The 141,171-nt window shown below is 41.7% G+C and overlaps 13 protein-coding genes, 1 long non-coding RNA gene, 5 other non-coding genes and 1 pseudogene across 19 annotated transcripts; 6 read left to right on the forward strand and 14 right to left on the reverse strand.

The window, feature by feature from the left end:
- Positions 1 to 2,431: 2,431 nt before the first annotated feature.
- On the reverse strand, positions 2,432 to 5,862 carry LOC129060180 (uncharacterized). The gene is made up of 2 exons (XR_008526665.2): positions 5,690 to 5,862; positions 2,432 to 4,455 (listed from the first exon to the last, which is right to left on the reverse strand). It is a non-coding gene; the product is annotated as an uncharacterized LOC129060180 (long non-coding RNA).
- On the reverse strand, positions 5,611 to 5,682 carry TRNAQ-CUG (transfer RNA glutamine (anticodon CUG)). Its single transcript has one exon. It is a non-coding gene; the product is annotated as a tRNA-Gln (tRNA).
- Positions 5,863 to 10,110: 4,248 nt separating the features above from the next.
- TRNAQ-UUG (transfer RNA glutamine (anticodon UUG)) lies at positions 10,111 to 10,182 on the reverse strand. The gene has a single exon. It is a non-coding gene; the product is annotated as a tRNA-Gln (tRNA).
- A 9,457-nt stretch (positions 10,183 to 19,639) lies between these two features.
- LOC100432121 (histone H2B type 1-F/J/L) lies at positions 19,640 to 22,039 on the reverse strand. The gene has a single exon (XM_063725142.1). It carries the CDS (start codon positions 21,945 to 21,947, stop codon positions 21,567 to 21,569), a length of 381 nt encoding a protein of 126 aa, XP_063581212.1. The 5' UTR covers positions 21,948 to 22,039; the 3' UTR covers positions 19,640 to 21,566.
- Positions 22,040 to 22,249: 210 nt separating this feature from the next.
- Positions 22,250 to 25,148, forward strand: LOC112133749 (histone H2A type 1). The gene has a single exon (XM_024248095.3). The coding sequence runs from the start codon at positions 22,250 to 22,252 to the stop codon at positions 22,640 to 22,642; it is 393 nt and encodes a 130-aa protein (XP_024103863.2). The 3' UTR covers positions 22,643 to 25,148.
- Positions 25,149 to 28,032: 2,884 nt separating this feature from the next.
- LOC100434269 (histone H2A type 1-J) lies at positions 28,033 to 28,621 on the reverse strand. The gene has a single exon (XM_002816576.5). The coding sequence runs from the start codon at positions 28,605 to 28,607 to the stop codon at positions 28,164 to 28,166; it is 444 nt and encodes a 147-aa protein (XP_002816622.3). The 5' UTR covers positions 28,608 to 28,621; the 3' UTR covers positions 28,033 to 28,163.
- A 205-nt stretch (positions 28,622 to 28,826) lies between these two features.
- On the forward strand, positions 28,827 to 29,353 carry LOC100434652 (histone H2B type 1-M). The gene has a single exon (XM_002816577.6). It carries the CDS (start codon positions 28,851 to 28,853, stop codon positions 29,229 to 29,231), a length of 381 nt encoding a protein of 126 aa, XP_002816623.1. The 5' UTR covers positions 28,827 to 28,850; the 3' UTR covers positions 29,232 to 29,353.
- Positions 29,354 to 37,510: 8,157 nt separating this feature from the next.
- On the forward strand, positions 37,511 to 38,314 carry LOC100935714 (histone H4). Its single transcript, XM_024248092.3, has one exon. The coding sequence runs from the start codon at positions 37,951 to 37,953 to the stop codon at positions 38,260 to 38,262; it is 312 nt and encodes a 103-aa protein (XP_024103860.1). The 5' UTR covers positions 37,511 to 37,950; the 3' UTR covers positions 38,263 to 38,314.
- Positions 38,315 to 42,331: 4,017 nt separating this feature from the next.
- LOC100462574 (histone H3.1) lies at positions 42,332 to 83,789 on the reverse strand. Its single transcript, XM_002816568.6, has 2 exons — positions 83,429 to 83,789; positions 42,332 to 42,711 (listed from the first exon to the last, which is right to left on the reverse strand). Exons 1-2 carry the CDS (start codon positions 83,755 to 83,757, stop codon positions 42,384 to 42,386), a joined length of 657 nt encoding a protein of 218 aa, XP_002816614.5. The 5' UTR covers positions 83,758 to 83,789; the 3' UTR covers positions 42,332 to 42,383.
- On the reverse strand, positions 46,958 to 49,507 carry LOC103890842 (histone H2A type 1). Its single transcript, XM_009241539.4, has one exon. The coding sequence runs from the start codon at positions 49,505 to 49,507 to the stop codon at positions 49,115 to 49,117; it is 393 nt and encodes a 130-aa protein (XP_009239814.1). The 3' UTR covers positions 46,958 to 49,114.
- Positions 49,833 to 50,323, forward strand: LOC100460500 (histone H2B type 1-N). The gene has a single exon (XM_024248184.3). It carries the CDS (start codon positions 49,833 to 49,835, stop codon positions 50,211 to 50,213), a length of 381 nt encoding a protein of 126 aa, XP_024103952.1. The 3' UTR covers positions 50,214 to 50,323.
- LOC129047438 (histone H2B type 1-M-like) lies at positions 75,287 to 76,575 on the reverse strand (annotated as a pseudogene).
- Positions 76,680 to 77,424, forward strand: LOC100431754 (histone H2A type 1). Its single transcript, XM_002816570.5, has one exon. It carries the CDS (start codon positions 76,729 to 76,731, stop codon positions 77,119 to 77,121), a length of 393 nt encoding a protein of 130 aa, XP_002816616.1. The 5' UTR covers positions 76,680 to 76,728; the 3' UTR covers positions 77,122 to 77,424.
- H1-5 (H1.5 linker histone, cluster member) lies at positions 77,310 to 78,937 on the reverse strand. Its single transcript, XM_054558560.2, has one exon. It carries the CDS (start codon positions 78,871 to 78,873, stop codon positions 78,193 to 78,195), a length of 681 nt encoding a protein of 226 aa, XP_054414535.2. The 5' UTR covers positions 78,874 to 78,937; the 3' UTR covers positions 77,310 to 78,192.
- An 824-nt stretch (positions 83,790 to 84,613) lies between the features above and the next one.
- Positions 84,614 to 101,452, reverse strand: LOC100435392 (histone H3.1). The gene is made up of 2 exons (XM_002816579.5): positions 101,087 to 101,452; positions 84,614 to 84,963 (listed from the first exon to the last, which is right to left on the reverse strand). Exons 1-2 carry the CDS (start codon positions 101,411 to 101,413, stop codon positions 84,634 to 84,636), a joined length of 657 nt encoding a protein of 218 aa, XP_002816625.2. The 5' UTR covers positions 101,414 to 101,452; the 3' UTR covers positions 84,614 to 84,633.
- A 1,008-nt stretch (positions 101,453 to 102,460) lies between these two features.
- On the reverse strand, positions 102,461 to 103,756 carry LOC100435022 (histone H2A type 1). Its single transcript, XM_002816578.5, has one exon. It carries the CDS (start codon positions 103,754 to 103,756, stop codon positions 103,364 to 103,366), a length of 393 nt encoding a protein of 130 aa, XP_002816624.1. The 3' UTR covers positions 102,461 to 103,363.
- Positions 103,757 to 104,069: 313 nt separating this feature from the next.
- Positions 104,070 to 108,062, forward strand: LOC100432873 (histone H2B type 1-O). The gene has a single exon (XM_054558562.2). The coding sequence runs from the start codon at positions 104,070 to 104,072 to the stop codon at positions 104,448 to 104,450; it is 381 nt and encodes a 126-aa protein (XP_054414537.1). The 3' UTR covers positions 104,451 to 108,062.
- A 47-nt stretch (positions 108,063 to 108,109) lies between these two features.
- On the reverse strand, positions 108,110 to 108,171 carry LOC112134028 (U7 small nuclear RNA). Its single transcript, XR_002915613.1, has one exon. It is a non-coding gene; the product is annotated as a U7 small nuclear RNA (small nuclear RNA).
- A 4,917-nt stretch (positions 108,172 to 113,088) lies between these two features.
- Positions 113,089 to 113,160, reverse strand: TRNAM-CAU (transfer RNA methionine (anticodon CAU)). Its single transcript has one exon. It is a non-coding gene; the product is annotated as a tRNA-Met (tRNA).
- A 348-nt stretch (positions 113,161 to 113,508) lies between these two features.
- TRNAG-GCC (transfer RNA glycine (anticodon GCC)) lies at positions 113,509 to 113,579 on the reverse strand. The gene has a single exon. It is a non-coding gene; the product is annotated as a tRNA-Gly (tRNA).
- Between the last annotated feature and the right edge of the window lie 27,592 nt (positions 113,580 to 141,171).

Raw genomic sequence — 141,171 nt, forward strand, 5'->3', positions numbered from 1 at the left:
CATTTAAGTAAAATGGAGAAAAGGGAGGACTCTTGCTTAAAATAAAATGTTGTGTGCAGACTAGTAAATAAGTGGGGAAGGCTCCAGGGAGCACTTTATACTTTGATGATGCTCCCCTAAGCTGCCTCTCCACCCTCAGTCCTCACACTTGACTTCCAAGCATGAGCTATGGTGAATTTTTTTTTTCTGCCCAAACTCCATCTCCCACAACACTCTTTAGCCCTCTCCTCTGCCCTCACTTTACTTGCTTTAGTTCAGTACTCATTCCTCTGATCTCAACTTGACTTTACTGAGGCTTCTCTGGCTTCCATTATCTCAGCTTAGCTGGCTCCCTCTATGATTTCTCAGCACCCAAACTGCCCTCATCATAACACCACATGTTTTAGTTTCTGTTTAATATCTCCCTCTTACCCTCTAGCAAGCTCCCCCAGTGCAGGGACCAGTCTTGAGATCTTGTTCCCTTTAGAGTCCCCATTGCTTAACACAGTGCCTAGATCAGGATAAGAGTTCATCAACACTTTGCTGAGGGTAAGACTTTCACCCAGTTATGATCTTCACCAGAACCCAGGAAGGCTCAGTTTTACATTTTGTCCCAAGGCTGTCTGCACTGGTTGTTCCCAAATTTCTTCTCTCCATTCTTCCTTCTTCACTAATCCCAACCCTGCTTGCTTTTAAAGGGCGCATGTTTAACCATGATTAAAATAGAAGAGCTTGTGGAGTCACTGAAAGATGGGAACCTGTTTGCATGGTAAGGATTGAATTCATGATGGAAAAAGGTTCTCGTTCACATCATTTTTGGCCAGGGGCCTCTGGAGAAAGAGATCCACACGTGTGATTCTATATTTAGTTGTATACATTTAGTCGTTAATTGCAGAGGCCTCATCTTCTGCTTCAGTGACCAGCGCCTGGAGGAGTTATCAAAAGTTTGTGGAAATGAATGGAACATTTTGAGGCCTCACTCACAGTAAGCAAAGACTTACAAGGAACCTGTTTTCCATTCTCCAGCCATTTCATTCCCAAGGCTTCACAAAGGAGAGCTTGTCCTGTCAGTAATCCTGACTCCTTTCCACTTCTCAGAAAGACTACATTCTGCTGCCCTCATCGCTGCTTTGCTCAAGGGAAAGTCTGGCCAGGGGCTGGGAGGTGCAAGGCCCTGGTAGCGCAAGTAGACATCTCTCTGAAAAGCTGTCATTGTCACATTGCAGGTCATACGTTCTCGCATGAGCTGCATTTGGAAAACTGACCTTTACTTCCCCAGGTCACACCAGCTGGGATGATTTTCACCTTTGGTGTTGGAAAAGATTTTTCGTGTCTTGTTAGTTTTAGATGAGAAATATAATGAGGTCTCCCCATAAAAGTCTGAAATCTTCCCATTTGTTAGGATCATTCCCTTGCCACCTCCAGGGTTTTACAGTTTGGAATTCCAGGAGGAGAAATTCACTCTCTCTCCTGCCTCTGTGCTTGCAAGTCATGAACAATTCTTAGCCACCCTCGTTCTGGGTTTGTTTTGCAGAGAAACTCAATGACAGAAGCAATTCTCACCTGTGCTGTTCAGATGAGGGTAAAATCAAAGACTTTCTCAAGTGTGTGTTTCTATTTGGGGCAAACTTCACGCAGAAAGTCTGAATTCTGCAGGGAGCATTTTTGTTTTGTTTCGTTTTGCTTTGTTTTTGCCTGCTAACCATCTGAGTTCACGAGGCGGTGAGCCTTCTTACAAATGAATTACATTCCCCAGCATCCAGGTTTTACTTTTAGTTTTTAATGAGAAAGCAGAGGTAATATAAAATCAGAAAAAACTCTCTCTTTAGGAAATAAATTAGCTTATAATTAAATGTAAACCATGATGCAACCTCAAAAGACCTAAATGCTTTTGAAAACCAGTTACGGTGGTGTCAATTTCATTTGACTGCTTATAAGCAAAAGGAATTTAGGAACTAGAAAACTGATCAGCAAATTACTAATCCTGTTGAAACAGCAGTCCCAAGTAAAGTTACTTTGATTGAGCTCGGTGATAATTTTTTTTTTTTTTTTTTTTTTTGAGACGGAGTCTCACTCTGTCACCCAGGCTGGAGTGCAGTGGCGGGAGCTCGGCTCACTGCAAGTTCCGCCTCCCGGGTTCACCCCATTCTCCTGCCTCAGCCTCCCGAGTAGCTGGGACTACAGGCTTCCGCCACCACGCCCGGCTAATTTTTTGTATTTTTAGTAGAGACGGGGGTTTCACCGTGTTAGCCAGGATGGTCTCCATCTCCTGATCTCGTGATCCGCCCCCCATAGCCTCCTAAAGTGCTGGGATTACAGGCGTGAGCCACCGCGTCCGGCCGTCGGTGATAATTTTTTCTGCTGCATTTTCTTGCCATTCATTGTAAAGTTAGAGGAATTATCTTGTCAAATTGTTTCTGTGAGATTGTTTTATCAATCAGAATCATATAGGTTTCCTTTTTTTTTTTTTTTTTTTTTTTTTGACAGATTCGCACTCTGTTGCCCAGGCTGGAGTGCAGTGGTGCGATCTTGGCTCACTGCAACTTTGGCCTCCCGAACTCAAGCTATCCTCCTGTCTCAGCCTCCAGAGTAGATGGGATTACAGGTGCCTGCCACCACGCCTGGCTAATTTTTGTATTTTGGCAGAGACAGGGTTTTGCCCTGTAGCCCAGGCTGGTCTCGAATTCCTGAGCTGAGGTGATTCACCTGCCTCAACCTCCCAAAGTGTTAAGGCATGAGCCACTGCTCCTGGCCTCACAATCATATAGGTTTTCAAATGGCATCAAGATTTATAAAACTTGGGCCGGGCACAGTGGCTCAACGCCTGTAGTCCCAGCACTTTGGGAGGCCGAGGCGGGCCAATCACGAGGTCAAGAGATCCAGACTATCCTGGCCAATATGGTGAAACTCCATTTCTACTAAAAATACAAAAATTAGCTGGGCGCGGTGGCATGCCTCTGTAGTCCCAGCTACTGGGGAGTCTGTGGCAGGAGAATCGCTTGAACCCGGGAGGCGGAGGTTGCAGTGAGCCGAGATCAAGCCACTGCACTCCAGCCTGGTGACAGAGAGAGACTCTGTCGAACAAACAAACTTGTCTGATAACTGTGCATAATTATAAAATTGGTAGCTTTCAGCTTTGGCTCTGGCTGAAAATTTAAAAAAAAAGAAACACGGTAGTGAAAGCAATGGGTGTCATTAATTGATTAATTGTACTTATTGTCATCCTTTCAGATGTATCACTGCTTAGAATGAAATTTACCCACACAAATTCTTAGATTCAGCCATAGTATAAACACATCCATGTAACTGTAGGATTTGAAACTGCCATTTAATCTTTAGGTCTTTAGCTACAAGTTATAAACAAGCTTGCTGTGATTCTAGTGCTTCTGACAGTTTCAAACCTTAAATGTAGTCCTCAATATATCTTAAAAAGAGCACAGAGACAATATTTTATCATTGGTTTACTTTGTGCATAGGCAAGGAAAGGAAATAAAGAAAACAAAACACGGCTAATGGAAGAAATAGAGAAGGAAAAGGGAATAGTGGGATAAGGAAAAAGAAAAATAGGAAGGCCAGACTGCCCTTGAGGTGTGGATCATGAAAATCAAAAGATGCCATTGAGAGATTAACCCTTGTTTTCAAATTAACCATTGTTTTCAAAATTAACCTTTGTTATACAAACTTGAGCTTTATCAAATTTCCAAATATCTGTTTTTCTTTTAAGAAAATTGTTATCTTTTAGCTTGGCCCAACTTTGGGACATATTCCAAATATCTCAAATGAATGCCAAAGTCACCAAGGTCTGTTTGTGACCTATTGTAGTTTTCTGGATCTCTTCAAAGCCTGCAGGATTCCAAAGGAAACTCTGCTGTGCTTAATGGCACCAACATCTTCATTATGAGTAAGGTAACTAACCACTGGGCCAAAGCATTGGAATCCGACTCCTAGGGTTTCTGCGCTCCAGACTACTGGTTCATATGTAAGCTCATCAACAGCCTAATGGGTTCTTAGTTCTTTACCAGAAGCTGGAAACTACAAAATGGAATATTTGAGTCTTCAACCTCTACCTCTTTATCTCTTTATTCCCAAGTGCCTGAAAATGTTGAATACTGTAGAGGAAGAATGCTTTGGGGATATAAAATGAATTTAAAAAACTAATCAAAAGATCCTAGGCTGCAGTGCATTGGCAAGATCTTGGCTCACTGCAGCCTTCGCCTCCCGGGTTCAAGCAATTCTCCTGCCTCAGCCTCCCGAGTAGCTGGGATTACAGGTGCATGCCAACACACTCGGCTAATTTTTTTTTTTTTATTTTTAGTAGAGACGGTGTTTCACCGTGTTAGCCAGCATGGTCTCGATGTACTGACCTCGTGATCCGCCTGCCTAGGCCTCCCAAAGAGCTGAGATTACAGGCGTGAGCCACCGCGCCCGGCCCAAAGGTGATTTTAAAATAAATTTTGACAGCACAGCTAACTTTACCTATGAAGGAAAACAAAAGTAGACCTCTCAAGTGTGTAAGAAATTAAGTTTCAGATAGATTACTGATTTAAATACAAAACGTAAAACAACAACACATGCAGAGGAAATTAATAAGAGCACCCAGAAGAAAAATATATTGACTTGGAAACTGTTACACAAGACATATTTGAGCAAGAATGGCTTAATAAAAATATGCTTCTATGAATGCCTTCAAAATCATAATAAAAATACAAATCATCTTAAATCAAATGTACACAAATAGGAAATTTACAGAAAAAAATGCACTTGAAAAATAGAAACGGAAGAGTCTGAGCATGAGATGACAAGGGAGTTGCTTTGTCCTGTTAGGGAATTATTTTCATCAAAACATTGTCTTTAAGCTATTTTAATCCCTTGGAATCTTTAAGAATTGTAAAAATATTTTTGTGCTTTCACACATTGTTTTCCAGTGGTGTTCTAAAATGTTTCTTTACAAATTTAAATCATTCTAAAGAATGTAATTGCCAGCATCTGATGAAATACAAATTAGAAGTATCTAATGACTCAGTGAATTTTGTGTATTGGAACCTAAAAGCTAACAACTTGGCATGTACTAGAATTCTTTAAAAATATACTTAGCATAATTATATTTAACAGTTGAAAACGTGCATAAATTCTTTTTCTATCTTTAAAAGATATTTCTATTCCATATCTGCCATAGAATTTTAAGCCCACTATATTACACGTTTATGCTTAAAGGCTATGACTGACTGATCACTCCATCATAGCATTCTGAAACAGATTTAAAATTGATATATAATTTTTAGTCACCACCAGTAATTATCTGTATTTTAAGTGTTTTTCCTCTGGCTTTAGTTGTTTTTAAATTTAATGGTGGTAGTATGCTATCAATAAAAATTAAGTATATAATATTTGATAAATACTTATAAATATATAAAAAATAAAATTTTGTTGAAAATATATCATTTATGATGGCTTACAAAAAAAGAAAGAAAATACATCATTTAACAAAAGGGATAAAACTTCCCACACTCCATTTAACTCGTGTGTTTGTGAATAAAAGCTCCAGGATGGAATGAGAAACGTGTGTAGAAATTGCATGATTGCCTGTATATCACAGAGAAGATGTAGGACTGAAAGTCAAAAGTTCGCCTTAGGTCCCACCGAGATTTGAACTCGGATCGCTGGATTCAGAGTCCAGAGTGCTGACCATTACACCATGGGACCGACCTACCTACAGCTTTCCGTGAAGTCTTTCATGACCTAGTTCTTCCTTTCTAAAGTCTGCTGTGGTTTTCCAATGTCAGTACACCCCACCCTTCGCACCTCAGACCTTTTCTTCCAAGGGGTTCAGAAACTTGGTGCCCCCTCGGGCCTCTGTTTCTTCACTGGAAAAAAAGTGAAGTCGTCGAACAAAACCGACCCCTTATCGTGTGCCAGGTTTTGTGACTAGTGTTTTGTATTGTTACCTCATCGAACGCTCACAGTAACCTGGTGAGATGCGAACTATTGTCTTTATTTTACAGGTGAGGAGCCTGTGAGAGACCTGAGATCTTTCATTCTGCTTTGTTATCAGATCATAGTGCTTTCACAAAAAACGTCGTTCATTAGGGTGGTGTATGGCGCGTTTGAGGACGTGCGTGGAAAGATTTTCCCAAGTTGCAGAGGAGACTTTGGTGTTTACGGAAAACTGAAATAAGTGAACTTGCAAGACAAGACTGGAGGAAAATCCCAGCATTCCTGAGAGCTCAACTGAGGGGGCGAAGGGAAGGGGGAAAGGAAAGCCCCTCCGGAGTTTCCCGGGACAGCGCGCGGTCCCACGGGCTTCCTACTGCCGGCTCACCAACGGGAAATATGCGCAGGGGAGACTCCCAAACGGACACAAAAAAGATTCCCCATCCCTGCTTCGCATACCCCCTTTTTCGCACATCCACAGGAGCCCATACTATGAAAATCCACCCCCTACACCACAGCTGATTGCTGTGATGGGTCTCTGGGGATGTTCTCAGTCGGCCCTACCCTAGCATCTTTATAAACGCCTCCTGGTGGCTTTTAGCTGACTAGGAGAGCCACAATATTCAGTACACATTTAGAAGCCAGCGCTTCAGCAATTTCCTTAGTGGTAGAGAGGAATGCAGCTCTACTCCAAGTGTTTAACCTGGATTCGACGCCTGTTCATGGACAGCGTGCTTAGTGCAAATTGAATGTAATAGTTTGCAGGTTGGGGTTGGTTTCCGGGATTTCAGATTTTTAAACGGACACACGGACACTCTGGAAGTGGTCTTCGAGGACCACACGCGCCCTCTTGTGGATGACAACAGTCCCCAACACCAAACAAACAAGAAGACCACAACCCAGTAACTCTCCCTGCAAATACAGGCTTCTTTTTATCAGGATTCCTGCTGGATTTCTTTGCAACGGAAATTTTGCAACTGGCTGTCATTAGGCAAAATCTTTAAATTCAGTGTTTTCTGGAAAGCTGGGTTGGGAGTGTTCCTCAATCCTAGACTAGGTCTATGAGAAACAAATTCACCGTCCAAACCCAAAGAATGGACTCAGAGACCCGCAGAACAGCAAAAGTGAGAGTTTAACGACGATCTTGCAAGATCGGTTGTCTGATGAGCAGGCACACCCAGCACACTTTGAACAACCGATTTATCCCCAGGTGCGCAGGTCCCTCCCCGGGTTCCTCATAGGGTGAGTACTATGGGGTCACAACCTTCCCGGATGTCGCCTATTGATTGTTGGTTGGAGGCTTTAGGTGTTTCTTTAGGGTTGTCTTGCTGCATTTTGTTGCAGCCCACAATGCATTGCAATCCTAGTTAGCTCGGGGGCTCTTCAAGTATTTGACTTATGACCTAAGTAGCTGGGCAGGCTGATAAGAACAGACTAAACGAGCTATTTTGCAGGCTAGTAAACTTTCATCTTAGACTGAACTTTGGTTCGGGTGAGGGCAACTAAGGGGCGGGGAAAGAGAGGGGAGCCGACAAGCAGGCATCTCTATCTAAGCAGGAGCCTAGTATATCCTGTTTCTTCTGTGATTTGCTTACCTAAGACCATTTAAGGCACTTTGTCTTGGAAATGGACCACTGTATACATGATTTCCTTTAGGTCGAGGATGGTCAAGGACAGTCCTGTTTGCACAGAGGTGGCAGGAAACTCAGGAGAGAGGGTAAAAATCCTCCAAGAGAGATTCCAAACTTTCAAACCGTGGTGGAGACAAGAAAAGTTCCTTTAAAAAAAAAAAAAAAAAAGGCCTTACAAAGAGGATGATTTCAAACCTGAGTGGAGAAAGCCCCATAGATTTCTTGTCCCTGGACATAACCAGCCAGACATGAATATACTAGTTCAATCACATTTTCCAATGCCAAAGAGGAAAATAGTTCCTTTTTTTTTTTTTGAGACAATCTCCCTCTGTCACCCAGGCTGGAGTGCAGTGGTGCGATCTCGGCTCACTGCACTGCAACCTCCGTCTCCTGGGTTCAAGCGATTCTTGTGCCTCAGACTCCCAAGTAGCTGGAATTACAGCTACCACACCCAGCTAATTTTTGTATTTTTAGTAGAGACAGGGTTTCATCATGTTGGCCAGGCTGGTCTCAAACTCCTGACCTCAAGTGATCCACTGGCCTTGGCCTCCCAAAATGTTGGGATTACAGGTGTGAGCCACTGCACCCCGCCCCAATGTTCTTGACCCTGTGGGGTACCTGATAGGTTAAAAAAAAAAAAAAGTGCACCACGTGTAGAACGGTGCCTGTATCTTGAGCAGCGACTTCTGGGTTAGCATAAAGAATACATCTGTGCTTTTCCTGGGCTATCTCCTATAGCCTTCTCAGACTCTCACTCTCAGGCCAACTGTGATGAGAGCAGCAAGTTGAAACTCTATTGACCATGGTGAGAATAAGTGCTGGGTTCAGAGGTTACCGTGTCCTCCCTGTATTCTCAGAAAGGACATAGGATTTATTAGCTTAAATCTTTGCTTATAGGTAGCAGTTGAAAATCTTCAATTTAATCCAGAATGTTTAGTTACTACCTTCCAGAGGCTAGGCTGGTGTCAGGCCCTGGGGTCCCTACAACCAATAAGTACCCAAACTAGGCATGTATGGACTTCTGGACCACTGGCCAAGAATGTAGTGAAAGGAACCATTCTTCCAAGGTGAATTCTCTTCCAAAAACGTGGAAAATATAGTGATCTAATCACATACCTCCCATCCCTACTTTAGCTATTAACTGAAAGCCCTCATTAAGATACTGTCATAATTGAAATTCATCCCCAGGGAGACTTCTGCTCCAGTCTTGGGCGAAGACTTGTTCTTAGAGTGAATGTAGACTTGGGATCATTGAAGGAAAAAGAGTGAAAAGAAACTTGTGAAGAAGCAGAGCAGAAAGATGTGCAACCAAATGCAGACAGGCTACCCTGGGTTCCAGGATAATCAAATCACATTAGATAAAAGCTTAGGCACTCAGCAAGTATTTTTGAACGAACATGAGCCAGGCAAAATGAAACTGAAAAATGAAAGGTGAAAAAGACCACAGTACTGGTCTCTTTCCTAGGAGAACTTGCTGTCTAGAGTAAGAGGGAGAGCTTATTAAATGAGAATTTAAATTATGAGGTGGTGTGAGAAGGAGATTTAGGGTGTTGAGGAGACATAGATGGGGCATCTAAGCTCCTATAAAGGGAGCCCAGTGAAGGCCTCAGTAAGAAGGTCTGGAAGGTCTAAGTTAATATTTGAAGAATGAGTAAAAGAACTAGCTCTCATAACGTGAGTGTAGAGGGGAGGACAAAAATGTTTTGCAAGTAGAAAATGAGAAGAGAGGGAAAAATTAAAGAATAGAAATAATTTTACCATGGCCGGTGACTAGAAGCTAATTTTGGGCTCTGTGTGTGGCAGGAATGGTGATGGATGAGGCTGGAGATGTGTGCAAGCTAGGGTAGCAATCACTAAAATGTAAAAAATCTGTCTCAAGCAAAAGGGAAAGGACTTCTGTGAGAGTCTCTAAGACGACAGCAAGGCCTGTGCACTGATGAGCTGCTACCAGCAGTCTGACAGTACCATGCCTACCAACTTAATCAAAGTGCAAAGGCTTTACCAAAAATAAGTCTAAGAAAGGACTCGAGAAATTTGCAACCAGGATAGGATGAGGTGGCCTGACCATTTGCTAATCCAGTACACTTTTCATGTGTGGGCTTGAATCCCATCCTCACTGAAAGTGTTCCACGGAAAGAGTGAAGCCTGGAGGGAGAACAGTACCACTACAACTTTGTTGACCTCAAATCAGATATTTATCACTTCTCATGTTAGACACTTTTTTTCCCAGTGATAGAGTAATGTGCTCATTCTTTTAAAAACAGGCATTTCTCTATTATGCACGCATACATTCCTTTCTAGGAATCAAGACGTGGGGAGACATTTCAGACAGGCGCCTCTCTCCCATCTGTGTCTGGGCACAGATTACAGAATTAGGGAGTTGTTCCTGGTAGTGTTGATTGTGCACATGGGCTTGCTTCCACAGGTGGTCTCACACTTCTGAGGACTGACATAGATACTACTGCTAAGCAGCTACTATGATGTATAGTGGACTGGGTTACGAGGAATCACTCTAGTTTTAAGAGACAATATAACTGGGAGAAGTTAAAAAAGAAAAAGACAGCCACGAAGGTCCCACCGAGATTTGAACTCGGATCGCTGGATTCAAAGTCCAGAGTGCTGACCATTACACCATGGGGCCGCTTACGAGCTTACTTGCTACCCTTTTCTTCTGACAAATATTTATCCCTGAGTCACTAGCTCTTAACTGCTAAATACGAAACAATGGGTTTTTAAACAAAACTGTACTGCCGTCTACAGGAGTATTTTGGAAATGCCTGGGTGTTTTGCTTGTTTCGATGACTGGGGCACAACTGGCTTTCACAGGTCAGAACCAGAGATACTGGAAATCTTGCAATGCTCAGGACAATACTGCATAAAGAATTAACCGAAGGAGTGCACAATTTTTGCAAAACGACCTTGGATCTTTCATCTAGGTTTTCTGGGGCCTTTTCTAACAGTAAAATCCGTGCTCCCATGCTTGTTTGTACTCTCCCACTGAATCATCCTCTCACATACAATTGCAATGCTGTGTAGGACCTTGTTAGGATTTTGATTTTTATTCTGAAATGGGAAGTCACAGCTTCTGGTTGGATGTCCTGAGAGACTCACCTTCAGAATCTTGAGCTACTCTATGACAAGTCTGACCACTCTGAAGCCACCATACTGTTAGGTAGCTCAGGCCACACATGTAGATGCTCTGGCTGGTAGTCCCATGCCACAGCCAGCATCATTTACCAGCTATGTGAGTGAAGAGGCTTCCAAATGATCCCAGCCCTCAGCGGTTATCCCAAGAATCACCCTAAGCTGGTGAGTTTACACCTGATGCTCCAGACATCTTGGAGCAGAGGTAGCAATCCCGGCTGTGCTCTGTCCTATTTCCTGACCACAGAATCCATGAATATAATAATATGCTTGTTTTATGCCATCAAGTTTGGGGCTAGCTTGTTATGCAGTAATAATAACCAGAATAACTCCAGAAACAGGAATTGTATCTATCTACTGTGAAAAGAAAATAAATATCAGGACCCCAAATCACTAAGATGAAGGGAAAAGTCAAGCTGGGAACTGTGACAAGCAAAGCTGCCTCCCATTTTACTCCTAAATAAGATAGCTACAGAGTTTTATTTTATTTTATTTTATTTTATTTTATTTTATTTTATTTTATTTAAAGCTACATACCTCCCTCACAGTTTGCCCACAAGGAAATTCTTTGTGGACTTCAAGATCTTTACCTTAAAACAGTTGAATTTCACCCTGGCAATGTAAATTGATAGCTTATCTTCACAGAGGTGGGACAGAAAGTCATCCCTCTGTTCACCTGAGACAAATGCATATCTGATTGTTTCTTCTGCCCTATTGTTTATGTAAAAATGCAGATTCATTAAGTGGACTAAGGAATAAGAGATTATTTCTCTATCTGTCCTCACATGTAAATTGTGTATTAAGGGAAAGGCTAATCAGAGACTCGAAAGAATGCAACCTTTTGTCTCTTATCTACCTATGACCTGGAACCTTCCCCTACCCCACATTTTGAGTTGTCCCTTTCCAGACTGAACCAATGTACATCTTACACATATTGATTGAAGTCTCATGTCTCCCTGTATAAAACCAAGCTGTGCCCCTACCACCTTGGGCACATGTCGTCAGGAGCCCCTCAGGCTGTGTCATGGACACGTCCTTAACCTTGGCAAAATAAACTTTCTAAATTGATTGAGACCTGTTTCAGATACTTTGGGTTCACACTACTCTCTCAGTGTTGCCCAACAAGCCTGTCTCGAATTTTTTGCCACCATAAATAATGCCTTAGTGAATATCAGTGTTCATGTTTCCTCTGTTATGTATCTTCAAAAATGGTGTCTACAAAATTGTTGGCCTGGGAGTCTGAAAGAGTGGGATAAAATGTGGAAAAGTAAAAAACTTTAAGTAGATGATCAAAGAAAATCCCCCCAAGATACCCTCTATGTGCTATGTACTGTTATTATATGAAGCAATAATAAGACATTTGTTGGGTATCATTCACTCAGTATGCATTTCAGGCACTGGTCTTGGTGATGGGGTACAGCTGAGACCAAGACTCATTTATTAGAATTTATCTCTTTATGCATCATTGTACAAGAATATCATTTGCTTTCCTAGATCTAGATCTTAAGGGGCAGAGCCATTTTCTCTTTCTTATTTTGTGGTGCATTTTTTCAGCAGCTATTTAGAAAATGTGCAGGTTTTTGAGGCTCTATGCAGGAATCATTTTGGGCTAAGAGCCAAAAAGGTGGACGATGAAGCTTAAAACCTCTTACCCACCCCATGGCTGTCTTTGCTCCAACCACTATGGCCTAACCTGCTGTTCCCAGAACATGCTAAGCAGAGGCCTGCCTCTGGTACTTTGCGCTCATAGTTCCTTCTGCCCCAAACAGCTTCCCCCAGGTAGCAATATACTCTCTCACCAGTTTATGCCAATGACAGTTCAATGAGACCTCATTTGTATGCCCTCCTTAAAAATGCAATCTCCAGTTCCGTATCCCCTTTCCTGCTGTATTTTTATCTAAACCACTTATCAAGGTGATGACATGTTATGGAATTTAATCCCACCTCAAAGTGCCATAAGAACAGGAATTTTAGCAGGCTATTTTCAGCGTGTATTCTCAATGCTAATATATTGTCTCTCACATATTAAGTGCTCAATACATGTTTTTTGGTTAAGTAAGTTAATTTCCTTTAAGCTGGCTGATGGGGTCATATAGAGGTAAAATTACTGGCTCTACAGTGATTTTCCTCACCTATAAATATAATTTGCAGTAATTTCTATATTATTCTTTTCCTCTTAATGCATGGTGATAATTATTTCCCTGTTACATATGTCTTTTTTGTTTGTTTGTTTGAGATGGAGCCTCGCTCTGTTGCCAAGGCTGGAGTTCAGTGGCGCAGTCTTGGCTCACTGCAACTTTTGCCTCCTGGGTTCAAGTGATTCTCCTGCCTTAGCTTTCCGAGTAGCTGGGATTACAGGCATGTGCCACCATGCCCAGCTAATTTTTGTAATTTTAGTAGAGACGGGGTTTCACCATGTTGGCCAGGCTGGTCCTGAACTCCTGACCTCAAGTGATCTGCCCACCTCGGCCTCCCAAAGTACTGGGATTACGGGCATGAGCCACCATGCCTGGCCTACATATATCTTATTCATTGTCTTATTCAATCATACAACTTCCTGATAAAATGAGGCTGATTTTCACCCCTATTTTGCTGATAAGGAAACTGGTATAATGAGTGTCACTGACTTGTTTGTGATCACACAGTGGCCAAAATGGCATTTGTTTCTTTGTGGTGATCTCACAAAGGTCAAGATGACCTTAGATCCTCAGTTTTGGCTGTTTTTTTTTTTTTTTTTTTTTTTTTTAAACCAAGGAACCAGATTCTAGCTCCTATGTTTGTTCATTGCATGGAGAAGAACAGGAAGATCTGGGGGCCACTGAATGGAAGGTTAGATCCATTTTCTTGGTTAAGCTTGTAGGTTTTCTCATCTCTTTTCCTTCCTGCAGCACAATTCTTATAAATGGCAAAATCTTCTTTTAAAATTCTCAGTCTGTAGTCTTCTTGTCCATACAGAAAATAGATTCCAGGTCAACACATTTGATAGTTTGGACTGTGCTAACTGCTCCAAAATTTGAGTACATCTTTTGGGGATGTGGGAATTTAGTGTTGTAGGCCTCAAGTGGGGTTCGTTCCCAGAATTTGGAGAGACTATAGAAATATAACCTGGTTGGCCAGGCACGGTGACTCATGCCTGTAACCCCATCAATGTGGGAGGCCGAGGCAGGTGGATCACCTGAGCTCGGGAGTTCGAGACCAGCCTGGCCAACATGGAGAAACCCTGTCTCTACTAAAAACTTTTAAAAAAATTAGGCAGGCATGTTGGTACGTGCCTGTAATCCCAGCTACTTGGGAGGCTGAAGTAGGAGAATCACTTGAACCCGGGAGGTGGAGGTTGCAATGAGCTGAGATCACACCATTGCTCCCCAGGGCGACAGAGTGAGACTCCATCTCAAAAAAAAAAAGAAAAAAAAAAAAGAAATATAACCTGGCCATAATATAAGCATAAATAAAATAGAGGACATTCTTTCAAAGCTTTTCTTAGCCTCTTATGTTTCTCAGATATTAAATAATCGGGCCAGGCGCAGTTGCTCACACCTGTAATCCTGGCACTTTGGGAGGCCGAGGTGGGCGGATTAACTGAGGTCAGGAGTTCAAGACCAGCCTGGCTAACATGGTGAAACTCCATCTCTTCTAAAAATACAAAAAATTAGCTGGGTACAGTGGCACGTGCCTGTAATCCCCTCTACTCGGGAGGCTGAGGCAGGAGAATCGCTTGAACTTGGGAGGAGGAGGTTGTGGTGAGCAGAGATCATGCCACTGCACTCCAGCCTGGGCGACAGAACGAGACTTCATCTCAAATAAAAAAAAAAAAAATAGTCAAATGCGAAATAATACAAAATAAAGTAAAATTCCAGCAACTTAATGACAGATATTGAAGCCACCTTTGCAAAATTATGACTGAGACAGTGAAAGAGATGGAATTTAACCAACTCCATCTTGCTTCTAACCTCCAAGCTGTCTTTGTTCATTCCTGGGTGTAGGCTGAACTAACTTAGGGAGAAACTTAGTTTGTAGTTTATAGTTTAAACAAAGATGGTAACAGCCCTTTCCCAAAGCAGACCTTCTTGCCTTGGGACTGGATTGCCTTTGTAGGACTAACATTAGCCACAAGATTAAAAATTATGGCAGCTGGAGGCTACAAGATTCTAACCCTCCCTAACTGCTCCTAAGATCAGTGCTTGAGATATTTTGCAGACGCTGCACTCAAGATGGGTCAGATAGCACCACCCAGATCTATTAACTGGCTCATCTGATCCTGTGGCCCCCACCCAGGAACTGACTCAGCACAAGAAGAGAGCTTCAACTCCCTATGATTTAATCTCTGACCATTCAGCACTCCTGGCTCACTGGCTTCCCCCCATCCACCAAGTTATCCTTAAAAACTCTGCTCCCCAAATGCCCAGGGAAACTGATTTGAGTAATAAAACTCTAGTCTCCTGCACAGCCAGCTCTGTGTGAATTACTCTTTCTCTATTGCAATTCCCCTGTCTTGATGAATCAGCTCTGTCTAGGCAGCGGGCAAGGTTAACCCCTTGGGCGGTTACAATATGTACATGGGAAAGTGGTTGGCCTGCTTGGAATTGGAACAAAGGCAAACTAAGCATGATGACTATCAATGAGTTGTAGCCCAAAACCAACCAAGGAAGGACTATTAGTTCATGCTAGATTGCCTGTGTGGCTGTTTAAGACAGGATTCCACCAACAGTAAGAGAGACAAGTTTTAATCCCATTCAAAATTATGAAACTATTCCTTAGTAACCAGGCTGTTTCATTTACTTTGATTTGTTACTTACTAAAGCAATTTCTGATTAACAATTTGTGGTCAGTTCTGAGTCCAGGCACATCTTCCACTATAATTAACACAATGAGTTCTAGTTTTACTATTTTCTTATAAGTTTTGTTATTGTGACTATATCCCTCAGATGCAAGCATCCCAATGAAATCTCTGCTTGAAAAGGCCGGGTGCAATGGCTCATGCCTGCAATCCCATCACTTTGGGAAGCCGAGGCAGGAGGATCACCTGAGCTCAGGAGTTTGATATCAGCTTGGCCAACATGGTGAAATCCCGTCTCTACTAAAAATACAAAAATTAGCTGGGTGCAGTGGTGTGCACCTGTAGTCCCAGCTACTTGGGAGGCTGAGGCATGATAATCGCTTGAACCCGGGAGGCAGAGGTTGCAGTGAGTGGAGATTGCACCACTGCACTCCAGCCTGGGTGACAGAGCGAGACTCCGTCTCAAATAAATGAATGAATGAATGAATGAATAAATAAATAAATAAATAAATAAATAAATAAAATCCCTGCTTGAAGCATTCCATCAGTACATCCAGGTTATAACAACCGAGGCTCATGGAAACATTGCAGAGGAAGACAGGCTAGGGGAGAATGTCAGGTTTGCAGGACCTTCTTTGGTATGGTATGAATGTGTCCCCCAAAATTAATGTGTTGGAAACTTAAGCCCCAGTGCAACAAGGTTGGGAGGTGGAGTCTTTTGGAAAATGTTTAAGTCATGAGGGCTCTGCTTTCAGGAATGGATTAATGCTGTCTTAAAAGGGCTTGACCGAGGAAGGGAGTTCATCCCTTTTTGTCCTTCTGCCATGGGAAGACATAGCATTACTCCCCACAACCTTCCCCCAAAGACACAGGACTCAAGGTGCCAATTTGGAAGCAGAGACCCGGCCTTCACCAGCCATGGAATCTTCTGGGACCTGAATCTTGTACTCCCAGCCTCCAGAACTGTGAGAAAAATAAATTTCTTTATAAATTACTCAGTCTCAGATGTTCTGTTATAGCAGCACAAATGAACTGACGTTGCTTAAGGTTTTCTAGCCTTAAATGCTATGATTATTCAATTATAGCTCATATCTTGTAAATATGTTCTGAGACAGGCTGAAGAGTAAGTTCTTATGGGGGAACATGAGGTTGTAATGAAAAAAATCAATTTAGAAAAAAGCTTTATGAAAGAAGTTGAGGACTGTACCTACGTTAAGCATGAAAATAACAAAAACAAAAAAATACCCTTATTCCTGACAATAAGCCAAAATGTTCATTTGAGAGAAGGATCACCTAGAGGGTAAACAATAAAGCCCTGTTGAAGGATACATATGCTCTCTTGTTCTCCTGTTATAAAATAAAATCCTCTTCCAGTCTTTTTATATTTCTTCATGTCAAATATCCATTCAGGCCTACTACTTCTTATAATTTAATACCTAGTAATAAAATTTCAGAACATGGCCTTGCAAATAATTTTTTTTTTTTTTTTTAGACAGGATCTCACTCTGTCGCCCAGGCTAGAGTACAGTGGCTTGATCTTGGCTCACTGCAACCTCCACCTCCCGGGTTCAGGTGATTCTCCTGCCTCAGCCTCCCGAGTAGCTGGGATTACAGGCGCGCGCCACCATGCCTGCCTAATTTAAAAAAACTTTTAGTAGAGACGCGGCTTTACCATGTTGTGTTGAGCAGGCTGGTCTCGAACTCCTAGCCTCAAGTGATCCACCTGCCTCGGCCTCCCAAAGTGCTGGGAATACAGGCATGAGCCACCGTGCCTGGCTATAAATTTTTTTTTTTTTTTTGAGACGGACTTTCGCTCTTGTTGCCCAGGCTGGAGTGCAATGGCGCCATCTCGGCTCACCGCAACCTCCACCTCCCTGATTCAAGCGATTCTCCTGACTTAGCCTCCCGAGTAGCTGGGATTACAGGCATACACCACCACACCCAGCTAATTTTGTATTTTAAGTAGAGACGGGGTTTCCTCATGTTGGTCAGGCTGGTCTCAGACTCCCAACCTCGGGTGATCTGCCTGCCTCGGCCTCCCAAAGTTCTGGGATTACAGGCAGGAGCCACCACGCTTGGCCCTATAAAATCCTAATTAACAAAATCATTCACACACACACACACACACACACACACACACACACACACAAATGTAAGGGCATGGTCTGTCTCCCTTGAAGCTACGGAATTACGATTCTCCTTCACAAAGATAGTCAAAGGATGTGATCTGATGTGTTAGATTTTTCTCTCTCCTGTTCAATATGGAGTTTTGCATCTTAGTTTGTTTGGGCCACTATAACAAAATACACTAAACTAGGTGACTAACAAATAACAGGATTTTACTTCTTACAGTTCTAAAGGCTAGGAAGTCTAAGATCAAGGAGACACCATATTGTATGTCTAATGAGGCTCACTCTCTGCTTCATAGATAGCGTCTTCTTGCTGCAATTTCATATGGTATAGGGGATGAAGAAGCTCCCTCTTTTATAGGGGTACTAATCCCATTCATGAGGATGCCATCCTTATGACCTATTCACCTCCCAAAGGCCCCACCTCTTAATACCACCACATTGGGGATTATCCTTCAACACAAGTATTTGTTTTTTGTTTTTGTTTTCAACATAAATATTTAGAGGGTAACCATTCAGATCATAGTAGTACCAGTATCCAAAACTGCCACCAAATAGTTTGTTCTAAGTTAAGATAATTGCAGAGCATCACTTAACTTGAAAAGCGTTTTCTAAAATGTCCAAATATTAGACACTGTTGAATATCCCATAGATATATATATCTATTCAGTGTGCAATTTTGATTCATTGGCTTATTTAGTTATATATTGTTATGGTAACAACGCTCTATTTGGGCCGGGCATCGTGGCTCACGCCTGTAATCCCAGCACTTTGGGAGGCTGAGGCGGGCAGATCACCTAAGTTCCGGAGTTCAAGACCAGCCTGGCCAACATGACAAAACCCTGTCTCTACTAAAAGTACAAAAATTAGCTGGGCGTGGTGGGGCGTGCCTGTAATCCCAGCTAATCAGGAGGCTGAGGCAAGAGAATTGCTTGAACCCAGCGGAGCTTGCAATGAGCCCAGATCACACCATTGTACTCTAGCCTGGGCAACAAGAGTGAGACTCCATCTCAAAAAAACAAAACAAAAAACAATGCTCTATTTGACATGTCTCTTTTTAACTGGTGATAAATACTTGTAAGAGTCTAAAAGAGACTAATAGTACTTTCTTTTGCTTTTTCTCCCACATGGTCTGACCAACAAAGAAAACTCTATGACTGCTAGATTAACAAATAACTTTAGAGTCTGCTCATTTAAATAAATGTTATTTAAGTAACATTTAAATAAATAGTGTTAAATTGGCATCTGGAATTGTGTGTATAGTATTTCAGAATCTCACTTAGTAAGTCCTTCTCAGATTATATCTAGTTGTTTTATCCTGAAGTCCTCATTTTGAGAAGCCTGCCATGATACAGAAGGAGACCACTGGTGTAGCATAGTCACAGACTACTTGCTCAGCCCCATGGATGCTCCCTTCTGCCTACCCCTGACTTTAGCCACACCACAATATTTCTGCTTTTTTGAAGGTGACACCCATTTTCTTATTGCCTAGAATGCTATTTGGCACTCTTCCCACTCCCACCCGTAATATTATTTATTCTGTGCTCCTTAGGCTTTTTATTCATATCTCTACTGCAGCATTTATCATCTTACAAAGTGTGTTTTACTGATAATCAGGTGAAGTGATTCCTTACACTACCTTTTTTTATGGATGAACAATACACACATAGGATTCAAAATTCAAAAACCATAAGAAGGTTACAATGAAAAGATCCTCCATCCATCCCTGTCTGTAGGACATCCAACTTTCTCTTTCCTCAGAGGCCACCACTGTTAGCAATTTATCCAGTATCCTTCCAAAAATATTTTACATTTATACACACACACAAACACACACAAAATTCTACTGCACATTATCCTGTATCTTGCTTTTTTTGCATTTGACAGCAAATTTTGGAGATCATCCCATTATTAGTACCTGGAGAAGCCGTATAGTATACACTGGTTATAAATAGGAATTCTGAAACCAGACTCTGGTTTTGAATCATGTTTTCACTACTCATTACCTGTTACCAACCTAAGTAACAAACATAGAGGCTCTCTAAAGAAAAATACATTTATTTGGGAATAAAGCATTGTAATGGAATCTATATGCTATAAAGTACATGTGTATTCAAGGAGGTAGAGGAAGACAAAGTTTTTAAAGAAAAAAATGAGGAGGGTTACAATAACAAGGGCGATGCCAGTCCAAGATTGGGAAGGCAGTTGTTGGGCAAATGGTCTCGTAGAAGTATTTTTTTTGTGTGTAAGGTTTTGATGACCTGTGTTTATGGTTGTGGCTCTTACCATTTTTTGTGATAGTTTTTGTTGTTAGGCACACAAGCATGAGAACCTTCTCTTTATGGCCTTTCTTGGCTCTATGTGCCAGGATTTTCTTAACATTAGTGATTTCATTTTGATTGACAACTTTCCCACTGTACAATTTCACACTTTAGGCAATTTACTCAAGCTCTCTGAACCCCCATTTTATGAACTGTAAAACAGGTATAAAAATAGTAATTTATCACGAAGTTGTTATGAAAGCTAAATGATTTAACGTATGTAGAGAGCTTTTTAGGACATTATCTGGCACATAATAAGCAGTAAATAATTATGAAAAAGAGCCTTCTTATTTTTTACTAGATAGAATGATGTACTGTAATTTATTGCTAATCAGTCAGATTGCTTCAGTCTTATACTACAAACAGTGCCGCTGAAAACCCCTGCATATATTATTTTGCATATTTTCAAAAATAGTAAATTCCTACGGGTGAAATTTCTGATGTAAAGATAGGTGCATTTTAAAATTTTGACAGGTATTACCAAATTTTCCTTTATGAAAGCACTACCAATTTGTGGGGCCACCAGCAATGATTGAGAATTAAGGTCTGGGAGGCTTATTCAGGATTTTCCATTCCTATCGCAGAATACTATGACTGGCCTATGGTGAATAGTAGATGCTTAATAAATGTTAGTAAATTGGATGGTAAATAGTATACGAAAAACAGTTGGGTTTGGGTGAAAGCAAGAAAAACTTTTAAAAATCTACTTTGGCATCTTTTGCTAGCAGGCATTGACAATTAGAAGGTAAGGTGTTAACTTTTACTGATCCCTCACTTTTTTTTTTCTGAGACAAGGCCTGGCTTTATCGCCCAGGCTGGAGTGCAGTGGTGCGATCTCAGCTCACTGTAACCTCCGCCTACCAGGCTCAAGCCATCCTCCCACATCAGCCTCCTAAGTAGCTGGGACAACAGGGGAGCGCCACCAGTCCTGGCTAATTTTTGTACTTTTTGCAGAGACGGGGTTTTGCTCTGTTGCCCAGGCTTGTTGCGAACTCCTGGGCTCAAGGGATCCGCCCGCCTCCACCTCCCAAAGTGCTGGGATTACTGGCATGAGCCACCGCCCCCAGCCCTCTATTTTCCAATTTAGTCGGAAAGATTTAAAAGGCCAGCCTTGTTTCCGTAGTGCTGTTTTTTGGTTTTTACCTCGGGTCTTTTGTAGTGCCTTAAAATCATGTCTGGTTGCGCAAGTGAGGGAAAGGATTGGGTAAAGGGGGCGCCACCGCAAGCTGCTGTGCAACATCCAGGCATCACCAAACCCACCATCTGGAGCCTGGCCCGGCGGTGTCAAACGCATCTCTGGTCTCATCTTTTTAGAAACCCGGGGATGCTCAAGGAATTTCCAGATAACGTGATCCCGGATGCGCTTGACTTACACGGAACAAACAAAGCGAAAGGCAGTCCCTGCTAAGGACTTAGTTTATGCCCTCAAGCGCAAAGGTCGGACCCTCCATGGTGTTAGCAGCTATATGCACGTACCTCATGTACATTTCACCTTAAAAGGCTTTCAAAGAGCTAGATTAATTTAGTGGATAGATCAACAAAATGATGTGTCCCCTTGCCCCCCAGTGATAGGAAGAGCGAATCAGCTCTTCTTTAGATAATAGTTGAGTGGCTCTGAAAAGAGCCTTTGGGTTTGACAGAAGAGCTTGAGAATTTACTTGGAGCTGGTGTACTTGGTGACGGCCTTGGTGCCCTCCGACACCGCGTGCTTGGCCAGCTCCCCCGGAAGCAGCAGGCGCACGGCAGTCTGGATCTCCCTGGAGGTGATGGTCGAGCGCTTGTTGTAGTGCGCCAAGCGGGAAGCCTCGCTTGCGATGCGCTCGAAGATGTCGTTGACGAAGGAGTTCATGATTCCCATGGCCTTAGAAGAGATGCCGGTGTCGGGGTGGACCTGCTTCAGCACCTTGTACACATAAACAGAGTAGCTCTCCTTACGGCTGCGCTTACGCTTCTTGCCGTCCTTCTTCTGGGCCTTTGTCACTGCCTTCTTGGAGCCCTTCTTCGGGGCGGGAGCAGACTTGGCCGGCTCGGGCATAATGACACAATACTGGTAAAACCAAAACAAGAACTTGGTCTCCTCTTTTTATATAATAGTTTATGCGGCCGAGGTAGGGGGAAGGTCTCTGCTGATTGGTGATTATCCGTGGATGACGTCAGATGCCAGTTTTGCCCAGTCAAAATAGGTATCCTGCATAATCGAGTCCTATTGGTCTAAATAAAAATAAAACGTTAGCCAATCGCACAGCTTCCTTTTCGCGCCCAGTAGAGGCTATAAAATGTACATTTTTCTACTTTCATCTCAATCTTTCTTGACTGTGTAGATACAGGCCTTTTGCCATGTCTGGGCGTGGTAAGCAGGGAGGCAAAGCTCGCGCCAAGGCCAAGACCCGCTCATCTCGGGCCGGGCTTCAGTTTCCCGTAGGCCGAGTGCACCGCCTGCTCCGCAAAGGCAACTATGCCGAGCGGGTCGGGGCTGGAGCGCCGGTGTACTTGGCGGCGGTGCTGGAGTACCTGACCGCCGAGATCCTGGAGCTGGCTGGCAACGCGGCCCGCGACAACAAGAAGACTCGCATCATCCCGCGTCACCTCCAGCTGGCCATCCGCAACGACGAGGAGCTCAACAAGCTTCTGGGCAAAGTTACCATCGCACAGGGTGGCGTCTTGCCCAACATCCAGGCCGTGCTACTGCCCAAGAAGACCGAGAGCCACCACAAGGCGAAGGGCAAGTAGAAGCCTGGATTAGTTTGCAGCAACTCAATCTCAAAGGAACCAAAGGCTCTTTTCAGAGCCACCTACGATTTTGTGGAAGAACTGAGCACTATGTTTAATATGATTTCTCGTCTTTGCCTACTTCTAAACCACTCCAAAGGTTATGTAGATCAGTCTTCTGTGTCTTGGTTAGGTAGTGACAATCTCGTTGGCTTTTTAAAAAAGCCTGGATAACATTAAAAGTATTAAACCGCCTTCATCTTAAGCTTAGTGGAAGAAAGTTTAATTTTTCCAAAGTTGGCATTATCCAAGTATGTTGAATTCTATATGGTTCACTGTCGGGTTTTACTTTTAGTCTGTTGAGAAGCAAACATGTCTGCTTTGGGGCCAGATGTTTTCTGGGTCTTGGTAAATGACAAACCGAGCATTCGACGTCCAATCCAAATCTAGATCAACGACTTGGATTCTTCATTTCTGAGAAATATCTCGAATCAGTATAACTAGTTGCATTTGAACATTAATGATTGAGTTGAGAATAAAATTAGAACAGTTACTTATGGTGCCAGGTAGTTCTCTTTGAAGGATTTTCTGAAAATTCATTGAAATTAAAATTTCCCGAGCTTTCTCTCCCCCAGCCACAGAAATCGATTTCTTAGTATAGAGATGACTCTTAATTTGTTTCAGCATGGTAAATTCCACTTTTAAAATATCTGACTTGATGTTTTTAATCTGACTTAATCAGATCTGGATGTACGAATGGAATAGATTCTTAAGACAAAATGAATTATGTTTCTAGAGTATTAGAAAAATAAGCTGCAATGGAATTACTTTAATCTGAAAGTGAAAAGTTCACATAAGGTTGTTTCTTTGACATTTTTGGGCCTTGAATTTCTCACATGCGAACCAGGTTTTCTTGGTTATAAAAATAGAAGTTTTTAAAATTTAAGTGGTCAAAAGATAGAAAATTGAGGGGACAGGTGTGTATGGCTGTCCTGTCCAGTATTGCAGCCACTAGCCAATTGTGGATAGTGATCATTGGAAATTCCATAGCATGAATTTTATATAAAATACACATTGCCTTTGGTAAAGTCAGTTCCAAAAAGTGTAAAATACCTAACAATTTTAATTTCGATAACATTGAAATATGTTGGCTCTACTGGATTAAGCAAAATATTAAAAATTAATTTTTCCTTGTTTTGTTACAATGTTGCTCCTAGATAAGTGTAAGTTACTTATATTGCTCTCATTTATTTCCACTGGAAATCGCTAGTATAGTGAACAACTGTATAGCGAAAATAGAAAATAAAATATGGAGACCATGAACTGCTAAGACTGTCAGAGGAATTGGTGAACAACAAAAATTTGAGTCCTTGGCCAATCCGGTTACTGTTGGATAGGCCTTCAACATACTTTTTGTCCAATCAGCTTCAGACTCTCACTATAAATAAGCGGCTAGCTTTCTCTTTCTCCTTAAGTGAATCTAGCTCTGAAGGCATGGCGCGTACGAAGCAGACTGCTCGCAAGTCCACCGGCGGCAAGGCTCCGCGCAAGCAGCTGGCCACCAAGGCGGCTCGGAAGAGCGCTCCGGCCACCGGCGGTGTCAAGAAGCCCCATCGCTATCGGCCTGGTACAGTGGCTCTCCGCGAGATCCGCCGCTACCAGAAGTCCACCGAGCTGCTGATCAGAAAGCTGCCTTTTCAGCGTCTGGTGCGTGAGATCGCGCAGGACTTCAAGACCGACCTGCGCTTCCAGAGTTCCGCGGTGATGGCGCTGCAAGAGGCGTGCGAGGCCTACCTGGTGGGGCTCTTTGAGGACACCAACCTGTGCGCCATCCACGCCAAGCGGGTGACTATCATGCCCAAGGACATCCAGCTTGCACGTCGTATCCGCGGCGAGAGGGCTTGAGTCTCAAGGACTCACCGATTACATACCCAAAGGCTCTTTTCAGAGCCACCCACGTGCGCGCTGAAAAGATCTGTTTCTCTGAGGAATTATTGTTTTGCCTGTAGTAGATAAGGCCCATTTCCAGACGTTATACAATCTGTTTTGTAGTTTTCTGCTAACCTGTACTGTGGTGTGTATATTTCTTGCCAACACGCCAGGACTGAAGTTGGAAAAATTCAGGTTAATGTAGCTCATGCTGGCTAAAGTGAAAACATTCTCCCTCCGCCCCCCGTTCCTAAGCAGTGTTTCTTTGAACTTTTTCAAGCCGGATTTTGGGCCTGTTTAAACCACTTAAATGTAGTTAATGACAGATGGTTTGAGGATTAAAAGTCGTCTGGAGAAAGCCCGCCAGAGAAAATTCCCTTTGAAGCCCCATGTAAAAATACGTGTGTGTGACAGTGTTTTCTCTGACTTCTGACAGTGGCTAAAACTTTGAACTGTCAGGAGTATTCAAAATAAGACTGCCTTGTAGGTAAGCCTGTGGTAGTTTTTTTGAGCACAGGATAAAATACTTGAGTCTTTGCTTAAATGTTACCTTCTTATTGAGGCTTTGTATGACTAAATAAAATCTGTATAATCCCCACCTATTTTTTTCACCCTAGAATTTGTCACTATATGCTGTACCAGAGTTTGCCGATGTATTGCTTGTGTGTTCTAAAATACAGGCTCCTGAGAGGAGGAACTTTTGTTTACTCGCATATCTCCAGTAACGTAGGAGATTTTGATCAGTATTTGTTGGATAAATGAATGAATGCATGGGTATATAATAGTAAGGAAACATACCCACATGGAAAATCTCAAATGAGAGAAATACATCAGCTTGGTAGATGTGCTCAAATCAGCTTCTTGTGGGCCATAAAAGCCCTTACCTCATCCATTCTTGTATTCAGAATGCTAGATTTCTATAACTTTACTTCTGTGAGCTCTCTAGCATTCTTACAAGTATTCAAGATTTTCCCTGGCAAATTGGCTTGTGTATGTGTGTTATCATCTCTGTCTCTCCTTAGCTTAGCTTGTGAAGGATGTAAGTGGAAAAATCATAGTATTTTTACGCTGATTTTTAAAAAGCAGTTTTAATTCTCTATCTTGTTTCAGTTGGCTATTTATGTATCTTCAGTTATTAGAATTGGTTACATTCTTAATATACTTTTTTGGAAATTTGATATCAAGATCACTACTGCAACATTCACAATCTGCTCATCCTCATCTTGTGTGTGGGTTCATGATTTCATTATTTCCACTATATGGAATTTAGAAAGATAAATAATTTATGATTAATATTTTACAAATTAAAATAATGCTTTAATACTTTAAATTGGAATCAACACCCTAAGCAAAACAAAAGAGTTTTTCCCCTCTCAGAAATTAGCTTTCTTCTGGAAAGGAAGATACACCATTTTGGAGGGAAGCAATGCCTCTAGGACACTTAGGGGCCCAACTGCTAAACCGATGGGTATTGTTGAGTGTGTAAGTAGTGCATTCCTTCTTTCTGTGCTGGGAAACTAAGAGCTAGTAATAAATCAGGGAGGGCTCACACAGAGACTACCTGGTATGTACTAATCAATACTCTTGCTGGCTGGGTAGGGCATCCTCTCCTGGAGATATGCAGCCAATATACTCCCAGTTAAATTTCCAGTTATAATTACATGAGGAATTATTTATTTAAGGGACAGTGAGTAGTTCTAGTTATGTGGAAATGAATACTCTATGTCTTTTCAAAACACTCCATGTACTGAATTACAATAGTCTGGTAACCATCCAACTCAGCTAATTTGTCAGGAGTTCATGACCAGCCTGACCAACGTGGCAAAACCTTGTCTTTACTAAAAATAAAAAAAATTTAGTCAGGTGTGGTGGCATGTGCCTGTAGTCCCAGCTACTCGGGTGGCTAAGGCAAGAGAATCGCTTGAACTCGGGAGGTGGAGGTTGCTGTGAGCCGAGATCGCGCCACTGCAGTTCAGCCTGGGCGACTGAGGGAGACTCCATCTCAAAAACAGAAAACAAACAAAGAAAAAATAAATTTAAAAAAAGGACATAATTCTTGTGTCTGAATTTCCTGAGATGGCAAAACTCATAAGTGGCATAACAATCCTTTTCAAGGCCCAAAATAAAAGGACCTTGACATGCCCATACATAAATATGGACAACAGGCCGGGCGTGGTGGCTCCTGCCTGTAATCCAAGCACTTTGGGAGGCCGAGGCGGGTGGATCGCTTGAGTCCAGGAGTTGGAAACCAGCCTGGGCAATGTGGCAAAACCCCATCTCTCCAAAAAATAAAAAAATTAGCCAAACGTGGTGGTGTGCACCTGTGGTCCCAGATACTCAGGAGGCTGTGTTGGGAGAACCGCTTGTGTCCAGAAGTTGGAGGATGCAATGAGCCGAGATCGTACCACTGTCCTCCAGCCTGGGTGACAAAGCGAGACCCTGTCTCAAGAAAAAAAAAGGATAACATGAGGAACTGGCCTCACTATTCTCAAAATAGCCTTTGGCTTTTCTCATCAGTGCTCTTGGAATCAACTTAATAAGTATTCAGAACCATCCTTAACATCGAACATCACCAGCTTGGACTACTATGCTTGGCCATCTACTTATCCAGCAGTTACTAAGTATTTAACTCACTTACTAATTTTAAGTGTTTACAGGATACATTTGTAACATAACACCCAGGTACAAAAAGGTTAATTACATACAGAATTAAACAGAAAAATATCAGAACACATACAATGAAGTTAACTATTATTAACATGTGATTTCAGCAGTGCACTAACATATATACATGTAATTATTGGGTCACTGCAGAACATGTATATGTTTGAAAGACTCTTAATTGGAAGACTTCTAAGGCCAATTTTCTTTTTTATTCCAAACTCTTGTAAGTGCAAAAATTAAAAATAGAAAACAAAACATGACCAATGTATACATTGGTAAATATAAAACTGCCTGGTTTTCTTTAAACATACCCATTGAGCAGCTCCTTTCCTAGAGGCCAGGAAATAGGGCTGAGGACTCTACCCTCAGTTTTCAATCTAGAGACTGTGAAACTGTAGAGAAATATACCGCCTAGTAGCAACCCATATACTTTTTCTAGTAAGCATATTGAAAACCGAATACTATACTATATTCCTTACAGCCCAGTGAGTTTCCCAGAATCATAAATAAAACCCACCGGTATCTACTATGTAACTCCCAGTAAGATGCTTTGACTTTTGTCAAAGTTGTGTCCCAGTAAAATGCCTTCAAGATACCACAAACTGGCCTGGCGTATTGGCTTATGCCTGTAATCCCAGCACTTTGGGAGGCCTAGGCGGGTGGATTACCTGAGGTCGAGTCCGAGTGCAGCCTGGCCACCAAAGCAAAACCCCTGAAAACACGTGTTAGCAAACGTACCTTGTTATTATCTACATTAAGAACTAAAAAAAAAAAGAAAAAAAAACCTTGAAATTCTGGCAACGTACACAGGTTAAGGATTAAAACCGTAACATCATGAGTGTATTGTGGAGTGGTGAAGCAGCTGAAAACGGAATCGTGTCATCTTTTCATGATCGTTGAAGTGGCTCTGAAAAGAGCCTTTGTTTTTATGCGCTTTTCAACTCGGTCTTTACTTAGTCTTGTGGTGGCTCTCAGTTTTCTTTGGCAGCAGCACGGCCTGGATGTTGGGCAGGACGCCACCCTGTGCGATGGTGACTTTGCCCAGAAGCTTGTTGAGCTCCTCGTCGTTGCGGATGGCCAGCTGGAGGTGACGCGGGATGATGCGAGTCTTCTTGTTGTCGCGGGCCGCGTTGCCAGCCAGCTCCAGGATCTCGGCGGTCAGGTACTCCAGCACCGCCGCCAAGTACACCGGCGCTCCAGCCCCGACCCGCTCGGCATAGTTGCCTTTGCGGAGCAGGCGGTGCACTCGGCCTACGGGAAACTGAAGCCCGGCCCGAGATGAGCGGGTCTTGGCCTTGGCGCGAGCTTTGCCTCCCTGCTTACCACGCCCAGACATGGCAAAAGGCCTGTATCTATACAGTCCAGAAGAACTGAGATGAAAGTAGAAAAACATACATTTTATAGCCTCTACTGGGCGCGGAAAGGAAACTGTGCGATTGGCTAACGTTTTATTTTTATTTAGACCAATAGGACTCGATTATGCAGGATACCTATTTTGATTGGGCAAAACTGGCATCTGACGTCATCCAAGGATAACCACCAATAAGCACTGACCTATTCTACTCCTAATTTGCATAATAGCGTTTAAATAAAGAGGACGAAGCAGCCATAGCGTTGTTGTCTTTTGTTTTTCACCATGCCTGAACCAGTCAAATCTGCTCCAGTCCCTAAAAAGGGCTCCAAGAAGGCTATTAACAAGGCTCAGAAGAAGGATGGAAAGAAGCGCAAACGCAGCCGCAAAGAGAGCTACTCTGTTTATGTGTACAAGGTGCTGAAGCAGGTCCACCCCGACACTGGTATCTCCTCCAAGGCTATGGGGATCATGAACTCCTTCGTCAACGACATCTTTGAGCGTATCGCCGGAGAAGCGTCACGCCTGGCGCATTACAACAAGCGCTCGACCATCACTTCGAGGGAGATCCAGACGGCCGTGCGCCTACTGCTGCCCGGGGAATTGGCCAAGCACGCCGTTTCCGAGGGCACCAAGGCCGTCACCAAGTATACCAGCTCCAAGTGAGCCTCTCGCTGCAGTTACAGGTCCTCCCTGACCCACACCCCAAAGGCTCTTTTCAGAGCCGTCCACGTTTCAAGAAAGAGCCAGTTCACTGTTAAGTTTGTCTCCCGTTAGGTACCCTTTGGGGCTCGCTTGGTACTATAAATGTACGTGTGTGTGTGTGTGTGTGTGTGTGTGTGTGTGTGTGTATGTGTGTGTGGTGTAGTCTCACTTTGTGGCTCGCTTGGTACTATAAATGTACGTGTGTGTGTGTGTGTGTGTGGTGTAGTCTCACTTTGTTGCCCCCCCTGGAGTGCAGTGGCACGATCTCGGTTCACTGCAATCTCCACCTTCCGGGTTCAAGCGATTTTTCTGCCTCAGCCTCTCGAGTAGGTGTGACCACAGGCGTGTGGCACCAGGCCCTGCTAATTTTTGTATTTTTAGTAAATACGGGGTTTCACCACGTTGGCCAGACTGGTATCGAACTCCTGACCTTAGGTGGTCCACTTGCCTCGGCCTCCCAAAGTGTTGGGATCACAGGTGTGAGCCACTGCGCCCGGCCCAAAATATTTTGAAGAGGATTATTAGCAAGTATGAGTGACCGTGGCTTAGGGAAGACACAACCTCCTGAGACCATGAGAAAGTGGTTCTGAGGCAGTCAGAATGCAACTGTTTTGTACATTTTAGGGAAGCGGAAGTTATTGGTAAAGTCATAAATAAATGTGTGGAGGGTTAGTCCAGGCGCGGTGGCTCACGCCTGTAATCCCAGCACTTTGGGAGTCAGAGGCGGGCGGATCACTTGAGATCAGGAGTTTGAGACCACCCTGGCCAACGTGGTGAAACCCCGTCTGTACTAAAAATACAAAAAATTAAATGGGTGCAGTGGCACATGCCTGTAACGCCAGCTTCTTGGGAGGCCGAGGCAGGAGAATCGCTTGAACCCGGGAGGCAGAGGTTGCAGTGAGCCGAGTCGTGATCGCAACACTGCACTAACCTGGGCAACAGAGCAAGACTCTGTCTCAAAAAAAATCAGGTAAATCAAAGAAAATGAACTGGAAAAAATAATTGCTTTTAATATCATCGTGAATACCTAGTGAGTGTTTTGTAGATGTGTTATAGTTAAATTGCCAGAAATATTCTAGTTATGTTTAAATCAATTTTTAAAATCGTGAGAAAACTCAGATACCTGAAAGGATTCAAAAGGCATCTGCACTGAGATTGCTTTTCCAGAGCCTTTGAATCCTCACATTTCTTTAAAGAAACCCAACCCGGAAAATATTTTCTAACACGTGTGTGATTTATGCTAGGAATTTCCAATTTAGGATTCCATTCAATAAATTATCATAATGTTAGCAAAGACATATACATGTTAATAGATTAAGTAAGAATAATACATTCAAAGCGTGAAGCATATTTAAATAATTCCCAAATTTAACTTTAACTTTTGGTTGTCTATTGAAACTGTAGAATCCAAAGGAAAACTTCCCCTTTGTCCTCTGAAGGTTTGGTGAAAAATCAACTCACAAAAGGCAGAATAATAGGAGAAAAGGCATACAAATTTATTAATGTGCATGGGGGAGAATCAGTGATTACTGCCTCCTCCTCCCCCCCACGCCCCATTCAATAGAATACAGATGATTACATAGCCTTCTTCTTAGGGAAAAGGGAGTTGGGGAAATGTGGACGATTTTAGAGGGGTATTAAGTGATTTTTAGGGGAATTCAATAGGCTTGAATAACATACAACAGCCTAGGACAAAGTCTGTTTGGCCCACAGACCAGAAAATGGTTTGTGACAAAGGTTTGTCTCTGTGTTGACAGACTTCAGTCTTCTTGCGATATGAGTTTTCAGTTAATGAAGACTCAGAGAAGGGACCAGAGGTAATTGTTGTCTTCTTTGGCAGGTCTATACTTTAGAGAGATAAGGGAATTTCAGAGAACAACTTCATTCTGTGCTTTCAGATAGAGAAATGAAAGACAGGAATAGGGGGAAGGTCCGAAAGACCTTGAGTATTCTTCAGTTCAGTATGTCAAAGCTCCATATTTTGGGGAATCGGTTTCTGAGCCCGAACAATACAATCTCATTAGATGAAGCATCTATTCTTGATACATGAGTATCACGTTAGAAACAAAGCTCAAAAGATTTTTTTTAAAAAATTAGGCTGAGTGCAGTGGCTCATGCCTGTAATCCCAGAAATTTGGGAGGCCAAGGCAGGCAGATTACTTGAGGTCAGAAGTTTGAGACTAGCCTGGCTAACATGGTGAAACCTCATCTCTACAAAAATACAAAAATTACCAGGGTGTGGTGGCGTGCGCCTGTAATCCCAGCTTCTTGGGAGGCTGAGGCAGGAGAATTGCTTGAACCCAGGAGGCAGAGGTTGCAGTGAGCTGAGATCACACCACCACACTCCAGCCTGGTGACAGAGCAAGACTACATCTAAAAGAAAAAAAAATTAGGAAAATACTATCCAGAAATCTTGGCAGAATTGTTTATGATTATTATTTTTGAGACAAGGTCTCACTCTGTTGCCCAGGCTGGAGTGCAGTGGCACAATCACGGCTCACTGCACCTTGGCTTCCCCAAGCTCAAACAATCCTCCCACCTCAGCCTCCTGGCTTACTGGGACTACAGGCACAGGCCACCACGCCGGGCTAATTTTTGTATCTTTTTTGGTGGGGACAGTGTTTCACCATGTTGCCCAGGCTGTTCTCAAACTTCTGTGCTCAAGTGATTCTCCTGCCTTGGCCTTCCAAAATGTTGGGATTACAGGTGTGAGCCACTGTGCCCTGCCCCTATTTTTAATTTTTAATAGAACAAAACAGAATTTTGGAGTTGACACAATCTTTATATGTATGTACAGTCATTTTAGAAGAGATAAAATTCACATTTTGCTCACAGAATACTTAGCAAAACAATATTTAAAAGTTCTTTCTTGAATTGTTTTACCCATACACTGATTGATTTTACTTTCCCCATACACTTGGAGAACTCTAACCTACTGTTATAGCATGAAACTGTGTAAGCCACTATTGGAGGTGTTGATGACTATATCTTGTTTTTACAAGTCATGTGGAGTGCAGACTGGGTTTCATTCTTTTTTTTCCCCCGTAGTGCCTAGGTCAATGGTGACCCTAGAAAATAAGGTGGATATAATGTGTCAATGTAATATAACATACATCTTTATGAGGGAAATAAAAAAATGGATATAAAAATGAAAAAATAAGCTTTAATTAATTAATTAATTATTTTTTGAGACAAAGTCTTGCTCTGTTGCCCAGGCTGGAGTGCAGTGGTATGATCTTGGCTCACTGCAACCTCCGCCTCCTGGGTTCAAGCAATTCTCTTGCATCAGCTTCCCAAGTAGCTGAGATTACAGATGCCTGCCACCACACCTGGCTAATTTTTTCGTATTTTTAGTAGAGACAGGGTTTCACCATGTTGACCAGGCTGGTTTCGAACTCCTGACCTCAAGTGATCTGCCTGCCTTGACTTCCCAAACTGCTAGGATTACAGGCGTGAGCCACTGCACCTGGCCAAGAAGCTTAAATTTAAATGAGACAGAAATAGCACAGAGGCCTTTGGGCTTTTGGAAAAAAAGTAGAGGCCGTTCAGTGCAATGGGTACATTCAAGCTATGACTTGGAGGTTCATTATCATGGTTGAGTGGATTCTACCTAGGAGTGCTGTTTGTTAGCAACTTCACACTTAAATCCAAATGTCACAGCTGATTATTATTAAGCAAGGGTTAAATTCTTTGAAAAGAAAAAAAAAATCTAGTTTTCTGTCTTTAGGCTTGTGAGTACTGTGAAGTGTCTCAAAAAGACTAATTCCTACAAGAGATGTTTATGGGCTTGGATTTATTGTGAGACAACAAAAGAGTAACACTCGAATAAGTTTTGTCTCACATTTTGAATAAAGGCAGGCACACTAGGCAAGGGGTAAGGGCAGATACTTAGGGTCTCCTTTTAGGGGAAGGGTTCTCTCTCTTTTTTTTTTTTTTGAGACGGAATCTTGCTCTGTCAACCAGGCTGGAGTGCAGTGGCACGATCTCTCGGCTCATTGCAAGCTCCGCCTCCCGAGTTCACGCCATTCTCCTGCCTCAGCCTCCCGAGAGGTGTAGCTGGGACTACAGGGGCCCGCCACCATGCCCGGCTAATTTTTTGTATTTTTAGTAGAGACGGGGTTTCACCGTGTTAGTCAGGATGGTCTCAATCTCCTGACCTCGTGATCCGCCCGCCTCGGCCTCCCAAAGTACTGGGATTACAGTCGTGAGCCACCGCGCCCGGCCAGGATTCTCTTTTTGGGTAGAGATTAGCTTTTTCTGAGTGAAGGGTGGCATGATACACCACCCCAAAATATGCCACATTGACACAAGAAATATTTGAGTTGAGGGCAACTAAGAAGAAGTAGATAGAAGAAAACTCTCTGCCCTCTCCCTATTTGCCTAAAAGCAGGACATAAATGTACAGAGGTGTCTCTCCTCCCCTCTCTACCAGAAAGGACAAAAATTAATTACTAGAGACGACATCAGACTCTCATCAGCCTGGAGAGGGCACCAGAGCAATCTGCATAACAACTTTACTAAGCAGCCTTTATCTACCATTAGTTTCCTATATATTTGCCTTCCCACAATTTGTTACTCCTAGAAACTCAAAATACTTTTCCTTTGTCTTCTAATTTCTCTAAAAAATTATTGATCTTATTAAAGATGCTGTATATAAACTGGAGTTTTAAGTCACATTTTTTAGTTACTCATTTCTGGGTACTCCCACATGTGACATGTGCTGTACACATGTTAATAAACTTGTTTGTTTTTCTCTTCTTAATCTTTTGTCACAAGGGCTCTAGCTGAGAACTCAGAAGTGTAGAGGGAAAATATTTTTTTCCTCCCCTACATGAGGCTTCCAGGAAAACCAGGTTTTCCTGACAAAATTAATGACAAACTTTGGCAAACTTTCTACTCTCTTAGGTATCTTCTTGGTTTTCCAATGTTTTTCTTTATCTTAAATCTGTTTACTATGTATGTCTTGATTTTAACTGTATGTATAAACATATTCTCTTTATTGATATTGTGATGATGTTTGAAGTGGGAAATGAAGAACAGGCCTCAAAAAGAGTCCTCAGCTGGCCTCGGTGGCTCACGCCTGTAATCCCAGCACTTTGGGAAGCAGAGGCAGGTGGATCACGAGGTCAGGAGTTTGAGACCAGCCTGACCAACATGGTGAAACACCATCTCTACTAGAAATCCAAAAAATTAGCCAGGCCTGGTGGCACGGCTACTTAGGAGGCTGAGGCAGGAAAATTGCTTACACCAGGGAGGTGGAGGTTGCAGTGAGCTGAGATTGAGCCACTGCGCACCAGCCTGGATGACAGAGCAAGACTCTGTCTCAAAAAAAAAAAAAAAAAAAAGTCTTCATTTGATTATATTTGATTTTTATTTTAGCTATTAATATATTCTAATAGCTGTTTAGAAGTTATATCAAAACAAAACTCTAAGCATTTATTCAAATACATTAGAAATTTAAATGACATAAAAATTGTTAAGTACTTTATTTGGACTAGTGCAAATAGCATAAATGTGAATTAAAATCTATACAAAAAGTTAAGTAATTGAATATCAATAAAATATTAATAAATAAATAGTAAATATAAATTTTATATATATGACTAGTGAGATCAACTAAGCTAGTCCATTATTTCCTAAAGTATCCTGTGGAGTAACTCTTATTGCCTTTACTCTCATTAAAAATATGAGGAAATTAAGACAAAAACAGCAAAAGTGTCTGCAACGAAGCCACAATTTAAGTCCAGGTTTGTTTGATTGCAGAGGCTGAGCCCCTCACTATTCTCCAAAGTACATACATGGAAACACTGAAAAACAAAGAAATTACTTTTTAAATTGTGTCCATATTACACTTTCTTTAGAGTTAAAAGAATTTCACAGTGTATCCATGCATGTAAAAAATATTAAATATATGAAAAGATGACTATTGCAATAGATAGATATCATAAAGTTAATAGGATAATCTTTGGACTGTGATTTATAGATATTTTTTCAGTTTGCCTAATCTGAATTTCCTAAATTTTCAACTACGTACATGAATTGCTTTCTAGTTATTTGGACACCAACTGATGTACTTCAATTCAATTCAGGCACTGATTATTTGGAGTTAGCCGGACCTCACCAGTTAAAGGGCACATTTCCCAACAAGACTGTCCCAACTTCAGATGCCAGCTGCAAGTGGGGTTCCCAGGCCACTTGCTCTTCTGAGCAACTGACTTCAAATCCAGGGATTCCCACTACCCCTTCATGTTCAATAATTTGCTAGAATGACTCATAGAATATAGAAAGTGCTATCCTTATGATTATAGTTTTATCATAAAGAATACAAATCAGGACCAGCCAGATGAAGAGACACATAGGGCAAGGCTTGGAAGGGTCCTGAAAGCAAAGTTTCTGTGCCATCTCTATGTGGAACCAGGAGTCACCTCCCTAGGATATCTATGTGTTCACAAACCAATAAACTCCCTGATCTTGGTATCCAGAGCTTTTATGAGGGTTTTATTATGTAGGCAGGATTGATTGAATCTTTGACCATATGATTGAACTTGTTGGGGCCCAGGGAAATCTTCCCCTTTGTACTCTGAAGCTTCACTGAAAATCACTGTCAAGAGGCAGATTAATAGAAGAAAAGGCATACACATTTATTTAACACGTACACAAGAGGCTTCAGAATGAAGACCTAAAAATACAGGGGAAATTGTCCATTTTTATGCTTAGGTTCAACAAAGTATGGACAGCTATGTAGAAATACGACTGGACATAAGGAGTATGATCTAATGCTAAGAGACTGAGTGGGGAAACCCAGCCAGGCCTGTCTAGACTCTTCTTGGGTGCTCTGTGTAGTATTTCTTTTGTATATGGGGCAGGGCCCTCTCTGGAACGGGGGTCTTACGACTTACAGTCAAACAAGGTAAGTCAAATAATTTCTTTGTGGCCAGTTTTTACAGGAAAAAATAAAGTTTTTAGGTTTCTTATTTTTTTTTCTTTTTTTTTTTGAGATGGAGTCTCACTCAGTTGTCCAGCCTGGAGTGCCGTGGTGTGATTTCGGCTCACTGTAACAGCTGCTTCCCAGATTCAAGAGATTCTCCTGCCCCAGCCTCCTGAGTAGCTGATATTACAGGCATGTGACACCACACCTAGTTAATTTTTGTATTTTTAGTAAAGACGGGGTTTCACCATGTTGGCTAGGTTGGTCTCGAAGTCCTGACCTTAAGTGACCTGCCTGCCTCAGCCTCCCTAAGTGCTGGGATTACAGGCATGAGCCACCGCACCCGGCCTAAACAAGCTTATATTAAAGATGACTATTACTTATAAACAAATCAATAAATCTTGCTGGGTAACTAGTTCATTAACTCCAGACTCAATCAACAAAACTAAAAGTAAATTCTGAATGTAACATAGAATTTAAAAACCATAATACTCAATGCTGGTAAACATACACAGCAGTTACTGCTGGCAAAAGTGAATGGAATAAAACTTTTGAGGACAATGTAGTAACAGTCATCCAAATACCTTAAAATCTACATCCTTTGTGACAAAGCACTTCAATTCTACATTTTCCTCAGGAAGTAAATTTTGGACAGTTCTCCTTTAAATTAGGAAAAGAAAATTAGAAAGCACATTATTGCTAAATACTAGAAATACTGTGAAAGTGGACCTAGAAAATTCTTATGATGGAATATTAAGCAGACATAAATTACTGCTTTTAAAATTTTTCCTAATGTGAATTTTCTAAACTTTAACCGTGAACATAGATTCCCTTTGGCAAACCAGCTTGATTAAATTATAGGCAGAATAGAATTTTGGTAATAGTTCCGAGTATGTATAATGTTAAAGGTGGTACTTAATCAGCAGGGAAAAGATGGATTATTTAAAAAATCTGGTTGATTAATAAATTCCTAGGGAATTGTTTAACACTGTAGTAGGGAGAATTCAGGAGAAGAAATAATAAGTAGACTTTAAAATCACTTTTTGTAAACTCTTTAAATAAGGGAAATTGATTAAAACAGCGCGAAGTTGTAAAATGCCATATACTGCATACATTTTGTTCGAAAAAATGTGCATTTATCTGCTCACCAAATTATCTTTTTAGCTAGCAGTAGAGCTCTTTGTGTGATGGGAAAATGGGATAACAGGCTGTTGTTACTGTACTGGTTTTTGTTTGTTTGTTTTTAATATATTTTTAAAAAGAGTGTCTCCTAAAGCGTAAGCGCTATCATGCTGGACTAATGTTTTAACTTAATTTAATTGTTTTCTTGGTAGAGATGGGGTCTCGCTATTTTGCTCATGCAGATCTCAAAACTCCTGACGCCCAGGTACACTCCCACCTCGGCCTCCTAAAATGGTGGGATCACAGACGTGAGCCACCGAGCCTGGTCACTTTTTTGTATTCCCCACAGTATTGATGTATATCTTCTGCGTTCAAAAGCAATTTTTTAAAGCCTTATAACGTGGTAACAAAATACTTTGCACATTACAAAATTCAGAACACGAAAACAAGAAGCTCGCTTTTTTTTTTTCCCCTATTTCGGTTTGGCCCTTTAGATTTCCCCTCCCCCACCGGGGCGGGACTTCCCGCCGACTTCTTTCAGGTTCTCAGTTCGGTCCGCCAACTGTCGTATAAAGGCGCTGCCTCCGGCCAGAGTCCTCACAAAGAGTTGTGAGACTCGTCTTGTTCGTCATGTCTGGCCGCGGCAAAGGCGGGAAGGGTCTTGGGAAAGGCGGCGCTAAGCGCCACCGTAAGGTGCTGCGCGACAATATCCAGGGCATCACCAAGCCGGCCATCCGGCGCCTTGCTCGCCGCGGCGGCGTGAAGCGCATCTCCGGCCTCATCTACGAGGAGACCCGCGGGGTGCTGAAGGTGTTCCTGGAGAACGTGATCCGGGACGCCGTGACCTATACAGAGCACGCCAAGCGCAAGACGGTCACCGCCATGGATGTGGTCTACGCGCTCAAGCGCCAGGGCCGCACCCTCTACGGTTTCGGCGGTTGAGCGTCCTTTTCTATCAATAAAAGGCCCTTTTCAGGGCCACCCTATTTTCTCAGCTGAGGAGTGGTAACACTGGTTTTGGTAGGTCCGGAATTTTGTTTGCTTCTCAGTCAGTTCTAGGGCGACAGTTTTCTGAACACAGCGGCACACGTATGGCCATTCACCTGCAGTCACTGTTGGCAGGACTAATTACGAGGTGTAATGTGGTCTAAACTTAACCAAAATTCGTAAGCTTGTTTAAGTAATGGGGAAAATACTCGTACACCGAATGTGCAGTACCGGAAACATTCTTGTAATTCCCGTAGTGAACTTGACAGTGGTAATCGGAAATCGTTTTTGAAAAGCCCCCAAATCCACAAGTATTTGGGGGTTTTTTTTGTTTTGTCTTTGTCTGCGAGTTGGAGTACAGTGGTGGATCTCTGCTCACTGCAACCTCCGCCTCCTGGGTTCAAGCGATTCTCCTGCCTCAGCCTGCCGAGTAGCTGGGATTACAGGTTTGCGCCAGTACACCCAGCTAATTTTTGTATTGTTAGTAGAGATGGGGTTTCACCATGTTGGCCAGGATGGTCTCGATCTCCTGACCTCGCGATCCACCCGCCTTGGCCTCTCAAAGTGCGGCCTCTTAAAGGATTTTAAGAGAATTTACTTTCCTCCACCCTCATTAAGGTATGACAAATTACAACATGTACAATCTGATCTTACATATGTTCATTGTGGAATGATTTATTACATCGAGCTTAACATCCACCTCACTTTCTGTGGTGAGGACATTTAAGGCCTATCAGCAATTTTCCAGTATAAAGTACATTAACTATTGTCACCATGCTTTAAAATAGATCTCCAGTATTTATACCTCCCGAGTCCCATTATACCTCCCCATCCTTGTTCTCTGGCAATGACCATTTTACTCTGAGTTCAACATTTTTAGATTCCTCATGTAAGTGAGATCATGCAGTTTTTGTTTTTCTGTGCCTAGTTTGTTTTACTTTGCATAATGGTCTCCAGTTTCATCTATGTTATAAGAAATGACAAGATTCATTTTAAGGCTGAGTAGTATTCCATTGTATATATGCCCCATTTTCTTTATCCATTCATCTGGCATTGGACACTTAATTTGAGTTTAAATTCATAAATGGAATCTAGTGAGTAAAGCTATTTTTTGTTTTTTGTTTTCTTTTTGGTGAGGCTCAGTCACTCATTGTTATGATGACGAAAATGATGGATGTGTGTCATTGGTGATATCAAAAGATCTGGAAGGACAATAATAGTCGCACTGATTCAGTTGAAGCAAAAGTACAAAACTCTGTAGTCCAAGTAATTACCACAAAGGAATTGTAATCATACTTTTTTTATTTGAATTTTTGTTAAGGGAAAAAAATTGTATTTTACATGAAAAACAGTTTTAAATCCTCAAAAGTTGTCAGATCTGGAATTGCTAAGTGGGCCTAAATAAAATTTTTTGGATATAAATGATGTTTCTCTTTAAGATGTAAAAAATATATATATTTTAACTATGTATGTCTATATATGTGTGCACATATATAGTGCACAAAAATATATATTTTTTATATACATATATATATATATAGTTGTTTTTTTTTTTTTTTGAGACAGAGTCTCGCTCTGTCACCCAGGCTGGAGAGCAGTGGCAGGATCTCGGCTCACTGCAACCTCTGCCTCCTGGGTTTTCGTGCCTCAGCCTCCCAAGTAGCTGAGATTATATACGCAGGCCAGCAGGCCCAGCTAATTTTTGAGTATTTTTAGTAGAGAAAGGGTCTCACCATGTTGTCCAGGCTGGTCTCGAGGTCCTGGCCTTAAGCAATCTGACTGCCTCATCCTCCCAAAGTGCTAGGATTATGGGCGTGAGTCATCGCACCGGGCCAAAAACACATTTTTAAAGTTAAGACGTAAATGTTGTTTTATAATTTTACACCACCAAAGTGATGTCACATGGTGAAAAATTTAAGCACAATCATAAAAAGCAGGTTATTTGCAATCAAATCTATAACAATAATATTCTAGTTGTGGGATCTTGGGTTGAGATGCATATGCTCTCTAAGCCTCTACTTATTCTTGTAAAAACTTATGTGATGATGATAAAAATAGTTCCCAGCTCTAAGGGTTGTTGTAAGGATTAAATGAGTAGGGCCGGGTGGCTCACGCCTGTAATCTCAGTTTTTGGGGAGGCAGAAGTGGGAGGACAGCTTGAGCCCAGGAGTTGGAGACCTGAAAAAAAAGACAAAGAACACCTGTAAATGAATTGGTAAATAAAAAACACTTAGAACACTGACAACAGTAAATGCAGTGTGAAACACTTGGCATTATTCATTTATGCCAGGCTCATAACCTGTAATTGCATCTGACCATCATCCCTGGGTAAGAGCAATTTTTTTTTTTTTTTTTTTTTTTTTGGTGACACTCTGTCACCCAGGCTGGAAGGCAGAGGCGTGATCTCGGCTTACTGGAACCTCTGTGTCCCAGGTTTATGCGATTCTCAGCCTCAGCCTCTCGAGTAATGAGGATTACAGGTGTGTGCCACCACGCCCGGCTAATTTTTCGTATTCCTAGTAGAGACGGGGTTTCACCATATAGGTCAGAATGGTCTCCAACTCCTGGCCTAAAGCTGTCTGCCAGCCTTGGCCTCCCAAAGTGCTGGGATTACAGGCATGAGCTATTGCACCGGGCCCAGAGAGCAACCTTTTCTAACAGCCACATTTTAGTACTCTAGATTCAGCCAGGAGTTGTGTAATTAAATCTTTGTCTATTATGAAACCATAGGAAATACCTGTGTCAAGTGCATTTTTTTCACACAATTTTTGCAAATGGAGACATCTTCATTATTCCTATAGTATCATATCTTTTTAAAGTTTGTATTCACACTTTGGGTGGTAAATGAAGGGCAAGATCCTTCCCTATCCTTGTGAGGATGACTACAGCATCACTGGATAGGCTTGCTATGATTTTTATCTTTCCCTGTGTTCTCACTACCGTTTTAATAATCTCAGTTCTTTTTCACATGGTAGCACAGAATTTAACTAGCAGAAAGAGATCCGGCCATGTAGACCAGAGAATTGTGTAAGTGACAGCATGTAAGAATCAGGAAGGAAAATTTTTTGTTTAAATACCAACAGGTTCTTTCCTTAAAGCAATTATTTTTTAAATCTAACCCACAAGGTGATAGTATCCTTAAACCAATTAAATCAGAATCTCGGGTTGGATAACCTCAAATATGACTTATTAGCACTTTCCATTAATCACTGGTCCTTCAGGCCTTTAAGTTTACTTACTAGGAATCTCACTTTTAATACCATCTTATCAACTTCAATTGTAAATAAGAGAACACTCAAAGGCTGAGGAATTCTCAGCGGTAAAGCTCTGCCCACGTTAAGTAACAAAGGATAAATTAGCCTTTGTTGTGATCATTCTTTGTTGTACTGATAAGCTACATATTTCTACTCAAGGATTCAAATTCTCACCTTTCTCAAGAATTGGGCCAAAACCGATAAACTTATTTACGGTCCACGGATTAAAGGTTGTTGCATAAGAAGTTCTTGCTATGTTCAGCAGTTGGATTCACAGCGCCAGAAACCTATAACTGCTTGACTTTCCTCCCCAACTACACTGCGAAAATTGCCCCTTAAATGTAACTAACTCTAAAACCTCAACAAGAGTATCGTGGCCAGCCGTGGTGGCTCACTCCTGTAATGCCAACATTAGGTATAGGCGAGGGGATTGAGACCAGGATATCGAAACTAGCCTGGGAAACACACGGCGACCCGGTCTTTCCAAACAATTAGCCTTGCGTGGTGGTGCGCGCGAAGTTCCAGCTAATCGGGAGGCTACAGTGAGCCATGATGACACCGCACTACAGTCTGCGCGACAGCCCATGTCAGTAAGCCCTGGAACATCTGAAACAAGCTGTGTTAGATATTTTATTTACTAAAGAGCGATTAGTGACTGATACCTACTTACAGCGACTAGAAACGCATACTCCGATAGCAGCACAAACTCAAGCAGGCGCAAACAAATGATAAAAGAGAACCTGGGCAAACAAGCATCACGGCTCCTCAGCTGAGGAAGTAGGGTGGCCCTGAAAAGGGCCTTTTATTGATAGAAAAGGACGCTCAACCGCCGAAACCGTAGAGGGTGCGGCCCTGGCGCTTGAGCGCGTAGACCACATCCATGGCGGTGACCGTCTTGCGCTTGGCGTGCTCTGTATAGGTCACGGCGTCCCGGATCACGTTCTCCAGGAACACCTTCAGCACCCCGCGGGTCTCCTCGTAGATGAGGCCGGAGATGCGCTTCACGCCGCCGCGGCGAGCAAGGCGCCGGATGGCCGGCTTGGTGATGCCCTGGATATTGTCGCGCAGCACCTTACGGTGGCGCTTAGCGCCGCCTTTCCCAAGACCCTTCCCGCCTTTGCCGCGGCCAGACATGACGAGCAAGACGAGTCTCACAACTCTTTGTGAGGACTCTGGCCGGAGGCAGCGCCTTTATACGACAGTTGGCGGACCGAACTGAGAACCTGAAAGAAGTCGGCGGGAAGTCCCGCCCCGGTGGGGGAGGGGAAATCTAAAGGGCCAAACCGAAATAGGGAAAAAAAAAAAAGCGAGCTTCTTGTTTTCGTGTTCTGAATTTTGTAATGTGCAAAGTATTTTGTTACCACGTTATAAGGCTTTAAAAAATTGCTTTTGAACGCAGAAGATATACATCAATATTGTGGGAAATAAAGAAAGTACAAGAAATTAAGAAACTACAATCTGTTATCCCATCACACAGGCTAGTTAATAACGTATTTTGCAGAGCAGTTGCACATATTTTTCCAAGAAAATTATACAGTGTTGTATATGGAGTTTTGTAACCTCCTTATATTGATTATAGTTTAATCGATTTCTATTAAAGAGGTAAAAGTGATTTTTTAGTGTCTGTTTCTTAGGAATTATCAATAGTTTTAATCAGTTCCCCTCAATTTTTTAATCGACTGTATTTTAAAAATAATGTTTTCCACATTCAACGTAAATTTACTTTTTCTCTATACTTGGGACCAATATTGAAATTTATGATTTTTTTATTACACCAAAACTTAAATTTTTATTACATTAATATTTAAAATTGTATTAGAGGTCTCATGATTTAGTACTGCGGGTCTCCTCATTATTTCCTTTACAAATTTCCTAATCTGTTTCACCAAGGTTTCTGGACAACTTTAGAGACCTTTTGTGAAGTTTGAATAAAATCTCTTCGAGACTTTGATAATTGCGTTAGCCTCAGGACTTAATTGGAATGTAATTAAAATCCTTAAAACAAGTTCTTATAACTAGAAAATTGGTGTTTGTAGATTTTGTGTGTGGGTTTTTTTTTTTTTTTTTTTTTTTTGGATGGAGTCTCGCTCTGTCGTCAGGCTGGAGTGCAGTGGTGCAATCTTGGCTCACTGCAACCTCCGCCTCCCGGGTTCAAGGGATTCTCACGTCTCAACCTCCGGATTAGCGCGGACTACAGGCATGCGCCACCACGCCCAGCTAATTTTTTGTATTTTTAGTAGAGACCAGGTTTCACCATGTTGGACAGGATGCTCTTCATCTCTTGACATCGTGATCCGCTCGCCTCAGCCTCGCAACGTGCTGGGATTACAAGCGTGAGCTGCTTCGCTTGGACGCTTGTAGGATTTTAAAAAGACACTTTTATATGACCCAACTAAAGATTTGTTATCAACCATTATGGAGCAACTTTGATTCCGTATATTTGATTTTCTTTCTTATTAATAAATACAGGGTTATACTCTGAATTTTGTGTGTGTGTGTGGAGACGGAGTCTCGCCCTTTCACTCAGGCTGGAGTGCAATGGCCCGATCTTGGCTCACTGCAACCTCCACCTCCCGGGTTCAAGCTATTCTCTCTCCCACCTCAGCCTCCCCCGAGTAGCTGGGATTACAGGCACTTACCACCATGCCCAGCTAATTTTTTTGTATCTTTAGTAGAGACGGGGTTTCACCATGTTGGCCAGGCTAGTCTCCAACTCCTGACCTCGTGATCCACATGCCTCGGCCTCCCAAAGTGCTGGGATTACAGGCTTGAGCCACTGCGCCCGGCCACTCTGAAATTATTTTAACATCAATGCAAATTATAAAACTCCTATAACTATTCTAATATAATCTCTTAGTATTCAATTCTTTCTTTAGAAAGTAGTTAAGAGCTGAAACTCTGGAATTAGAAAACTTTGGTTTTAGATTAAATGTTTACCTCTCAGACTCGAGCTGACTTGTTACGATCAGACACGAGGTGACTTGTTTATTGTTTTTAAATCTTTGCTCATCTACAAAGTTAGAATAGGATAGTGACGGTACTGTTGGGGTGCAGAATGATTCCCCAAAATGTGGTTCTTGGGGATGCTGAGAGCTTTTGAACATTGAAAGGCCTCAGAAATAAGCTTCAGAATCAAAGCCCCTCTAACCTCGTCTTCTCTTTCCCATACATGCGAAGGGACTCTGACATTTCCTAATCGGACCAAGAAAATTTCTTACCAAAACTAACAGAATTGCCTTCTATCCCCTCCCTGTTATTTCATTATTGCAGAAAAGAAGACTGAATATGGATTTTTCAAGATAATGTCTGCCTCTCGGTCTTATTTAAATTACCAAGACATACTAGGTGCTGTGGCTCCTCCCTGCAATCCCAGCACTGTGGGAGGTCGAGGCAGGTGGATCCCTTGAGCTCAAGAGTTCGAGACCAGCCTGGCCAACATGGCGAATCCCCGTTTCTACAAAATATACAAAAAATTAGCCAGGTGGTGTCGCATGCCTGTAATCCCAGCTACTTGGGAGGCTGAGGCAGGAGAATCACTTGAACCTGGGAGGCGGACGTTGCAGTGAGCCGAGATTGCACCATTGCACTCCAACCTGGGCGCCAAGGTGAAACTCTGTCTCAAAAAAAAAAAAATTAGCCAGGTGTAGTGGTGCATGCCTGTGGTCGCAGCTACTAGGGAGCCTGAGGTAGGAGGATCACTTGAATCCCAGAGGTGGAGGTTGCAGTGAGTGGAGACTGTGCCACTGCACTCCAGCCTGGGTGACAGCCTGGGTGATGGAGTAAGACCCCATCTCAAAATAAATAAATAAATTATGAAGACAATTATTTACAAGCTAATTTCTTTCTGTGGTCCATTTATTCTCCATAACAATCCTTTATTGCCACTCAAAGGAATTGTCTACCTTTCCCATCTCCTCCTTCCCCTATGAAAAAAGTTACATAAGCTTCTGTACCCCTTACCCCTTTAGGGACTGGGGTAATCACTTTGTAATTCTCCCTCATGCACATTATTAAATTTCTATGCCATTTCTCCCATTATTCTGCCTTTTGTCAGTTGATTATCTGTGAAACTTCCCTTAGCCCCCACAGTATTTACCTCTTTGAGGTACTGTAAGAATTAATGGAGGCCAGTCTCAGTGGCCTGCCTGTAGTCCCAGCTACTCTGGAGGCTGAGGTGGGGGGATTGCAAGAGTTCAGGAGTGGGAGGATTGCGCAAGCTCAGGAGTCAGAGATCAGCCTGGGCAACATCACAAGACCTTCATCTAAAAAATAAAAAAAAATTAAAAAAAAAATGGAGATAATGTACACAAAATATCAAGGAGAAAGCCAACCTCTATTTAATATAAGTATTTTTTTCTTTACAACTAATTTACAAATATTTTATGTTTATATTATACTTTAAATATGTTAATAAATCGTAAATTAATCTAATTATGTATAACACATTAGTTAAATAACAAATATTTTAGTACATGTTGTCAATGTTGGGGCTCAGAAACCAATACCCCAAACTTTGACATGGTGACAAGCTGAACTGCAGAAGCCTCAAAGTCTCTTTGACCTTCTCCCGCTCCCCAACCTTTGTCTGCCTGTTATCTGGACTCACCAAAAATCAGTCCCTGTAAGACGAATGTAATCATACCTGAACAGCTCATTTCACAAGATAAGGTACAAGTTTAATTTCTTTTCCCTGATCCATTCATTCTTCCTAGTAATCCCCTCAAATGAATTCCTCTTCTCCCTCCCTCAAACTGTTTTTCAAGGATGGTATATAAACTTCTGAACCACGTTCTGGGGTGGGCAATCACTCTGAGTCTCCCCATGCACATTGTAAATTTGTCTGCCTTTTTTTCTATTAATCTACCTCATGTCTGATTCTTCAACAAACCTTCAGAGGGCATCAAATCAGTAAGGACAGTCATTTAGTTCAATATTTCACAGATGATATAACACCATGAAGTGATAAGGCACTATAAATCTTCCTAATTGCTCCTTGCCCGTTGGATCCCTCTGATCTTTAGGTTGCCTCCTCGTTTACTTACTTTGAAGCTACTCATTTAACAGCTCCTCCATTTTCCTTTACACGTGTATGTGGAATTATAAACAATGATATATCACACTTGTATATTTTATTTTGCTTAATACATAAGTTTGCATTTGTCAGTGTTTTGATTATGAGTACATTGATTTGAGTTTGCATAAATAACACCAAAAATTATAATAATTGTAAAGCAAAAGTTACTTTACAAGCTGTTTAGCTTAAAGAATTTTACTTCTGGAACTCACGAACTCTGAAAAATATTACTTAGCTAGCTTTCATGATTAGATGGTGGTTCTTGGGAGAAACAGAAACAATGGAATAATTTATCATCAACTTCAATGATCATAACAGCATATTTTATTTAAAAACTTATTTTAATTTCAAAAATCTTATAGGCTTTCTATGGAGCTGTATCATTTACTTTATATTGATGGTTGTAACAGAAACAATTATTGAGAATTTATACACATAAATAACGCAGATGACATTTTAAAAGGGAACAAATGAATTCATTGAAATCAGGATGGAGTCCTCAACATCAAATAATCATAAATTTTTTTAAACAATGTAATATTTATGATTTTTGTGATTGCTGTTTTATTCCAAGAAATACTAGTTGTATGTGATTGCAATTAAGACTTAAATCTAGGAAATAAAAATGTGTGAAAAGACTCAAAAATTAATGTATTTCAATGGACTAGAGATCTTGTAGAAATTCATTTTCATTAACATGTCTTTATGAGGAAAACAGTGGCTTATATAAGTTTAGGTGGAGAGGAATAGAAGGCCCTCTCTAGCTAGGAGGACTTGGTGATCTGAGAAGGAAAGGAGTGATCTTGGTGAAAGAAAGCAGGAAAAACTGACAGGAGAACAGGACTATATGACCATGATATAATAAAAAACCTGACTTACAATGTCCTTCATTCATACTGTTTTTAAATAACACGTTCTAAAGTAATCTCACACCCTAACCCCAACCCTTTCCCATCATTTATATAAACAGTCCATTATGACATATATTCTTTGCCCAAGCCAACTTGAAGCTCCTTTTGGATATAGACTTTATGTATCTGGATTAATATTGTATTCCCATTTAGGAGAGTGCATGGCACACCATAGATGCTCGGAAAGATTCAATTGAACTCGAATAGGTAGGCCAAACACACAGGAGGTCCTAAATTCTGCAGAAGGGTCAGATACCCAAAATTTGCTTCCATGGTCTTATGAAGCATAAACTGAAAGCCCAAGCAAGGAGCAAAGGTTAGTTTACCAGTTTTATCTCTGGAACCCAGGTACACTGAAAAGTATTATTTAGCTAGCTTTCAGTTCTCTGTAATACAGAAAGTATCTGACACTAGGTTCATTTGAAACACTCTTGCTCTGTCACACAAGCTGGACTGCAGTGGTGCAATCATAGCTCATTGCAGCCTCGAACTCCTGGGCTCAAGTGATCCTTCTGGTCTCAGCCTCCCGAGTAGCTAGGACTACAGGCTATGAGACGCCAGGCACGGTTAGTTATTTTACTTTTGTAAAGATCAGGCTGGCTTCGAACTCCAAGGCTCTAGCGGTCCTTCCGCCTCGGCTTCCCAAAGCGGTTGTGTTACCGGATGGTGCCAAGCAGTTCCAGGCTCTTGGTGCCCGGTACAAATTGGACGACACACACACAGATAGCAAAGCAAAGCAGCAAAAGTTTAGTAAGCAGAGTATTACACTCTCGGGGAGGGGGGAGAGCGGACTGACCTCTGCGAGATGAGATCAGCGTCAGCTTGCTGTAGTTTGAGTCATTTTATGTGTGTGCGTGTGTGTGTGTTTTTTCTGTTCCCAGTGCTGCCTAATCTATAGCCAGCATCTGCCCTTTTATTGATAGGTTTGTTGCTTACTTTGTCCTCTGTGGCTTGTGCCTCTATCTCATAATCTTAGATATATGCATGATATGTAGCCCATATGCATGAACCTTAAGTAGCTGATTATCATACCGGCTTTTATAAGGATACTTTTCCTAATACGCATGCCCATCTCTGAAAAGCTGCCTCTTAAACTGGTTTGTTCCAGATCTTGCCGGCCACGAGGTCCTTGCTCACATTATCTCTTTTGTTTCGGCTGCAAAAGGTTCACTGCTTGTTATCTCGCTTCTTGTTCACCCGCCCATCTACCTTAGTTCTGCCCTTTGCTTTTACTTATTCTGCCCTCTAACCAACTTTCAGCTCCCTTTGTTATTCTCTTGCCTCACTTTTCTTATTGTTTCAGCTGTATTGCAGGCGCGAGCTGCCGCACCTAAATTTCTATATATACCGTGAACATTTCAATGTCTACTTTCTATCTCGAAACAATGTGGTGTAAAAGCCATTTGGTTTTGCTTCATCTCTATACAGCATTCCAGTGCCACTGCAAAATGACTCGACTATCGGATAAAACTGTTGAACACAGCTCTACTTGGTGAAAAAGTAGGTGGCTCTGAAAAGAACCTTTTTGGTTTGGACCGAGGTATGAGTAATGAACTGCTCCAGACCCGCTACTTGCCCTTGGCCTTGTGGTGGCTCTCAGTTTTCTTAGGCAGCAGTACGGCCTGGATATTGGGTAGGACACCACCCTGGGCGATGGTCACTTTACCAAGCAGCTTGTTGAGCTCCTCGTCGTTGCGGATGGCCAGCTGCAAGTGGCGCGGGATGATGCGGGTCTTCTTGTTGTCGCGGGCAGCGTTGCCCGCCAGCTCCAGGATCTCGGCAGTCAGGTACTCCAGCACCGCCGCCAGGTACACCGGCGCTCCGGCACCGACCCGCTCAGCATAGTTGCCCTTGCGGAGCAGTCGGTGCACTCGGCCCACTGGGAACTGAAGACCCGCCCTAGAAGAGCGGGTCTTAGCCTTGGCGCGAGTTTTGCCGCCCTGCTTGCCACGTCCCGACATGACGAAAAAAATTCAGTCAGTAGCGTTTCTGAGACTGACGTAATGCTAAAGCTCCGGTACTTATAGTCAACACAGGCACGAAAACTAAGCTGTGCTATTGGCTAACATTACAGTTTCTCTTTAACCAATGGGATTGCGGTTTTGAAAAACACTTATTTTGATTGGACAAAGTTAATATACGTTTCCAGGACTCACCACTAGTTAAACGCACAACTTCATTCTCTGCCCCATTTGCGTTAAGAAGCAGTGAATAAGCGGTAGGTTGACAGAGCTATCGTCTTTCTTCCTGTTTTTTCCTCCAATTTTCCGGCAGTTACTTCCAGCCATGCCTGAGCCCTCAAAGTCGGCTCCTGCCCCGAAGAAAGGCTCCAAGAAGGCAGTGACAAAGGCCCAGAAGAAGGACGGCAAGAAGCGCAAACGCAGCCGCAAGGAGAGCTACTCCGTGTACGTGTACAAGGTGCTGAAGCAGGTCCACCCCGACACCGGTATCTCGTCCAAGGCAATGGGCATCATGAACTCCTTCGTCAATGACATCTTCGAGCGCATCGCGGGCGAGGCTTCCCGCCTGGCGCATTACAACAAGCGCTCGACCATCACCTCCAGGGAGATCCAGACGGCCGTGCGCCTGCTGCTCCCCGGGGAGCTGGCCAAGCACGCGGTGTCGGAGGGCACAAAGGCCGTCACCAAGTACACCAGTTCCAAGTGAGCCCGCCCACCGCGGAACGTTCGGTCAGTCTCGGCCCACACCCCAAAGGCTCTTTTCAGAGCCACTCAGTCTTCCTAAAGAGAACTGGCACTCACTGTTCTTACAGCAGGTATTTCTTACTTACTAGAAAGACGATTTCCAAGATTCCTTACTTTAGCCTTGTTAGAAACTAGTTTTGGTTCAAGCCTCTAATCCCAGCACTTTGGGAAGCCGAAGCGGGTGGCTCACCTGAGGTTAGAAGTTCGAGAGAACCTGGCCAACATGGTGAAACCCCGTCTCTACTAAAAATACAAAACAATTAGCTGGGCGTGGTGGCGGACGCCTGTAATCCCAGCTACTCGGGAAGCTGAGGCAGGAGAATCGCTTGAACCCGGGAAACGGAGGTTGCAGTGAGCCGAGATCGGGCCATTGCACTCCAGCCTGGGCAATAAGAGCGAAACTCTGTCTCAAAAAAGAAAGAAAAAGAAAAGAAATTAATTAGCACTGCAGTGTACTGCGTGTTGCAGCAACGCATGAGACAATTTTATATCTGAAGAAGGATCAGGTTTATCATCAGACAAACCTAGTAAAGGGAAAATTCAATACCTGTTGACCCCAAAGAAAATAAAATATTTAAGTGTCAACTGGTAAAATATCCACAGTGCTTCCGGCGCTCTGTCCCTAAACTTCATGTGTACTTTAGTAATGAAGCAGTTGGCACACACAGAAACGTACAAGTCGACTTAACTTGTTTGTTTTGAGAGTGGTGCTGTTTCTCCTCCCTTGTCCCCAGTTTGGATTTGCTAAATATTAAGATAGAAAGGCAGTAGAAAAAAGTTTGAACCCAGTGTACAGCACCGTACACGTCAATCGGGCCGAGTTGATGTCAATGGCCAATCCCGACACTGCGCGGGCAGTTTGAAACTTGGCCACCGTTTTCTCTGGTGAGTGTTCTAATTGGGAAAATTCTTGGCAGTGCGGGTTTTTTGGAGGAATCTTGCTGTTTTACTCATTCCCATAATTCTCTTGTGTGGAATTCCTATTTATGAACATAGTTTCTAATCCCTACTTTTTCTGTTAGGGTCTGCTCCATGTTTTCTTATCTATGTCACTTGCATTTACTGTATCTCTAGTAATTGGAAGAAATTTTAAAAGAAAAAAAAATAGAGGAGGAGAAGGCCTGTTCTCCATTGTTTTCCCCCACCCCCAACTCAGGAAATCAAAATGAGTGTCTTCATTTTAAACACTTAGGAGTGGCATATTTAAAAGTATTTTGGTCTTTGCCTAGAATCAGTGTGGGAACTCTTCCACATCAAATTGTATTTGCTGAAGGTTTTTGATAATATTTTTTATCCAGTAAGTGTACTCCAGTGACCCAACTATTTGATTCCTAGCTGTTTACATGAGAGAATATTTTGCGCACATGCAACAGGAGACATATGAGAATGGAAAAAATGCTATTTTTAATAGATAAAGATACTAGAGGCAACTACATGTTCATGGTCAAAATAATGCATTTATTGAGGTACACACAGTACCTGGTTGAATTTTAGAAACATAAGTCTCAGAAGGTTCATATATAATAACATTTTTTTCAAACTCAGAAGTAAAACCATGGCTGGGCATGGTGGCTCATGCCTGTAATCCTAGCACTTTGGGAGGCTGAGATGGGAGGATTGCTTAAGCTCAGGAGTTCAAGACCAGCCTGGGCAACATGGTGAGACACTACCTCTTAAAATAAATAAATAAAATGAAATAAAACCAAATTATACATTGTTGAAGTGTATATAGAAGTGCTTATACAGAATAAGTATACAAAAGTGTGTGATAATGAAAACTTTGAAGAGAGTTTGTAAAATACCTGGCAGTGGCTATCTTAGTGATAAAGGCAAGACATGGGATGGGGAAAAACACAGAGGTAAATACAAGTTGTCATCAATATTCCAGTTTTGGGTTAGAGGTTTTATCATGGGTTTTGATATAATTTGATTTAAACTTTATTTTTATTTTTATTTTTTTGAGATGGAGTCACCGTGTCGCCCACGCTGGAGTGCAATGGCGCGATCTCAGCTCACTACAACCCTCGCCTCCCAGGTTTAAGCGATTCTCCTGCCTCAGCCTCCTAAGTAGCTGGGTTTACAGGAGCCCACCACCACGCCCAGCTAATTTTTTGTATCTTTAGTAGAGATGGGGTTTCACCATGTTGGCCAGGCTGGTCTCAAACTCCTGACCTCATGATCCGCCCACCTCGGCCTCCCAAAGTGCTAGTGTTACAGGCATGAGCCACCATGCCCAGCCTGATTTACACTTTAAATATATGTTACATATATTAAATGTATGTATCAAATACTATACTGGAAAATATAATAGGAAAAAACCCCCTGTGTAAAAACAAGTTAGAAGCATCACATAGTTTGTCATAAAGGAAAACTTATAGGTGAGAAACTCAAACTTAATAGTGTTTCTGTAAATATTATTCATTTTCTAAATATTATTCATTCCTTCTCTCTTAAGGAAGAGAAAAAGAAGATTCACAGAGAGCATTAAGAAGGCCCATGGATTCAGAAAGCTCAAAATTTTGGCTAAAATTAAGAGTCAGCAACCAATCTCCAGGTACCCTTGCTTCTCAATCTGTAGACTAAAGACCCTAGACCAAAAATCCTGATTCCTAGGAAGTGCTTGGAGGATCTTGATAGTGCTTCATTACAGTTGGTTTCTTTACATTATTTGATGTATTGAATCTGCATTTGGCACAGAATTGATACAATTCAGACTTCATGAAATCCATTTAATTAAATGTTCTTTCTCCCTGCTTCTCCATCTATCTAAATCCTAACTTATTCTCCAAAGTTCACACAAGTCTCACTCTCTGAAGCCCTCTCTATTAGAGCCTAGCTGAGCTCTGTCTTCCTTTAGCTCCTCTAGCTCTTATAAATCTCTACTTAACTTCCCACAAAATCTTTGTAACATCTCTCTGGAGGCTGTGTGTGTGTATGTATATGTGTATTTTGTATATATGTTATGTATGTGTGTATGTGTACACTCCTCTCTCTGTTAGAATGGAGATTATACTTTTTGCATTTATGTATCTCCTCTCCTCCCACCATTTCACACCAAAATACTTGAGGACAGTAAATTCATCATATATTTGAGTTTTTTCATCACAACTTTTCATAGCACAGGTGCCTTTGAGCCTCTCCATTAATACAGATAATCAGCAGGAAATTCTGATATTGGTTTGTTTTATGGAATGGAGGAATCTGTAGTTAAAATCCAGAAGAGAAAGTGAGAAGGGGATTTAGAAGGATTAAGATACCTAAACACATTCTCCAGGCCAGAATAAAGAATAGTGAAGTGACTCCTTATTAAACATACAGAGAATATAGATAGATGTCTATATTTCTGCATCTATATGTCTATATGAAGTTTGGGCCATCAGGGACTACTTGAATAACTTGGATTTGTCAGCAGGGAAGAAGATGTCTAGAAGAATACTGTGTGTGGGGTGGCTAAAATCTGTGTGGAGAATGGAGAGAAGCATTCAGAAAAAAATTGAACACTTCTTTACAAAGTTCACATATCAGGCCCATTACTCTCAGTTATTAAGAAGGTTAAAATTTCTAAAACAGAGAGATAAAGAGAAATAAGGACTCAAAGACAGATATTTTAAGTTATTTGCACCTGGTAGCCAAGCATGGTACCCTCTGTTGCTGAAACAATCTTGATTAATTTATGACATTGCTAATCAGCCTTGGGGAATTGATTAGAGCTAATCCAAACCAGGATGTCATGTTAGTGCTTTACACTGGAACTTTTATATGGTAGCTTCAAGAAAGCACATGATTCATGTTTTGCCCCAAATAACTTTTTGTCTATGTGTATATATATATGTATTTTTTTTTTTTTTTCTGAAGAACAATTTATAGGGCAAAAAGGAACAGATTGGAACATAGAATTATATGAGAGAATCTGGTCCTAAAGGAGTTTTTTTTTTTTTTTTTTTTACAGCTATGTCTTGAAAAAACAACTATTTACCTGAATAAATGGTCTTTGGCCAGACTAGAAAAATTTATATTTTCCCCATTGGAAACAGAGCACTCCCTTCCATGGAGATTGCAAGAAACATACTGACAAAGCCGAATTCTTTTTCACTCATTTCTAGATTTCATGCAGTCTACCATTCTTCAGTTATGACATAGTACTGGACATGCTCCTTTTTTATTTATTTTTATTTTTATTTTTTGTTTATTTCATTACAGCAAACATTGCCTGATAAAGGGCATGTTAAATTAGTGTGATCACAACTTATCTGAGGTCCATTTCCTATTACGTGATGTGGAAAACATGGTGTGAATTTAATCATCCATCCATTTCTAAACCATCTCAAATATCTGTTACTTCTGCAGATGGCCAATTTATTCATTTCCCAATTCCTTTTAACTTGTATTTCAGAGCCTCTCATTTTCTGATACTGTCACCAAATCATAAAGGTTGGGAGACTGCATGAGGTAAAGCAGATGCGTGGTACTAAAAAACAGGAGAAAATTTTTCCATACTTGAATAATGATAAAAATGTCTGTCCAGGTGCGACGGCTCATGCCTGTAATCCCAGCACTGTGGGAGGCTGAGGTGGGTGGATCACCTGAGGTCAGGAGTTCAAGACCAGCCTGGCCAACATGGTGAAACCCCATTTCTACTAAAAATACAAAAATTAGCCAGGCATGGTGGCGTGCACCTATAATCCCAGCTACTCGGGAGGCTGAGGCAGGAGAATCACTTGAACCCAGGAGGTGGAGGTTGCAGTGAGCCAAGATTGCGCCACTGCACTCCAGCCTGGGTGACAGAGCAAGATTCCATCTATGAAGGAAAAAAAAATTTCTATCAATTTCCAGAGTTGAACACACACATAAGTATCTCTAGGGGGTTGGTAAATATGAGTGATGAAACTTAACAAGGTTTTATTGAGGGTCAGAAAATGGAAAGAACAATGGGGATAGACTGTGAGAACAAATAACCTCATCCCCTGACAGTAAGAAGTCCCACTGATATAAGGAAAAATAAAAGAAGTGCCTCAGCCATAGTTCTGTAATTATACTAGAGAAAAGGAATTATTTTTGATGGAGAAATTAAGAAAAGCTGTAAGAAAACACTGGGATTCTAAGCATATTAATTTGGGAAGAGCCTTAAAATCCCAAGGCACAAGGGCAGCAACTCAGGCTTTGAAATCATATAGTCAGGTCCTGGTGCAACCATTTGGAGTAGCAGTGAGGGTTGTGACCTGTATTTATTGACCTTCTGTGAGGTTGGTGCTTGTGTAGCTCATTAAACAGGGCTTACAAATGAGAATATATAAAAAGCAGTGGTTCTCACACCTGTCAGGCCTAGGCTCCCTTTTTATGTCTAATATTTTTATGGTCCTTTTTACAGCCTGAAATTAAATTCTTAGGTAATACTATTTGACTTAATTTTTCAAAAATTGCTAAAGCAACTTAATATGATTTAAAGGCTAAATAAGGGATGGTATTTTAATAATAAAGATGATACTTTCAAGCTATAAATGCTTGGGCCCTATACTAGAAAACAAAATGAAGTAGTTGGATGTTCTAGCTCTGTATGGAACTATCCTGAATGCAACAAGGACCAAACCAACTGACTCAGGTAACTCAAATACCACAAGGGACATTACTCTCAGTAATGTGATTTTTTCTTTTTGAAAAGGCCAGTAATGCGGAGTGACATTTGAACACAATAAAATACAGTCTTCTCTTAATTTGTAAAGTGATTGCATTCTTGAAAAATTCAGTGCACATTAAACTATGCACACACACAGACATTTCATGCTTATATGTAAAAGGAATTCTGTTTTAGCCTCAAATAATCAGGTTTTTCACCTTCAGATTGATTTTGAGATACCTGGAAGTCATGCATGAGTTGAGGCTTCTTCACAGGACATCTAGCATCCCTAGTCCTTCCCTAAATGTCAGTAGTGTGCCCTTTCCCAATCACCGGGACAGCAAAAAAAAAAAAAAAAAAACAACCAGCAACAACAATAAAAACCCAACTTATTTAATTTCCAGAATGCTCCCTAAGAACCAGTACTGCTCTACGAGAACAATGACATTAATTACTTTCATTGCAGAAACTACACAGAGGACATGTCCAAGCTGAGAGTGGCTGGAGGGCTTCTAATAATGCCAGAATGTCCCCAGAAATAGTCTGCAGTGCTGATAATCAGTTGCAGAAGAAAAATACTTGAGGCATCTGCCCTAGGTAGGCCAATTTGTCCATGCACCTGGTTTGGTATCTCTAAACTTCTTTTCTTCCCTCTAGAGGTTACCTGTGGACATGTGAATAAGCAGAGGGTCTTATTACTGAGAAAAGGTGGACAGCCTGCGATGGCAAAGGATCATTAACTCAGAAGTCCTCCCCATTTGCTATTGCTCAGGCCAGTTTATTAAAGTTCTGCTTCTGTAGGTATAGCACTCCATTGGCTTTGAACTAAAGCAGCAGCCATCAGATTCACATTCAGCTTTGGTCTGATAAACAGAAAAGCAGAGAAGGATATTGAAATGTAAGTAGTTGGCCACTTCTGTGGGGTCCACTGTGATACCGGAGCTCCTGTATATCCTAGACCTTAAGAATACATGGAAACTCAACTCTTCTAAAAATGTAATACAGAACCATGCTGATCCCAAAGGAGGAATGAGTTCCCCACACCCCCTTCTGGGTGGGGCTTTGCAACAGGTACCTCACTGCAGATGTCTCAATAGCTTCTCTCATCTGGCTACCAGCAATACCTCTTAAACAGATATGTCTTCACTCTGTTAAATCAGTCAGAGAGATGTTGATGAATTCCCCTTCTTGGAACTTTATTGCTAGATGTGGAGCAAGAACATATTCTGGGAAAGATAAGGCATATTGCAACTGCTTATTCTGAGACAGATTCTCCAAATCTCAGAATTTGCTTTCTAGTCTTGTGTCCTTTTTACTGACATATTGTGCCAGACTAGAAGGAAAGGAATGAAAATAAATGTGGGTGTGGGGGAAGGGGAGGCATGGAGGAAGGCCTACGTAGGCCAATTTGTCCATGTGCCTGGTTGGGTATTTCTAAACTTCTTTTCTTCCCTCTAGAGCTGTGGCCATGTGAATAAGCAGAGGGTCTTAATGCTGAGAAGAAGTAGACAGCCTGTGATGGCAAAGGGTCATTAACTCGGAAGTCCTCCACATTGATTATCATTGAATGTGTCCTTGGAGAAACAGTCAATACAAAAGAACATGGTCACTGTCCTAAAGGACATACATCCTAAAGGACAACTAAAAAAGCCTTAATGATATATACAATTTATATATCAGGATTTGGTGTGGTGTGTCCTAAGTCAGAGAGACGGGACAGAATGGGCAAATTCTTCAACAAAACAGATACCATCTTCCAGGACTCAAGAAACACAATGCCCAGGCTTATTAGTTTAGATTTATTTGTGTGGAAAGGGAAGCATTGTTTTGAAAAGTGTTTTTGCTGGGCGCGGTGGCTCACGCCTGTAATCCCAATGCTTTGGGAGGCCGAGGCAGGCGGATCACGAGGTCAGGAGATCGAGACCATCCTGGCTAACACAGTGAAAGCCTGTCTCTACTAAAAATACAAAAAATTAGCCAGGTGTGGTGGTGGGCACCTGTAGTCCCAGCTACTCGGGAGGCTGAGGCAGGAGAATGGCGTGAACCTGGGAGGCGGAACTTGCAGTGAGCCAAGATTGCGCCACTGCACTCCAGCCTGGGCAACAGAGCGAGATTCATCTCAAAAAAAAAAAAAAAGAAAAGTGTTTTTAACAACAAAAAAAGTGACATTTGGAGGTTTTGATTGGGCAGAAATGAACAGAGTAATAAGACTAGGAAAGAGCACTCCTTTGGCAGTAATCTAGGGATAAATAATCCATACTGGGAGCCCTTTACTTTCCATTGCCAGTGCTGACCTACTCTACACCCACCTCCTCTGTCCTGGTTATTACATAGCTTCTACCTGGTGTACCTGCTCCTATCTCTGTGCCTCTCCAGTCTCTGCTCCCCTCAGCATCCTGATAGCCTTCTAAAAGTTTCGGTCAGATCACCTGCTCCTTGACTCAGAAACTTCCAAAGCCCTTACCTTGCCCTATGAGGTTTTGCATACTCTGGCCCCAGTGATGTATTTGGCCTCATCTCCTAGGGCTGTCTCACTCGTTTCCTCTACTCTAGCTACCCTGGCCCCCTTGATGTTCCTCAAACTGCTGAGCATTGTGTCCCTGTAAGCCCCTCTACATTATTTTACCTCTAACTGGAACACACCTCCATCATTTTTCCCTCACTTCCTGCAAGTTGCTGTCTAAAGGTGACTCTTCCACATTTTTGTTACGATAGAGGATCGTTATTGGTACCATGTGAGAAATTACCTTGATGCCCTGGTAGGCTCCAAGTATAGTCCCATGCAAGCTCTCCCACAGGACACAGCACAGATAGGTTTGCAGACTATGCAGTGAAATGCTCAAATCACAGCTTCATTAAAAAACATAGCAAGTAGCAAGGGGAAAAAGAAGAGCAAGTTAACGGTTTAGTGTGTAAGTGCATTGGAAGAACCACTCTATCTGAATCAAGTGTGAGCAGTTTCCATATATCTGATCTCTCTTACATTGCTGAATCAGCCTGTAGGATAGACACAGAGATATATATGCCTGGACCCAACGAATTAGTTGGTTGAACAGCCATGGATTTTATTTTTGTTTCTGAAGTAGAGAACTTATGGTGTCTCCAATGTGTGGCTGACTCAAGGCCTCATGAATAATGAGTCAGTGCTTCCATGTCTCATGTATCTGTGAATTCTGAATGTGTGGCTCCTTTTGTATATTTTGTGCATCATGAACATTAGGTATCTTTTGACCCTTCCATCCCTTATATCTATATTTAACAACATATGCTCTATTTACTAACTACTTATGTCTACTTAAAACATCTTAAGCATTTTTGCCTACATTTTACTAACTAAAAGCATATTTATCTTTTATAATAGAATTGCTCGTTTACAAAAGTAAATATGTGTTACAATCCATATCATTTATTGGTGTATCCCTGACATATAGTAGGCAGTCAATACATATATGGAATGAGAGAATTGTGCTTTCTCTCTCCCTTTTCTCCTTCCCCTCATCCTGCTTTTTCTCCTACTCTCACACACTCTCTCTCTCTCTCTCTCTCTCACACACACACACACACACACACACATTGGACAGGAATCCCAGAGATCTGGGTTCTGGTGTGACAACATGCTTTTCACAAATACTTCTTGGTTTCCATTCCTTCAAATGTAAATAAAGGTAGGGTTTAGTAAGATGATCTTTGAGTTTCCTTCCAGGATTCAGAGTTTCATCAATAATTTCTTTATTCCTTTGCTCTACAAGGTTTCTTTGTGCTGTGGCTTTAATGTAGCCTATCAAACACATTTCAACAAAATCAAAAGCCTTTTGTTTTGCCCATCACCATTGCTAGGAGGATCACTGCCAAGATCCCAAAGTAGAGGAAATTTTTCCTTTAGAATATAATTGAATTTTATATTAAGCAAGCTAAAACCAGAGAAAGATTAGATATTAAAACCTTTAAAAGTGAAGCTAGGAGAGGTGCCTCATGTCTATAGTCCCAGCTACTTGAGAGGCTGGAATAGGAAGATAGCTTGAGCCCAGAAGTTCAAGGCTGCAGTAAGCTAGGATGGCCCCACTGCATTTCAGCCTGGGTGACTAGCTGGACCACATTACTTAAAAAAAACAAAACAAAACAAAACAAAATGTACACAATCTTTAAAAGTGATATGAAATCAAAACAATAACAGATTTATAGGTAAGTCTATGAAAGTTTCCAGAGCTGTCTTTTTAATTACCGGAAAAACTAGAATAACATTCTTATGAAACGATTAAACAATTAAATAACATTATGGATTGCCATCATTGTAAAAAACAAGAATTAAAAGGCAATACAGGCTGGACACAGTGGCTCACACCTGTAATCGCAGCACTTTGGGTGGCCAAGGTGGGCAGATCACCTGAGGTCGGGAGTTCGAGACCAGCTTGACCAACATGGAGAAACCCCATCTCTACTAAAACTACAAAATTAGCCAGGCGTGGTGGCGCATGCCTGTAACCCCAGCTACTCAGGAGGCTGAGGCAGGAGAATCATTTGAACCCGGGAGGCGGAGGTTGCAGTGAGCTGAGATCACGCCATTGCACTCCAGCCTGGGCCACAAGAGCAAAACTCCGTCTTAAAAAAAAAAAGGGGGGGGGGGTGCAATACATAGTTGTTTATGTATTTCTTATCTATTTAGCTACTAAACTTCTGAAAAACATCTTGTTAGTCAAGAACAAAAAAATACACTATTTCACCAATTAACCACTTACTGCGGTATTTCCCTTTTGTTCAAATTGCATGTGAAGGTACATATTGGTGACCTAATTTGTTTAATTTGCATATTCCCAAGATAAAAACTAGTGATTGCCCATTAAAAGTCTTTCAGGCTGTGGTCTTGAGATATGGAAAGGAGAGGCACTTTGAATTTTTGCTTAAAGCCTCGCATTCAAAGCTAAATAGGTATGGACTATATCTTTCTGGAAGCCATATCATATTAGACACTACTTTAAAAATAATAATTTTAGTTTAATATGTTATACTAAAACATGGATACAAACTGTTTCCCAGAGGATTTCTTCAGATGCTTAGAATGAAGAAAAGTATCCATTAATATATTAAAGGATTTTTTTTTGCGTGTGTTAATTTCTTAAGGCTATGTTTTATATCATGTTTGCTTTAATAGTAGAATTAATACAGAATATAAAACTGAGAGTATAGACATGGCCTATTCATGCAGAAATTCAAGTTTTACATAGAACTAGGATGTCCTGTAATTATAACTTCTAAAGTCTCTGCACTTTTCAAAGAAAAAGAAAACCTGTAAATTTACATCTCAATTACCTTAATTAATATTAGAAGTTTGTACATGTGATGTGAATATATATGTGGAGTTGCACCTAAAATACATTATAGCGCAAGCATACTAGTATCGTTTACTAGTTGGTTCTTGTGAAATGGTGTTTCGAGAATATTGAACTATATAAATAATTACACTAAAAGTTTGGAGATAGCATTTTAAATATTACACTGGACTTTAAAAAACAATTCTAGATACTAATTTTAATGCTTTTTAGCTTGATCATAATTTAATTATTTTTTCCAGCATTTTAAATTGACATCTTGAAAATAAACTGTAGAATATCAAGAAATTCTGTATATATTAAGGTATTTATATGTGGCCACATTATTGTGTGCTCATGAAGCTCATCTCAGCAGCGAGATGGAGAATACAGATAGGTCCAATCTTTTGATGCTTTAGCTACATATTCCATGAGCCAAATGACACACTTTATACATACATATACTCAATATATTATTCATATTACATTTAATGGAGTTAATGGAATAATAATAAACTGAACATCAATGATACTTTTGCAATTTTGTTGTTCTCTTGGAGTAAGAGTGTTAGAAAATTAAAATTCCATTTCATTTTCTTTTCAAACAACTGCTATACACATAATAAAAACTGGGAGGCATCATTTAGAATTATAAAGTCCAAAAAAAAAATGGTAACTACATGCATTTATTAGCTGTGGAGTATATTAATTGTCCTAAAAGCTCAATGTAGAATGTTAAAGTCACTACTGTGACTTTAATAATACGTGGATAAAAGTGCATTGTGTGCGTTCTAAAATTTTAAATAATATTGTTCTTTAAACACATTATTTAAATTAACAGCCCACAATATAGTAAATTAACCTTGGTAAGGGAATTTTTTTTTATGACAGAAGAATGAAGCTTTTTGATCATGAAGAAAAGTGAGTTAGATTTAAAAAGGAAAACTTTTTAGGAAGGATAAAGGACATTCAGTGAAAGGAGTAACATGCACTCATCCTCTAAAAGCAGTGTTCTTTGATATGTGAGAGAGGAAGCAGTAAAAGAAAAAAATGTCAGTGTTTTAAGTCTGTCACTAAATATCATCTAAAAGTCCCACAAGTCAACCAGGTGCATCAGTGCACACAGAAAACAATCTAACATAAACCATAGTGTAGAGATTTTTAGTTTCTAGCCAAGAACCCAAAGTTCTTGAAGAGGATCCAATTACAAGTTTTGGGGGATAGGAAATCCTAATGAGTGTAAGACATCATGCTGACGGAAGGTGAGGATAATCTCAGATGTCTGGAGAAGCAATAAAAAGTAAGTTAGGGCAGGAGAGAGGCAAGAAAGCCTGAAAGAAAGAGTCCCCACTAATAATTAGTATTGCTAACTCGAGAATTTTAGTTAAACAGAATAGTTACAGTTGTCAATTGGAATAGATTCAGCATGTAAAATGCCAGCAATCCATGATGATAATCAATTGGAATAAACAGTATGATGAGCTGAATAAGAAGCTTACACTGTGGTCTAGGATTTGTCTTCTAGGTCATTGTGCCCTACATCTCTGAGATGAGCATCATGCTCTCCAGGAGGGTCCCAACCTTCCATTTGTAAGGTTCTATTGTATTTACCCTGGGGAAAACTCCACCTCCTACTAAGCTACAGATCAAGGTTCAAAAGAGAGCTCCCTGGAAAACTCCTTGGTGCTTTGTTCACTAAAATGTTATGTTAGGAGAGCATATTTCATCTTAGTGGCTGTCATTGCTGGGAATCCAAACTCTAATTCCCAAGGCATTCTCAAATTATCATCTGCATCAGCTTCTGCCATAGCCATCCCCACCAGTGTCACCAACAATATTGTTACTAAGAAAATAATTTTCAAAAAATGTTTGCTTTTTTTTTGTCCTAAGGACAGTGATTTCTATAATGGCAACAATTGCAGTTATTTTCAAAATGTGGTCTGGGGAACCCTGAGACCCTTTTAGTGGGTCTGTGGGCTAATATTATTTCATACTAATTCTGACACTGATTTTTCTTTTTCATTATTATTTTCAGATGACATTTATATTGCAAGAGATTGAATGCAGAAAGAAGAATTCAGCTTTCTTTTATTAAACAAGACATTAGAGAGATTTACAAAAATGTAAAACAGTGTCGCTCTTTTTATTTTAAAAAATAGCTATTTTTCATAAAATATGTATGCTAACATAAAATGGGTTTATTGCTGTTATTTTTAAATGAATTAACCAAATTTTTTTGTTTTACTATATAATATGGTAAATGTCAATAGTTATAACCTACAGAAACACAAATTCTTTGGATTGCAAAGCTCCACCACCTAACATGCTATATAGATCAAGGTTCAAAAGAGAGCTCCCTGGAAAACTCCTTGGTGTTTTGTTCACTGAAATATTATTTAAGGAGAGCATGTTTTATTTTAATGACTGTCATTGCTGGTATCCAAACTCTAATTCCCAAGGCATCCTCAAATGATCATCTGCATCACTTCATTACTTTTTAAGAGTGTAAGCGGGTCATGAGACCAGAAGGTTCAAGAACTACTGCCTTAGGGTATATACCACACTAGTAATGTTCATTTATGTTCAAATGACTATTTTTCAAAGTATTTGGAGTATCCCTTCCTGCACGCTTATGTTATGATCTAGACATACAGATCCATTTACTTCATTTTGCTGTTGATGTCTAGGGCTTGGACTTTTTAATATTTGGTTCTACCTTTACATAAAATATTTTTACATAGTCCCAAGGTCAAATCAAATTATACCCAAAGAAATCTTTATCCTTCATCCTAATAGCCTCTCTTACCTTAGAGTACTAATTTTAAATGTTATGATATATCCTTCTGTTGTTTATTATAAGCATATATGTATGTATTCTTAGGGAATATTAACTTCATTTTGCTGTTGATGTCTAGGGATTGGACTTTTCAATATTTGGTTCTACCATTACATAAAATATTTTTACATAGTCCCAAGGTCAAATCAAATTATATCCAAAGAAATCTTTCTCCTTCATCCTAATAGCCTCTCTTATCTTAGAGTAATAATTTTAAGTGTTATGATATATCCTTCTGTTGTTTATTATAAGCATATATGTATGTATTCTAGGGAAGATTAACTCGTATCACAGGAGAGGAGACTGGAAGTTGATACTATGCAAGATAAACTTTGTCACAGACAGTCACCTATTCTTTGGAGGGCCCATTCATCTTTCCCAGAAATAATTTCCTCTCCCCTACATTGCCTACATCCCTCTTCCTGTCTTCCCTATGAAGACAGTATATAAGCTTCTAGATCTCTCTGGGTTTGGGGGCATTCACTTGTTTTTCATGTGATACCTCCATGCACAAAATAATTTTTTTTTTTTTTTTTTTTTTTTGAGACGGAGTCTTGCCGTGTCTCCCAGGCTGGAGTGCAGTCACGCCATCTCGGCTCGCTGCAAGCTCCGCCTCCCGGGTTCAGGCCATTCTCCTGCCCCAGCCTCCTAAGTAGCTGGGACTACAGGCGCCCGCCACCAAGCCCGGCTAATTTTTTTGTATTTTCAGTACAGATGGGGTTTCCCTGTGTTAGCTAGGATGGTCTCGATCTCCTGACCTCGTGATCCGCCCGCCTTGGCCTCCCAAAGTGCTGGGATTACAGGCATGAGCCACCATGCCCGGCCACAAAATAAATTTTTATATCTTTCTCTTATTAATCTGCCTGCTGTCAATTTATTTCATACACTTAATTATCAAACCCTCAGAGGGCAGAGGGAGTCTTCCCTCCCCTACAGTTCCAATCAGATTGTTTTCTAGTTAAGCATGAGGGTTGATCTAAGATGTCTGGTCTACCATTACTGAAAATAATTACTAAAAATGGAATCAATAGTATAGTATTTGTTAACATGTTTTAAAAATATCAATAACTAAATTAATGTAGGACTTCCAATTCTTAAAATCTTCAAAATGCAGTTGTATAAAATGATATAGATCAGTGCCATCATACTCTCTGGTCCAGGGATGGATTTCCCATATAATAATTCAAATTCTCACTAACGATGTTTAAGTTAGCAAATTAGTTGCCATGTTGGTTCAGTTGTGTATCACCACCAAAGAAGTGAGTTGCTAAATTAAATATAAATAAATACTTAGCCATAGAACTAGAGGAAGAGATTAAACAATGTATTGTTGGATCAAGAAATCATGTTTCAAAATTTAAACAAATCAATGACTTTTATAGTTCAAGTGTCTATGAAGTCCAAAATAAAAATACAGACATTAATTGCACTACCTTATTCGTAGAAGAAATAGCAAGTACCTTAAAAAGTGCATGTCATATTGGAATCAAATCTCTTGAAGGCTAGGCTAGTGCTAAAAGAAATAGTAGGTACCTTAGAAACTACATGTCATATTTGAATCAAATCTCTTGAAGGCTAGGCAATTCATCTTGACTATATTATTCTCACCAAAGAGCTTAACATTGAACCATCAAAATATATTCACTTTACCATCTGGGACATTTTAATCAAACCTCTCATCTGTTCAATCACATCTTTCACTTCAGAAAGAACTTTCACTTCTGCCTTGTTTTTCAGAACTATCTGTAGCCACCACTCTTCGTATTAAGATGATCCTTTTCAAGCCAGCAGAGAACTAAGTGACATCTGCAATGAAATGGCTTCACCACTTCTGTCCTCGGGTAATTCTGCGATCTATTTTTGCTGGATCCAATCCCTGAAGACCATCCTGACTTTCTAAGGGATGCTTCTCTCTTTCAGCTACCTTCATGTCTTTTAATGCAATTGTTGCTTCTTTCTGTACTGGTGTTGTACTTTGGCAGTGGTCACATCCATGGAGCATAGACTTCTACAAGGCACAAGGCATGGCTTTGATTTTTCTGTTGTAATTTGATGGAATTGGCCAGGCGTGGTGGCTCATGCCTGTAACCCCAGCACTTTGGGAAGCCAAGGCAGGCGGATCACCTGAGGTCAGGAGTTCGAGACTAGCCTGGCCAACATGGCAAAACCCTGTCTCTACTAAAAATACAAAAATTAGCCAGGCATGGTGGCGGGCACCTGTAATCCCAGCTATTGGGGAGGCTGAGGCAGGAGAATCGCTTGAACCAGGAGGTGGAGTTTGCAATGAGCCGAGATCGTGCCATTGCACTCCAGCCTGGGTGGCAGAATGAGACTCTGTCTCAAAAAAAAAAAATTAAAAAATTTAAAAAATGGATGGAATTAAGAAATATTGAAAAATATATACCATTCACTGTGAGAAAAAATTCAACTCCTCAAACTGGGAATCTCAGTCCATTTTATGTATGAAGGTGATGGCCTGCAATAACCTTTTGAGGCTGCTATCATCCTATGCCTATTTTATGGGTGAAAAAATTGATGGACAGAGAAAGGGAGTATTTTCAGTATATCACCTAGTGAATCAGTGAGACAGTCAATCTATGAATCTTGCGGTGGTGGGTGGCCTTCACTGTAGAAAGGATAGATTCCATGATCTTTTGTACCATCAAATAAAATACTTACAAACAAATGAGAATTAGCTATTTGTATTTGTTTTGTTTTAATAGTGCAAATAAGATGTCATTCTAGACCTAAAAAAATGTTTTTCTCCCTTTTGTTTCCAAAGTTTAGGATAAAAGGCAAATAGAAATCTGTTCTTAGAGAACACTGGACAAATTCTCTTTGTGAGGGAGGATCAAGCAATTTCACCATATCATCATCACACAATAACTTTTGCCTTTCCTGTGGGAAACAAGCATGTATAGCAGTCTGCCTATTGAGTATTGTACTGAAATTAAGACACATTAAAATCTGTATGAAACTTTTTCAAGAGACTATTGAAAAATTGCAACTTATAGGTCACAAAATGCCTGCAGACGCCCTCTATGTCATTTGTCTAAAATGTCTGCCAACTTGCAGCTGACCATTATTGCTGTCTTGAAAGCAGTGATGAAGTAACATGAAGTCACTTTAGATAGGGAATTATGAGCACTGTCTGTCTAAAGTAGTAGCCCCAGTAGAAAGAACCCCTTTGCTCACCCTCCTAGAGGGTGGGCAGTTTAGATCTGCCCAAGTAAAGAGCTGAAAAATCTCATTGTGGAAAAGACATACATGTTTAATTATTTGCAATAAATTTTTTTTAAATGTAGCAGTTTAAACATTAACATATCCTCATTCTTAGTTTTTGTTTTGTTTTGTTTTTGTCTGCCTTATTGCTTATTATCAAATAACCAAACTTAGGCCTAGCCTAAAGAAGGGAGTCACCCATCTCTGACTCTTGTGGACTGTTGTCCATGTAGGAAGGCAGTTATTAAGGGCTAAATTGTGTGCCTCCCCATCCCCAATAAATGAAGTACTAATCCCCAGTACCTCAGAATGTAGCCGTAATTGCTGATAGAGTCTTTTTTTTTTTTTTTTTTTTTTGAGACGGAGTCTCTCTCTGTCGCCCAGGCTGGAGTGCAGTGGCGCGATCTCGGCTCACTGCAAGCTCCACCTCCTGGGTTCACGCCATTCTCCTGCCTCAGCCTCCCGAGTAGCTGGGACTGCAGGCGCCCACCACCACGCCTGGCTAATTTTTTGTAATTTTAGTACAGACGGGGTTTCATCGTGTTAGCCAGGATGGTCTCAATCTCCCGACTTCGTGATCCGCCTGCCTCGGCCTCCCAAAGTGTTGGGATTACAGGCGTGAGCCACCGCGTGTTGATAGAGTCTTTAAAGAGGCAATTAAATGAAAACAAGGTAATTAGAGTAGGCCCTAATCCAGTATGACTGGATTCCTTTTAAGAAGAGGAAATTTGGGGCCAGGCATGGTGAGTCAGGCCTGTAATCCCAATACTCTGGAATGGTGAGGTGGGAGGATAGCTTGAGACCAGGAGTTCAAGACTCCATCTCTTAAAAAAAATTTGAAAACTACAAAATAAGAAGAGGAAATTTGAACACAGACATGCACAGAGGAAAGATGACTTGGAGACACAGGGAGAAGATGCCATCTACAAGCTAAGGAGAGAGAGAAGAAAGAAGGAGGAGGAGGAAAAGGAGGAGAAGAAGGAGAAGAAGAGGAGAAGAAGGAAGGAGAAGGGGAAGAAGAAGAAGAAACCAACACTGCTATGTCTCAAAATACAAAGAAACCAACACCTTGATCTCAGACTTCCAGCCTCCAGAATTGTGAAAAAATTAATTTCTGTTGTTTAAGCCACCCAGTCTGTGGTACCTTGTTATGGCAGTCTTAGCAAACTAATACAGCAGTCAATACATTAATACAATATAATGCTACATGTCCAATCCTTTGTCTCCTTATCTGTAGATCATAGATACCACTAGCACTTACCTCCCAGGCCTGGAAAAATAAATTAAGCAATGCATAATATCTAGAAGATAGTACACACTCAATAAATGGCAGCTGATGACTAATGTTATCTTTTTCCCCAATATGACAAAACCAAGATGTAAGTATCATATGGTTTAATCCTCGTGGGCAGATCATTAAATACAGAGCCATAATGTAAATTCTGACACTCAGGAGTCCCTAACAGAGTATTAGAGCAAACTAAATCAAGAATTTTCAGATGTACAGGGAAATAAGCAAGATAAGTATGTGAATAACAAAACACTGAAAATAGAAAAAATGGATGTGGCACTGAAGCAGGTTGTTCTGATATTCCACATTAGTGAAGAACCTACCAAGCTGCCTAAACAGAGGGAAGGAGCATAGCCCTGGGAGCCCCTTGGAGATTGATATCCTACCCCATATTTGCTAGCCTGGTAACTTAAATACCTCAGTGAGTGTGTAATTCTCTTGATTGTCTGCAAAATGGAGATAATAATAAAATCCCACTTTTCTTACAAGGATTTTATGAGATGATGTCCCTGTTTCCAAGCATGTTCTTGGAACCTGGATGAGGTGTATATATGAAAGTTACTGTGAAACAGTCATTACAATTTACTTTTCCTTTCAACAAAATAAGCTTGAGAAATAAAAGTAAGTATAATTTTGTAAATGTTCCACCACAATGTAAGCTTCTCCAGGTCATATATTTTTATATTTCCTGAGTTGGGCCTACAATAGTGTCTCAAATAAATAATACATTAGTGAAACCAGTGTTTTCTCAGATCTGTATCAAGTACCACTAGAGTTGTGGAAAATGTTTATAAGTAGTTTATGAACTTTGCTTTTTTAAATGTTGAAACAGAGAATAAGAATATCATTCTCTTTTCTATTCTCTTTAAATCTTTCTGATTAAGTGACTGGAAAAGTGTCAATTTGGTGCTAGTAGATGTTTAAGGCCTCTCTAACACTTGTTAATCTTTCCTCTCTCTCTTTTTTATTTTTCAATTTTATAACAAAGAACAGTTTTTAGGCTCCAAGTAGTAGATAGCAAACAGCATATAACTATAATTGAATATTATTGTTTTATTTTATGCTGTTTTATGGTTACCTTCTCTTTATGATCAGAGGTAGAAATTTTCCACTAGAATAGTGATGTAAAGCTTTTAAAATAAATTGATTTCATTTTCTACATAGGGTAGCTTGTATCCAAATACAGGAAAAAGAAAAATTTTAAAGTGGTACTCACATAACTGAAGTTTGAACAATACTAGATAAAATAATACAACCAATGTCATAAAACAGGAAATGGCAAAAGATACTATGGTTATACATCCAGCCTTCTGTATATGTACATTCTGCTTCCACGGTTTCAACCAACCAAGGATCCAAATATTTAGGGGAAAACATCAAAAATAACAACAAAAAAGTGATATGAAAAAACCACAATATAACAACTACTTATATATTATTTCCATGTTTTAAGTATTATACATAATCTTTACATTTTAAGTATTATACGTAATAGAGATGATTTAAAATATAGGGAAGATATATGTAGGTTATATGCAAATACTACACCATTTTATACAAGGGATTTGAACATCCAGGGCTTTTGGCATGCTAGAGGAACCAATTCCCCGTGATGCTAAAGACTACAGTATTTTGTATTATCTTTATAAATTATATGTCTATTTATGTTATATGAAATATAAATTATACTGTAATATTAACTGTAACTGCTATAGGAATTCAGAAAGGGTAAATATTCTGGAATGCTGTAATTTGGGAAAATTTTTTGGAAGAGATATGACAAGGTTCAACCTTGAAAGAAAGGGTTGTATTATCCATTACAGTGTAACACATTATCCCCCAAATATAGCAGCTTATGACAGTAAAGAGTTATTACCTCTCAGAGCTTCTGAGGGTCAGGAATCTGGAAGCAGCTTAGCTGGATGGTTTTTACTCAGTGACTGTCTCTCATGAGGTTTCAGTCAACGACTGTAATTACCTAAAAACTTGACTGGGACTGTAGCTTCCAAGTTGCAAGAAGAGGTTCACTTATGGCACTGTTGGCTAGAGGACTCATTTTCTTCTCACACGTCTCTAGAGGGCTACTCTTAATAAGGGCTGGCTTCCTTCCTCTGGAGTGAGTGATCCAAGAGAGATGGGCAATGATCAAGATGGAAATCTTTTATCTAATCTTGGAAGTGACATACCATCACTTCTGCCATATTCTGTTGACCAACCCTGGTGCAATGTGGAAAGGGCTACACAAAGGTGCAAATATCAGAAGCCATCTCTTTTAGGCTGTTTCCACAGTACACACTGAAAAATGTGTCTCTCAGCCCTTACAGGCATAATATCACCCGGGGAGTTTCAAATATACCAGATGCGGCCAGGTGCGGTGGCTCACGCCTGTAATGCCAGCACTTTGGGAGGCCGAGGCAGGCGGATCACTTGAGGCCAGGAGTTCGAGACCAGCCTGGCCAACATAGTGAAACCCCGTCTCTACTAAAAATACAAAAAAAAAAAAAAAAAAAAGTAAGCTGGGCATGGTGGTGGACTCTTGTAATTCCAGCTACTCGGGAGGCTGAGGCAGGAGAATTGCTTGAACCTGGGAGGCGGAGGTTGTTGTCAGCCAGGATTGGGCCACTGCACTCCAGCCTGGGCAACAGAGCAAGACTCCATCTCAAAAAAGAAATGTGTGCATATACCAGATACTCAGGCCCCTCTCCTGATCAATTAAATCAGAATCTCTGCAGTAGGGTCTAGTGAATGGTATTTTTCCCCCACAAATTTCTACCAACGATTGTGATGTATGATTAAAGTTGATGGACATTAGGTGAAAGAAGAATGAGAAATTGGGAATATAAAACTGATATATAGGCCGGTCGTGGTGGCTAACACCTGCAATCCCAGCACTTTGGGAGGTCGAGGCAGGTGGACCACCTGAGGTCGGGAGTTCTCAAGTCCAGCCTGACCAACATGGAGAAGCCCCGTTTTGACTAAAAATACGAAATTAGCTGGGCATGGTGTCGCATGCCTATAATCCCAGCTACTTTGGAGGCTGAGGCAGGAGAATCGCTTGAACCCGGGAGGCAGAGGTTGCAATGAGCCGAGATTGTGCCATTGCACTTCAGCCTGGGCAACAAGAGCTAAACTCCATTTCAAACAAACAACAACAAAAAACAAAAACAAAAAAACTGATGTATAATTGAAAGGGCTATTTGATTATTACGTAATTATGTGGATAATGTACTACAGAAGGAAATATGAGAGATTTTGCTGTCTTGCTCTGAGACAAGTAGAAATAAGGTACTGATCTAAAGAAGTTGCAGAACACTGAAATTCAGAAGTAGGGACATGTATCACATGGTGGGCATGGCTTTAAGGTTTGAAACAGTCTTATTTGTCACAGGCCCATGTTTGTGGTGTTTCTGATGCTCCCAAACTGGACACAGACTCAAAATTCGTGATTCTCCCACCAGCATTTGTTTAGTTCAGGAAGCTGTGGGGAAAGGGTACTATTCCGGGGAAAAAAAGGCAACTGTTGAGAGTGAAAGACCTTGAGTTCCCATATCTTTAGGGAAGAGTCTGGTGCTTATTTGGGATTCTTCATACCCCGACTCACCGTGGGAGGTTTTTCTTCCTTATATCCTTTCTGAGAGGTTGAACAAAGAAGTAATGACACATGTGGAGTGCCTTGCATGTTGTCCCTTTAAAGTCCAGGATCGGGGGGTTAAGATGAATACAGCTGGTCACATAAAACCCACAGCTTTCTACAGCTATTAAAAATTGGAAATATAGGACAATACTATCCAAAGATACTATAGTGTCATATAAATTCCCACACATTCTTGAAGCTGCTTCCCCATTTCTGTTACTCCACTTCCAGCTACTTTTCTCCTTGTTCCCTCCGTTCCAGCCACATTGACCACTTTGCTGTTCCTTGACTAATACCAAGTATCTCTCCTTCCCACAAACACCTCAGGGCCTCTTTACTTATTCATTTTTTAGTCTGCCTACAATCCCCAAAGGCCCACTCCCTCATCTCCTTATCTTTTTAAAAATTTCAACTTCTTGATGAACATTCTGTGATTAAGTTATTTAAAATAAGAAATACAAAGCCTATCTTTCTTTTCTGCTTTATTTTCCTCCCCAACATTTAATATTATCTTACATCATAAAAGATATATATATATATATAGTTCCCTTATTAGAAAATAAACTGTGAGTGCATAACTTTTTGTCTGTTTAGTTCACTATAATATTTCTGGTCTAGAAGAGTTTCTGGCACACGGCATGTGCTCAAAAAGTACCTACTGAAAGTAAAAAAAGAACTGGAAAGCAGCACTGCATGGGCGGAGCTTTGTGATTCAGTTTGATAGGTAGGTGAGGGTGCCCTAAGCCTTTCAAATGCTGAATAAATATATAAGATTCCTCTTTAATATATATGAAATACGTGTATAATCATAATTCACAAAGTATTCTCACTGATCCTTACAACAGTCACATGACTATGAATTGCTGTTATCTCCAACTTACAAATATAGAAGCTGGGTGTCAAAGAAACCAAAATCTTGACCTCTTGAAGTGGTCATTTGTTTTAGGAGTTGGTCTCCTAATTTCAAAACTGAGTACCAGTGTAAGTCCCATAGGCCAACCATAAAAGAGAAGACAGGTAATATGGGTTAAAAATAGATTACAAAAAATTTAAAAAAAGAAAAAAATGGATTACAAAACAAAAATATTAAAGACAAATAGAAGACTATGTGGAAACAAATTGTATTTCTGAGATTATTGGTTCTAAAGGAACTGAAATTATAAAGATACAGGAAAGACAAGAAGGTCTCTGCTTGTTCATAGGCAGGGTGTATATGTGTGGGAATGGTTCAAACAGGAAGGAACTCTAGAGAAGCTTCAAGACAGAAAAACAATGCAAATTTTAAGACATAAAAAAAGTTTCAGGGGAAGTAAGACTTGAGATTGGCCTCAAAGTGTGGACAGAATTTGAATGGTGGACCAACAGTGACTACAGAAATGGAGGACAGCTATAAGAAACATTTCGGGAAATAATAATTGTACTTTGTGAGCCTAATATTATTTCATTTCTTGATTGTATCAGTAACAGTGCTAATTTCAGATTGAATAATGTTGGTGGATCTAGTAAAGCAATAGACTTCTTCTTTCTTTTTTTTTTTTTTTTTTAGTTGGAGTCTTGTTCTGTTGCCCAGGCTGGAGTAGAGTGGTGTCATCTTGGCCGACTGCAACCCCCACCTCCCAGGTTCAAGTGATTATCGTGCCTCAGCCTCCCGAGTTGCTGGGATTACAGGTGCATGCCCACCAGGCCTGGCTAATGTTTTTGTATTTTTAGTAGAGAAGAGGTTTCACCATGTTGGCCAGGCTGGTCTTGAACTCCTGACCTTAAGTGATCTGCCCACCTTGGCTTCCCAACAGGCTGGGATTACAGGCATGAGCCACAGTGCCGGCCTAGCAATAGACTTCTGCAAATGTTTCTAGCAACATTTTGGAAGTTGGAGAGAAGACAGTCACTGGCTTTGTCTGCAGACTTGGCTCCTTAACTGTCCTTGGCGCCTTAACTGTCCTTGGCTCTCTGAGCTCATAAATTCAGCCTAGATTTTGTGCTTTTCATTCACATAGGCCCTTCTAAGGCCTCCAGCTTTTTAATGAGAAAAGATTGACTAACACCTAGAAAAACAACAAAGGTGTTAGGTTTCATGATCCTGGTATCTGACGGTCTGTAGAACAATTGGAACTTCTATTTCCACACTGATTCCTGGAAAAGGCAAAATGGCTTTCCCAGCCTAAACACTGGGAGACTGCACTTCTCTCTTGGAGAAAAGGCCTTCCCATGACTCTTCCACCTTCACATTTCAAAAAGATTGCCTTTTCGTTTAGAATTTCCCCCTTATTACAGAAAAAAACAGTATAGGAGAATATAGAGTGAGATGAAATGTGGAGCTGACTCAGAAAAGAAACTGACCTACATTCTAAACTCTTAACCAAGAAAAATTTTGATCATGTTAAAATTATGGTAAACAAATGCCATTCCTTATAGTGGTGAGACGTTAAAGGTGAGGAAAACATGAAGCATAATCAAGTTACATCTTAAATTAGAGGAACTTCATAGGACAGGTGTGAAAGTGGGGAGAAGTGTGGAGTACTTTTGTCTGCTTACGACAAATGTAAAAAAAAGTAATTAGTAGAAAAATTCCATCTGCCAACATGGCATCTGGATTAGCAAGGAAGGATCCAAACCTCGTTTCTAACTGGTGGGAAGAGGTAATGTAAATTGGTACTAATTTCTTTCCTTCCTCACTCTCCATTTTAATCTCAACACCTTTAGGTCATTTTGTGCAAATTAGGCCTAAAGTGGAGGTAGCAAGAAAGCACATTCCCAGCATTCATGTTACAAAAGAAAATTGAAAGAGAATGCCACCTGGATTACATGGTAGTCACTGAGTATCCTACCAGGAGGCCTGAAAATTGTGGTGTAACCTGCAAAACGTCCAATGATATTTCAGTAGAGGTTGATAGGACTTTTGCTTTAAATACTTGGTTTTCTAGACAATAACTTACTCAACAGGGGATCCTCAGTGTTGAAATTGAGCCTGGATAAGTGAAATTCGCACAATAAAACTCCCGTTTTGTGTATTTGACGTTTGTAACATAAAATACTTTAGTAGCAGATAATATTGGAAATATCATAAGGCCACAATGTATCTTTTGCATAAATTAAGAAGCATTTATGAAAGGCTTTAGGTTAAAGCTAACTGAACGTTTCAAAACTAGGGATAAATGAGCGTCAGTTCTATTTAGGAAGTGTGGATATCTCTGAAAAGAGTGCTTAGGGTGTGGGTCAGGAAGAACCTAGTGGAGTGTGGGTCAGGAAGAACCTAGTGGGGTTCCAAGTGGACGAACCAGCAAGGAGCTCACTTGGAGCTGGTGTACTTGGTTACGGCCTTGGTGCTCTCGGACACAGCATGCGTGACAGGCGAACAGCCGTCTGGATCTCCCTGGAGGTGATGGTCGAACGCTTGTTGTAACGCGCCAGGCGGGAAGCCTCGCCCGCAATACGCTCGAATATGTCATAACAAAGGTGTTCAAGATCCCCATTGCTTTGGAAGAGACGCCGTTGTTGGTGGACCTGCTTCAGTACCTTGTACAAGTACACGGAGCAGCTCTCCTTGCGGCTGCGCTTTCGCTTCTTGCCTTAGTAATAGGCTTCTTGGAACCCTTTTTCGGAGCTGTGGCCGACTTGGTGGGGTCAGCTGTGTTGTAGTTTAACTGCAGAAAGGGTACAAGGAATAGGAAAAAGCGGCCGGGCGCGGCGGCGCAAGCCTGTAATTCCAGTACTTTGGAAGGCGGAGGTGGGCGGATCACTTGAGGTCAGGAGTTCGAGAGCAGCCTGAACAACATGGCGAAACCATGACTCCTAAAACAAATGTAAAAAATTAGCTGGGCGTGTGATGCACTCCTGTAATCCCAGCTACTGGGGAGGCTCAGGGAGGAGGATCGCTTCAGCCAGGAAGGCGGAGGTTGCTGTGAGCCACGATCGCGCCACTGCTCTCCAACCTGGGCGGCAAAGCCAGACCCTGTCTCAAGGGGGAAAAAAAAAAAAAAAAAAAAAAGTGGCCGGGCGCGGTGGCTCACGCCTGTAATCCCAGCATTTTGGGAGGTTGGGACAGGTGGCTCACATGAGCTCAGGGGTTCGAGACCAGGATGACCAATATGGTGAAACCCCGTCTCTACTAAAAAATACAAAAATTAGCCGGGCTGTGGTGGCTGGCGCTTGTAATCTCAGCTACTCAGGAGGCCGAGGCAGGAGGATCACTTGAACCCAGGAGCGGACGTTGCAGCGAGCGGAGATCGTACCACCCCACTCCAGCCCGGGCGACAGAGGGAGACCCTGTCTTAAAAAAACAAAAAAAGAAGAAGAAGAAGCTGTGTGTTGTAACGTCCTGTTCACGAATTCTTATGCAAATGAGGTAATTAACAAGTGTGTAGGACTGGTGGCGATTCTAGATGACGTCATATACATGTTTGTCCAATCCAAGGAAGCATATTTCATAACAGCGATTCCATTGGTTGAAATAAAGCTGTAATTTGAGCCAATGGCACAGCTTTATTTTCGCGCCCAGTATTGACTATAAGTAGTAGAGCTCTGGTGAATTTCTCTGAGCTGTTCTCATTTTCTTCACTTATCGTTTTTTCGTCATGTCGGGACGCGGCAAGCAGGGAGGCAAGGCTCGCGCCAAGGCTAAGACCCGCTCTTCTCGGGCCGGTCTCCAGTTCCCCGTGGGCCGAGTGCACCGACTGCTCCGCAAGGGCAACTATGCTGAGCGGGTCGGGGCCGGCGCGCCGGTGTACCTGGCGGCGGTGCTGGAGTACCTGACTGCCGAGATCCTGGAGCTGGCGGGCAACGCCGCCCGCGACAACAAGAAGACCCGCATTATCCCGCGCCACTTGCAGCTGGCCATCCGCAACGACGAGGAGCTCAACAAGCTGCTGGGCAAAGTGACCATCGCTCAGGGTGGTGTCCTGCCCAACATCCAGGCCGTGCTACTGCCCAAGAAGACCGAGAGTCACCACAAGGCCAAAGGCAAATAATGTCTCCATAGAATCATTCCAATACAACGGCTCTTTTCAGAGCCACCTACTATTTCTGCGGGAGAGTTGGGCCACTGGTTAAACATTTGGAACGTTTGTTAAGAAAAGAAAAGCATTTTTCATCTAGAGCTTAGGAATGACTTTTAGGAAAAACCTTAAAAGATTCAGGTGACATGTTTAAGTCAGAATGTGAACAAGTCATTTAATGTAGGGCTTACAAGAATGCTCGCTGTGTATATTCATCTCGTGTTATATGAACTAGAGCCAATAAAAAAAAATCCAGGTCTAGGCTCAGTGGCTCACGCCTGTAATCCCAGCACTTTTGGAAGCTGAGGCGGGAAGGTCATTGGAGCTCATGAATTCGAGATTGGCCTGGGCATCATAGCGGATAAAAAAATTAGCCGGGCGGGGTGGTGCACGCCTTTAGTCCTAGCACTTCACAGAGGCTGAAGTGGGACGATCGCTTGAGCCTGGGAGGCTGAGGCTGCAGTGAGCCGAGACCACGCCACTGCACGCCAGCCTGGGTGACAGAGCGAGAACCTGACTTGAGGAAAAAAAAAATCCAGTACAGAATGACACGGTCATATCAAATTGGCATGTAATAGACCCCATCTTGAAACTTGCTACTGTCTTGTGCGTTGATAGCATATTATATTAACGCCAAACACATTAGTGACGCCGAAGTAGCTGGTGCCTAAATGGCTTAAACGCGGAAAAACCACATACTGATGATGGAACAAAACCTGGCCAATCAGATTACAGAGCGGGCTTTTTAAAATTTAAGAAGCTTCTTTGTAGATGGGCGTCAGACAAAAATCTTGACACCAACCAACGGCTGGAATTCATACTTTAATAAGACTGCATGGGTAAACTACGTGGGGAGTCCAACCAACACCCTGGACTCTTGCTTGCCTTCCGTTACTCGATTAGGGTTGAGAACCGCCCGAGATTTTTCGTATGCAAGGAATCTTGCTGCCTGATGTAACATGTGCACAGCAATTTTTTAGAGATCTCTGGGTGGCTCTGAAAAGAGCCTTTGGGGCTTTGTTGCGGTCTTCACACGCCAGCTTCCTATTTCTTTTTGGCAGCCGCCTTCTTGGCCTTTGCAGCTTTAGGTTTTGCTGCTTTGGGCTTAGCGGCTTTGGGCTTTGCCGCCTTCGGCTTAACCGCCTTGGGCTTAGCAGGACTCTTGGTTGCCTTTTTCGGTTTGGCAGCGGCCTTGGCCTTCTTAGGGCTCTTCGCCACCTTTTTGACGCCAGCCGCCGCGGGCTTCTTCGCCTTCTTCGGAGTCTTCTTCACTGCCTTTTTTCCTCCTCCAGCCTTCTTGGGCTTCTTAGGCGTGGCCCCCGCGGGCTTCTTAGCTTTAGCGCCGCCTGCCTTCTTGGCTTTGGGCTTGGCTTCCCCGGAGGCCGCCTTCTTGTTGAGTTTAAAGGAGCCAGAAGCACCAGTGCCCTTGGTCTGCACTAGGGTGCCCTTGCTCACCAAGCTCTTGAGGCCCAGTTTAATGCGGCTGTTATTCTTCTCCACGTCGTAGCCACCGGCCGCTAAGGCCTTCTTAAGGGCTGCCAAAGAAAGGCCATTGCGCTCCTTAGAAGCAGCCACAGCTTTGGTGATCAGCTCTGAGACTGGGGGCCCAGTAGCTTTGCGCTTAGCCGCGCCGGCGACGGCTGCCTTCTTAGTTGCCTTCTTCTTAGCCGGGGATTTCTCCACCGGCGCTGGGATGGCTGTCTCGGCAGGAGCGGTTTCCGACATGGCGGCAAGAAACTGCTAGAAGAGAATAAGCTCGAAATCCAAAGAGCAAGTTTTGCATTGCTGCTATGCTCGGGCCCCGGGCTTATATAAGCCGGCGCTGCCCTGTGATTGGTGGAGCGTCCAATCCGCCACCCTCTGGCCGCCGCCGCTCGCGGTTGGACTCCCAAATTGTGTTTGTTAGTCTTCAAAATTTGATTAAATGCTTAAAACAATGGTACAGAATTTGGCACTTTGAAGCTCCAAAGGAGGAAAACAGCCTCCAGGTTCACATACTTGTTTGTGTTTTCAAGAATCTCGTGCAATTGATGAAAGATATTTTTAAAAATCCCTTCAGCTTTTCATAAGAATCCATTGGGCTGAGGGCATCATGTTAGTTAGTAGCGTGTCGCGATGAATTTCTACTAAGTATCCGGTGAAAGTTATTTTTAAAAATTTGCCCATGAGTTCATGCTTTGATTTTTGCAAGAGAAAAGACACTGGGTTCCTTGGTTTGGGCATGAACTTTGTGTCTAACTGCAGCAAGTAACACAGGCACAGGGCAGCTGGTTGCCTACAGCCCCAACTTAACCACATAGACTTGACTTTACAAACTGGTTCTGTGTCCTAGGAGTTTCCATGTGCTGATGTCTTTACAGAATGGGATTTTGCAGCTTGGAAGAGTTCCACTGTCAGAGTGACTTCTGCATTGCAGCACCAGTAATACAAATCGCTTTGACTTAAGAATCTAACTACCCAGATTCATTCAAACTTAAATGTGTTATGTTTTCTAATTAGAGTGTTTTCTCTTTTTAGTTCCTGGGCAAATCCATTAAAAAGGGGAAGAAAAATAATATAGATAATTCAGTTTAGAGAAAGCTCAAACCTGTGGAAAATTATTCAAGAGCTCCCAGTGATCCTCTAATGCACAAACTGTTTAGGTGGCCCAGGACTCTGTCAGGTTTTTGAAATGTTCTCACTGCTCCCCCTGAATCTCCACCCACATTTAACAAGCTGCACCATCAGGAATACTGTCTTCTATGAGCAGCCAGGATACATCAATATGGGTATTTTTGTGTGTTTTAGCGCTAATATTTTAGAAGACTATCTGGCTATTGACTGTGAAAAGGTTGGATTGGATATTGAGCGACTTCACGTTACAGAGGTTCAGAGGAACTCAGGAAAACATAGGCAAATACACTGAGGTTGAAATAAATGAAGTTTACGATTTATGGGAGGTGGAGGGGATTGGACAGGATGCCTGGATGATAAAAATGATCAAATGATGATTTGGATTCCTAATGAAATCAACAGTCACTTATTTCTCACTCTTGAAATGCTGTGCAAGAAAATTTAAAGTAGCCAATGCACTTCATCTTCTAAGAACTCCTGGAGAAGTTGGCAGACTATGGCCAAATCTGAACAATGGCTTTTTTCTGTATAGCCCTCAAGCTAAGAAGTGTCTTTACGTTTTAAAAGTATTGTTTAAAACAAAAACAAAGGCTGGGCATGGTGGTTCATGTCTGTAATCTCAGCACTTGAGGAGACTGGGATAGGTGGGTTGCTTGAGCTCAGGAGTTGGAGACCAGCCTGGGCAACATGGTGAAACCCCATCTCTACTAAAAATACAAAACATTTTGCTAGACGTGGTGGCACATGCCTGTAGTCTCAGCTACTCGGGAGGCTGAGGTGGGAGGATCACTTGAATTCAGGGTGTCAAGGCTGCAGTGAGCAGTGATAGCAGCACTGCACTCCAGCCAGGGCGATGGAGCAAGATCCTGTCTCGAACAAGCAAACTAACTAAAAACTAAAAAGAATGTGTGACAGAGACTATATATGGCCTTTAAGCCCTAAGCTATTTATTATCTAGCCCTTTGGCTGTGTTATAAATTTCTCCACAGAGACACAGATATTGTATAGGCCTCTTACCGAACAACGCAAATTGAGAACTAAAGAATAGGAGATCTTCAAAAGAAAATGTTCTAACCAAGCACTTTCCACTGTTCCAAACACAAAACTTAGAAGGTCCAGGAGAAAAAAAACCCCAAAACTCCATGTGTAATGGAGCCAGGGTATAACAATAAGAGCTTACACTCATTCAGCGTTTACTACCTGCCAAGAAGTAATCTTAAATATGTTCTACAGTTTTCTATTAATTTGCTACATTTACAGCTATACAAGATGAGGCCCAGATAGAGAATGAATAACTTGCCAAAGATTGTATAGCTATGAAGTGGCAGCTCTAAATTTTAAACCTAGAAACATGGCCTCAGCTCCATTATGGAGGGAAAATCCTTGAAGAGATGAGAAGAGAACGATCTTCAAAGCTTGGAAGAGGCAGTGTCAAGTTGTTCCTACACCTAGCAAACAGCCGCCAAAAGAGCTCTAAGTTAATTGTGGGAGGAGGCTTCTGGCCCCATGGATCAAAAGTGTTTTTTGTTGTTGTTGTTTTTCTGAATCAAATCTTAAGTTTCCAAAAACTTTATACGGGTATCCAACCCTTTGAATGTGAGGACTTTTTTGCTCATCTGTGATGGTGGATATCACAAAAATTATGCACAGACTTTTCTTCTTTCTTTCCCTTCCTTCCTTTTTTTTTTTTTTTTTTTTTTTTTTTTTTTTTTTTTTTTTTGAGACAGAGTCTTACTCTGTCACCAGGACTGGAGTGCAGTAGCGTGATCTCGGCCACTGCAACCTCAGCCTCCCAAGGAGCTGGGATTTTTTTGAGACAGAGTCTTGCTCTGTAGCCCAGGCTGGAGTGCAGTGGCACGATCGCGGGTTCAAGCGATTCTCCTGCCTCAGCCTCCCGAGGAGCTGGGATTACAGGCGCCTGCCACTATGCCCAGCTAATTTTTTGTATTTTTAGTAGAGACGTGGCTTCACCATGTTGGCCAGGCTGGTCTGGAACTCCTGACCTCGTGATTCGCCCGCGTTAGCCTCCCAAAGTGCAAAGTGCTGGGATTACAGATGTGAGCCAGTGCGCCCTTCCTTTTTCCTTCCTTCCTTTGTTTTCTTTTGTCAGCTATCCTTAGTGATCCTGTATTTTAGGTGTGGCCCAAGACAATTCTTCTTCTTCCAACGTGGCCCAGGGAAGCCAAAATATTGGACACCGCTGCACCAGTTGCTGGGATACATGCCTCTTTGCAAGAGTGAATCCAATATGAGAAGGGAAGGCACAGATATGTGGCTGAGCTGGCTGAGAGCACTAGGGAGAAAAATTGCCTTCACATCTCTGCCAGATATCTCCTAGGTCAAGATGTGTACTTCAAAAAGTTTAAGAGCAAAATGAGGTCATGATAGTCATATATGTAGAGCACATGAGGAAACTCTAAACAGCTGGAAATACTGGACAAGTTTGGTTAGAAACCAGGAAGAGCTTTAAAATACCACTTGAAGTTTAATACCCAGACTGATTCTCTCTGAAAAAAAAAAAGAAAGAAAGAAAAAATCTCATGAAAATCCAACTCCACAATCTATGACAAGCATATGGTGAAATGACAGGAAAATATTTTTTAAGGTCCACTTACAGCGCTAGAAGTTCATTTCACAGATGACAGCATGCAGTAGGTTAAAGTATCCCTCTTCAGAGGCCCACTACCTAACACATGGCTTGCTAAACATTACATTGAAACAGAACAAAAGTGTGGAGCTTTTTGTCAAAACTGTTACTTGCATGGGGTACTATGGCAACTTTGTTACATGCATATGCTCCATGGTGGTCAAGTTACATGGGCTATACAAGAGCTAAATAGCTTACATTGTACCAATTAAGTAACATCATTCATTCTTTCCTCCCTTCTGAGTCCTCATTGACTATTGTTCCACTCTTATGTGTGCAGTTTTTAGAGCCTCTGTTTTTTGATTTTTGTTTTTTCAGGCGGAGTCTCGCTCTGTAGCCCAGGCAGGAGGGCAGTGGCGCGATCTCGGCTCACTGCAACCTCTGCCTCCCAGATTCAAGCGATCCTCCTGCCTCAGCCTCCCGAGTAGCTGGGACTACGGGCGCGTGCCACCACGGCCGGCAGTTTTTTTTTAGTGGACACGGGGTTTCACCGTGTTAGCCAGGATGGTCTTGATCTCCTGACCTTGTAATTTGCCCGCCTTGGCCTCACAAGAGCCTGTGGACACTCATTGTACTACTTGTTCCCTTCCGTAGGGGCAGGGAGACACGCAGGAGACACATTCCTCAAGGATAAAAACAGGACTACTTTTCAAAACTAAACTTCACCTGTACAATTGTCCCTATGACATGTCCTTTTTGAGTGATAATCCTTATCAGTAGGAGCAGGTTCTGTACGTGGAATTGATTTAGCATACCAACAGCCTGTGACCTGACTCCTGCATTAGTGTTGAGTCACTACCACGTTTTGCCCACAACTTGTATTTAACATGGAGCTAAGACACGTCTCAAAAGCTACAGCTTCCTTTTGGTGACAATTGAGGGGCTCTGAAAAGAGCCTTTTGGGGTTGGACAGACTTTTGGGGCTGATAGGAAAATATTTATGCCCTCTCCCCTCGGATGCGGCGCGCAAGCTGGATGTCTTTAGGCATAATAGTGACGCGCTTGGCGTGAATGGCGCACAGGTTGGTGTCCTCAAATAGCCCCACCAGGTAGGCCTCACAAGCCTCCTGCAGCGCCATCACCGCCGAGCTCTGGAAGCGCAGATCGGTCTTAAAGTCCTGTGCGATCTCCCGTACCAAGCGCTGAAAAGGTAGCTTCCGGATTAGCAGCTCGGTCGACTTCTGGTAGCGGCGGATCTCGCGCAGGGCCACGGTACCGGGGCGGTAGCGGTGGGGCTTCTTGACGCCACCGGTGGCCGGAGCGCTCTTGCGAGCCGCCTTGGTGGCCAGCTGCTTGCGCGGCGCTTTGCCGCCGGTGGACTTCCGAGCTGTCTGCTTTGTTCGTGCCATGGCTAAGTAGACCTAACTACTCAAAACAAATGAGAGGAAAAAAAAAAACCGATCATCCCGGTATTTATAGCTGCCATCGCGTTCTGATTGGACAGTAGACTGTGCCATGCCACGTCTCACAAACGGAATTGGATCCCAGTTTAATCTGCTAGTGAAAGGGAGACATTCCGCCTCTGTTTTGGGTCAAGAAACGTAAAATGGTTTTGCTAGCTAAAGAAGAACAAAAACGGAAACAAAAAAAATCCCCCAAAACTCTAGGATTTTTCATGCATGAAAATCCTGTTTAAATATAAGCTTGATAAATCTAAATTTGCCTCGCACTATTTTAACTATGAGGTGTCATTACTGATCTGACAAAAAGTTAAAGAACGTGAAGGAAAAGTGAAACTAGAGTAAATTTGTAAATGGAGGCATTGAAGGGGATATGAAGTCGAGCGTTGTGGTATGCCAGTATTTCTCAAATTTAAACGTACTTTAGAAGTTGGCCGACTTTTTCTGTAAAGGGCGATATTAAAGCATTTTGGGCGTTGCGGACCAGTGTCATAGTTACACAGCCCTCGTATTTGTAGCGGGAAAGTAATCGATACAAGATAAATGAGACCGGCTGTTTCACTATGACTTTTGCAAAAACCAGAGGCGTTAGAGATTTGGCCGTCTATCAGAGAATCCGGCACTTTTAACCACTAAGTAATGCTGAAAGGGGCACCGAACCTCAAAACTTTAGCGCCTGCTTATGTGGAATCGCTAATTTGCCAAAACTGCCATACGTTTAGGTATTCTTAGGAAATTAAGGGTCTTTAGTCTACAGCTCTTTCACAGACTCCATGGGTGGCCCTGAGAAGGGCCTTTGAGGAACCGTCTAAATAAGTAAAATACTCAGCCGCCAAAGCCATAGAGGGTGCGGCCCTGGCGCTTGAGCGCGTAAACCACGTCCATGGCCGTGACTGTCTTGCGTTTGGCGTGCTCCGTGTAGGTAACTGCATCGCGGATTACATTCTCCAAAAACACCTTAAGAACTCCGCGTGTCTCCTCGTATATAAGGCCTGAGATGCGCTTAACGCCTCCACGCCGTGCCAGGCGTCGGATGGCAGGCTTGGTGATGCCCTGAATGTTGTCGCGCAGAACTTTGCGGTGGCGCTTAGCGCCTCCTTTGCCCAGACCCTTCCCGCCTTTGCCGCGCCCAGACATGGCTTGTACTAAACAAAATGCAACAGGACAAGCCTCGCAGCAGTACTTTATATAGTAATAAATCGGACCTGATTGAGAACTCTCCACACCAGCTGCATCCGGTCAGCCAATTCACAGACCTTGCGCCCTGCCCACGACTTCAGGAAAAAAAGGAAAGGGGGGGGGTGCTTAAACTCCAGTTTCTAAAAATGATGCCCAGTTAAAAATTACTCAGCTCATCTTGCCCTTCTACAGTGTTTTAGGCTGACCACCGCTGCATTCCATTGTCTGGGTCTTTGCAGCCTGTTTTTCCTGTCACCTCTTAGCATCGATTGTTCTAGCGCTTTGTGGCTGCTGGAATCAAGTGGCGCCATCTCTAGAGGGGTAATCACAGTCGTTTCGGGCATTTGTGAAATAGCGTGTAGAAACTGCTTCCGTACAAACTCGAAGTGATCAGCCTATGGGGTGGCTGACTGCAAAAGACGACGCCTGATGATAGCTCCAAGGTGGGATTCCTCACCTTTCTCAAATTTGGTTCTCTATTCTTTTCCTTACCTTTTACTCTTTCTGTAGCTGTCCTTTCTGTTCCTTTCCTTCCCTCGCCGACCACATTTTTGGGGCAAGAACTGACTTTCTATTTTTTTCCCTCATTCCACCTAGAAACACTTCAGGAAGCTGTTTGAGAAAGAAAGGTGGCTTTTACCCTGTATTTCCTTAGGGTGGTGAAGGTGCCGCTTGAGCTCCCTCCTGTTCCTCTTTTCTGTTGAACTAGGAAATCAGCTGTGCCCAGAAACCCTGTCTTTTACATTTATAAATAAAGTGCAGGAGGGAAAGACCAACGATGACTTTATTCCAAGAAAAAGAGTTTCAAATGGCCGGACGCGGTGGCTCACGGCTGTAATCCCAGCCCTAAGGTAGGCCGATGCAGGTGGATCACGAGGTCAGGAGTTCGAGACCAGCCTGGCTAAGGTGTCGAAACCCCTTCTCTACTAAAAATAAAGAAAATTGGCCGGGCATGGTGGAGGGCGCCCATAATCCCAGCTACTCAGGAGGTTGAGGCAGGAAAATCGCTTGAACGCAGGAGGCGGAGGTTGCGGTGAGCCAAGATCGAGCCCCTGAGCTCCATGCACTCCAGCCTGGGCGACAGAGTGAGAGTCCGTCTCAAAAAAAAAAAAAAAAGTTTCAAATAAATGTTGAGTGACCTTCCTGACCCAGGCTGGCCCTGCCTTGCCCTGCCTTCCAGCTCTCAGATTTCGTTTCTCAGTAATGTTTACCTTTTATATTTCAAATGTGTGTGATTATTTACCCCTTTAGCAAATATCTAATTTTATGCTAAAAATCAGTCTCTCCAAGTACATTATGAACTACTCTATGATTACTGTATGTGCAAAACATTACATACTCATGTTGTATTAGTTAATCAATTTCTCACTGAGCTAGGCTGGCCTCTTTTTCCTTTTTTTTTTTTTTTTTTTGACAGAGTTTCGCTCTTGTCACCCCAGGCTGGAGTGCAACGGCGAGTTCTCTGCTCACTGCAATCTCCCCCTCATGGGTTCAAGCGATTCTCCGCCTCCCAGATTCAAGCGATTCTCCAGCCTTAGCCTCTTAAGTAGCTGGGATTAAAGGCACCCGCCACTACGCTCGGCTAATTTTTGTATTTTTAGTAGAGACGGGGTTTTGCCGTGTTGGCCAGGCTGGTCTCGAACTCCTGACCTCAGGTGATACGCCCACCTCGGCCTCCCAAAGTGCTGGGATTACAGGCGTGAGCCACTGCCCCCAGCCTTTTTCCCTCTCTTTTAACAGAACCTAAGTGCTTAACCTTGAAGGTTTAAACCCTGTATCTCACGTGGCGCATTAATCTCAGCAATCCTCTTTTCCAACTACAGAAAAACTAGGCAGCATTTTGCGTCATAAAACATGTTCTTGAATATGTTATTTTATAATTAACTTTTTCAAGATGAAATCTGGAAGCACTGAAAACCATTATAAGTGCCCCTTTATCTGGTGAAGAAAACTGTAGAATAAGAAACTTTTATTTTACCCTGTTAGGCTTTGTAGTTGGGCCCTACAAATTAAACTGACAAAAGACAGATTAACAGGGGAAAAGATTTATTATTGTACATATGCATATGGGAGCCTTCACAGAAAGGGAGTAAAAGCCCATGGAGAAGACAGACCTGGGGGTTTGTATAACATTTTGAAGAGGTGGTGGTTTCCTAGGGGAGTAAATTGTGGGAAGGAAAATATAGGGAGTAAACTAATGGAAGATAAGGATTAACTAATAAAGTCTTGTATGCAGGTTCAAATCATCCCAGGTGGTAAGAATTGTCTCTGGGGGCCATTTTCCTCTTCTGATATAACCAAGGAGGAGATCTTTACCAAGGGAAATGTCTTTTATATGTTAAAGGAGTTGTGTTTGTTTTTGTTGTTTTATAAAAGAGAAACTTTTACCATTTTCAGTGCTTTTTCTGTGTCGGCTGTTTCTCAAAATAATCCTTATAGCCAAGTGGTATATTTTGGGGGAGGAATATTCTGGTTGTCTATATAACATCCTCTAAACCAAAAGGTATCTGAGGCAGGTCTCAATCAATTTAGAAAGTTTAGTTTGCCAAGGTTAAGGATGGGCCCTTGACACAGCCTCAGGAGGTCCTGACAACATGTGCCCAAGTTAGCTGGGGTATGGCTTGCTTTTATACATTTTAGGGAGACATAAGATATCAATCAACATGTGTAAGATGTACTAAGATGTACGTTGGTTCGGTCCGGTAAGGCAGGACAACTCGAAGTGGGGGCTTCCAGGTTAGAAGTAGATTCGAGACAAAAGACTGCTTTTTTTTTTTTTTTTTTTTTTTGTCGCCCAGGCTGGAGTGCAGTGGAGCGATCTCGGCTCACTGCAAGCTCCACCTCCCGGGTTCACGCCATTCTCCTGCCTCAGTCTCCCGAGTCTGGGACTATAGGCGCCTGCAACCACGCCCGGCTAATTTTTTGTATTTTTTTAGTAGAGACGGGGTTTCACCGTGTTAGCCCAGACGGTCTCGATTTTCTGACCTCGTGATCCGCCCGCCTCGGCCTCCCAAAGTGCTGGGATTACAGGCGTGAGCCACCGCGCCCGGCCAAGACTGCATTCTTTTGAGTCATAGATCAGCCTCCCATTGAATACACAATTTACTCTTCTGGTTCAGTGAATCTGCATTTTTACATAAATAATAGGACAGAGGAAGCAATCGGATAGATACACATGTGTCTCAGGTGAGCCTCAGAAGGATGATTTTGAGTTCTCTGTATCCGTTGTCCACAAGGAATTTCCTTATGGGAAAATTGTAAGGGAGGCATGTAGCTTTTTATTGTAGCTATCTTATTTAGCAATAAAATGGAAGGCAGGTGTGCCTGACATAGTTCCCAGCTTGACTTTTTCCGTGGCTTAGTGGTTTTGGGGTCCTGAGATTTATTTTCCTTTCACAATCCTATGAAAAATCTCTGGTTTACTGATTGCCTTGAAAATATTTTGCCCTTGGCTGGGCGGGGTGGCTCACTCCTGTAATCCCAGCACTCCGGGACGCCGAGGCGGTTGCATCACCTGAAGTCACGAGTTGGTGACCAGCCTGGCCAACATGGTGAAACCCTGTCTTTACTAAAAACACATACAAAAATTAGCTGGGCATAGTGGCGCATGACTGTAATCCCAGCTACTCAGGAGACTGAGGCAGGAGAATCGTTTGAACCCTGGAGGCGGAGTTTGCAGAGCCGAGATCACGCCACTGCACTCCAGCCTGGCCGACAGAGCGAGACTCCATCTCAAAAAAAAAAAAAAAAAAAAAAAAAAACTTTTACTTTTCCAAGAGAAATGTTGCCAGTGTTTTCATTTCCGTATAATTCTTTCTATGCTTAAGCAAATGAATGAATGAAGTCTGCTTAGCTTTTCGATGTTCTGAGGGATGCTTGCTGATCTGCAGTTGTCTCTGACAATTTCTTAATGTCCTTACTTTAGAGTATTTTAACCGCCCAAGTTTGCCCCTGCGTAGACAGAGCCAATTTATCAAGACAGGGGAATTGGGATAGAGAAAGAGTAACTCACACAGAGCCAGGCATTCGGGGAGTAGTTTTTTTTTTAGCGGTAGCAAGGTTTATTGTGAAGAGTGAAAGGACAAAGCTTCCACAGCATGGAAGGGGACCCGAGGGGGTTGCCCGGGGAGTACAATTTTTTTTTTTTTTTTAGGTTTTTTAAACCCACTTTTATTAATTAATTGTAAGTAATACAAATATTCCAAAAATATAAACAGACACTTAATGGCGTCCTGCATTTCAAGTTTTTGAATACAACAAATTTATCAAACCATGAATCTGTAAGCAAGGAAGTCAGAATCCCATAGCCCAGTCACAGTGGGAAGCAGATCCCCTACCCTCCAAATGGCATCTTGAAGGGGGAAAGAGGCACAAAATGGAACATGATAAGCAAAAAAGCTCACGAGGCCCAAAGAGGAGGGTGCGCTCCAGGGGCAGGCCCTACAACCTTAAAAGAATGGGGCAGCTGGCCCGACTTCTGGCCTCCTCTTCCCTGGCTGAATGTAGACATTTACCAGCATTTAGAAAAAAGGAGAAAAAGGCAGAACTAAACCCCTGTTTAGGAAAAAGGGACCAAGGGACAGCAGTGGTTAAGTCATCCACTGAGGACCTGAAGGGGAAAATGGACTTACCTTTCTCATATACTTGGCCTGGCTAGGACACTGGGTGCCAGACAGTCTTCTGAGGGGATTTTCTTTCTAAATGGGGCCTCAGGAACAGGTAGGGGCAGCAGAATAGAATAGCATCCATTTCCCTGGGAAAGACTGCCTTTACATTTCCCATGCTTCTAGCACAAACAGCGTCTGGGCCACTGTTACCAGAGGTGAGTTTATACATTTACAAAATGCTTAAAATCTTTGGGAAGCAGGAGGAAGCTAAACAGAAGGTCCCAGGTTAACTGAAGGCAAATTCACTCAACCTCTCTAGTAAGGGACCCATGGGCCTACAGAGTGTCCCCTCTACAATGTGCTGAGTGGAAACCCTTACCAGACCCTTTTCCAAACTGGTCCTGTGTCCAAAACTCCCCCTATGAGAGGGACACGAACATCAGGCTTTTGATTTAGAAGCCCAATCAGAGAGACATACTGTGTCCCTGAAGAGGCACCTTAGAAGAACTGAACCTGGCAGGTAGGCAGATTCCTGGCATGGCTTGAACTGGCGTTGACTAGGCATGGTGGCCTATTGCCTCCTGAAGACCAGTCTCAAGTGGGAGGGGCTGATGGTGGGAAGCCCTAGAAGAGAGCCTGGGATGAAGTGGCCTCCTCCCTGTCTTGCCTCCAAAATTGAGTCTGGCCTGATTCCTTTGAGGAGCAAATTTTACAATCATCCCTTGCCCTAACACACGGTGAAACTGGAAACCCAACAGCAAATAATGACTAGGCTGGCTCTGGTCCACATGAACAGACCCTGGCTAGGTTTGGCTGAGTAGCTTCTCTGGGGCAAGTGGGAATGGCATTGCTGCGGGAGAGTTGCAGGTGGGCAGGCAGGGTTCTGATTGGAGTGAGACCTAGAAAGCAGGGGCTTCATGCAGATGCAGCAGGGGCACTCCCACCAAGCCATCCTGGGCTTTGGTCTTGGGTCCCACACCAAGCACTTGGACAAGCCTGTTAGGAAAGGGGGTGGCACATGCTCTTCCTCCATCTGGAAAAACATGGAGATCCAAGGGAAGGCGGAAAGGGTCCTTGCAACTCAGTTTAGACCCTCTTCTTGCTTATTTAGTCAGAAAAGCCTGGCTGGGCTCAGACGGCAAAAGATTTGGCCAAGGGCTAACCCTTAGGGTGGGGCTTGGAAGAGAGGCCCTTCCTGCAATATTAGGATAGCAGCCTAGGTCAGGCCTTGGGTCCGAAGCCACAGCTGGCTCTAAGAGTCTGAGCTCCTGCTTTCCTTCAAGAGACGGTATATTTCTGGCTAGCACATGGGGTCCTTCTCCCTTTAGATACACCAGGACCCCACAGGCACCAGGGAGTGATGCTGGCGGAAATGGCCACACGAGTTCTGGGGACTGTGTTCCACTTTATGATTCCAAAGAGAAAGACAAAGCCTTATAACCTTGGGACAAGGAGGGAAGGTGGCACCACAACGCTAGAGAAAAATGCCAGCCAGCCACCACTGACAGCACCAAGCTGTTGCTCTACTGCCTGCTTTTCTCAAAACTTGTTAGTTCCTGAGGCTGGATCTAGGGTGTGGCAATGGAAGGGATGATGGGGAAAAGTCCTGAGTGGGTGGTGTCCCTGCACCTAAAGCAATTCACAAATACTTTGTGATACCTGACTCCAGGGAACACAGAGATGGGAATAGGAGCTCCCTCCCACCCCAGGAGGAGGGAGGAAGGGAGGAGAGAACCCCACCCACCCCAGGGAGGCCACGATTAAGGCAGTGATGCTGAGGTGGGGCTCCTTTCTGGGAGGCCCCTTGTGCTCCCAATTACAGCAGCACTTCCTCTTGTTTTCCATCCTGGGAAAACTTCCATTTTGTGATGACATTAATTTTAAAGCATTCACTATTGAGAACCTTTGAAAGCAGGAGACACCCAGAGTGCAGGTCTAAGGGGCTCACTCACTCCTGTTACCAGAGGCAGAAAGCATGCGCATTAGGCTGGCAAATGGCAGGAACACTCATTCCCCCTCAGCCCAGGAAGAGCAAGAGTTCTGAGGCCCTTAAGAGGAAAAGCAACAGCCAGGAAGGATGAGGGCTGGAACAGACAGAGGTCGGTACAGGACAGGCCCTGGGGGAACACACAACAGGAAAGAGCCCTGCCCAAGAAATGGGAGGGGCTGGGGCAGCTTAGTTCTTCCCAGCCTTTGGAACAGAAGTACAATTTTTAAGGATAACTTGGTGGGTGGGGAGAAGCCAGTGAGCCAGGAGTCCTGACTGGTCAGGGATGAAAGCATAGGGAGTCGAAGCTGTCTTCTGGCACTGAGTTGGTTCCTGTGGGGACCGCAAGATCAGATGAACCAGTTTATCGATCTGGGTGGTGCCAGCTGATTCATCAAGTGCAGGGTCTGCAAAACATCTCAAGTGCTGATCTTAAAAGTAGTTTAGGGAGGGTCTGAATCTTGTAGCCTCCAGCTGCATGTCTCCTAAACCATAATTTCTAATCTTGTGGCTCATGTTTGTGTCTAGTCCCCAAGCAAGAAGGAGGTCTGCCCTGGGAAAGGGCTGTTATGGTCTTTGGTTTTTTGTTTTTTGAGACGGAGTCTCACTCTGTCACCCAGGCTGGAGTGGAGTGGCGCGATCTAGGTTCTCTGCAAACTCTGCCGCCCAGGTTTATGTGATTCTCCTGCCTCAGCCTCCCGAGTAGCTGGGATTACAGGCGCCTGCCACCGCACCTGGCTAATTTTTGTAGTTTTACTAGAGACGGGATTTCACCATCTTGGCCAGGCTGATCTTGAACTCCTGACCTCGTGATCCACCCGCCTAGGCCTCCCAAAGTGCTGGGCTTACTATAAACTATGTTTCTGCCAAAGTTAGTTCAGCCTATGCCCAGGAATGAACAAGGACAGCCAGGAGGTTAGAAGCAAGATGGAGTTGATTGAGTTAGATCTCTTTCACTGTCATAATTTTGCAAAGGTGGTTTCAGTGTTGGCCTCAATCCTTTTTAATATAGTTAAAAATTTCCATCTGATATGCCACCTGTTTATCTCATTGACACGCAGTTTTGTTTGTTTTGCTTAAGGCTTTAGAACTGGTTGATAGGTTGTGTTTTACATGGCTTTTTCCCCCTCTTTGGTCTTCATCCACAAATAGTTTGTTTATTAGTACTTCTAGTTCTCACTTCTCCTGTCCCCCATACACACACATAAACACACCACACACACAAAGACACACACACACACATATATATATAAAACACAGTGAGACCCTGTCTCAAGCAAAACAACACCATTTGCTATTCAGTCTTTTCCTCTCCATTAATTTATTCTCTGAAATCTTGCATTCTACTTCACTGGCCTTTGCCAGGTCAAAACCTTAAACATGAGACATGGAAACATCAAGTTTTCCTTCTTTCTTGGCCCTGCCTCAGAGAAATCACTATCCCTGCTCTCATCCTCAAAGCATCTTTAAGCATTTTTTTTGTTTTTTGTTTTGTTTTTGTTTTGTTTTTTGAAACAGGGTCTCAATGTTGCCCAGGCTGGAGGGCAGTGGTGTGGTCTACGGCTCACTGCAACCTCCGCCCCCTGGGTTCAAGCAATTCTCCTGCCTCAGCCTCCCAAGTAGCTGGGATGCGCACCACCATGCTTGGCTAATTTTTTTATTTTTTGGTAGAGACGGGGTTTCACCACGTTGGCCATGCTGGCCTCCAGCTTCTGACCTCAAGTGATCAGCCCACCTCGTCCTCCCAAAGTGCTGGGTTTACAGGCATGAGCCGCTGTGCCCTACCTGCATCTTTAAGCTTATAATGCCTCCATGTGGTATTAAGACCAATTAAGATGCCAGGTACGGTGGTTTGGCGTATAGTCCCAGGAACTCCAGGGGCTGAGGGGGTAGTATTACTTGAGCCCAGGACTTTGACGTGTCAGTGAGCTACAATGGCACCACTGCACTTCAGCGTGGGTGGCAGAGTGAGACCCTGTCTCTAAAAAAGCAAAACAAAAAGACCAGTTAAAGAACTTTGAAGATACAGAATCCACTGCCCTTCTTGACTTCTCTTCGTCTTACCGTGCCCCTTTATTATTATTATTATTACTATTATTTGAGACGGAGCTTTGCTCTTGTTGCCTAGGCTCCAGTGCAATGGTGGATCTCAAGGGATTCTCCTGCTTCAGCCTCCCGAGTAGCTGGGATTACAGACACAGGCGTGAGCCACTGTGTCTGGCCGAGTGCTTATGGTTTTAAACCTGACTTGCAAAACTCTTTATCAGGAAACCTCTTAGTTTCTCCTCAAAGTCTTTCAACCTATCATTGAAAGGGTCAGAATTTAGTTGTAAAGAATTTATTTGGCTGGGCATGGTGGCTCACACCTGTAATCCCATCACATTGGGAGGCAAAGGCGGGAATGTCAGAGGTATGTGAACCAGAGCAACTCCATCTTAAATAGGAGCTGGTAAAATAAGGCTGAAACCTCCTGGGCTGCATTCCTAGACGGTTAAAGCATTCTAAGTCCAGCATGAGATAGGAAGTCAGCACAAAATACAGGCCATAAAGACCTTGCTGATAAAGCAGATTGCAGTAAAGGAGCCACCCAAAACCAAAATGGTGATGAGAGTGACCTCTGGTCGTCCTCACTGCTACACTCCCACTGGGGCCATGACAATTTACAAATGCCATGGTAACGTCAGAAAATTACCCTATATGGTCTAAAGAGGGGAGGCATGAATAATCCACCCCTTATTTAGCATATCATCAAGAAATAACCATAAAAATGGGCAACCAGCAGCCCTCAGGGCTGCTCTATGGAGTAGCCATTCTTTTATTCCTTTACTTTCTTAATAAACTCGCTTTCACTTTGCAATGTGGACTTGTCCTGAATTTTTTCTTGCAAGAGATCCAAGAACCCTCTCTTGGGGTCTGTATTGGGAACCCTTTCTTTAACAGGAGGATCGCTTGAGCCCAGGAGTTCAGACCAGCCTACCAGCCTGGGCAACATAGTAAGACCCCTGTCTCTATTAAGAAGAATTTTTTTTAAAGTTTATTCAAACGAAAGCTGGGAATAGCCATTTGGAAAACAGACTCCAGGATCAATGGAATCAATCAGAGCTCCAAAGATAAAACTAAAGATCTTGCTTATATCGATAGAAAAAAAAAGAAATTTAGTAGAATTTTAAGTTTCTGTACAAAGGTGGCTTACAAGTTACAATTTGATTAGTTACAGCTTGTTTTTATTTTCTTTCGCATTTAAAAGAGTATATTTAAAATTCCATGTTATACAATATGATAGTGATGAAGTCTTTGTGTAACAGAGAAAACAGAGAAGTTCATCTATAATAAGAATCAATAGTGAAGAGGTAAGGGGTCTTCCCTGGTGTCCTGTAGTCATTTACAACATTTTACCACAAAAGGCAGATTTATAAGAGAAAAGCCTTACAAATGTGTTAACATGCACACGGGAAACAACCACAGAGTATTTACCCACTTCCCAACAGTATACAAAAGTTTACAAACATTCTTAAGCTAGAAAAAGGTTACAGAAAGAATGAGGGCTTGGGTCATAGCTAAACAAGTTACCGGAGGGTTCTGAGAAGAGGGATTCTGTTGAGAAGCAATAAATGATTACTAGGTAGAATGAGTGGATTGGGGAAAAGAGATTAACTGTAAATAGCTCTCTTTGGAATTTGAATGCTCCTGGGAGACAACATTATCTTGTGAAAGGGTCTGTTCAGGTATGGTTACATTTTTTTTTTTTTTTTTGAGTCGGAGTTTCACTCTTGTCACCCAGGCTGGCGTGCAATGGCGCGATCTCGGCTCACCACAACCTCTGCCTCCCGGGTTCAAGCGATTTTCCTGCCTCAGTCTCCCGAGTAGCTGAGATTATAGGCATGCGGCACCAAGCCCAGCTAATTTTTTGTATTTTTAGTAGAGACAGGGTTTCTCCATGTTGGTCAGGCTTGTCTGGAACTCCCGACCTCAGGTGATCCACCCACCTCGGCCTCCCAAAGTGCTGGGATTACAGGCGTGAGCCACCTCGCCCGGTCAATGGTTACATTCTTGATCTTTTTTTTCTATAATAGGTAATGAGATTACAGGGAAGAGAATATAAAACAATTGTTCTCGTTGGTGGGCTGGGACTTTAGGCAGATAAAGGAATTTCAGAGAACAACTTCATCCAGTGCTTTGAGATAGAGGATTTAAGAGATTTTGGAAGGCATGGTCAGAGAAAACTTGAAGCTTCTTCAGTTCAGCATGTCAACCCACCATATTTTTGGTTATTAGTTTCTGAGCCTCAAGAAGATATAACTGTCATGAGGTCTTGAGCATCATCTGGTCTGAGTTAGGTAAAGGACAGTGAAGGAGGCAGATAATGCATAACTAAGATCAGTGATTGGAAGGAGGGAGGTCTGATATCTGCTAGACATTTACAGAACAAGAACAATGAGGAAAAGATTTAAACTATAATCTAAGAGGCAGAATTGAAAATATGCTACATGAATCAGTCTTCAGGACTTAAGTTCCCCTTTGGCATAATAAATTTAGAAGCCCTCAAATTTTATTTTATTTATTTATTTTTTATTTTTGAGATGGAGTCTCGCTGTCACTAGGCTGGAGTACGATGGTGCGGTCTTGGCTCACTGCAACCTCCGCCCCTCTGGTTCAAGCGATTCTCCTGCCTCAGCCCGCCTAGTAGCTGGGACTACAGTCACGCGCCACCACGCGCAGCTAATTTTTTGTTTTGTTTTGTTTTGTTTTGTTTTGTTTTTGAGACGGAGTTTCGCTCTTATTGCCCAGGCTGGAGTGCAATGGCACAATCTCAGCTCACCACAACCTCTGCCTCCCGGGTTCAAGCAATGCTCCCCCCTCAGCCTCCCAAGTAGCTGAGATTACAGGCACACACCACCATGCCCGGCTAATTTTTGTATTTTTAGTAGAGACGGAGTTTCACCATGTTGGTTAGGCTGGTCTCGAACTCCTGACCTCGTGATCCGCCCACCTCGGCCTCCCAAAGTGCTGGGATTACAGGCATGAGCCACCACGCCCGGCCAATTTTTTGTATTTTTAGTAGAGACAGGGTTTCACCATGTTGGCCAGGGTGGCTTCCATCTCTTGACCTCATAATCTGCCCGCCTCTGCCTCCCAAAGTGCTGGGCTCACAAGCGTGAGCCACCGCACCCTGCCCTTTTCTTTTACTGTATGAATTGAGTGACAACGGTAAGGTTGATGGGGTCTTGAGTTCAGCTCTTGTTTTTGACATTTGCTTGTATCTTGACCTCAGAAAAGAGAGCATTTGTTAGTATTCATCCACTGTATTTTACTTATTCATTCACTTAAATTACCTCTACTTTCATGTTATTACAAATATCACTTTGATGAATATTCTTGATATGCTCTCATATGGGTCTATAGGAGAGTTTTCTTGGAGCATAGGCCTGGGCACAGAAGGAATGGTTCTCCAAAATGTCTTTTGCAAAGCCACCACCAGTAAACCACCACATAAGAGTGTTTCTCCATCTCCCATCCAACACTAAGTTATACCCAGTGCTATAAACTGAAAGTTTGTGTCCTCACAAAATTCACTGTTGAAGCCTAGTCTCCAATGTGGTGATATTAGATGTGGCCTTTGGGAGGCGATTAGGTCAATTTCCCAAGAGAATTATTTACATTTAATCTTGTTCTTCAAGCCATTTATTCTCCCTATTAATTATTTATTGCCCGTAAACAAAATTACCTATATTTCCCATCTTTCCTCTCCCTTCTCAAATAAGGCTATATAAGTATTTGGGCCTTACTGGGATATTGGATGATCACTCAGTGATTCTCTCCCATGTATACATCACAAATTTGTTTGCCATTTCTCTTATTAATCTGCACTTTGCGAGATGATTTTTCAGTGAAACTTCAGAGGGCAAAGGGGAAGTTTTTCTCTTGGTTCTCTATACTACTTATGTAAATTAAAATTTTAATGTAGCTTGTACTAGTTTCTGTCTCAGAAAATTCAGTATTTCTAGTCTTGTGCAGATAACAAACCTTATTATTATCAGCAGATACATAGAAAAACATGTTTTTTACATTTTAGAATTTTTTTTTTTTTTTTTTTTAAACGGAGTCTCACTCTGTTGCCCAGGCTGGAGTGCAGTGGTAAAATCTTGGTTCACTGCAACCTCTGCCCAGGCTGGAGTGCAGCAGTGCAATCTTGGTTCACTGCAACCTCTGCCTCACGGGTTCAAGCGATTCTCTCGCCTCAGCCTCCTGAGTAGCTGGGATTACAGGTGCAGGTCACCCCATCCAGCTGTTTTTGTATTTTTAGTAGAGACAGGGTTTCATTGTCATGTTGGCTAGGCTGGTCTCGAACTCCTGACCTCAGGTGATCCACTTATCTTGGCGTCCCAAAGTGCTAGGATTACACGCCTGAGCCACCAGGTCAGGCCTAGAATCTCTTTCATATTGGGAACCATATTTTTGGGAAACAGTTTTTGTAGCAGATTCCGTTTGAGCAGAAATCTACAGAAGTTTTATTTATAATATATTTTCGGTGACTGTGCTTGCTGTCTTGTTTTATACCCTTTCAGGGCTTCAACACTTCTGGGGAGGAGGGAGCGGTTCTGAAGCATTTGTTCTCATCGTTTCTGCCTCCTAAACAAAAATGTTTCCTGTTTTGGAACACAAGATTGGAAAATGTTGCTTTGTGAAGCAGAAGCTAACAAAAATCATAAAAATAAATAAATAGAAAATAAAAAAAAAGACTGGCCATTAGCAGAAGTGATATCATTAAAGTGATTTGTTTCTGTGTTACTGATCAAACTGGATTATTTCCCAAATCTTGACCAGTGACAAGAGTGACTTCTCAATCCAATCTTATCAGAGAATTTAGGTGTATTTTCCCCATTTCTGAGGGTGAAGGTCGTTTTAAACTTCTGCTTTGATTTCTGAAGTTTCAATAATTTGAGTCTCTGGAATTAACCAACAGTAGAAAGGTAAACAGGAAAAAAAAAAAAAGGCATACAAGTTTATTACCTGCATATGCACAGGAGCCTCACAAAATACAACACTCCAAGAAATGATACCGGTGGGCTAGGGGAGGTACCCAAACGCCATTAGGATGTTGATCCCAGCCAGTGTCCAGGTCCTTGCCACTGCTGCCAGAAAGAATCTAAGGACAAGTCAGAAAATAGTGAAAATACAGAGGTTTATTGCAAAGTGAAAAATACATGCTCAAGGAAGGGAAGTACAGGTTTACTCAAGAGAGTCAGTCTTGCCCAGGAGTGATTGGGGCTTCTATCTTTATGGGTTTCTTTAACCAAGGGGTGGAATATTCATGAAGATTTCTGGAAAAGGGTGACAATTTCTCAGAACTGTGGTGCCATCCATTTTTCCATTAAATATGAGTGTTCTCGGAACTGTCTTGGTTTTGGTGGGTGTCTGATTTGTATGTTAATAAGTGTATAATAAGGTCCCAGGTGAAAGCTAGGTCAAATCCAGTGCCATGTCGGGTCAAGTAGGACTTAGCCAGCTTGGCAAACATTTCGGTTTTCAGGGTCTTTTTGGCTCCTAGCTTGTGCAGCTATTTCAACAGTGTCTTTTGCTAGTCATGTGAAACTACTGCCTGGAATTTTCTATTCTCTTGTGACCACCCTATATTATTTCTCTCTCAGAAGGGCCAAATAATTGACGTTTTTATACCATTCTGAGACTACAGAAAGAAAAAAGGTCTTGAGACTTCTGGGGGTTTGGAGGAGGTGGTGACACAAGTTGTAGGAGGGTGAGGGAGGAAAGGCAAAGGCACCAGGGGTTGGAAAGGCAAAGATTTTTTGTTATGCAGATAAAGTCTCTCAGGTAATCGCAGAATAGCTGACAGGCTGTGACAAAGTAGTTTTCTCTCCTTTGAGTCAGTCTTAGATTCCTCTTTAGGCAGGAAAGGGGGCCTCAGAGAAAGCCAGTACTTGCATCCACTGTTTACTAATGTAGATTTCCTTGATAGGTATACATTTCTTTTACAAAAGAGTTTTTCAGAGCTATTCCTATGTCTGCAGTTTCTCTGAATAGCCATCTTGAAATATGACAAAGTATACTTCGGGGTGGCATATTTTAGTCCCCCACAAGAGCCACTCCAAACTAAGATTCAGAGATTTGAATATTTTTTGTGTACCTAATGTGTTTTCTGGGGCACTGTCTACGGCCCTAGAGTGTATTACTGCATTTAACCTTTAAAGCAATCTCTTGAGGAAAGTAAAGTGAAGGAAATAAAAATATTTTACCCCAAAAGATATTTCTTTGCCCTATTTTGAAATGGCCGCCTCAGGGCCTGGAGACCGATGAGGCCCTGCAAATCAGTCTTCTGTGGGGGAAATTTCCATTTGTTGCCAGGCTTTCCCTTTCTAGTCCTTTCCTGGATCTAGGAGAGATTAACTGAGAGTCTGATCCTTTTTTTATTTTTATTTTTTAAGAGACCGTCTTGCTCTGTCACCCAGGCTGGAGTGCAATGGTGCAATCATAGTTCACTGCATCCTTGAACTCTGACCTCAAGCAATCTTCCTGCCTCAGCCTTCTGAGCAGCTAGAACTACAGGTGTGCGCTGCAACACCCACCTTTCTTTTTATTTGTTTTTCGTAGAGACAGGATTTTGCTATGTTACCCAGGCTGATCTCAAACTCCTGGGCTCAGGGAATCCTCCTTCCACTGCCTCCCAAAGTGGAGGGCATGAGCCACCATGCCCACCCTGACAAGAGACATTTACCATCTATTTTTTCTGAGGGCTGCTAGCTGTGTGTTGTCATCTACATAAGAAGACACTCCCCCCTTGCTAGCCAAGTCTTTTCCTTTTTCCCTCCTATAATCTGTTTTGCCAGGATCCAAGCTTGCACTCTTTCTATAACCTCAAGGTGATATATAAACTTCTGTATCTCATTGGTGGGTGGGTCTTCATTTTGAAGTCTGCCGTGTCTATGTGCTAAATCAACTGGCCTCATGTCAGTGATTTTCAGCGAGCTTCCAGGGGCCCCAAGGCCAGTGCCCGTTTCAGTTAAAAATGGCATCTCATGTAACCTATAACCTAATTGTTAGTTATGGGGTTCTGGAGATGCTATCCCCAAAGGACAGCATGTGCAGGAAGGACTTTGGCTTTCCCCTTGAAGCAGATTGATCTTGGATATACAGATTTGCTGACTTTCCTGGGAGAAAGTGAGACCCTTGTGAAATGGGTCACAGAGGACCAGAGAAAAGGACCATCTTAGAAGACAAAGAACACAGGAAGGAATCAGAATGAACAAGCCTTTACGACTTCCCCCCAGTTTACCCCTGCTTTAAAGTTGATTTAAGACAGTCAACCAATAGTGTGACAGCTATCCTCAGTGAGAACGTTAAGTGGCTCTGAAAAGAGCCTTTGGAAGCTTGGGAGCAAGTAGGAAACCCAAGCTAGAGCAGGGGATTATGCTCGCTCGCCACGGATGCGACGCGCAAGCTGGATGTCCTTAGGCATAATAGTGACGCGCTTGGCGTGAATAGCACAGAGGTTGGTGTCCTCAAACAGCCCCACCAGATAGGCCTCGCACGCCTCTTGCAGCGCCATCACTGCCGAGCTCTGGAAACGAAGGTCGGTTTTGAAATCCTGCGCGATTTCTCGCACCAGGCGCTGAAATGGCAGTTTGCGGATGAGCAGCTCAGTCGATTTCTGATAACGGCGGATCTCGCGCAAGGCCACGGTGCCTGGCCGGTAGCGGTGGGGCTTCTTCACACCGCCAGTCGCTGGAGCGCTTTTGCGCGCTGCCTTGGTGGCCAGCTGCTTCCGCGGTGCCTTGCCGCCAGTAGACTTACGAGCTGTCTGCTTCGTCCGGGCCATAGTTGTGAATGCTATGCTCTGAAAGCAAGCAGCTGAATGAGTAGTGGCTTCTACCAGAATTTATAACGACGATCTGATCCTGATTGGTCAGAACTATTGTAGGAAAAACCTGATTGGTTCTTAATACTATCTTCATTTGGTTCCTGCTTTTTTTTTTTTAACCAGACGGAGTCTAATTCTGACGCCCAGGCTGGAGGGCGGTGGCGCGATCTCAGCTCACTACAACCTCCGCCTCTCGGGTTCAAGTGATTCCGCCTCAGCCTCCGGAGTAGCTGGGACTACAGGCACTTGCCACCACGCCCGGCTAATTTTTTTAGTAGAGAAGGGGTTTCACCATGTTGGCCAGGCTGGTCTCAAACTCCTGACCTCAAGTTATCCGCCTGCCTGGGACTCCCAAAGTGCTTGGATTACAGGCGTGAGCCACCGCGCCTGACCTCCGAGCCAATTTTATTTATTGTTTTCAACCAATCATGTTAAGATTCCCCCAATCAAAAGATAATCTGACCGAGAATTGGTGTAGGTCAGTCGTAGTCTTAAACTCATTTCCAATGGGTCATTTTTCCTATTTCGGATCGTGTAAAAATACATACAGTAGAACATACAGTAGAACAACGTATTTGCTAGTATTTCCAAAAAATAGTTCCGTTTTGTAACTGCTTAATTAAATCTTTTAATGACTGTACCAAGACCCACAACAAAAACAATTTAAACTTAGGCTGGCACATTCTCCCCTAAAACACCAAAACTTTAGTTTTGTCCAGTGTGGTGTGAGGAAGGAGTTTGATAGGTGCTTGACTACATGATACCAATAAATGGTATCTGACCTCTTCATTAACTGAGTTTAATGCAATCCAATGGCTGATTGGATTAATTATGTAAATCATTTCATTAGCATGCGCGGAATTACAGGTTTGGGTCAGTGATTAGATTTCTGCCAGTGAATCTGGGTAGTTCTGACAACAGCATTTTATTAGGATAGAGATTTTAGTTGATCAAAGGACTACCAGGTTCTGGTATTGATAAAGACCCATAAAAACCAACAAAAAGTTTAGTTTAACATTTATTATATTCACAGGAGCAAATGATCACTAGAAATTTTGTTTGGGTTGTTTTTCTTTTTTTGAGACGGGTTCTCACTCTGTCGCCCCGGCTGGAGTGCAGTGGCGAGGTCATGGCTCACTGAAATCTCAAATTCCTGGGACTCAAGTGTTCCTTCTGCTGTCAGTCCGCCAAGTACAGACGAGGGCCGCTGCGCCCGGTATTTTTTTTTTTTTTTTTTTTTTTTTAGATGGAGTCTCACTCTGTTGCCCAGGCTGGAGTGCAGTGGCGTGATCTCGGCTCACTGCAACCTCTGCCTCCTGGGTTCAAGCGATTCTCCTGCCTCAGCCTCCCTAGTAGCGCTCGCCACCACAGCCGGCTAATTTTTGTGTTTTTAGTAGGGATGGGGTTTCACCATGTTGGCCAGGGTGGTCTCGATCTCTTGACCTTGTGATACACCCTCCTCGGCCTCCCAAAGTGCTGGGATTACAGGCGTGAGCCACCGAGCCCAGCCCTTTCTTTTTTTTAAAAAAAGGCATGGGTCTCTTTATCAGGGTGGTCTCGAACTCCAGGTCCCAAGAGATTTCTCCCCTCCCCACCCACCTGCCTCAGTCTCCCAAAATGATAAGCACGCGTAAACCACCGCGCCCGGCCCCAAGTTTTTTAAAGACCCAGGACAGTTTGTGGGGAGGGGACAACGAAGGAAGGTGCTTTCATGTTGTAATGTAGCAGTTGGATAGTATTTACTAGGCCTGATTCAATATCTATATTTTACCCAATAGGAAACTAATGACCTCAGTGCTTGAACTCGGCCACAAATTTCTGATAGGTTGGGAGAACAGAGTGCTCAGTTCTTCCGTAGAAATGGTGGGTGGCTCTGAAAAGAGCCTTTTGTCTTACAAGTTTACATTTTTACTTGCCCTTAGCTTTGTGGTGGCTCTCAGTCTTCTTGGGGAGCAGTACGGCCTGGATGTTAGGCAGAACACCGCCCTGAGCGATGGTAACTTTACCAAGCAACTTGTTGAGCTCCTCGTCGTTGCGGATGGCCAGCTGCAAGTGGCGCGGGATGATGCGGGTCTTTTTGTTGTCGCGGGCTGCGTTGCCCGCCAGTTCCAGGATCTCGGCAGTCAGGTACTCCAGCACCGCCGCCAGGTAAACAGGCGCGCCGGCCCCCACTCGCTCAGCATAGTTGCCCTTGCGGAGCAGGCGGTGCACTCGCCCTACGGGAAATTGGAGCCCGGCTCTAGAGGAGCGGGTTTTGGCCTTGGCACGAGCCTTGCCGCCCTGCTTGCCACGTCCAGACATGGTAAAACAACCTGTGGCCTAAGTCAGAAAGTGAGTGGAAGGAAACTACAGGGACGCGCATTTTATAGCAGCTGCTGGGCGCGAAAAAGAAGCTGGGCCATTGGCTAAGCTTGCAGCTCTCACTTAATGCAAATGAGGTTTCTGAATATACGTGTTTTGATTGGACTATATTGATATTGACGTCATCTGAGTAACTTCCAATCAGACAGAAGAGTTTCTCAATCTCATCTGCATATAGACTTGTAAATAAATAGGGCATAACCCAGCTCGTCCTCATTCTTGTTTTTTGAGTGTTCTTTCATTCTCCTCCGCCATGCCTGACCCAGCTAAATCCGCTCCAGCTCCCAAAAAGGGCTCCAAGAAAGCCGTAACCAAGGCCCAGAAAAAGGATGGCAAGAAGCGCAAGCGCAGCCGCAAAGAGAGTTACTCTATCTACGTGTACAAGGTGCTGAAGCAGGTCCATCCCGACACCGGGATCTCATCGAAGGCCATGGGCATCATGAACTCCTTCGTCAATGACATCTTTGAACGCATCGCTGGCGAGGCTTCCCGCCTGGCTCATTACAACAAGCGCTCGACCATCACCTCCAGGGAGATCCAGACGGCCGTGCGCCTGCTGCTGCCCGGGGAGCTGGCCAAGCACGCCGTGTCCGAGGGCACAAAGGCCGTCACCAAGTACACCAGCTCCAAGTGAGCTCTCGCAGCTGCCGACAATCCAAAGGCTCTTTTCAGAGCCACTCACGCTTCCAGAGAAAGAGCCGGTGCATTTTGCTTGTAGTCTTTTGGGTGGGCTCCGGCCGGCCTCTATTAGGAGGGAAGACGGCTGGAAACGGTAAGCTAAGGTCCCTAAGCTTTTTGCGTGTGAGTATAGACGCTCCATCAGACAAATTTAGCTTGGGTTCTTGGATATCCTTGGGGAAAAAGGCTTGCAGTTGTGCTTTAAGCTATAATTACAAGTTTGCTTTCGGTTTTCGGTTACTCTTGCCTTTTTTTTTTTTTTTTTTTTTTTTTTTGAGACGGAGTCTTGCTGTCTCCCAGGATAGAGTGCAGTGGCGCGATCTCGGCTCACTGCAAGCTCCGCCTCCCGGGTTCAACCAATTCTGCCTCGGTCTTCTAAGTAGCTGGGATTACAGGCGCCCGCCACCGTGCCCGACTAATTATTGCATTTTTAGTAGAGACGGAGTTTTACCGTCTTGGCCAGGCTAGTCTCGAACTCCTGACTTCGTGATCCACCTATCTTGGCCTCCCAAAATATTGGGATAACTGGCGTGAGCCATCGCGCCCGGCCCGGTTATTCTTTCAGTGCCTGTAACGTCCCCCTTCTTTGATTGGTCAACGCTCTATTTGAAAAGCCCGCCAAGGGCTGCAATTTGCCAGATAGTCTCATCCGGGTTGTGTTTTTCGAAGAGGTTCTCTCGGAATGGAAATGAATTTTCCGTTATCTGCAGGAGTGCATCGGACTCTGGCGCCAAGAGCCGGAAGCTGTGAATTAACCGTCCCACTTTCTGCTGTTGTACGGATCCTGGGTGACGTTGACTTACCGGTGTCCATTTTCCATACACTCTAGATAGTAGGCACTGTAACATCACGTCTGCCATAGCCGCAGATATGTTAGGGTGGGTTGAAATTACTGGTGTCAAAGCGGGACGGGAAACATTAAAGACTAAGGAAGCTCCTTTAGGATAAAATGTTGAACAAAGAACCCGGCAACTTGGGAAAGCCGCTTTTTTGCAATGTTAATCAGTTGGCCTCGGGGAGGGAGGTATGCCAGGATTAGCTGGGGCGGGGGCAGCATTCAGGCTGGGATTTTAAAGTTCATGATTAGGAATTCTGAGACAGAAGTTGGAGAACCCCGCATTTAAAGAGAAGCGGACCCCAGAAGAGATCACAGAAATGGGAGGTAAATCAAGAGCGTGCGAGTACAAGGGAGTGGAGACTTTTCAAGGCATGATCCCCTCTTCTCAACAGTGCCTGAATTCTCATAGCATTGCATCCTCTGCCACTGCGTTATCCCCTCTTCAATAAATTACTTCTATTGTAAATCTTTCCTTTAGCAGCAAAATAGCAAGCCCCTCCACAATTCCACTCCAGGCTTTAAAATCACCCCTTAACTTTTCCTTTATTTTCCTGACGTCACTTCCTTTGCAGCTATGGGTGAAAGGCTATCTCGGACGAATAGTCTCGTCTCCGTCACAGGTGACAAACAGCCCCGAATTATGCCACTTGGTTAGCGGGTCGTGCAAAATACATTGTAGGATTTGCCGTTCACTTCCCTAAAATGTTCTCTTCCCCAGTCCCTGTACCTTGTCATTAAAGTTTGGCGCCTCGGGCTTGGCGACAGAGCTTATAGACAAGCTAAGCTACTTGGAGAGAAGTCCCCTGATTTCATCATGTTCTTTAACTTGGCATCACATTTGTCCCCTCCTTTCATTCCTCTTCGCTCTCTTTTTCGAGATTGGTTTCTCCCTGCCCATCCATCCCGCCTCCTTGAGAGAACATGTGAGGGTTGATTAGCCTCCGAGTGGGTGAGAGAGTACGTGTGGCCTTCTCCTGCCATCTTGTGGCAAAAAAGCACAAGTTCAAGGCGTTGTGTTTTCCAGCAGTTAAAATGCTTTCTTCTTAACTCTGCTGAGTCAGTGGGCTAGGGTAGGGTTTCCATTTTTCACTCCTTTTAATTGCAGGATTCAAGCTTCTTCAAGAGTCGTTAGTGCGGAGGTTAAAAGGGAGCGGGAGGGGGGCGGGGGAGCTAAACAGGAAGAGCGAGGAGTGGGTAAGGGAGAAAGTCCTGTTGAGTTTTGTGATCTGGTCAGAGCTGTCCAAAAGAAATAAACAAATAAAAAAAGCCAAAATGCTTTATACTCTAAAATAAATAATAATACGATCATGCTTTCTAGTTCTATTAGATTACAACTCAATTTAACCTTAATTATCTGTTTAAAGGCCCTGTCTTCAAATACCAACCACACTGAGGTTTGGGACTTCAACATGAAGTTGTTTTGTTTTGTTTTGTTTTTTGAGACAGAGTCTCACTCTGTCGCCCAGGCTGGAGTGCAGTGGCGCAATCTCGGCTCACTGCAACTTCCACCTCCTGGGTTCAAGTGATTCTTCTGCCTCAACCTCCCGAGTAGCTGAACTACAGACAGGCACCTGCCACCGCGCCCAGCTAATTTTTGTGTTTTTAGTACAGACAGGGTTTCACCATGTTGTCCAGGCTGATCTTGGACTCCCAAAGTTCTGGGATTACAGGCGCGAGCCACTGCACCTGGTCTAAGTTTTGAGGGAACACAATGACTTAAGACCATAACAGCACTTAAGACCATTTTCCATGCTTTCATCCCAACTTTCTATTCCAAGTTCTCCTTTATAAAATATCTACATTTAGCTTAATTTGCAGATAAGGTGACAGTTACGATATTCCTTAAACAGAAGTTAAAAGTCAGTTGCTCACAAAGGCCCAGCACATTAGAGCAAAAACAGCTGGATATTAAAAATCATGCCTTATCTCTATAAAGAGAGGTGCTATTTGCCATTTTTCTTGAAACACACAGACTTCTGACATATTTCATTTTTCCAGTTTTGATAGAGATAATTGACCAAGATATATTTCACTGTTTTCTTAAATCTGCTGTAAGAACAACCATAGCACAAGCATATTGATAAATGCCAACTAATATGGAAACTAACAGGACCAGTGGGAAATTGAGAACTGAAGACAAAACCTGTGCAATTTGATTTCACTGATTTCTCCCTTCTAGCAATGCAAGCACAAGGACAGTGTGACTTCCAATTTTTCAAGAGTATATGCAGCTTAATATGAAATATTATAAATTTTCAATGACAGCTAATAAAAAATTTATATCATGGTACAGACTATTAAAAAAAGGTCTGTTGACTTCATCAAGTCCTTCACCTCTAAAGTAGAGATCTCATGAAGCCCTTCATCCTTGAAGTTGAGATCTCTGGACATTAACAAAGATTCCTGTATCCATGACAAGCTTTTCACCAAGCTGCTCTTTCTGCCATCAGGGCCCAGATCAAATGCTCCAGCCTTCCCAACTTTCTAAATTCTCAGCTGAAAATAATTCATTCCTCACTTGGCCCCTCTGGATAAAGCATCAGGCCTCACATACATCAGGCATTTAAGAGTTATTTTCTGCCAGTTAAGTAAACAGATAAAGTGAACTAAAAGAAAAAACAAAAAATTCAGTTCTCACAGCTATGAGGTAAAAGTGGGGAAAGATGTTCGGAGTTGTTCATTGTAGATTTAGTAGTTACCTGGGTAAATAAACCTGTTCTTTTCTATTTATGTTATATTTGTCTTATTGTTTTATTAATGTTATTCTTTGTGGGGGTGGGGACGTCCCAGCGAAAGCCAGAAGGCCTGCTAGACAAATTCTAAAAGAGCTGTAACACTATTTTTTATTATTAATATTATTCTTAATTGACAAATCATAATTGTATACATTTTTGACAGAGAGTGTGATGTTTTGATATATTGTTGGGGCTCAGAAAACTATAACCCAAAATGAAGGCCTCAGCAGCAGCCTCAGAAGCAGAAGCTTTTCCCTGACCTCCTGCCCTTCTGTCTCTGATCTATCATTCTCCCTCAAGGTTAGCCACAGAAACTAGAATCTCTCTTCCCCAAGGCAGGTCATAAAAACCAGAATCCTTTTTCCCCAAAGCCAGCCATAAAACCTACAAATATTACTCTAGCTCCCCTCACCCACCCCATTTCCCAAGGCTTTTTGTATGAAAACTGGTCATTTATGGTCAGAAATTATCTGCCCTACCTTGTTTGACTGTAGGTCATAAGACCCCTATTCCAGAGAGGGACCTGCCCCATACTCAGAAGGAAGGAATACTGCTCAGAGAGGCCAAGAAGAATCTGGACAGACAGGCCTTGCTGGGTTTCCCTACTCTGTTTACTATCATTAGATCCTACCCTTCATGTCCAATCATTTCTACAAGGCTGTCCATACTTTATGGAACCTTAAAAACAATGGACAATTTCTCCTGTATCTTTAGGCCTTCATTTTGAAGGGCTCCCATGTCATGTACAACTATGATCAAATAATTTTTTTCTCCTATTAATCTGCCTTTAGTCAGTGATTTTCAGCAAACATTCAGAGAGTGAAGGGGAAGCTTTCCTTTACTCTGTAATGTAATTCAAGGAGTTTTTCTTTCTTTTTCTTTTTTTGCCTTCACTCTACTCTGTTGCTGAGGCTGGAATGCAGTGGCATGATCCCGGCTCACTGCAATCTCCACCTCCCAAGCTTAAGCCTCATGTCTCAGCCTCCCAAGTAGCTGGGACCACAGGTATGCACCACCATGCCCAGATAATTTTTGTACTTTTCGTAGAAGGGGTTTCAGCATGTTGGCCAGGCTGGTCTGGAACTCCTGGACTCAAGTGATCCACCCACCTTGGCCTCTGAAAGCTGGGATTTTCATGTGTGAGCCACCGTGCCTGGCCCCTTGCCTCTATAATGTATACTGAAGGAGTCCAGGAAATATCATCCCAAAGTATGCCTCATTGTTATGCTGATTACTTCACACTAAAGTTATTTGGGAAATAGCAAATGCACAGAGAGGGGCTTTTTCTGAATCTCCTTTATTTGACTAAATGCAGATTCTCCAGGAGAAGGAAGTCAATTAATCACGAAAATCCTTCCTAGCAATTTTTATCTATCTTGGGAAGATTAACAGCAACAGAATTGGAACTGAGAAGAGACTAGAAATTGGCTCCTCCCCCAGATAGGCCACTATCTATTCTGAAAGTCCATTCCTGTTTTCATTATCGTACTCTTCCTAGGTCGCTCCAACTCCCCTTTCTCCTTACTCCTCTATTTAAATAGAGAAAGAATTTAAGTTGTAGAGAGTTGATAAAATGCTGAATGATTCCGAGTGATGAATGTAGAAAGGAGGTGGGGAGAGAGGAAAGCTAGTCTCAGTACCCTTTTCCTCCAAACCTGACCAGTTCTTGGCCAGAGAAATAGTCTCCCACATAAGGAGTTTCCAGGCGTCTGTAAGAAATTCTGAGGTTTGAAAACCTCTTTAGTTGGCATCCAAAAGAATAAAATGGGGAACTGAGGACTAATAATTTGAGGAATTAGAAAGTTTAAGTTCTATCCACTACTCACCCTGGCTACCATCACCTCATTTTATGTAATTTACTGGATTGTCTGTTCTTCCTGGTCTCTTTTTCCTCAACTAAAAGTGATTTCCAAAGTCTCTTCCAGAAGAAATAGTTGGCTTCTGAAAATAGATCTCCTCCATATGGATCACATGAAGCTATCACTAACAAATGTGACATGTGATAAGATTTGTTTCAATCATGGAAAAAGTAGTTCTACACTGCCAACCTAAATAACAGAGGGAGGCTCTCTAAAAGAAAATATATTTTGGGGGAATAGAGCATTGTAGTGGGAATATGCATGCCAGAGTAAACAAGGTGAGTATATAAGAAGGTAAAAAAGACAAGGTTAAAAAATCAGTTATTTACATAATTGTTTAGAAAGAATTATCCTTGACTTAAAGATTGAGAACTAAACTCTGATTTTTATCTTGCCCAAATTCCCATCTAAGGGGTCTGGGGAGTCATGCCCTACAAATCATAAATTCTCATCAGATGGGTTTTATTTAACCCTATACATCATGACTTACTTTCCAACCTGACTCTGGCATAAAACATTATGAGACAAGGAAGAAAATCAAAATATTTTACACCAAAAAACATGTTTCTTTGCCATATTTTGAAATGGCCCTGCAAAGTTGTTTTTTTGTGTGGGGGAAAATTTGTGTCTGTAAAGAATCTCTATTAGCATAGCTAGATCTTTTTCTTCCAGACCCTCCCAATCCTAAAGAGATTAACTAAGATCTGAATAGGAAACATTTGTTGTCATCTATTGTCTCTAAGGGCAGCCACTGTAAGACTTCAAAAGAACTTGGACTCCACAATCTTTTTCTTAACCTGAACACTCCCTTTCTATCAATCCCAGGTCTTCAGATAAATTCAACCAATTGTCAACCAGAAAATGTTTAAATTCACCTGTAGCGTGGAAGCACCCCACCCCGACCCCCCACCCCAACACTCCTGCCCCGCCTGGGTGTCCTGCCTTTCTGGACCAAACCAATGTATTTCTTAAATGTATTTGATTGATGTCTCCTGCCTCCCTAAAATGCATAAAACCAAGCTGCGCCCCGACCATCTTGGGCACATGTTCTTAGGACCTCCTGATGGGTGTGTCACAGGTCATGGTCATATTTGGCTCAGAATAAATCTCTTCAAATATTTTACAGGGTTTGAGTCTTTTCATCGACAAGATCAATAACAAAGGTAACACCAGTTCAAGGTTAGACAGACAGTTACTGGATGGATGTCCTTATAAAAATATTTTTGTGTAAATTTGCAAGGGTCTTTATACAAGGTTGTGGTTTTTACAATGTTTTGTGATAGTTTCTATGATCAGACATACAAATATAAAAACCCACTCCTCATGGCCTTCCTGGGCTCTATTTGCCAGAGTTTTCTTAACATTAGTGATTACATTTTGATTCTGACAACTTTCACAATACAGTGACAGTGTGCTCTGAGGCCCCAAAGTGTCTGTCTTTACAAAACGACTATCTTTATATAGCTGCTCTCTTTTCAGTTTCGTGCTTGCTAATAGGAAACTATATACAGAAAGAAGAATGGCAGCCTTGTACAAGATTAGGAGGTAAATTGAATTCACTACTTTGCAAGGAGGCTCTGTCTATAGTCATAATATCCAAGAACAAACTGAAAATTCATTTCTTAAATAGGATCCAGGAGAAAATACAAAATAAAGTTCCATTTTTCTTGGCTTTTTTTTTTTTTTTTTCTAGATAAATCACATGTGCCTCTGATTATCTGTGCGATTAGAAAGTTTCTTATCAAGAACAGTGCTGGAGTTTGAGACCACCCTGGCCAACATGGTGAAACCCCGTCTTTATTAAAAATAAAAAAAATTAGCTAGGAGTGGTGGTGCGCACCTGTAATCCCATCTACTTAGGAGGCTGAGTCAGCAGAATTGCTTGAACCCGCGAAGTGGAGGTTGCAGTGAGCTGAGATGGTGCCATGGCACTCCAGCCTGGGCAACAGAGCAAGACCGTCTCAGAAAAAAATTGTATTGCCATGGGCCTATATATAAGCAAGAGTGAAAATGAAACGGGACAGATGAACATCAAAGTCATAATAGACTTGACGTGAGAAAGTCGATAACGGGTCTGGGGATGGAGTTGAAGAATACTTAAATTTCATGAGTGTTTTCCTCTTTTCTCTAAATATAAAAGAGACCTGTAGTTTATATGTCATGATGTTAAATAATAGATCAAATCCGTGTGGTCACTTTTGAACTCTTCTATACTTTTTTAAAAGGTAAAATAAGATGATGAGTAATGAGGAATACTGAAGTTTCGGTTTGGTGAATTGGAAATTGTGACTATTAGCTAATATTTACCAACTCACCAGTATCTAAGATGTACCAGGCCTTGTTCTAGGTATGATGGCAACCACAATGCCAAAACACAAAAATCTGTCCTTGTAAATTTACTTCCCATGAGAGAGAAAATACTAAATGAATAAAGACACAATATGCTGCATAGTAATAAGTGCTAAGGAAGAAAACAGACTAGGAGCAAGACATTTTTTGGAAGAGTTGTTACTCAAAATAACTTCATGGTCTGGTGAGAGGGTTCACGCCTGTAATCCCAATACTTTGGGAGGCCGAGGCAGGATAATCTCAGTGCAGGAGTTCGAGACCAGACTGGGCAAAAAAAGTGAGACACTTTCCTCCCACCCCCCATCTCTCCAAAAAACAAAAATTCAGCTGGGCTAGGTGGGGAGCACCTGTAGTTCCAGCTACTCAGAAGGCTGCTTAAGCCCACGAGTTCGAAGTTGCAGTGAGCTATGATAGCCCCACTTGCACTCCAGCCTGAGTGACAGAGTGAGGCCCTGTCTCAAATAAAATATCAAATAAAATATATAAAATAATAAAAATAAAATAAATACTTCCAATTCTCTTAACTGAATCTCTAAAAATTAACTACCTATAAACTTGGAACTCTAAACTTAAATTATAGTTCACAAAATGGTAGTATGCAGAGGTGGAGATATTTCAGCTCATGGACTTAGTATCAATTCCCGCTCTGTAAGATAGGGTACCTCTGATTTCTTAACTGAAAGCTGCTTCCTGATTTTCTCCTCGAAGGAATGTGAATACTTCCACTTGCTGTCACTTTTCGTATTGATTGAGCTAGCAAGGGAAGGAAGGCTGGTGAGAGTATGTCCTGAGTACCTTTTTAGAAAATAAACATAGCAGAGGATGGTTTCGATCCATCGACCTCTGGGTTATGGGCCCAGCACGCTTCCGCTGCGCCACTCTGCTCTGTGGAACAAAAAGGCTTTGCAGTGAATTCATTGTGAGATTTTCCTCAAAAGTTGGTGGGGATTTTCGTTTTTTGGTACGGTTAAATAAATCTGATTTCCACCCCCCACCAAGGACCACTAGTTCTATTCATGCTGCAAACATGAGGATGAATTCAGCGTGTATTGGTATCAAACATTCTGAAAGCAAAAAAAAAACCTTGATGTTTCTGTAGGAAAACAGCCTGTTGCTGGCCTACCTGCTTTATCATGTAGTCAGGATGTAAGAGTAAGGCAAAAAAAGGTATAGGGAAATATCCAACTTCTGAAATAGAATACATAGTTTTCAAAAAAAATAAAATGCTGCTATTGCATTGGCCGGGAATCGAACCCGGGCCTCCCGCGTGGCAGGCGAGAATTCTACCACTGAACCACCAATGCCTCGCGCACGTATGTGTCTTACCATTTCTAGGAATGCTTTGTCGTCTTTCAGGAATCCAGTACCATAGGCTGTGTTTTCAAAAAGATACTTAGGTAGCTTTCTGTTCTTATTGAATAGAGCCTCTTAATAGAGCCTTCTTCCCTTCTTTTCAGGAAGGAAAAAAAATCCCTTTTCACTGTAACTTCAAAGCGTCTCCTGCAGCACTGGAGGCTGGCCCCATGTGTGGGCGGCCCGGCTCCCGCACGGTCTCCGCGGCGCTGTTGGACTGCTCTGCTCTGGCTGGGCCAGCACCTCCGCCCGGCGGGTCGCGGGCTCCTGTGGTGACTCTGTCCGCCGCTGCCGGGCCCTGGGTATCCGCTTGCGGACTGCTCCCAAGCTCCTGCCTCTTAAGTTTCAGGAAGCGCTATGGAAGATGCCAAATTCCTTAGTTTGCTTGGGAGACAGAAGACATTTTATGACCATGGGGAGGCTCAAAGTCCAGGTGGGTTCTGGAGGGAACGGGAGAGGTAGAAAAGGGGTACAAGAGCACGAAGAATAAAGAAAATGAAGTGGAGGACCAAGGAGGAAGAGAACCCGAGCAAAAGATAAAAGAGGCAGGAGCCAAAACAGGAGGGAGGAGGGGAGGAGCCAGAGGGAAGAGGAGGCAAACAGGAACCTAGTGTTGCTCTCCACTGGTCTCCCCAAAGAAAAGGGAGGCAGTGGGGGATTTAAGAATTGTATGGGTTTACCTTATGCTTCAGTTGTCATGGTTGTGGGGGTGGCACTGGAAACTTCTTCCTGGCAAACTGAGCGCAAAGGTCTCATTGAAGAATAATTTCCACAACGGGCGCAATGATGACTCTAATACAAATATGAAAATGAACCCGGGTAAAAAAATTTATGTAACTCATTAATGAGGTAATTGGTGAGGTGTTGATACCTGTTCAAAGGAGAATCCAAAGAGTGCTCGCTTCGGCAGCACATATACACAAAGGAGAATCCAAAGAACTGACGCTATTTATAGATCAGGAATATTGAAATAGGTGTGTAAATGAGGACAAAACTGTTTTGGTGAGATGTTCCTCAAACGTATTTAAAGAAGATGTCCGTCCATTTTGTCCCTACCGCGGTACAGAATTAATTTGCATGTCCATACATACGAAGAATTTTGTATCGCCATCATTATCTACAATTTGCAGAGTTGTAAAATAACTCCCATACAATCGGAATCAGATGACACAGAAAGATGTGCTATAGTTTTCCTCTGAAGCACAATTTTTTCCAGCAATCTTTTCCTTTTTAAGGTAGATTGCTGCTCAACCTTACCTGAGTACAAATGTAAGGGCCAAACTCAGAAGTTAAAATTGCTTTTGAAAACTCATCATTACTCAATGCCGAAAGCACTGGTCTAATATTCCTGACCATATTCTGGGGAAAGTCCTGGGTGGGGGATTCTTTTCCTTCCCTTTTCTTTCTTTCTTTCTTTTTTTCGTTCTTTCTTTCTTTCTTGTTTGTTTTGGTATCTTTCTGTGCAGGGGTGGGGATTCTTAAGACCTCGGTTCACAGAATGTGAATGTTTGTGTCTCTCCAAAATTCATATGTTGAAGCCCCAGTTCCCCATATGACATATTTGGAGGTAATTGGGAGGTAATTAGGTCATGAGGGTTGAGTCCTCATAAATGGAATTAGTGCCCTTATAAGAAGATACAGGAAAGATGTTACCTCTTTCTGCCATGTGAGGACACGTCATGGAGGTAACTGTCTGCAAACCAGGAAGAATACCCACTTCAGAACCAGGCTGTGCTGGCACCTTGAGCTTTCCAGCCTCAGAACTGTGAGAAATAAATGTCTGTTTAAGCTGCCCAGTCTATGGTGGCATTTTTGTTGTTGTTGTTGTTTGTTGTTTGTTTGTTTTTTTGAGATGGAGTCTCGCTCTGTCACCCAGGCTGGAGTGCAGTGGGGCAATCTCGGCCCACTGCAACCTCTGCCTCCTGGGTTCAAGCAATTCTCCTGCCTCAGCCTCCTGAGTAGCTGGGATTACAGGTGCGTGCCTACAAGCCCGGCTAATTTTTGTATATTTGATAGAGACAGGGCTTCACCATGTTGGTCAGGCTGTTCTCAAACTCCTGACCTCGTGATCCACCCACCTTGGCCTCCCAAAGTGCTGGGATTACAGGCGTGAGCCACCGAGCCTGGCCTATGCTGTTTTTTATAGCAGCCCAAGCTGAGTAAGACAGTGATGAAAGATCTGGACTCGCTCCCTAGAATCCTGTGCATGCACACACATATCTGCATTCAGTTTCAGATATGGAGCCTAGTTTAAATGAGGTAGGTTAGATACGGTGGTCATAGCTTCCCTTAAAGGAGAACAAACTTGCTAAATAAATGGAGAGGACAAATTGCCTGACAGTGCACAAACCAGCCACATCCTGGACTTATGGTTGGAACATTCTGCAGCAAAGAAGTAGAAGAGCAAAAAGTAGGGGGGAATCCTCCAATATACTCACACAGAAACCCATGATGTGTGTCCTTAAGTTGACCTATGCTCATTATACTAGTAAAAAATACACCCCAGGGGGAGATTTAACATGCTAATGAGACATGCGATGTATGTGCTAGCATGTACAACCACAGTGCAGGCACACCCAAGAGACCACCCAGAACATGTTTGATAGCAATGTCCTCCTACCCCTTCATGAATAATCATGTAGGACTCTTATGAGGCGAGTTTGCCCAGTGTCAGCCAGTACTGTCTCACTTTTGAGCAGCACTCTCTGATCAGCTATCAGAGTGTACTTTCGCTTTGCAATTTTTTTTACTTTTACTTAGGACTCACTTTCAAATTATTTTGGGCAGTGAAGTCAAGAACCTGAACTGCTCCACCAGCAACATTAGAAACCGTACTCCAGCAGTTCTAGGGCCTCTGCTCTCCCTCTTTTAACCTGAAAGGTGGTTTTCGGCCGAGGCAGGCGGATCACCTGAGGTCGGAGTTCGAAACCAGCTTGACCAATATCGAGAAACCCCGTATCTACTAAAAATACAAAATTAGCCGGGCGTAGTGACGCATGTCTGTAATCCCAGCTGCTCGGGAAGCTGAGGCAGGAGAATTGCTGGATCCCGGGAGGCGGAGATTGCAGTGAGCCGAGATCGCACCATTGCACTCCAGCCTGGGCAACAAGAGCAAAACTCCGTCTCCAAAAAAAAAAAAAAGAAAGAAAAAAAAGGTAGTTTTCATCAGTACCATCTCTCATGCTGCTCATTCATTCATTCTCACCCCTACTCTTCAGGAACAACAGCCTCTCCTTTGTGAAGGCCCCCCTTGGGGAAACAGCTTAGATGAGAAGGGGACGGGGAGCGGATAATGTGTAAGTAGGTACAGACCAAGCTGTGTTCCTGAAAATCACCCACGAGGCCCTACTTGCCTGCCTCCTCCCACACATACCTCGTCTCCTCCCACGCCAGGCCTTGTTCATTGTGCCTCAACCAATGAAGAGCCAGGTAATTCTTTAGAGCCTTCCAACCACAGTGTATTAGCCTGTTCTCATGCTGCTATAAAGAACTGCCCAAGGCTGGGTACTTTATAAAGGAAAGAGGTTTAATTGAGGACTGGGGAGGCCTCAGGAAACTCTCAGTCATGGCGTAAAGCAAACACGTCTCTCTTCACATGCTGACAGGAGAGAGAAACGAGAGCACAGTGAAGAGGGAAGCCCCTTATAAAAACCATCAGATCTCATGGGAACTTACTATCACAAAAACAGCATGGGGGAAACTGCCCCCATGATTCAATTACCTCCCACTGGGTCCCTCCAATGACACATGGGGATTATGGGAGCTACAATTTAAGTTGAGATCTGGGTGGGGACACAGCCAAACCATATCACACAGGCTCAGTACAGGCTTTGCAGTTTCTCTTCCCTATGCCCATAAACCTCTTCCCCAGGAAATTCCTGCAAGTTTTTCACCTTCAATTTTACTCCTTTAAGTGTCCATCTGTGAATCATGTGTCATCACTGAAGGCTTGCTTGATCACTATTTGACACAGCAACATCTGCCTTCAGAGAGATGTACACACCCTACCCCTCTTTCTTGCTTTGCATTTTTCTTCCTAGCAGTTAGTTCCTTCTGACATATCATAAATTTCACTTCATTTCCTGTCCACCAGATTAAGTGTCCCCAAAAGAAATGGATTTTTGTCAGTTTCGTTTACTGCTGTATCTTCCATTTCTGAAAATATGCAGGAACCTAGTAGATGCTCAGTACTTATCAGTAAAGTAATATCTTTTCCTCACCCATCTCAAGGTTCATGGCTGAGGCCCCTATAACAAAAGACAGATTAACAAGAGAAACTTATTTATTCTAGGTTTTATGTGACACAGAAGCCTTCAGAAACAAATTTCAAAGATACCTGTGTATTTCTATGCTAAGTTTGATGAAGAAGTGGATAGCTGGGGAGAAATATCATTGTAGGACAGAAGGGGTATGGTCTAATGGTAATAAACTGGGGGAATCTTAGCAGACCTGTTTAGATTCTTCTGTATTCCTATGTCTTCAAAGAGAAGGACATTTCTTTTTTTTTTTTTTTTTTTTTTTTTTTCTGAGACGGAGTCTTGCTCTGTTGCCCAGGCTGGAGTGCAGTTGCGCTATCTCGGCTCACTGCAAGCTCCGCCCCCCAGGTTCACGTCATTCTCCTGCCTCAGCCTCCCGAGTAGCTGGGACTACAGGTGCCTGCCACAACGGCCAGCTAATTTTTTGTATTTTTAATAGAGACGGGGTTTCACCATGTTAGCCAGGATGGTCTCAGTCTCCTGACCTCGTGATCCGCCCACCTTGGCCTCCCAAAGTGCTGGGATTACAGGCGTGAGCCACCACACCTGGCCAAGATAAGGACATTTCTTTCCTCCAGGTTTAGGGAGGGTACCTCTGGAATGAAAGTGAGAGTTAATACTTCATTAATTCACTTTATGACCTACTTTAAAGGAAGGTTAAAGAGTGACCTTCCTGCTTCTGATGTTTTCTCAAATGCCAAGGTGCCATATTTTTGGGGTAGCATGTCCTGAATCTCATCAAATGAATGAATAAATTTGTACCCTTTAGCATGGTGTTGTTCACCTGGTAGACACTTGAAAGGCACAATGTTGGTTGGTTTCTCAGCATTCAATTTAACAACAGCTCAATTTTCAAGTAGTTTAAACCAGTGGTTCTCAAACTTTGGCATGCATCAGAATCAACTGGAGGGCTTATTACACACAGATACTTGGGCCACAAACTCTAGGGTTTCTAATGCAGTATGTCAGGATAGAATGCAAGAATTTGCATTTGTAACAAGTTCTCAGGTGATGCCATCAAGGCATTGCCATACCTTGCTGGCTGTGGTACTAGCAGTGTCAAATCGGTACAGGTCTATAGCAATCTCAACTCCTGGTTTCTCAGAAGAAAGAATTAGACTGAGGGTCATAAGGTGGAGGGAGAGATAGAGGCAAGGTTTCGAGCAGGAGAGAAAGTTTTATTATTATTATTGCTATTATTATTTTGAAATGGAGTCTCACCTGTCGCCCAGGCTGGAGTGCAGTGGGCACGATCTTGGCTCACTGCAATCTCTGCCTCCTGGGTTCAAGCAATTCTCCTGCCTCAGCCTCCCAAGGAGCTGGACTACAGGCACACACCACCAAGCCCAGCTGATTTTTGTATTTTTAGTAGAGGTGGGGTTTCACCATATTGGTTAGGCTGGACTCGAACTCCTGACCTCAGGTGGTCCACCTGCCTTGGCCTCCCAAAGTGCTTGGATTACAGGCATGAGTCATTGTGCCCTGGGAGAGAACGTTTATTAAAACGTTTTAGAGAGGAATTAAAGGAAGTAAAGTACACTTGGAAGAGGGCCAAGTGGGTGACTCGAGAGATTCAAGTGCACTGTTTGATATTTGACTTGGAGTTTTATATGTTGGCATGCTTCTGGGGAGTTGCATTCCTTTTCCCCTGATTGTTCCCTTGGGGTGGGCTGTCCTCATGCACAGTGGCCCTGCCAGCTCTTGGAGGGGCTGCATGCACAATGTGTTCACTGAAGTTGTACACATGCTTACTTGAGGCTTTCTTCTTCTTCCTTTTCTTTTCTTTTTTTTTTTTTTGAGACGGAACTTCGCTCTTGTCACCTAGGCTGGAGTGTGTAGTGGCACGATCTTGACTCACTGCAACCTCCACCTCCCTGATTCAAGCAATTCTTCTGCCTCAGCCTCCCAAGTAGCTGGGACTACAGGCACGTGCCACCATGCCCGGCTAATTTTTGTATTATTAGTAGAGACGGGGTTTCACCATACTGGCCAGGCTGGTCTCAAACTCCTGACCTCATGACCTGCCCTCCTCAGCCTCCAAAAGTGCTGGGATTACAGGCATGAGCGACTCTCATTTTTATCAACTTTTGTTTCTTGTTTTTAGAATTTTCTTCATGCTTAACAATCCGGATATTCTCATTTTTTTGCTCAAGTGTTCCTGTGAAAAACCAAGTTAACCTATAGTGTTTCCCTAGTGAAAAGGACATTTCTGTGTTAGATTGGCTGGAAAACCTTGACTAGATAATTGTCATGTTTCAATTTCTGCCGGTGTCCAATGGAAATAAGAACATCTGTTCAAAGAGATAAGAAATGTGATTTCTTTGAAAAGAATAAGTTGTTTCTTAAATAGAAGATGTTATTCAATTACAATTTTAACACATATGAAAAGAGTGGTTTAGTGGCAAACAACTGGAATTTGGAGGTACTGGCCAGAATTCAAATTTTGGAACTCCCTGTTACAAAGTATGTGTCAATGTGAGCCTCAGTTTTTACTTGCTACTGAGGGACAATAATATTTAAAACATTATTATAGCAGATACTCAGTGAGAACTTAGTATGTTCCAAGAATTGTGCTGAACCATTAAATTTCTGAACCCTTACAATATTCCCTGTAACCCAGTAATAGTTACTATACCTATTCTGCAAATACAAAAGCTGTTGCATTCTTGAGCTTACCAGAAAGTATTGTGAACCCCCCAACTTTGAGACAGGTCTCAGTTAATTTAGAAAGTTTATTTTGCCAAGGTTGAGAACACATATCCATGACACAGCCTCAGGAAGTCCTGACGACATGTGCCGAAGGTGGTTGGGGCACAACTTTGTTTTATACATTTTAGGGAGACATGAGACATCAATCAATATATGTAAGAAGAACACTGGTTCCGTCCAGATAGGCGGGGACAACTCAAATCAGGGAGGGGCTTCCAGGTCACAGGTAGGTGAGAGATAAATTGTTGCATTCTTTTGAGTTTCTGATAAGCCTTGCCAAAGGAGGCAATCAGAATATGCATCTATCTCAGCGAGCAGAGGGATGACTTTAAATAAAATGGGGGAGAAGGTTTGCCCTGAGCAGTTCCCAGCTTGACTTTTCCCTTTAGTTTAGTAATTTTGATTTTTCTTTCACAGTATCAACAAAGTTTTCATGATACAACCCAGACTCATAGTCCTTTCATAAATGGTCCTAAAATCATTTGTTGACTGAAACATGGAGGATTCCAGTTAGCCAGCTAGGCTATCAGGAGTAACAATGAACTTCACACACTGCAATTCATAATTGCACTAGCAACTATGTTGTGACTGTCACCTGGCCAACATGATTGTAAAAGTCATAGATTATAGATGAACAGCAATTTTTAAGAGAAGTTAAATGTGAAAAAATATACATCTTAGAATTTATGAAATTTGGAATATAAACTGCGGGGCATAGAAGCAAACATCTATAACTGAACTAAAATTCTCTCAGGCTTGCAACAAAACCTGTTGTCAGGGAACATATGTTGCTATGATTTGAATCCTTTTAACTGTATTGATAGATGTTTTATACTCTAGAACATGGGAAATGTTCTGTGTGCACTTGAGAAGAACGCATATTCTGCTGGTGCTATGTAGAGCCTTCTGTAAATGTCAAATAGATCACTTAGGTTGATAATGTTCAAGTCTTCTATATGCCTACTGATTTCCTGTCTATTTGTTCTATCTATTATTGAAGAAGAGGTGCTGAAATCACCTATAATCATGGCATGCCTACCTCTTTCATCTCTACCAGATTTCTCTGTATGTATTTTGAAGTTTAGTTATCATATGTATAAATGTTTAAGATTCACATGTCCTTTTGATGGATTGGTTTATTATTATTAAATGATTATATTCTTGGTAATATTCTTTACTCTGAAATCTACTTTTTCTTTTTTTTTTATTTTTTTTATTTTTTTATTTTTTATTTTTTAAATAATTATTTTATTTTTTTTTCTTTTTTTATTTACAATTGTTTTTTTCTTTTTATTATTATTATTATTATTATTGTTATTATTATTATTATACTTTAGGCTCTATGGTACATGTGCGCAACGTGCAGGTAAGTTACATATGTATACATGTGCCATGCTGGTGCGCTGCACCCACCAACTCGTCATCTAGCATTAGGTATATCTCCCAATACTATCCCTCCCCCCTCCCCCCACCCCACAACAGTCCCCGAAGTGTGATGTTCCCCTTCCTGTGACCATGTGTTCTCATTGTTCAATTCCCACCTATGAGTGAGAATATGCGGTGTTTGGTTTTTTGTTCTTGCGATAGTTTACTGAGAATGATGATTTCCAATTTCATCCATGTCCCTACAAAGGACATGAACTCATCATTTTTTATGGCTGCATAGTATTCCATGGTGTATATGTGCCACATTTTCTTAATCCAGTCTATCATTGTTGGACATTTGGGTTGGTTCCAAGTCTTTGCTATTGTGAATAATGCCGCAATAAACATACATGTGCATGTGTCTTTATAGCAGCATGATTTATAGTCCTTTGGATATATACCCAGTAATGGGATGGCTGGGTCAAATGGAATTTCTAGTTCTAGATCCCTGAGGAATCGCCACACTGACTTCCACAAGGGTTGAACTAGTTTACAGTCCCACCAACAGTGTAAAAGTGTTCCTATTTCTCCACATCCTCTCCAGCACCTGTTGTTTCCTGACTTTTTAATGATTGCCATTCTAACTGGTGTGAGATGGTATCTCATTGTGGTTTTGATTTGCATTTCTCTGATGGCCGGTGATGGTGAGCATTTTTTCATGTGTTTTTTGGCTGCATCAATGTCTTCTTTTGAGAAGTGTCTGTTCATGTCCTTCGCCCACTTTTTGATGGGGTTGTTTGTTTTTTTCTTGTAAATTTGTTGGAGTTCATTGTAGATTCTGGATATTAGCCCTTTGTCAGATGAGTAGGTTGCAAAAATTTTCTCCCATTTTGTAGGTTGCCTGTTCACTCTGATGGTAGTTTCCTTTGCTGTGCAGAAGCTCTTTAGTTTAATTAGATCCCATTTGTCAATTTTGGCTTTTGTTGCCATTGCTTTTGGTGTTTTAGACATGAAGTCCTTGCCCATGCCTATGTCCTGAATGGTAATGCCTAGGTTTTCTTCTAGGGTTTTTATGGTTTTAGGTCTAACATTTAAGTCTTTAATCCATCTTGAATTGATTTTTGTATAAGGTGTAAGGAAGGGATCCAGTTTCAGCTTTCTACATATGGCTAGCCAGTTTTCCCAGCACCATTTATTAAATAGGGAATCCTTTCCCCATTTCTTGTTTTTCTCAGGTTTGTCAAAGATCAGATAGTTGTAGATATGTGGCATTATTTCTGACGGCTCTGTTCTGTTCCATTGATCTATATCTCTGTTTTGGTACCAGTACCATGCTGTTTTGGTTACTGTAGCCTTGTAGTATAGTTTGAAGTCAGGTAGTGTGATGCCTCCAGCTTTGTTCTTTTGGCTTAGGATTGACTTGGCGATGTGGGCTCTTTTTTGGTTCCATATGAACTTTAAAGTAGTTTTTTCCAATTCTGTGAAGAAAGTCATTGGTAACTTGATGGGGATGGCATTGAATCTGTAAATTACCTTGGGAAGGATGGCCATTTTCATGATATTGATTCTTCCTACCCATGAGCATGGAATGTTCTTCCATTTGTTTGTATCCTCTTTTATTTCCTTGAGCAGTGGTTTGTAGTTCTCCTTGAAGAGGTCCTTCACATCCCTTGTAAGTTGGATTCCTAGGTATTTTATTCTCTTTGAAGCAATTGTGAATGGGAGTTCACTCATGATTTGGCTCTCTGTCCGTTATTGATGTATAAGAATGCTTGTGATTTTTGTACATTGATTTTGTATCCTGAGACTTTGCTGAAGTTGCTTATCAGCTTAAGGAGATTTTGGGCTGAGACAATGGGGTTTTCTAGATATACTATCATGTCATCTGCAAACAGGGACAATTTGACTTCCTCTTTTCCTACTTGAATACCCTTGATTTCCTTCTCCTGCCTAATTGCCCTGGCCAGAACTTCCAACACTATGTTGAATAGAAGTGGTGAGAGAGGGCATCCCTGTCTTGTGCCAGTTTTCAAAGGGAATGCTTCCAGTTTTTGCCCATTCAGTATGATATTGGCTGTGGGTTTGTCATAAATAGCTCTTATTATTTTGAGATACGTCCCATCAATACCTAATTTATTGAGAGTTTTTAGCATGAAGGGTTGTTGAATTTTGTCAAAGGCCTTTTCTGCATCTATTGAGATAATCATGTGGTTTTTGTCTTTGGTTCTGTTTATATGCTGGATTACATTTATTGATTTGTGTATATTGAACCAGCCTTGCATCCCAGGGATGAAGCCCACTTGATCATGGTGTATAAGCTTTTTGATGTGCTGCTGGATTCTGTTTGCCAGTATTTTATTGAGGATTTTTGCATCAATGTTCATCAAGTATATTGGTCTAAAATTCTTTTTTTGTTGTGTCTCTGCCAGGCTTTGGTATCAGGATGATGCTGGCCTCATAAAATGAGTTAGGGAGGATTCCCTCTTTTTCTATTGATTGGAATAGTTTCAGAAGGAATGGTACCAGCTCCTCCTTGTACCTCTGGTAGAATTCGGCTGTGAACCCATCTGGTCCTGGACTTTTTTTGGTTGGTAAGCTATTGATTATTGCCACAATTTCAGCTCCTGTTATTGGTCTATTCAGAGATTCAACTTCTTCCTGGTTTAGTTTTGGGAGGGTGTATGTGTTGAGGAATTTATCCATTTCTTCTAGATTTTCTAGTTTATTTGCATAGAGGTGTTTGTAGTATTCTCTGATGGTAGTTTGTATTTCTGTGGGATCGGTGGTGATATCCCCTTTATCATTTTTTATTGCATCTATTTGATTCTTCTCTCTTTTTTTCTTTATTAATCTTGCTAGCGGTCTATCAATTTTGTTGATCCTTTCAAAAAACCAGCTCCTGGATTCATTGATTTTTTGAAGGGTTTTTTGTGTCTCTATTTCCTTTAGTTCTACTCTGATTTTAGTTATTTCTTGCCTTCTGCTAGCTTTTGAATGTGTTTGCTCTTGCTTTTCTAGTTCTTTTAATTGTGATGTTAGGGTGTCAATTTTGGATCTTTCCTGCTTTCTCTTGTGGGCATTTAGTGCTATAAATTTCCCTCTACACACTGCTTTGAATGCATCCCAGAGATTCTGGTATGTTGTGTCTTGGTTCTCATTGGTTTCAAAGAACATCTTTATTTCTGCCTTCATTTCGTTATGTACCCAGTAGTCATTCAGGAGCAGGTTGTTCAGTTTCCACGTAGATGAACGGTTTTGAGTGGGATTCTTAATCCTGAGTTCTAGCTTGATTGCACTGTGATCTGAGAGATAGTTTGTTATAATTTCTGTTCTTTTACATTTATTGAGGAGAGCTTTACTTCCAAGTATGTGGTCAATTTTGGAATAGGTGTGGTGTGGTGCTGAAAAAAATGTATATTCTGTTGATTTGGGGTGGAGAGTTCTGTAGATGTCTATTAGGTCCGCTTGGTGCAGAGCTGAGTTCAATTCCTGTGTATCCTTGTTGACTTTCTGTCTCGTTGATCTGTCTAATGTTGACAGTGGGGTGTTAAAGTCTCCCATTATTAATGTGTGGGAGTCTAAGTCTCTTTGTAGGTCACTCAGGACTTGCTTTATGAATCTGGGTGCTCCTGTATTGGGTGCATATATATTTAGGATAGTTAGCTCTTCTTGTTGAATTAATCCCTTTACCATTATGTAATGGCCTTCTTTGTCTCTTTTGATCTTTGTTGGTTTAAAGTCTGTTTTATCAGAGACTAGGATTGCAACCCCTGCCTTTTTTTGTTTTCCATTTGCTTGGTAGATCTTCCTCCATCCTTTTATTTTGAGCCTATGTGTGTCTCTGCATGTGAGATGGGTTTCCTGAATACAGCACACTGATGGGTCTTGAGTCTTTATCCAATTTGCCAGTCTGTGTCTTTTAATTGGAGCATTTAGTCCATTTACATTTAAAGTTAATATTGTTATGTGTGAATCTGATCCTGTCATTATGATGTTAGCTGGTTATTTTGCTCGTTAGTTGATGCAGTCTCTTCCTAGTCTCGATGGTCTTTACATTTCGGTATGATTTTGCAGTGGCTGGTACCGGTTGTGCCTTTCCATGTTTAGCGCTTCCTTCAGGAGCTCTTTTAGGGCAGGCCTGGTGGTGACAAAATCTCTCAGCATTTGCTTGTCTGTAAAGTATTTTATTTCTCCTTCACTTATGAAGCTTAGTTTGGCAGGATATGAAATTCTGGGTTGAAAATTCTTTTCTTTAAGAATGTTGAATATTGGCCCCTACTCTCTTCTGGCTTGTAGGGTTTCTGCCGAGAGATCCGCTGTTAGTCTGATGGGCTTCCCTTTGATGGTAACCTGACCTTTCTCTCTGGCTGCCCTTAACATTTTTTCCTTCATTTCAACTTTGGTGAATCTGACAATTATGTGTCTTGGAGTTGCTCTTCTCGAGGAGTATCTTTGTGGCGTTCTCTGTATTTCCTGAATCTGAATGTTGGCCTGCCTTGCTAGATTGGGGAAGTTCTCCTGGATAATATCCTGCAGAGTGTTTTCCAACTTGTTTCCATTCTCCCCGTCACTTTCAGGTACACCAATCAGACGTAGATTTGGTCTTTTCACATAGTCCCACATTTCTTGGAGGCTTTGCTCGTTTCTTTTTATTCTTTTTTCTCTAAACTTCCCTTCTCGCTTCATTTCATTCATTTCATCTTCCAGGGCTGATACCCTTTCTTCCATTTGATCGCATCGGCTCCTGAGGCTTCTGCATTCTTCACGTAGTTCTCGAGCCTTGGTTTTCAGCTCCATCAGCTCCTTTAAGCACTTCTCTGTATTGGTTATTCTAGTTATACATTATTCTAAATTTTTTTCAGAGTTTTCAACTTCTTTGCCTTTGGTTTGAATATCCTCCCGTAGCTCGGAGTAATTTGATCGTCTGAAGCCTTCTTCTCTCAGCTCGTCGAAGTCATTCTCCGTCCAGCTTTGTTCCGTTGCTGGTTAGGAACTGCGTTCCTTTGGAGGAGGAGAGGTACTCTGCTTTTTAGAGTTTCCAGTTTTTCTGCTCTGTTTTTTCCCCAACTTTGTGGTTTTATCTACTTTTGGTCTTTGATGATGGTGATGTACAGATGGGTTTTTGGTGTGGATGTCCTTTCTGTTAGTTTTCCTTCTAACAGACAGGACCCTCAGCTGCAGGTCTGTTGGAGTACCTGGCCGCCCGTGTGAGGTGTCAGTCTGCCCCTGCTGGGGGGTGCCTCCCAGTTAGGCTGCTCGGGGGTCAGGGGTCAGGGACCCACTTGAGGAGGCAGTCAGCCCGTTCTCAGATCTCCAGCTGCGTGCTGGGAGAACCACTGCTCTCCTCACAGCTGTCAGACAGGGACATTTAAGTCTGCAGAGGTTACTGCTGTCTTTTTGTTTGTCTGTGCCCTGCCCCCAGAGGTGGAGCCTACAGAGGCAGGCAGGCCTCCTTGAGCTGTGGTGGGCTCCACCCAGTTCAAGCTTCCAGGCTGCTTTGTTTACCTAAGCGAGCCTGGGCAATGGCGGGCGCCCCTCCCCCAGCCTCGCTGCCGACTTGCTGTTTGATCTCAGACTGCTGTGCTAGCAATCAGTGAGACTCCGTGGGCGTAGGACCCTCTGAGCCAGGTGTGGGCTATATTCTCCTGGGGCACTGTTTCCTAAGCCCGTCGGAAAAGCACAGTATTCGGGTGGGAGTGGCCCGATTTTCCAGGTGCCGTTTGTCACCCCTGGAAAGGGAACTCCCTGACCCCTTGCGCTTCCCTAGTGAGGCAATGCCTCGCCCCTGCTTTGGCTGGCGCACGGTGCACTCACCCACTGACCTGCGCCCACTCTCTGGCACTCCCTAGTGAGATGAACACGGTACCTCAGATGGAAATGCAGAAATCACCCGTCTTCTGCGTCGCTTGCGCTGGGAGCTGTAGACCAGAGCTGTTCCTATTCGGCCATCTTGGCTCCTCCCAGAAATTAAAATTGTTATTTCTTCCTGGTGAATTGAATCTTCTTCCATTCCAAAATATTGCTCTTCTTTAGTTGTGCATCTTGCCTTAGCATGTACTTTTTTAAAATAATAATAGAGCAACATAAGCTTTGTTTTCATTCACATTTACATATGTTTTTTACTATTCTTTTACATTCAAATATTGCGTCCTTATATTTAAGACTTATTTTATAAGCAGCTTATGGTTGGATTTTTTTCCTCCAGTCTCATAATTTTAGACTTTTAGTTTATTTATTGTATTTGTATTCAATATAATCATTGATATATTTGGATTTATAGCTATTATGTTACTATTTCTATTTGATTCACTTATTTTACATTCTCTCTTTTTTCTGTCTTTCTCTTGGATTTATCAATTTTTAAATTTCATTTTACCCTATATTAGCTAATTAGTTTTACATTCTTTAACATTCTTTCAGTGGTTGCCGGGGATCTTGTATGTGCATATTTGGGACCAATTATAGATTAACACAATTTATGACATTTATTATTTTTTAAAATCTTAGACAACTTCAATACCATTTGCCTCATCCTGCCTTCTGCGTTATTCTCTTTATGCTTTTTTAGTCTATGTATACTGTTAATCCTATAAGATATTACTATTAATGTTTTGCACAATCAACATTCATTTATAGTTACCCATATGTTTACTTTTCCTGTTTCTCTGTATCTTCTTGTATTTTTAGCATTTTCACTTGGGTTAATTTTACTTCCTTTTCAAAAACTTATTTTAGTATTTATTGTCATATCTCTCAACTGGCAATGAATTCTCTTTGTTTTGGGGTTTTTTCTAAATGTGCTTTTATCTTGAATTGTGCTGGTGCAGGTTAGATTCCTGGCAAGAAGACTCTGAAATGGAGATTGGTGTGCAGGAATTTATTAGGAGATACTCTGTAAAACACTTGGAAAAGAGAAACAAGCTTGGCAGAGGGAAAAGTTGAGCTTTAATACATTCACAAAGAAGACCTCAGCAGATCCCATAAGAAACTCTGAAACTAGGATGGCTCTTAAAAATTGTCCCTATTTGAGGCAAGAGTGGCTTTTATGCCACCATTTTGATCAGTCATTGTATGTGGGCTGCTTCTGGAAGAAGGAATGACCTCTGGCAGGTCAGTTTTCTTTAGCTAAGGCAATCCCTAAAGAAAGTTGACAGCTGGGAAATACGTCTTTTATTTCTGAATAAGGACCGGCTAGCATGCTGCAGTGTCTACCATAGTCTACTCTTTGTGTTTTGATACATTTCCTTATATGTATTCTTACATATGTATTCTCTTTTAAAATTCCACGGAGCTTCTCTTTCTAAGGAAAACTAGTGAAGGTTAGCGAGATGATCTACAGCTTCCATCACTCCAGCTGGCTTAGAGGCCACAGCTGATGTTTATCATAGCCTTTCTCTGTTATCTATTCCAGACTTTCCTCTTCTTCAGCAGATCCTGGTGACTTAAACTGGTGAAGTGACTCAAATCTTGATTCCTGACTCTAGTCACTATGTCCCTTTAAAATTGGGCTTGCTTCACTTGTATGTTTGCTCTGAAAATTGAACAAGGATTTGCCTAGAGTTGACAAAGATATTACTTCCTGTCTCCCCATGTAACAGTAGCTCAAGCTTCCCCTGATCATCAGGGTAAATTGTCCCTGCTTAAGGTGATGACTCCACTTCTTACCTGCTGGTCCCTTAGCCTGATAAGCCTGATAAGTTAGATTCTTGCTTTGGTCTTTGGTGGAAGTTTTCTCCCTTTGGGAACCAGGACCTCTGAACCCACAAACCCCAAAACTGTGGGGATGGGCTGCACAAATTCCTCAAGTGGATCACTGACAGTGATGAAAAGTACAACCATTCCTGCTTCCACTCCTTGGTTCCCAGACCCATGTATTCTGTATACCAGACACAAAATACCGTCTAAAGGTGTTTGATTTAGAATGTACACTGAATCCTGGAGCACACCTCCTTGTCTAGTAAAGTTCTGCCTCCACAGTGGTACTTTAGCCTTACCATTAAAAAGACATTTTGTTGTTTTTTCAGGATAGCAGCTTCTGTGTGGTGTAATATATGACACAACCAATGCAGTCATAATAATTTACCCACTGCCATACTTTCTTCACTGAAAAGTTCTTCACTGCATTATTCTTTACAAAATGTTACATGAAATCTCATGCCACTCTAATATAAACCACCAGATAGTAAAGAATGTTGAAGCCTTATAGGCAAGAAAGATAGGCTCATACCCAGCATATTCTTGTCGATACTTTTCAAAATAAATTGCTGCCTCTTCTTATTTGGAAAGGGTCTAAGGTGGTAAACTTGTCTCCAATTTGGTCACCAACTTGCTAGATCAGTTTTAATAAGAGGGAGCCAGTGATGCTGGGTCCACACATTGCCTCCATCTCTTTTACCAGAACTACTGCATTTACAACTCCCTTGTGCCAGGACTGGGATAGTTAATGATAGAGGCTGGCTGATGCCAGCTAGCTTAGGCAACTACCCAGATGTTGAGTCCATCTTCCATAATGGATATTCCCTGGTGGACATTAAGGTGTAATGCAAAGTTCTCGCACTTACACTAACTTCAATGTAACCATCTACATATCCCTGTTTCAGACAAATTGGTCTCAGATCTTCCATTCTTGCTCCTTAATTAATCAGCCAGGCCATTTTGTACCTCCCATTATATTCTTTCTTGGGTCATTTCTTTTTTCACACACAAAAATAGATGGCCAAGTTCACTTCCCACAGTTCTGCCCATTGGGAAGATTTCTCACCAATGTCTTTAGGACCACTAATGAGTGGTGTTGTAGTGTAACAGCAATCCATCTTCAGCTCCTGTTAACACACTGGGCTGACTCATCTACGAGCTATGTATGAGCTTTCTTCTCTACTGCAGGCTAGTTATTAGCCACCCCCAATCTTTGCCACAGACAGACATAGAAATGAACTGAAGGAGAGGTCCCAATGCAAAAAAGATGACATATAAGACCAGGCTACCTGCTCATGAAGCTTACTTAGACTGCCAGCCTTGCTTGTGCCCTGTCCAGGATATACCATTTCCATCTAATATTGCATTGCCAACGGCCCACCCAACCTTATAATTTGATGAATCTGGACACAGCCCAGCTCATGATGGGCAGTTCTTGCCTCATAGTTACTTGGCGTCATGTGGTCAGACTCTGTAACTCTAGAGGTGCCTAATAGCATGCCATAAACTGGTTTTACAAACATTTATAGTTCTGTATTTCAGATAACTTTAAGAACGCTAGGGGTCTGCACTGCAATTCTACTATTGGAGTTTAACCTGTGGCTTCACATGATGCCTAGAGTTGTGGAATACTATAACTATGTTGCAGTCTGGAATTTCTAAAGAGCCTTTTCCTGTTCTGGGGCCCACTCAGAGATGGAAACCTTCCCTATTGGTAAATAGGTTGGAGGAGTATCCAAAATGCATTTACAGCTGAGGCTGCAACTCAGAAAATCTTATGGGGAGCTTAGGAGCTAGGCTGGCCTTTCAGAGTTTTCCCAGTAGAAGCAAAGGAGATGAGTCTTTGTAAATTGTGGAGGAGGTAAAACCTTGGCCAAGGCATTTCCCTATGGCCAAAGAAATTTCTAGGGATGATTCATCAGTCATCAGTATCTTAGTAGCTTGGGGATGAGTGCCTTGGCCCTGAAGATGTTATCTGGGTGGAGCACTGTGGTTATCTATTAGAGTAGGTCTGCGGATAAGAGAAGCTGCATCCAAATGCAACGCTGGTCATAGGATCCTGGACTTTGAGCATGATGCCATGATTGGACAGACTTTTGGGGATCTTGGAAAGAAGTAAGCATATTTCTTATATGAAAAGATTGTTAACTATGATAGATTGATTATAAAAATATTTCTAATTCTATAGCTCTCTCTGCGTTTATGCCACTTACAATGTAACTTTGCAGCATCTCCCATCAGGAAGTAAAGTCTGTTCCCTGAGCCCTTAAATCTGAGTTGTTTTGTGACTTCTTTGGTCCACAGAATATGCCAGAGGCTTTGCATGCTTCCAACTCTCTTTCATGCTTCTCCAATTTTATCTTGAGAACATGCTTAGGATAGCAAGGTGAAAAATGACATACACTGAGTAGAGCTATTTTTAGCCCAGTTTTCTCAACTGAGGCTTCAGCCAAGGCTAGTACAATTATTATGCCAAACTGTATTGTCCACAGACACATGAATGAGACTTGAGGAGCTGAACCACTCAGCTAAACCAGGGACTTCTAAGCCAAAATAAGTATTTTTGGATGTCCCAGGGATTTTGTGTTTATTTCTTCCATAGTATTATGTTGAAAATAGATAGCAGATACAATTTATGACTCCTTTTGTAGGGCCACCATAATTTAAATACCAAATATGATAAGGACATTTCAAGAAAGGAAAACTAGGGACCAATCTCTTGTGAGCCTAGATATAAAAATCCTAAACAATTTTGTTAACCAATTTTATCTAGTGTTATACAAGTATAGCATATAGCACTCGTGTTGTTTATCACAGGATAGAGTGGTGTAACATCTGAAAATCATTTCGTACTATTTATCAATTTTTTAAAAAAATTTGGCAAATCTCTATAGATTCGGACAAAGTATTTGATAAAATTAAACCCCTATTTAAATCTTAGCAAACTAGGAATACAGTGAAAACTCCCTTAAGCTGATGAAGAATACTTACAAGAAACCTGCAGCAGACATCATACACAATTATAAAGTACTGAATGAGACACAGAGGCCCACTATCATCACTTCTTTTTGGCATTATACTGATGGTCCTAGCTTGTGTAGTAAGACAAGAAAAATAAATAAAATACACTAGAAATGGAAAGAAGTATAATTGTCATTTTTTTCCCAATGACATGATTGTATGTGTTCAAATGCAAAAGAGTCTACATAGAAACTATTAGACTAATTAAATGAGTTCATGTAGGTCACTGGAAAACAGATCAATGCACAAAAATCAATTGTATCTATACGTATCAGCAACAGACAAATAGTAAAATCAAATGGGGAGACAATTTGATCAAGATTTTGTGACAATAAAAATGACAGATTTTACTACTGGAGGTATTTTTAAAAGGAAGCCTCAAAAGAACACTTTCATCTTTGTACTCAAATAACTTCTTTTTGATAATTGCAGCATCAAATTAAGTGAATTACTCTTTTGACTGTCCTTTTTTGAAGGAAACCTTATTGTTGTCTTCAGTTACTCCAGATAGTTCTCTTATCACGTGATCTTACTATTCACTGCTTTAAAATCATTATTCTTACGAATTTCAGTATGGAAGGTTTTTGTAATTGTAGTAGAATTTCAGCATCTCCCCACACCACCCTCATTTCCTCTTAATGTGAGCCAACATCTGCAGCCTTTTCTGCTGTTATAGAATTTCTTTTACAGAAAATACAACTTGCTCACCTGCCTTATTGATACAGAATTTGATTCTAATTTTCAGCAAATTTGCAAGACAGAGCATTTTATATAAAACATGATGTTCTCCCTCATTACTTTTCCTTCCCATAGTGCATTCATCTCATATATACATGAAAGAACTTATTTCCACTCAATAATTTTTGCAAAACATTCAGTGCAAAGAATAATATAAAGTATATTTCAACCAAACACAGGCACCAGAATGAGATAAATATTGCTAAGGATTTATTTAGCTCTTGCACTAAAACATTCACACATTCCTATGCTTTCACAAACTAGAATACTATTTCTAAGGCCACTAAGATCTGTAAGGTTCTCAATCTCACACCTTTCCAAATTTTAGTATGCATTTGTATCTAGCTTCCATTCTTGAATCCTTGCTTTTTGGGGGCCTAGCTAGACCCTGCCCTGAACCCTACATATACCCAATATACAGGTATAAGATACAAGATTACATTTATGAAAAGGCCTAAATTCTTCCAGAATCATGCCCACTCTAATTTTGGGGGCAGTAATTAAAATTGGTTGAGTCATAATATCAGTTCATGGAAATCCATCTAATCCAAGAATGCTCCAAGTTTTATCTGAGCTTCTACATACTAAACATAATGATGTTGCTGACCTTCCCATCATAAAAGGAAAAATATAAACTAAGAATGAGGTTTGGGTATCCTACTTTAATTTATACTGCAAATCAGCCTTGCCTGAGAACATGTTAAAGTTTTACTTAGTCTCTCAGATATTTAATACTTGGTGTTTCCTACAGTACTGTTAAAAGTTTGTCTTTCTCAATGCTCAGTTCCCCCTTACACACAAAGTTCTTCCTGAGAGCTAAGCCTGAGTGATCCAAACCCCAAGGCTAGTCACTAAAATATTACTGTAGCCAAGCCTATTTCATTCTGATATAAAGAGAGGTAATTGATTAGATGGTCAGAAATTAATACACAAAATTATAATTATATTCTTTCAAGAGATCTTTCACTACTAATCAAGTAAGTGGTCCTCTGGGAAATTAGAGTAAGCGGGGAGTGTTGAGTTAGGCAAGAATCATCCTTAAGCATTAGTCAAAGAGGAGAAATTAAACTTAAACCAAAATATAGATTCATAGTATATCTAGGTTTTCTAACAAATTATGTTAATTTAGGAAAGTTTGTTTAACCTCTCTAAGCCTCCATTTCCACATTAAAAAAATAAAGATAAAGTGTAGCAATTTTATAGGACATTGTAAGCATAGTAAACATTGATATTATTATTATTATTATTAAACTGCAGATTCTTCCCTGTTTCCAGTCCCTTGATAACTGAGCATTATTCCTTAATTTTTCACTTTAAGGACTACTGAAATTTTTTAGTTTATTTACCTTGGTTCATTCTGCAAACTAAAGATTTGTCTTTATTTTCTTATTTGTTTAGCCCTCTGTTTTTTTTCTTTAAATACTATTCCCTTTATTTAAATTATCTATTATAAGTATTTATGAGAAAAAAGAAAATCCAACATTATAAACATTTTCCCCTGACTAATCCTGTCCTGACGCTCACTCTTACTTTCAGAGATAAGCACTGTTATTAGTTTGGGAAGGTTTTAAATGGTATACATTATTTTTTGTGGATTACATCTTTATTTCTTTCCCTGGTTTACTTGATGCCCCTTCCTTCTCCCTTCACAGCTATCAGCCTCTGCCCTCTTCAGATTGCCCACATGAAGGAGCTAATAAGTGTTCTTCTTTATTCTTCTTCAGTCTCGTGTAATTCCATGCAGGCGCACAATACATATAGTTATATTGAGAGCACTTTAGTCATTATTTATATAATTAAGATCATGTTATTTATTCTTTTTTACATCTTCATTTTCTCACTCAACAACATCACAGGCAAATACTTCTGGATTAGATTAATTACTTAGTCAATTTCCTATTGAGAAACTAACTTTTTCTCTACTTTGGCCACCACAAACATTGCTACAATAAAAATTATTGTTTCTATGATTTGTGTACCGGAAAATTTTATTCCATAGGATAGATTTCCATGAATGGCATTGCTATGTTGATGAACAGAGTATTTTTTTCAAGATTAACTGCCCTATTTATTTCTAAAATGTCAGTGATACTTTGAATTTCTAACTATAATTTATGAGAGCCTTTTCCCTTCAGCAACATTTAGGAGTTACTGCTAGTTACATTGTTTTTTCAGTCTGATAAGTGACTCATCATTACTACTTTAATATATTTGTCTGAATATTTGTTAATTTAAAATCTTATATAGATTTGCTATTCTGAGTTCACAGTATGTATATGGTCATATTATTTAGCATTTTTTCAATTGTGTTATTTGTGTTTTTCTTGGGCTTTATAAAAACTCTATTTATATTATAGATACCAACCTTTATCATAACCACAAATATATTTTCTGATATCTACTCATCCTTGAAAGCTGATGAAACTACATATTAGAATGTATAAAAACAAATCCTGTATAGAAAAACTGCAGAAAAACATAAATCTTTTTTTAATCTTGGAAAAAAATCTAGGAAATTACATTAGACCAAAGAAGACCTTTTTAACTAAGGCTAGAAATTCAAAATCTATGAAAGAAAAGAAACCTATTTGGATATATAATGAAGAAAACTACTTTATGTAAATCAAGGTAAAAATATTTCTACATCAAATTAACTGGATTATCATACCTCTGAGAATGTATTTTATTGCATAGATATTGACCTCAGGATTTCAGAGTAAATGGACACTTCTGTGGCTTGACAGAACTTGCTTAGTAAAAAGGAAACGAACACTCAGTTTAATGGCGCAAAATCCAGACTTTATTTGATAAAGTATTTTAGTCCCTGCTGTCATTCCCTTTTGTCTCAGAAACAATTAAAGAGACAATCCCCAGAGAAAGGGTATTAGGGAGCAAATCTAAACTAAAATGAAGTATCACGTCACGACATCTCCTCCTTCTCTCTTCCCGTCATATATCATGGCCAATTACTGTAAACCACATGAGGATTGTTATCTTCCCCTGTAAGCCAGAGCACACCCAGCATTCAAAAATAAAGTTACCTATCCCTCTCAGTTATTTTGTAAACCTGGTGAGGAGAATTCTGGAAAGACCAATAAATACCTTCATACTTGATAATACAATATCACAAAAACATGTCTGATCACCTGTAATGCTTTGTATCTATTCTCATATTTTCTAAATTAATCCTGAATGGAGATCTCATAATTTGCCACTCATAGAGTGAAACAAGGGAAAAATGAACAAACTTCACCATATCAGTTTTACAATTAATAGCTTACAAAGAGGTTATTGAATCCACATGCTTCCAGTTCATCCTATTTGAATTTAAGGCTTCTTGGACACACAAATCATCATATCACTAACGCTTAAAATAGAGGTAGGTAGAACACATTTAAGAAATTTATTATATAAAACCTGCTAAAATTTGGGTGTTTTGAGCACTTATGGACTGTTTATGATTATCTCACTTAGAAAAATTTGACTAAGGCTCCAGTTTCTTAATTCCATTTATTTGTTTTATACTGCTATTTGCAATGTTTTGTTATCTCTACTGGAAATTAAAACTTGAGAGCCAGAGCAGTCTTGGATTCGAACCTTCTGTCTGATATGTCCCGGCCTGTGAAAATAATCTCTCTGAACCTCTAAATTCAGATTTCTACCTGAATAATTAACCTTTTGTGAAACAGACAAAAAAATTGGCAAACTTTTCATCTATTCTAAGCCAAATTGCACTGTTGTGTGAAAAATTACTCCCAGTATTTATCCTTATACTCCAGCAGGAACATGGGGGTTCACCGTAGTATTTTTAAAGCTTTTTATACATTCTCAGAGGTATGATAATTATAGAAAACTTAGAAGCAAACAATTTTTATGTTGAATGGAAAACAGAAAACTCTGGTGTTACAGTAGATTAAACTGCTTCCCAAAGCCATTGAGTAACTTGCCCAGTTGTGAAGTGACTTAGTAGCAGCATCTAAACTACAGCTGTTGTCATATTTCTTATCTCAATGCTCATTCCATAGTAAACAGCTTAAAATAAAGTTTTCAGGACTTTGTTGAACCTCATCATTCAGAATCCTCTGTGAGTCATGTACTGAAAAACTTAAGTATGTAGCTGATGGATGCAATCCCAACTAATATACAAGCAAACAGGTGGTGATTGTATTTATTCGGACAATAAAATTGAAATATCCTGAGTTATGTATAGATAAAAGTTCTAAAGGTCCAAATAACCCTTTTCAACTGTTGCTTTTTACAATACTCACTTTTGTTTTTGCTTTGCTTTTTTGTTTGTTTGTTTGTTTGTTTGTTTTGAGACAGGATCTCTGTTGCCCAGGCTGGAGTGCAGTGATGCGATCATGTCTCACGGCAGCCTCAACCTCCTGGGCTCAAACAATCCTCCCACATCAGCCTCCTGAGTAGCTGAAACTACAGGCACATGCCACCACACTCGGCTAATTTTGTATTTTTGGCAGAGACAGGGTTTTGCCATGTTGCCCAGGCTGAACTCCTGGACTCAAGCGATCTGCCTCAGCTTCCCAAAAATGCTGGGAATTCCCAGACTCAAGCAATCAGTCCCAGCTTCCTGCTGGGCAGGAGCCACTGCACCTGGCCCAATACTCACTTTTTCTTACCTGCAGTTGTAAGATAGTTGCTATGCTATCTGATCCCTTTTGTCTCGCATTGTTAACATATGTTCCTATGTTGACCAGAGGAAAGTTTGTTAACTCAAAATGAGAGTGATATCCTCTGAAGAAGCTGTAAACAGAATTCTATTCAGGACCAGAGGACCAGATTGTGTAGCCTTTTGAGGTCTCAGCCATGACTGGGCACCACCATCAGCACAGGCATAATCAGGTAAATAATTGGTTATGCTATCTGCAAGGATTTCAGAGATACAAGTTTCCTACTTGTTTCCATTGTTAACAAGTCCTTCCAATCCAATGATAGTGATAAGAATAACAATTCAAATTACTTGAAACTTCTGTGTGCAAGATAATATTTCAACTGTTTTTGTTTGTTTTTTGAGATGGAGTCTCACTCTGTTGCCCAGGCTGGAGTGCAATGGCACGATCTCAGCTCACTGCAACCTCCATCTCCCAGGTTCAAGTGATTCTCGTGCCTCAGCCTCCTGAGTAACTGGGATTATAGGTGTGTGCCACCACACCCAGCTAATTTTTGTATTTTTAGTAGTGACGGGGTTTCGCCATGTTGGCCAGGCTGGTCTTGAACTCCTCACCTCAGGTGATCCACCCACTTCAGCCTTCCAAAGTGCTGGGACTACAGGCATGAGCCACCATGCTCAGCCAAGTTTTCAACTTTTTAACAAAAGTTCTCTCTTTTAGAGTGTATATGTATTGAGGTTACTTGATATTTGAAAGAAGGGGGAATTTTTCCCAAAAAGTTAGCAAAGCAGAATATAAGCATAAGTTGTGCTACAGTCTCCCCAGTACTTTTTGTTCTCCTGCAGGAGAAATTCGGGGCAAAATTTCCCTCACTGCTGTGGATCATGGACATTACCTATAACAGAAGTGCATTTAATACTTTTGTAATTGCTGAACCTCAGTGAGAAGGAATGAGAAGTTAATTGAATTCCTCCCTTCTAGAATTTTCATTATTCAGGGCTTCTTGGAGAGTTTGTTTTTGGCTGAATTCTAGCAGAGAAATGCCAGATACAGGGCTGGTCAGGGAAAGCCACTGGCCCAAGTAAGGAGAAAGCCTATGCAGTGTCCTCAGTGATGAGGTATCTCTTGAACAATAATTTGAAAATTATTTTAGTCTCCAATATTACAGCTAGAGAGACCTTATAACTTATCACCCAAACATGAACCCTTTTGAAGATTGAGGGGTTCTATTAGTAATTGTGTCAGAACAGCAGGAGTAAACTTGCAGTCCTGGGCAAACTGAGATATGCAGTCACCCTAATTATATAGACTGAGGGTATTTTCCAACACTTGTTAATTCAAGGAAATTGTGAACTTGTGAAATCTCTTTTTATGGATTCATTTGTTCTGCTTTTCAGAATTCCTATAATGAGTGGCAACTCTTTTTTGATTTTTTTTGTCAATAAGATGCCAAATGCCCAATGCCCTTGCATTCCAGTCTTTAGAAAATGTCCATGTAAATTAATGTAGATCCTGTTTTAAAAATCTGTTAAGAGATAAAAGTCTAAATTCATACAAGATTGTTTCAGTTATAAAGTCTAAAGCAATTCTTGTCTTTATAGTAAAACATACAGTATGAATGTGTCCTCACTTAAAGTTATTATATAATACATAATAATTTTTATTAATAATAAAAAGCATTATATTTATTAAAAATTAGAAAGAGCAAGGATAAAGTTAAATATCAAAATCTGATTTTTCTCCCTCTTTCCATTTCCATTCCCCAGAAGTAACAACTTTTAACACTTCCGTATACTTCCAGGTAATTTTATACATATGTGAATACTGACCAATATGATTATATTCCCTTATGTAAACACATGGAAGCATACTAAATACATGTTCAGAAACTTGTTTTTTTCCTTGAGGATTTGAGTATTTTTGTACATTTATATCTATATCTGAATTTATATCTATACCACATTCCTAATTTTATTGACAGCTGCATAGCATTGGGACTCATTTGAGAGGCTATAAAAGCTTTCCCTGCCATTCTATACTGAGAACTGTACAGTAAGTAAGCAAAATTAAAATACATATTGAATAATAATTTAAAATTTATGATCCTATCCTTAAATTTACATTTTTACACTATCAAAATTATAATAAAACAATAGAGGGTGGCGTTAGCAAGATAGATGACTTGGAAATTTTTAACTGGTAGCTTTGACTTATATTAGTACTTAGCAAATTTAGGGCTCTGAACAGCCTCTGCCCTGAATGTCTCAGAGTTCCTGTATCATATGATACTTTCATTCACATTGCTGTGTGCCATTATGCCAGGTAATTTACATTAAAGATCACATTTATACTTCACATCAGATAGTTATTATTATCTCTGTTGTTAAAGTTGATGGTATTGGAGCTGTGGAGAGAATAAGAAGATAAATTTTAATTCACAGAGTTATTTTTTATTGGCAACCCTAGGACATTTAAAGTTCTGAAAATCATACATAATTTTTCTCTGAGCATCAGAAGATGACTACAGTTCCTTTTTTCTACACTTTGTACCACTATCCCAGGAAGGTATTATTATACTTATTTTATAGATGAGGAGCTTGAAGCTCACAAAGAGTAAGAAATATTCCCAGGAGGATGTAACTAATGACTTACGTAGTAGGGACATGGACCCAGACTTGTCTGCCTCTAAATTCCATGCTACTAATATCTTTTTATTCTCATTTGATAAGGTCTTAGAAGGCAAAAGATGTTTCCTTGAGATGTGTCTAATAGCTTGCTAGAGCCTATATGCATAGTTTTTGAGGCGGTCTAAATAATTTTAATTGTTTCATATCGTATATTCCCATTCATAAGTGGGAACTAAGCTATAAGGAATGACACAGTGGACTTTGGGGACTGGGGGGAAAGGGCAGGAGGGAGCTGAAGGATAAAAGACTACACATTGGGTACAGTGTTCACTGCTCAGGTGGTGGGTGCACCAAAATCTCAGAAATCACCACTAGAGAACTTATTCATGTAACCAAACATCTCCTGTTCCCCAAAAACCTATTGAAATAAAAAAAATTTAAGAAACTAACAAATTGTTTGTTTCAGATGACAAGGCAGTTTCCTTAACATTGGGAAATTAGATT

Source organism: Pongo abelii, chromosome 5 (assembly GCF_028885655.2).
Source record: "Pongo abelii isolate AG06213 chromosome 5, NHGRI_mPonAbe1-v2.0_pri, whole genome shotgun sequence".
Taxonomy (NCBI): Eukaryota; Metazoa; Chordata; class Mammalia; order Primates; family Hominidae; genus Pongo; species Pongo abelii.

What these genes read in the sequence shown, in the direction of transcription:
- LOC100432873 (XM_054558562.2), top strand. Translation starts at nt 104,070, where the DNA reads ATGCCTGACCCAGCTAAATCCGCTCCAGCTCCCAAAAAGGGCTCCAAG.
- LOC100935714 (XM_024248092.3), top strand. Translation starts at nt 37,951, where the DNA reads ATGTCTGGCCGCGGCAAAGGCGGGAAGGGTCTTGGGAAAGGCGGCGCT.
- LOC100435022 (XM_002816578.5), bottom strand. Translation starts at nt 103,756, where the DNA reads ATGTCTGGACGTGGCAAGCAGGGCGGCAAGGCTCGTGCCAAGGCCAAA.
- LOC100460500 (XM_024248184.3), top strand. Translation starts at nt 49,833, where the DNA reads ATGCCTGAGCCCTCAAAGTCGGCTCCTGCCCCGAAGAAAGGCTCCAAG.
- LOC100431754 (XM_002816570.5), top strand. Translation starts at nt 76,729, where the DNA reads ATGTCGGGACGCGGCAAGCAGGGAGGCAAGGCTCGCGCCAAGGCTAAG.
- LOC100462574 (XM_002816568.6), bottom strand. Translation starts at nt 83,757, where the DNA reads ATGGCACGAACAAAGCAGACAGCTCGGAAGTCCACCGGCGGCAAAGCG. An exon ending in CTATTTGAGGACACCAACCT is followed by an intron (nt 42,712 to 83,428) that starts GTGCGCCATTCA and finishes AAGAGTTGTGAG; the next exon opens with ACTCGTCTTGCTCGTCATGT.
- LOC103890842 (XM_009241539.4), bottom strand. Translation starts at nt 49,507, where the DNA reads ATGTCGGGACGTGGCAAGCAGGGCGGCAAAACTCGCGCCAAGGCTAAG.
- LOC100434269 (XM_002816576.5), bottom strand. Translation starts at nt 28,607, where the DNA reads ATGTTTTTCTACTTTCATCTCAGTTCTTCTGGACTGTATAGATACAGG.
- LOC112133749 (XM_024248095.3), top strand. Translation starts at nt 22,250, where the DNA reads ATGTCTGGGCGTGGTAAGCAGGGAGGCAAAGCTCGCGCCAAGGCCAAG.
- LOC100435392 (XM_002816579.5), bottom strand. Translation starts at nt 101,413, where the DNA reads ATGGCCCGGACGAAGCAGACAGCTCGTAAGTCTACTGGCGGCAAGGCA. An exon ending in GGCTGTTTGAGGACACCAAC is followed by an intron (nt 84,964 to 101,086) that starts CTCTGTGCTATT and finishes TGTCCTGTTGCA; the next exon opens with TTTTGTTTAGTACAAGCCAT.
- LOC100432121 (XM_063725142.1), bottom strand. Translation starts at nt 21,947, where the DNA reads ATGCCCGAGCCGGCCAAGTCTGCTCCCGCCCCGAAGAAGGGCTCCAAG.
- H1-5 (XM_054558560.2), bottom strand. Translation starts at nt 78,873, where the DNA reads ATGTCGGAAACCGCTCCTGCCGAGACAGCCATCCCAGCGCCGGTGGAG.
- LOC100434652 (XM_002816577.6), top strand. Translation starts at nt 28,851, where the DNA reads ATGCCTGAACCAGTCAAATCTGCTCCAGTCCCTAAAAAGGGCTCCAAG.